The sequence below is a fragment of the Oncorhynchus tshawytscha genome, linkage group LG16 (genome assembly GCF_018296145.1).
Source record: "Oncorhynchus tshawytscha isolate Ot180627B linkage group LG16, Otsh_v2.0, whole genome shotgun sequence".
Taxonomy (NCBI): domain Eukaryota; kingdom Metazoa; phylum Chordata; class Actinopteri; order Salmoniformes; family Salmonidae; genus Oncorhynchus; species Oncorhynchus tshawytscha.
In genome coordinates, this window is record NC_056444.1 from 51,341,442 (window position 1) to 51,457,054 (window position 115,613).

Below are 115,613 nucleotides of genomic sequence, written 5' to 3' on the forward strand. Positions count from 1 at the left end.
CCAAGTTATCATTACTCATTGTGTCATTTATTCCTCGTGATATTATTTTTGATTTTTCTCTCTGATTTGTTGGTTAGTGCCTGTAAGTAAGTATTTAACTGTTAGTCTACACCTGTTGTTTCATGAAGTATGTGACAAATATGATTTGAAACGCTTACTTTACATCATTTCTTTACACTTTACACCGGTGGTACAGAGTTTGACAGTGTTCTAATTCTACTTTATGTTGGGAAAGGCATGCATGCTTCCCTCCAAACCATGAACTGCTAAAGTTGTATGTCAAATGTACTATCACCGTGACTTCATCCCTTTCAACCCTTTATTCTCCTATTTGGTTGTAAAGTAGTCATCAAAGGCTCCTTTGTGCTATGAAAGGGACATTTCATCTGAATGGCCTCTTTTCACGAGACATGACCCTACACACTCACAATGCAATATATGCACGCATGCACAAAACGAGAGAGAGAGGTGAGCAAGAGAAACACACAAATTAGATAATCATCTACATGGACATTGGGGCATTTCCAGTGAAGACATTCCATTTGGAGCTCATTATGATAAAAGAACAGTGGTTGTTCCCAGTGCACGGCTCGCTGCTTTGAGGTAGGCCTGGCTCAAATGTGAATATTTTACCCAAAGATCTTGTGGGCAAGTATAGTAGTTTAGCTTTTAAAAATATAAATGCAACATGTAAAGTGTTGGTCCCATATTTCATGAGCTGAAATAAAATATCCCAGAAATTATCTATACTCCCAAAAAGCTTATTTCTCTAAAATGTTGGCATATCAAGAAGCTGTTTAAACAGCATGATCATTACACAGGTGCACCTTGTACTGGGGACAATAAAAGGCAACTATAATGTGCAATTTTGTCATACAACACAGTCACAGATGTCTCAAGTTGTGAGGGTGTGTGCAATTGGCATGCTGCCTGCAGTAATGTCAGAGCTGTTGCCAGAGAATTTAATGTTCCTTTTTCGACCATAAGCCATCATTTTAGAGAATTTGGCAGAACGTCTAACAGGCCTCAACTGCAGATCACGTGTATGGCGTTGTGTGGGAGAGCGGTTTGCTGATTCCAACGTTGTGAACAGAGTGCCCCATGGTGGCGGTGGCGATACGGTATGGGCAGGCATAAGCTATGGACAACAAACACAATTGCATTTTATCGATGGCAATTTGAATGCACAGAGATATCATGACGAGATCCTGAGGCCCATTGTCGTGCCAATCATCCGCCACCGTCACCTCATGTTTCCGCATGATAATGGACGGCCCCATGACGTAGGCATCAGTACATAATTCCTGAAAGCTGAATATGTCCAATTTCTTCCAAGGCCTGAATACTATGTCATCCATTGAGCATGTTTGGGATGCTCTGGATCAATCTGTATGACGGCATGTTCCAGTTCGCACCAATATCCAGCACAGCCATTGAAGAGGAAAGTGACAACATTCCACTGGCCACAAGCCACGATCAACTCTATGTGAAGGAGATGTTTCGCGCTGCATGAGGCAAATGGTGGTCGCACCAGATACTGACTGGTTTTCTGATCCACACCCCTACCTTCTTTTTAAAGGTATCTGTGACCAACAGATGCATATCTGTATTCCTAGTCATGTGAAATCCATAGATTAGGACCTAATTAATTAATTAAAATGAACTGACTTCCTTATATGAACTGTAACTCAGTAAAATCTTTTAAATTGTTTCATGTTGCGTTTATATTTTTCTTCAGTATACATGAATTACTATAAGAATATATTTGGATTATTACATTTATATCACAAAGTTGCCATTTGTGGAATCACCCAATGCAATTGATTTATGTTACCATAAAATACAGCCATGACATAAAAAATAAATACAAATGTTTGTATTAATCATTTCAATTAACAAAATAGGACATATAGTTTAACGACATAGCATAACCTTCTTTCACACAATCACACAATCAAGGAACCATTTAAAAACACTCAATAGCTGTCCAAATTATTTATATTATTATCATACAATAAGAATTGCAGTTCTATTTACAAAGATATACAGTGCATTCGGAAAGTATTCAGAACCCTTGACTTTTTCCACATTTTGTTACGTTACAGCCTTATTCTAAAATGTATTAAATTGTTTTTCCCCCCATCAATCTACACCCAATACCCCATAATGACAAAGCAAAAGCAGTTTTTCAGATATTTTTCAAATGTATAAAAACCTACAGAACATAATTATCACATTTACATAAGTATTCAGACCCTTACAGCGATTACAGTCTTGAGTCTTCTTGGGTATGACGCTACAAGCTTGACACACCTGTATTTGGGGAGTTTTTCCTATTCTTCTCTGCAGATCCTCCCAAGCTCTGTCAGGCTGGATGGGAAGCGTCGCTGCACAGCTATTTTCAGGTACCTTCAGACCATTTCAAAGTTTGGGATCCACAACAAATTTCTGGAGTAGCAGGTAAATCATATAGTCGTAGGTCGCATAATGTGAGTGGGCGAAAGACGTGCAATTATGGGTCTGGCGCTCTCCTGATCTGCACCGTAGGTCCAAATATTTTTTTTGACATGACAGATATTTTTGTCGTATTTTGTATAGTGAGCGTTGTGCTACAATGCGACTTCTGCAACTTGGTCTTCGTTGCTCGGCTACAGCCACAGAGAAGAAGGGGCAATGATTACAACTCTTAAAACCACGGTCGATACGACACATCTGGAAATCGTGGGACAGGGAGGGGTCTAGGCAGGTTGCAATGTGAGTAAACTCGTGTAATGTGAGCACACCGGTCACAGACTTCAGGATGACAAGATTATGCAGACAATTCCCATAATGGGAGTACTCCCAAAATGTCAAGTTTAAGCATCCTTGCTGAACCCAACTGTCACTCCAGAGGATTACACCACAAAGGGCCAGCCATTGACCTCTCCCCCACCTCTGTTGCTGAGGAACTAGATGTGCTTGGGTAAGCCGAAGATCCTTGAAGTGACAGGCAGAAGAGAGGAGAAAATTGTTCAAGAGTGACTGCACTTCCTGATTAGGCCTCGTCCATGACTGAAGCCAAACAAGAGTTGTCTTAGGGTGAGGTTTGATGTGGGTGTGTTATGTTCACATATTGTACCTTGTTCTTTGTCACCGTAGCAAGCAACAACATAGCCACTTCCTCAAAATAGTCACTTCCTCAAAATATCAATCAAGAAATCTGTCATTAATTTCGATGTTTTTGCAGAAGAGGTGTTAGTCATGCAATTCTAGCTAAGGTTTTTGGTGTAGTATTTCTCAGGTAAAAACATGTGCATGACAAACTTGTCAGTGCACTGCATGCAGCCTATCGAGTCAGGAAAGTCTGTCTGCGTGCTCAGGACTGATTTCTGAGAACAATATCAATATCTACAGCGTCGTCATCTGCAAGCTGTCAAACTTTCGTAAATAAAGTATAAGCTGTTTATCAGTGCCCAAAATCACTTGCTCGCTAGCTAAGATCCAACTCTGTGTTTGTCAATGAAGCTTACAAGTAGTAGCTAGCAGGCACATCGAGCAGCCAGGCCACAATTAGCTTATCAAGTCACTGGCAAGTGGTGACGTGTGTGCTGCAGTGCCGTTTTGTTTTTTACAACCTATCAACAGAGTATGTGTCTGTCTAGCAGTGTTTCACAAGGAATCATGTTACAAAACAGGTTGTGGGGCACATAAGATGCTCACGAATGTGTTTTGCAATATTGATACGTTTGCAGTTGGGATAAAAGTGGGCGTTTGATCATCTCAATTCTAATTTTGCCCAATGAAGTGGCAGACTGGAGTGATTGACATGATCAAACATATCAGCAAATGGCCACTCCATAAAGGGCTTAGGGCCAAGGGTTATTTCAACATAACGTTGGCGACGTGTTGTCTTATGTAAGCAAGTCTTAGGCTCTGTGTAATGCTCAGGTTTGTCTCACTGTCTGGAGGTTTTGGCTGCTCTGATTGGATAGAGGGCACGCAGCACAGATGCTTCTCCGGTGTTAGTGGGCACTGGGCAAGTGGCCATATTCATAATCCATAACCAACCTCCAGTAAGTCGTGGCTAACTCATTTACAAAACTCTGCTTTGGACAAAACTTCATGATCAAAATGATCCTATTTACACTTTGTAGTCAATTTTGACACTACACTGTAGATCTTAAGTGTTCTTCAGCTGTCCCAATAAGAGAACTCTTTTGAAGAACCTATTTTAGCTTCAGGTAGAACCCTTTCCACAGAGGGGTCTACATGGAACCAAAAAGGGTTCCCTATGGGGACAGCCGATGAACCCTTTTGGAGAAAAAAAGTCAGTGTAGAATTAATGTTTCTGACTCATATCGATGCAACATAGGCCGTTCAAAACCAGAGAAGTTGGTTCTAAGGGCCAGTTGACCTTTCATTTCAACTGAATTTCAAGAAATAAATGTGAGAATAAATGAAATGCTAAATTTCAAAATGCCTCCTTCTCCAGCACTGTGATCCACATGTTGTCATCCACGCCTTTCTCGGATACCGGGAGCTTGCCCACATCTTTGTTCTGCTTGAGAGAGTTCGAGTTGGTGGGGATTGTCCTCACTTTTCTGAACTGTGCAATAGAATACAAACGAAACAAAGGAAAACAAGAACGTAAGACACCAGGAAATGCTTGGAAACAGACAGCTACAGGTTCCAAAGAAAGAGGGTTAGAATACAGTGGCTTGCGAAAGTATTCACCCCTTGGCATTTTTCCTATTTTGTTACCTTACAACCTGGAATTAAAATATATTTTGGGTGGGTGTGTATCATTTGATTTACACAACATGCCTACCACTTTGAAGATGAAAAATATTTTTTATTGTGAAGCAAAAAAGAAATAAGACAAAAAGACAGAAAACTTGAACCTGCATAACTATTCACCCCCTCCCCCAAGTCAATAGTTTGTAGAGCCACCTTTTGCAGCAATTACAGCTGCAAATCTCTTGGGGTATGTCTCTACAAGCTTGGCACATCTAGCCACTGGGATTTATTTTGATTATTTAAAGCAAAACTGCTCCACCTCCTATAAGTTGGATGGGTTCCGCTGGTGTACAGCAATCTTTAAGTCATACCACAGATTCTCAATTGGATTGAGGTCTGGGCTTTGACTAGGCCATTCCAAGACATTTAAATGTTTCCCCTTAAACCACTTGAGTGTTGCTTAACAGTATGCTTAGGGCCATTGTCCTGCCGGAAGGTGAACCTCTGTCCCAGTCTCAAATCCCTGGAAGACTGAAATAGGTCTCCCTCAAGAATATCCCTGTATTTAGCGCCATCCATCATTCCTTCACTTTTGACCAGTTTCCCAGTCCCTGCCGATGAAAAACATGCTGTCACCACCATGCTTCACTGTTGGGATGGGGTTCTCGGGGTGATGAGAGGTGTTGGGTTTGTGCCAGACATAGCGTTTTCCTTGTTGGCTAAAAAGCTACATTTTAGTCTCATCTGACCAGAGTACATTCTTCCATATGTTTGGGGAGTCTCCCACATGCCTTTTGGCGAACACTAAACGTGCTTGCTTATTTTTTAAATTCAAGCAATAGATCTTTTCTGGCCACTCTTCCGTACAGCCCAGCTCTGTGGAGTGTACGGCTTAAAGTGGTCCTATGGACAGATACTCCAATCTCCGCTGTGGAGCTTTGCAGCTTCAGGGTTATCTTTGGTCTCTTTCTTGCCTCTCTGATTAATGTCCTCCTTGCATTGTAGAATTAAAACATATAAATTAGTATACATTTTTCTGGAAAATCAGGACAACACAGAGTTGAATTGTAGAATCAGAATAGAGGAATAGAATAGGAACAGAATAGAGGAATTCTGGCACTGTAGCTAACCTGTGCCAGTCCCATCAAACAGTGAGTGAACCTTGAGTCCCATCAAACAGTGAGCTCCTGAACCTTGTTATTTAACAGCAGTACCAGATTGTAAATTAATATTACTAATACGACAAATCAAAACAGAGAGCATTAAATTAAAACATATTAAATCAAAACAGAGAGCATGATTGGTCGACGCAGGTTGACAGGGATGGACGGGCATACCTGGTGGAGCTCCTAGAGAGAGCAAAGGTCAAACTCTCTCATTCGGTTATTGACCAATAACAGCAGTACCAGATTGTAAATTAATATTACTAATACGACAAATCAAAACAGAGAGCATTCCACGCTAAGGTTGTGTTACAAGAAAATATGGATCAAGGGGCCACTCACAAACTGAAAGGCACTATCATTTGCAAAAAACTCCTGGACATGGATGCTCCAGTCCAGACGGGGTTCCAGTGCACCGTGCATGGTGTGGTCGGCACAGGTAGCAGATCCATGGATCCACCTCCTTCAGAGAGTCGAAGGTACCTGGACCAACCAAGAAGTTTAGGCAGTCCAAACAGTAGGAGCTGTGGAGAAGAAACATGTTCGAACATGACCCATATCTGGAAGGTTCAGAGTAGACAATGGCATAGGGAGCATCATTGGAGGCTGGTGTAGGAAGAAATGGGGAGGACGGTCCCTCCTACCACTAGCCTCCATTGGAGTGAGAGAGTAAGTAGCAAAGACTGCTGACCTCCCGGACAGCACAACACACTGTACAGTATGACTGGTACCCTTCACTGAGTCTCAGTGAAATGATCCTTTAGGGAAGAGTAGTAACTAAGGGTTATAACTTCCCATAAAAAGATTGAGAAATTGGCACAACTACGGTAGACGTGAACATCTGAAAAATTGGAGGCAACACAAACACGATACTTTTTGTGTAACATATGTTTTTTGGAACCTCTGTGACCAGTACTACATGGTAAAATGTAGAAAGGAACCGTACGAGGCACATATGTTTGGCTTTACCTTGCATTAAAAGCAAAGGCTTCCTTCAAATAGTGGAGGGACAATCTCTACATCGCCAGTCATACAGCACATGCAGGAAGCTTTGGAAGATAGAAAATGAAGTAGTGAGTGATTCATGAGTGAACAAAACAATGAATGAGCCGGACTTCCAACACAATACTATTATTTAATACAAGGCCGAGGCTGCAGATCCGCCTTTCTGGACCTTTTCTCCCAACAGCTAAATGTCCTGAAGCTTCTACACATCTGCAGTCTGCTCGACTCATAGACAACCCCCCCCTTGTGCATTTCTCCCTGTCAATCGAGAATGACAATTCTTCAAGTTTTCCCGGTGAATCGTCCATGTAGCATCTGCATGCATGGATGTGAGAATATGTGAGAATGCTGTTCATCGACTATAGCTCGGCATTTAACACCATAGTACCCTCCAAGCTCGTCATCAAGCTCGAGACCCTGGGTCTCGACCCCGCCCTGTGCAACTGGGTACTGGACTTCCTGACGGGCCGCCCCCAGGTGGTGAGGGTAGGCAACAACATCTCTACCCCGCTGATCCTCAACACTGGGGCCCCACAAGGGTGCGTTCTGAGCCCTCTCCTGTACTCCCTGTTCACCCACGACTGCGTGGCCACGCACGCCTCCAACTCAATCATCAAGTTTGCGGACGACACAACAGTGTTAGGCTTGATTACCAACAACGACGAGACGGCCTACAGGGAGGAGGTGAGGGCCCTCGGAGTGTGGTGTCAGGAAAATAACCTCACACTCAACGTCAACAAAACTAAGGAGATGATTGTGGACTTCAGGAAACAGCAGAGGGAACACCCCCCTATCCACATCGATGGAACAGTAGTGGAGAGGGTAGCAAGTTAAGTTCCTCGGCATACACATCACAGACAAACTGAATTGGTCCACCCACACAGACAGCATCGTGAAGAAGGCGCAGCAGCGCATTTAGATCTTCTTGAGTTATAGGCTACAGTTTCGAAATAGTGTTGTTTTAAAAAATGATGTATTGTGAGCGAATTTCAGAGCAGATGGTGTTAACGTGGTGGCCTACATGGTTTTTTGTTTCAATCAAAGCTCTTGACTTTTGGCCACATGAGAGAAGAATGTGACCATTTGATCGCAATCACCCCAAAATCTCATAAGAAATGTGTTGGAGTTTCTCGACATAATCTGGAGGCGAAAGAAAACACACACCTGTTGAGGCAGAGGTGCTGGCAAGCGGAGTAGAACACATGGTCAAGGAAACTGATTTGACGTGTGTCAGATTGCATAATAAATCTCAGGTGCTCAGAACAAGAGTAAAGAAAAGCATGGAACTCCTGGAGCTGTTTTGCATCACCCCTCCATAGAACCAAAATATCATCAATGTACCGTTTCCAAATAATTATGTTAGGCAAGAAAACATTTTTGATAGGATTGAGAATTGACTGTTTCTCCATGTAACCCACATACAAATTAGCATAGTTAGGAGCCATAGGGGATCCCATAGCAGTACCCTTCGTCTGAATAAAGTAATAATTTAGAAACATGAAATAGTTGTGTGTGAGTACTATTTCAGCCAATAATGCATGCACTGGAAGGTAATTTATTAGGGTCACGTTGCAGAAGAAAATGTTCCATGGCTTCAATACCGCCCTCGTGTGGAATATGTGTGTATAACGACTCAACATAAAAAGTAATAACAAAGTATTATCAGGGAGAGGATCAAGATATTCAATAATAGAGATTTTTTTTTTCTTTACAAAGGAGGGGAGCTGTTCTGCGACTGGTCTAATAAAAAAGTAAACAAAAGTCTATAATGCCCATCAAGCATTTCACAACACTCGCAATAACATCAGCTAACCATGTGTATGTGACCAATACAATTTGATTTGATACAATAGGGCGCCCTGGAGGTTTTGTACCATTCTTGTGTAATTTCTGCAAAGTATATAATGTGGTAATTTTAGGGTGTTGAATTGGCAAAAAGTCGTGTTCTTTTTTGGTAATCTGACCAGAATTTAAACACCCATCTAGGACAGGAAAGATTGTGTTCTGAAATTGGGAAGTGGGGTCACTTTGGAGTTTCTTGTAAAAGGTGTTGTCAAGCAGTTGTCTATGACACTCATTTACATGAACTATCCAATCCATGGGTACAACTGACCAACCCTTATCACCAGGACAGGTAAGGACTGGCATATCGGAATGTAAATCAAGCAAAGTTTATATTTCATCCTTAGGTAAATTATAGAAAGATATGTACTCCTGTTTGTTCTTAAGGAGATGAACATATTTCTCAATAGAGAGATTGCGATGTATATATACAGTTGAAGTCGGAAGTTTACATACACTTAGGTTGGAGTCATTAAAACTAGTTTTTCAACCACTCCACAAATTTCTTGTCAACAAACTATAGTTTTGGCAAGTCGGTTAGAACATCTACTTTCTGCATGAGACAAGTCATTTTTCCAACAATTGTTTAGACAGATTATTTCACTTATAATTCACTGTTTCACAATTCCAATTGGTCATAAGTTTACATACAGTAAATTGACTGTGCCTTTAAACAGCTTGGAAAATTCCAGAAAATTTGGTCATGGCTTTAGAAGCTTCTGATAGGCTAATTTACATAATTTGAGTCAATTGGAGGTGTACCTGTGGATGTATTTCATGGCCTACCTTCAAACTCAGTGCCTCTTTGCTTGACATCATGAGAAAATCAAAAGAAATCAGCCAAGACTTCAAAAAATAAATTGTAGACCTCCACAAGTCTGGTTCATCATTGGGAGCAAATTCCAAACGCCTGAAGGTACCATGTTCATCTGTACAAACAATAGTACGCAAGTATAAACACCATGGGACCACGCAGCCGTCATACTGCTGAGGAAGGAGACGCGTTCTGTCTCCTAAAGATGAACGTACTTTGGTGTGAAAAGTGCAAATCAATTCCAGAACAACAGCAAAGGACCTTGTGAAGATGCTGGAGGAAACAGGTACAAAAATATCTATATCCACAGTAAAACGAGTCCTATATTGACATATCCTGAAAGGCTGCTCAGCAAGGAAGAAGCCACTGCTCCAAAACTGCCATAAAAAAGCCTGCAAACTACTGTTTGCAGCTGCACATGGGGACAAAGATTGTACTTTTTGGAGAAATGTCCTCTGGTCTGATGAAACAAAAATAGAACTGTTTGGCCATAATGACCATCGTTATGTTTAGAGGAAAAAGGGGGAGGCTTGCAAGCCAAAGAACACCATCCCAACCGTGAAGCATGGGGGTGGCAGCATCATGTTGTGGGGCTGCTTTGCTGCAGGAGGGACTGGTGCACTTCACAAAATAGATGGCATCATGAGGATGGAAAATGGTGTGGATATAATGAAGCAACATCTCAAGACATCAGTCAGGAAGTTAAAGCTTGGTCGCAAATGGGTCTTCCAAATGGACAATGACCCCAAGCATACTTCCAAAGTTGTGGCAAAATGGCTTAAGGACAACAAAGTCAAGGTATTGGAGTGGCCATCACAAACCCTGATCTCAATCCTATAGAAATGTCTGCATAACTTTTGTGGGTAGAACTGAAAAAGCGTGTGCGAGCAAGGAGGCCTACAAACCTGACTCTGCCAGGAGGAATGGGCCAAAATTCACCCAACTTATTGTGAGAAGCTTGTGGAAGGCTACCCCGAAGCGTTTGACCCAAGTTAAACAATTTAAAGGCAATGCTAGCAAATACTAATTGAGTGTATGTAAACTGCTGACCCACAGGGAATGTTATGAAAGAAATATAAGCTTAAGTAAGTCATTCTCTCTACTATTATTCTGACATTTCACATTCTTAAAATAAAGTGGTGTTCCTAACTGACCTTTTTATTTGTGAAAAACAAGTTTAAATGTATTTGGCTAAGGTGTATGTAAACTTCCGACTTCAACTGTATATATATTTATACACTTTCTTACATTTCCTAGATCTAAGGCAGAGACTTAAACATTTATGAATGTGTTATTCAATGCATTTCTATGGGCTGTAAAGGCCAAATTCAATATTTTATCAAATTTTTGTATATATTTTTTAATGCCAAAAGGGGTCCTACAATTCTAAATCAAATAGCTAAATGATCCACGGTATGACCTTCTTAAAACAATTCCATATGTCAGCTTAGAATGAAGGCTTTTTATTGAATAAAAGTAACATATACCGAGTACACAGAAATACTTTCTTGCTGCTTTTTCAAAAAGTGCACAATTAGTACAAAAATTGCAGACTGGTCTTTTTGAATTGCTTGCACTTCAAATCACAAGTGTTGAATTAAAAAGGTTAATGAAATTTTTTTTTGAAAGCACAATGAAAGTACAGTATTATTGGAGAAAGTATTTTTCACAAAAGATAAATCAAACACATCTAACATTTGTCGAAGTTGCGAATCTAACATCCACTGACAATAAAAACAATCCTATTGATTAAAATCATGTTCTAAAATGCTCTATAAAATGATAAATGTGAAGCAAGCCTTATATACAGTATGTTGTGCTACTATTTCAGATACTGTTTTAAGTAAGCAGAATATCTGAGTATATAAAACTAAACAATTTAAAGGTACAGTCATAAAATTATATAAAAAAAACATTTTGAATATTCAAAATCATAAGCATGACATTCAGCAAACTTAAAAGGATACAGTAGTGATAAAGCATGTAAACAATTTATGTATTTTGGCATCGTAGTAAAAAATAACCTTTGAAGTAAAGCAACTGCTGGTTATGTCATGGACATACAATCAGTGTGTAACTGAAGTAGCTCTTTGAACATACTCATAAAAGGCACCCTGAATGAGTGAGTATTATTGAGTCGTACTCAGTGAGTACAGACAACTCAAAAACAAATAACTGGCAGGTCTCCACTGTGCACATATGATATGTAAAATCTGTTAAATGTCCAGTATTTAAAAAACTGAATAGCAAACTGTACACATTCAATTACCAAAACAAAATGGGCTACAAATGTAGCCAAAATGAGTAGACAAAAAGTGTATATTGTACTTCAATCTGAAGTCCAGAGTACTTTAATGTGAGGTGAGGCATACTGGGGGTTATCAACTGCTGAAATTCACAGATTTAAAAAATATCAATTTAAGATGACATTAGGACAGTCAAACTCCCAGTCCAATCAAATCCTGTAAACATTTGTAAATATACAGTATAACAATGAAGTATAAAAGTTCTATAAAACATTCCAGTGACTAAAAAAATAAGTGTCAAATGTTTTTGTTGTTGTTTTTGCACAGATGACCAAGTTTTTTTTATATATATATAGATGCCCTGGATGATGAGGTAATGCCCACGTAGTTTTGGTGAAAGCAAAAAAAAAAACTTCCAGTTAAAAAAATATGGATACCATAGACAAATGTCAAAATGTCCAATATTGAGATGTCTTTACATGTCTGTCTTTGCATTGATTTTACAGTATTTAAAAAATACATATTTTTGGATATGGCTGAGAACGGATTCTTCTTCAGTCGCATTGGCATTTGGGAGAAGAACATGTATATTTCCCAACCCTGACTATGTTGACATAAAAAAATGAAAAAAACAAACATTTCTACTCATTCATAAAGAGATCTATATCAATTTAAGAATTTATATAAATCAGTGTGGTATCAAAATAAGTTTGACCAACAAAACAAAATGGTGATCACAACAAAACCAGTCAAAGACAACATAAGGGTAAGTCATTAGTAAAAAATAAAATAAAAGCAGTGTTTAAAACCTTAAAACCCTAAAATAACACTTTGGCTACCAGGGGACAACAAGATGGTCTAACTTGGCATTGGCACTTCTGATTGACGATCAATGGTGTTTTCCATGTCACACTCAGCCCAGCCTTTTGCTACAGGAAAGGCTATAGGAGCCAGACCCTCAAATGATTCCCCAATGGCAGGGCTGGTTTCGCTCAGTAGAAGCAGGATTGGCTCCTTGATTGTAGGGTATTTTTCAAGTGTGTTGGATGAAAACACCTAGGCTGAACGGAGAGGGGTGAGAGCATAGTCACCATTTGTACTTGCCCAGTCTTGTGTCCTCCTGCTCTTCCAGAAGGGGCCCTCCCCTACCATTACCTACACAGCCTCATGATTGGAGAAGGTCAAGGTGAGGTGTGGAATGGATAGAGTGATGGATCAGGGACAGAATTATTCACATGCAAAGTAGTCCTTCAGTGGGGCAAACAGGTGTCTGATGACGGGCACGCTCCAGGATCTGCCCAGCAGCTTCTGCCTGGCACCACGACCCATGTTTGACACATCTGTGTAGTGGACTGGGAAGCCAAAGATCCTTGAGGAAACAGATGATCAGAACAAGGGTGTATCACAAGTTGTCCCACAAGGCTCAGTGTTAGGTCCATTACTGTTTAGTATTTGAATACTCTATTTCACTGTTATGCAGACATACATCTACATCCACACAAAACACCACCACTCTGCAACCCCCCTGTGTTGTTGACTATCTCTGTGAGGTGAAAACTTAAAAAAAAAACGAAATGACGACAAAACTCATGTACCCCAACTCTCTCATCAAGAAACTGGGTGAACTCAAAATGGAAATCGACGGCTTCACCATCCTATCCAACTCCAGTCAGCAACCTTGGTGTTACATTTGACCCCACTCTGGCATTTGTACTCCACACCCGAAATATCACTAAGTCAGCCTTCTTCCACCTCAAAAACATCTCACAACTCAGACCCTCTCTCACTGACCCCAATGTTAAATTCATTCATTCATTCACACCATTGTTTTCTTATGCCTGAACTACTGCAACGCCATTCTCTATGGACTCCCCGCTAAAACACTGGACAGACTTCAACACATTCAAAATTCAGCTGGACTATTCCTCACACACACACACACACACCAGACCCTGAAACCATATCACCCCCACTGGCTCCCAATTCAATACAGGACCATCTTCAAATTGCTCATGCTCACCTACAAAGCACCCACATACCTCACTTACTGGCACCCACCGACCTCACTTACCTCCTGCACCCCTACACTCCCATATGTTTACACCGAAGACACACCTCTTCAGACAGGCTTACCCAGATTCTCTGCTGTCTTAGCTTTTATCCTCTGTCTAGTTCACTTCCCTGGTTAGTCTGTCATCATGTTTAGTGTTCTCCCTGGTTAGTCTGTCATCATGTTTAGTGTTCTCCCTGGTTAGTCTGTCATCATGTTTAGTGTTCTCCCTGGTTAGTCTGTCATCATGTTTAGTGTTCTCCCTGGTTAGTCTGTCATCATGTTTAGTGTTCTCCCTGGTTAGTCTGTCATCATGTTTAGTGTTCTCCTGGTTAGTCTGTCATCATGTTTAGTGTTCATGTTTAGTGTTCTCCTGGTTAGTCTGTCATCATGTTTAGTGTTCTCCCTGGTTAGTCTGTCATCATGTTTAGTGTTCTCCTGGTTAGTCTGTCATCATGTTTAGTGTTCTCCTGGTTAGTCTGTCATCATGTTTAGTGTTCTCTGTCATCATGTTTAGTGTTCTCCTGGTTAGTCTGTCATCATGTTTAGTGTTCTCCCTGGTTAGTCTGTCATCATGTTTAGTGTTCTCCCTGGTTAGTCTGTCATCATGTTTAGTGTTCTCCCTGGTTAGTCTGTCATCATGTTTAGTGTTCTCCCTGGTTAGTCTGTCATCATGTTTAGTGTTCTCCTGGTTAGTCTGTCATCATGTTTAGTGTTCTCCCTGGTTAGTCTGTCATCATGTTTAGTGTTCTCCCTGGTTAGTCTGTCATCATGTTTAGTGTTCTCCCTGGTTAGTCTGTCATCATGTTTAGTGTTCTCCTGGTTAGTCTGTCATCATGTTTAGTGTTCTCCTGGTTAGTCTGTCATCATGTTTAGTGTTCTCCATGTTTAGTGTTCTCCCCAGTTAGTCTGTCATCATGTTTAGTGTTCTCCTGGTTAGTCTGTCATCATGTTTAGTGTTCTCCCTGGTTAGTCTGTCATCATGTTTAGTGTTCTCCTGGTTAGTCTGTCATCATGTTTAGTGTTCTCCTGGTTAGTCTGTCATCATGTTTAGTGTTCTCCCTGGTTAGTCTGTCATCATGTTTAGTGTTCTCCTGGTTAGTCTGTCATCATGTTTAGTGTTCTCCTGGTTAGTCTGTCATCATGTTTAGTGTTCTGGTTAGTCTGTCATCATGTTTAGTGTTCTCTGTTAGTCTGTCATCATGTTTAGTGTTCTCCTGGTTAGTCTGTCATCATGTTTAGTGTTCTCCTGGTTAGTCTGTCATCATGTTTAGTGTTCTCCCTGGTTAGTCTGTCATCATGTTTAGTGTTCTCCCTGGTTAGTCTGTCATCATGTTTAGTGTTCTCCTGGTTAGTCTGTCATCATGTTTAGTGTTCTCCTGGTTAGTCTGTTCATCATGTTTAGTCCATGGTTAGTCTGTCATCATGTTTAGTGTTCTCCTGGTTAGTCTGTCATCATGTTTAGTGTTCTCCCTGGTTAGTCTGTCATCATGTTTAGTGTTCTCCTGGTTAGTCTGTCATCATGTTTAGTGTTCTCCTGGTTAGTCTGTCATCATGTTTAGTGTTCTCCTGGTTAGTCTGTCATCATGTTTAGTGTTCTCCTGGTTAGTCTGTCATCATGTTTAGTGTTCTCCCTGGTTAGTCTGTCATCATGTTTAGTGTTCTCCCTGGTTAGTCTGTCATCATGTTTAGTGTTCTCCATGGTTAGTCTGTCATCATGTTTAGTGTTCTCCTGGTTAGTCTGTCATCATGTTTAGTGTTCTCCTGGTTAGTCTGTCATCATGTTTAGTGTTCTCCTGGTTAGTCTGTCATCATGTTTAGTGTTCTCCTGGTTAGTCTGTCATCATGTTTAGTGTTCTCCCTGGTTAGTCTGTCATCATGTTTAGTGTTCTCCTGGTTAGTCTGTCATCATGTTTAGTGTTCTCCCTGGTTAGTCTGTCATCATGTTTAGTGTTCTCCCTGGTTAGTCTGTCATCATGTTTAGTGTTCTCCCTGGTTAGTCTGTCATCATGTTTAGTGTTCTCCTGGTTAGTCTGTCATCATGTTTAGTGTTCTCCCTGGTTAGTCTGTCATCATGTTTAGTGTTCTCCTGGTTAGTCTGTCATCATGTTTAGTGTTCTCCTGGTTAGTCTGTCATCATGTTTAGTGTTCTCCCTGGTTAGTCTGTCATCATGTTTAGTGTTCTCCCTGGTTAGTCTGTCATCATGTTTAGTGTTCTCCCTGGTTAGTCTGTCATCATGTTTAGTGTTCTCCCTGGTTAGTCTGTCATCATGTTTAGTGTTCTCCTGGTTAGTCTGTCATCATGTTTAGTGTTCTCCTGGTTAGTCTGTCATCATGTTTAGTGTTCTCCTGGTTAGTCTGTCATCATGTTTAGTGTTCTCCCTGGTTAGTCTGTCATCATGTTTAGTGTTCTCCCTGGTTAGTCTGTCATCATGTTTAGTGTTCTCCCTGGTTAGTCTGTCATCATGTTTAGTGTTCTCCCTGGTTAGTCTGTCATCATGTTTAGTGTTCTCCTGGTTAGTCTGTCATCATGTTTAGTGTTCTCCCTGGTTAGTCTGTCATCATGTTTAGTGTTCTCCCTGGTTAGTCTGTCATCATGTTTAGTGTTCTCCCTGGTTAGTCTGTCATCATGTTTAGTGTTCTCCTGGTTAGTCTGTCATCATGTTTAGTGTTCTCCTGGTTAGTCTGTCATCATGTTTAGTGTTCTCCCTGGTTAGTCTGTCATCATGTTTAGTGTTCTCCCTGGTTAGTCTGTCATCATGTTTAGTGTTCTCCTGGTTAGTCTGTCATCATGTTTAGTGTTCTCCCTGGTTAGTCTGTCATCATGTTTAGTGTTCTCATCATGTTTAGTCTGTCTGTCATCATGTTTAGTGTTCTCCTGGTTAGTCTGTCATCATGTTTAGTGTTCTCCCTGGTTAGTCTGTCATCATGTTTAGTGTTCTCCTGGTTAGTCTGTCATCATGTTTAGTGTTCTCCCTGGTTAGTCTGTCATCATGTTTAGTGTTTAGTCTGTCATCATGTTTAGTGTTCTCCCTGGTTAGTCTGTCATCATGTTTAGTGTTCTCCCTGGTTAGTCTGTCATCATGTTTAGTGTTCTCCTGGTTAGTCTGTCATCATGTTTAGTGTTCTCCTGGTTAGTCTGTCATCATGTTTAGTGTTCTCCTGGTTAGTCTGTCATCATGTTTAGTGTTCTCCTGGTTAGTCTGTCATCATGTTTAGTGTTCTCCTGGTTAGTCTGTCATCATGTTTAGTGTTCTCCTGGTTAGTCTGTCATCATGTTTAGTGTTCTCCCTGGTTAGTCTGTCATCATGTTTAGTGTTCTCCTGGTTAGTCTGTCATCATGTTTAGTGTTCTCCTGGTTAGTCTGTCATCATGTTTAGTGTTCTCTGGTTAGTCTGTCATCATGTTTAGTGTTCTCCTGGTTAGTCTGTCATCATGTTTAGTGTGTTAGTCTGTCATCATGTTTAGTGTTCTCCTGGTTAGTCTGTCATCATGTTTAGTGTTCTCCTGGTTAGTCTGTCATCATGTTTAGTGTTCTCCTGGTTAGTCTGTCATCATGTTTAGTGTTCTCCTGGTTAGTCTGTCATCATGTTTAGTGTTCTCCTGGTTAGTCTGTCATCATGTTTAGTGTTCTCCTGGTTAGTCTGTCATCATGTTTAGTGTTCTCCCTGGTTAGTCTGTCATCATGTTTAGTGTTCTCCCTGGTTAGTCTGTCATCATGTTTAGTGTTCTCCTGGTTAGTCTGTCATCATGTTTAGTGTTCTCCTGGTTAGTCTGTCATCATGTTTAGTGTTCTCCCTGGTTAGTCTGTCATCATGTTTAGTGTTCTCCCTGGTTAGTCTGTCATCATGTTTAGTGTTCTCCTGGTTAGTCTGTCATCATGTTTAGTGTTCTCCCTGGTTAGTCTGTCATCATGTTTAGTGTTCTCCCTGGTTAGTCTGTCATCATGTTTAGTGTTCTCCTGGTTAGTCTGTCATCATGTTTAGTGTTCTCCCTGGTTAGTCTGTCATCATGTTTAGTGTTCTCCCTGGTTAGTCTGTCATCATGTTTAGTGTTCTTGGTTAGTCTGTCATCATGTTTAGTGTTCTCCCTGGTTAGTCTGTCATCATGTTTAGTGTTCTCCCTGGTTAGTCTGTCATCATGTTTAGTGTTCTGGTTAGTCTGTCCTGGTTAGTCTGTCATCATGTTTAGTGTTCTCCCTGGTTAGTCTGTCATCATGTTTAGTGTTCTCCTGGTTAGTCTGTCATCATGTTTAGTGTTCTCCTGGTTAGTCTGTCATCATGTTTAGTGTTCTCCTGGTTAGTCTGTCATCATGTTTAGTGTTCTCCCTGGTTAGTCTGTCATCATGTTTAGTGTTCTCCTGGTTAGTCTGTCATCATGTTTAGTGTTCTCTGGTTAGTCTGTCATCATGTTTAGTGTTCTCCCTGGTTAGTCTGTCATCATGTTTAGTGTTCTCCCTGGTTAGTCTGTCATCATGTCATGTTTAGTGTTCTCCTGGTTAGTCTGTCATCATGTTTAGTGTTCTCCTGGTTAGTCTGTCATCATGTTTAGTGTTCTCCTGGTTAGTCTGTCATCATGTTTAGTGTTCTCCGTGGTTAGTCTGTCATCATGTTTAGTGTTCTCCTGGTTAGTCTGTCATCATGTTTAGTGTTCTCCCCTGGTTAGTCTGTCATCATGTTTAGTGTTCTCCTGGTTAGTCTGTCATCATGTTTAGTGTTCTCCTGGTTAGTCTGTCATCATGTTTAGTGTTCTCCTGGTTAGTCTGTCATCATGTTTAGTGTTCTCCCTGGTTAGTCTGTCATCATGTTTAGTGTTCTCCTGGTTAGTCTGTCATCATGTTTAGTGTTCTCCTGGTTAGTCTGTCATCATGTTTAGTGTTCTCCTGGTTAGTCTGTCATCATGTTTAGTGTTCTCCTGGTTAGTCTGTCATCATGTTTAGTGTTCTCCTGGTTAGTCTGTCATCATGTTTAGTGTTCTCCTGGTTAGTCTGTCATCATGTTTAGTGTTCTCCTGGTTAGTCTGTCATCATGTTTAGTGTTCTCCCTGGTTAGTCTGTCATCATGTTTAGTGTTCTCCTGGTTAGTCTGTCATCATGTTTAGTGTTCTCCTGGTTAGTCTGTCATCATGTTTAGTGTTCTCCTGGTTAGTCTGTCATCATGTTTAGTGTTCTCCTGGTTAGTCTGTCATCATGTTTAGTGTTCTCCCTGGTTAGTCTGTCATCATGTTTAGTGTTCTCCCTGGTTAGTCTGTCATCATGTTTAGTGTTCTCCCTGGTTAGTCTGTCATCATGTTTAGTGTTCTCCCTGGTTAGTCTGTCATCATGTTTAGTGTTCTCCCTGGTTAGTCTGTCATCATGTTTAGTGTTCTCCCTGGTTAGTCTGTCATCATGTTTAGTGTTCTCCCTGGTTAGTCTGTCATCATGTTTAGTGTGGTTAGTCTGTCATCATGTTTAGTGTTCTTAGTTAGTCATCATGTTTAGTGTTCTCCCTGGTTAGTCTGTCATCATGTTTAGTGTTCTCCTGGTTAGTCTGTCATCATGTTTAGTGTTCTCCCTGGTTAGTCTGTCATCATGTTTAGTGTTCTCCCTGGTTAGTCTGTCATCATGTTTAGTGTTCTCCTGGTTAGTCTGTCATCATGTTTAGTGTTCTCCCTGGTTAGTCTGTCATCATGTTTAGTGTTCTCCCTGGTTAGTCTGTCATCATGTTTAGTGTTCTCCTGGTTAGTCTGTCATCATGTTTAGTGTTCTCCCTGGTTAGTCTGTCATCATGTTTAGTGTTCTCCCTGGTTAGTCTGTCATCATGTTTAGTGTTCTCCTGGTTAGTCTGTCATCATGTTTAGTGTTCTCCCTGGTTAGTCTGTCATCATGTTTAGTGTTCTCCTGGTTAGTCTGTCATCATGTTTAGTGTTCTCCCTGGTTAGTCTGTCATCATGTTTAGTGTTCTCCCTGGTTAGTCTGTCATCATGTTTAGTGTTCTCCTGGTTAGTCTGTCATGGTTAGTCTGTCATCATGTTTAGTGTTCTTGGTTAGTCTGTCATCATGTTTAGTGTTCTCCTGGTTAGTCTGTCATCATGTTTAGTGTTCTCCTGGTTAGTCTGTCATCATGTTTAGTGTTCTCCTGGTTAGTCTGTCATCATGTTTAGTGTTCTCCTGGTTAGTCTGTCATCATGTTTAGTGTTCTCCTGGTTAGTCTGTCATCATGTTTAGTGTTCTCCCTGGTTAGTCTGTCATCATGTTTAGTGTTCTCCTGGTTAGTCTGTCATCATGTTTAGTGTTCTCCGTGGTTAGTCTGTCATCATGTTTAGTGTTCTCCTGGTTAGTCTGTCATCATGTTTAGTGTTCTCCCTGGTTAGTCTGTCATCATGTTTAGTGTTCTCCCTGGTTAGTCTGTCATCATGTTTAGTGTTCTCCTGGTTAGTCTGTCATCATGTTTAGTGTTCTCCTGGTTAGTCTGTCATCATGTTTAGTGTGTTAGTCTGTCATCCTGGTTAGTCTGTCATCATGTTTAGTGTTCTCCTGGTTAGTCTGTCAGTGTTCTCATGTTTAGTGTTCTCCTGGTTAGTCTGTCATCATGTTTAGTGTTCTCCCTGGTTAGTCTGTCATCATGTTTAGTGTTCTCCCTGGTTAGTCTGTCATCATGTTTAGTGTTCTCCCTGGTTAGTCTGTCATCATGTTTAGTGTTCTCCTGGTTAGTCTGTCATCATGTTTAGTGTTCTCCCTGGTTAGTCTGTCATCATGTTTAGTGTTCTCCTGGTTAGTCTGTCATCATGTTTAGTGTTCTCCTGGTTAGTCTGTCATCATGTTTAGTGTTCTCCTGGTTAGTCTGTCATCATGTTTAGTGTTCTCCCTGGTTAGTCTGTCATCATGTTTAGTGTTCTCCCTGGTTAGTCTGTCATCATGTTTAGTGTTCTCCCTGGTTAGTCTGTCATCATGTTTAGTGTTCTCCTGGTTAGTCTGTCATCATGTTTAGTGTTCTCCTGGTTGTCTGTCATGTTTAGTGTTCTCCCTGGTTAGTCTGTCATCATGTTTAGTGTTCTCCCTGGTTAGTCTGTCATCATGTTTAGTGTTCTCCGTGGTTAGTCTGTCATCATGTTTAGTGTTCTCCCTGGTTAGTCTGTCATCATGTTTAGTGTTCTCCGTGGTTAGTCTGTCATCATATTTTTTATACTTATTTAATATGTAATTTTATTGCTATTTATCCTGCTGATTTTCTTGTGTATGTAAAGTAACTTTTGGTGTCATGGAAAACGCTTAAAATAGAATGTATGATTATTATTATTAGTATTAAAATGACATCAGAGGGCATTGTGGGCAGAGTTGTGTCTTATTTATTCGTGCACACAGTAGCAAAACAATTTGCAACAGAAACCAAAAACGAGCTTAAGACAAGTTCCAGTAGTCCCTCCCTGTTTCAGTCTGTTTTCTTTTGTTTGGTGCCTAGTGACTATGACCCAGGAATGTGATTTGACATTGTTTTTTAACAGAGGCACCACAGAGTAAAAAAGGTAGAGGGCGCACTTGGGACAAAGAGAGTGGCACAGTCAGATTAGAGTTGTGGGTCTAGGTCTTACCTCTCCAACTCTGTGCACCACAGGATGTCCTCTTTGCCGTTCATCATGACGGGGAAGTGCTGGTCTTTGCCTTGCTTGATGGAGTTAGAGCGTGTGGTGATGGTGCGCACCTTTCCAAACTACCAGACAAGGAAAATGCACACTCATATTAATACACTGTATGTATGTGTATATATATATATATATACATACATACATACATACATACATACATACATACATACATACATACATACATACATACACACACACACACACACACACACACACCCCTTGACTTTTTTCACATTTAGTTACTTTACAGCCTTATTCTAAAATGTATTAAATAGTTGTCCCCCCTCAATCTACACAAAGCAAAAACATATTTTTTAGAAATGGTTGCAAATGTATGAAAAATAAAAAAACAGAAATACCATATTTGCATAGGTATTCAGACCGTTTGCTATCAGCCTCGAAATTGAGCTCAGGTGTATCCTGTTTCCATTGATCATCCTTGAGATGTTTCTACAACTTGATTGGAGTCCACCTGTGATAAATTCAATTGATTGGACATTATTTGGAAAGGCACACATCTGTCCATATAAGGTCCGACAGTTGACAGTGCATGTCAGCGCAAAAACCAAGCCACGAGGTCGAAGGAATTGTCCGTAGAGTGCCGAGACAAGATTGTGTCGAGGCACAGATCTGGGGAGGGGTTACAAAAGATGTCTGCAGCATTGAAGGTCCCCAAGAACACAGTGGCCTCCATCATTCTTAAATGGAAGAAGTTTGGAACCACCAAGACTCATCCTAGAGTTGGCTGCCGGGCCGAACTGAGCAATCAGGGGAGAAGGGCCTTGGTCAGGAAGGTGAACAAGAACCCGATGGTCACTCTGACAGAGCTCCAGAGTTCCTCTGTGGAGATGTTAGAACCTTCCAAAAGGACAACCATCTCTGCAACACTCCACTAATTAGACCTTTATGGTAGAGTGGCCAGACGGAAGACGCTCCTTAGTAAAAGGCACATGACAGCCCGCTTGGAGTTTGCCCGAAGGCACCTAAAGGACTCTCAGACCATGAGAAACAAGATTCTCTGGTCTGATGAAACCAAGATTGAACTCTTTGACCTGAACGGAGCTAAGAAGAGAGAGATCCTTGATGAAAACCTGCTCCAGAGCGCTCAGGACCTCCGACGACAGTGAAGGTTCACCTTCCAACAGGACAACGGCCCTAAGCACACAGCCAAGACAACGCAGGAGTGACTTCAGGACAAGTCTCTGAATGTCCTTGAGTGACCCAGCCAGAGCCCAGACTTGAGCCTGATTTGAACATCTCTGAAGAGACCTGAAAATAGCTGTGCAGTGACTCCTCCCATCCAACCTGACAGCTTGAGAGCATCTGCAGAGAAGAATGGGAGACACTCCCCAAATACAGGTGTACCAAGCTTGTAGCGTCATACCCAAGAAGACTCAAGGCTGTAATCGCTGCAAAAGGTGCTTAAAAGTACTGAGTAAAGGGTCTGAATACTTATGTAAATGTCATATTTTTGCTTTGGTATTGTGTGTAGGTTGATTCAATTGTTTTTTCCCCTCAATCTTAGAATAAGGTTGTAATGTAACAAAATGTGGAAAAAGTCAAGTGGTCTGAATACTTTCCAAAGGCACTGTGAATGTGACATTTCAGTTTGTTATTTTTAATAAATGTGCAAAAATGTCTAAACCTATTTTTGCTTTGTCATTATGGGGTATTGTGTGTAGATAAGACAAAAAAAACATTTATTCCATTTTAGAATAAGGCTGTAATGTAACAAAATGTAGAAAAAGTCAAAGGGTCTGAATACTTTTCAAATGCACTGTTTATACAGTACCAGGCAAAAGGTTGGACAAACCTACTCATTCAAGGGTTTTTCTTTATTTGTACTACTTTACACACTGTAAAATAATTGTGACATCAAAACTATGAAATAACATATAGAATCATGTAGTAACCACAAGTGTTAAATAAAGGTGAAATAACATTAAAAAAAATCAAATAGTTGCTGTTGAGATGTGTCTGTTACTTGAACTCTGTGAAGCATTTATTTGGGTTCTAATGAACTTATCCTCTGCATCAGAGGTAACTCTGGGTCTTCCTTTCCTGTGGCGGCCCTCATGAGAGACAGTTTCATCATAGCGCTTGATGGTTATTGCGACTACACTTGAAGAAACCTTAAAAGTTTTAGAAATTTTCTGGACTGATTGAACTTCATGTCTTAAAGTAATGATGGACTGACGTTTCTCTTTGCTTATTTGAGCTGTTCTTGCCATAATATGGACTTGGTCTTTTACCAAATAGGGCCATCTTCTGTAGGGGGCAGTATTTTCATTTTTGGCTTAAAAACGTACCCATTTGAAACTGCCTATTTCTCAGGCCCAGAAACTAGAATATGCATATAATTGTCAGATTAGGATAGAAAACACTCTAAAGTTTCCAAAACTGTCAAAATATTGTCTGTGAGTATAACATAACTGATATCGCAGGCAAAAACCTGAGGAAAATCCAACAAGGAAGTGCTGTTTTTCATGAAAGCTCTCTGTTCCATTGGATGCCTTGCCTCCATTTAAAGGGATATCAACCATGTTCCTTTTCCTATGGCTTCCTCAAGCTGTGAACAGTCTTTAGACATAGTTTCAGGCTTTTATTTTGAAAAATGAGCGAGAACGAACCCATTGCGTCAGTGGATGGCTGGGTGCCAGCAGAGTTTTTCATGCACAACAGCCATTTTCTCTCTCTCGCCTATGCAAGAAGCTACATTCCCGGTTGACATATAATCGATTATATATTGTAAAAACAACCTGAGGATTAATTATAAAAAACATTTGACATGGATACTATTTAGAATTTTTGTCTGCGATGTCGTGACCGCTCGAACCTGTGGATTTCTGAACATAACGCGCCAAACAAATGGAGATATTTTGGATATAAAAATAATCTTTATGGAACAAAAGGAACATTTATTGTGTAACTGGGAGTCTCGTGAGTGCAAACATCCGAAGATCATCAAAGGTAAGCAATTTAATTTATTGCTTTTCTGACTTTCGTGACCAATCTACTTGGCTGCTAGCTGTTTGTAATATTGTGTCTACTGAGAGAGATTTTCTTACATAAACGCTTGGTATGCTTTTGCCGAAAAGCTTTTATTGAAATCTGACATGCCAGGTGGATTAACAACAAGCTAAGCTGTGTTTTGCTATATTGCACTTGTGATTTAATATTTTTAGAAATTTAATTTGAATTTGGCGCTCTGCCAATTTTCATGTTGATGAAAATTATCCCGCTAACGGGATGGGTGCGTCAAGAAGTTTTAAGGAAAGAAATTCCACAAATGAACTTTTAACAAAGCACATCTGTTAATTGAAATGCATTCCTGTTGACTACCTCATGAAGCTGGTTGAGAGAATGCCAAGAGTGTGCAAAAAACGTCATCAAGGCAAAGGGTGGCTACATTGAAGAATCTCAAACATAAAATATATTTAGATTTGTTTAACACTTTTTTTGGTCACTACATGATTCCATATGTGTTATTTCTTAGTTTTGACATCTTCACTATTCTACAATGTAGAAAATAGTATAAATAAAGAAAAACCCTTGAATGAGTAGGTGTGTCCATACTTTTGACTGGCACTATATATATATAAGCAATAAGACCAGAGGGGGTGTGGTATATTGTATATGGAGAATTTACCATGGATAAGGGCTGTTCTTACGGATAAGGGCTGTTCTTACGCAAGACGCAACGCAGAGTGCCTGGATACAGCACTTAGCTGTGGTATATTGGCAATATACCACAAACCCCTGATGTGCCCTATTGCTATAATAAACTGGCTACCAACGTAATTAGAGCAGTAAAAATATGTTTTGTCATACCCATTGTAAATGGTCTGATATCTTTTTACTGCTCCAATTACTTTGGTAACCAGTTGATAATAGCGATATGTCACCTTGGGGGTTCGGGGTATATGGCCAATATACCACGGATAAGGACGATATCCAGGCACTCCGCGTTGCGTCATGCAAAAGAACTGCCCTTAGCTGTGGTATATTGGCCATATACCACAAACCCCCGAGGTAACATATTGCTATTATAAACTGGTTACCAAAGTAATTAGAGCAGTAAAAAGTTATCAGACCATTGACAAAACATGTATTTTTACTGCTCTAATTAGGGGTCAGTTTGGGGTCACTCATAAATGTCATTGTTTTTGAAAGAAAAGCACATTTTTTGTCCAGTAAAATAACATCAAATTGATCAGAAATACAGTGTAGACATTGTTAATGTTGTAAATGACTATTGTAGCTGGAGACGACTGATTTTGAATGTATTTTTATTTTAATGTACAAAAAATGGGCTTTTCTTTCAAAAACAAGGACATTTCTAAGTGACACCAAACTTTTGAACGGTAGTGTACATTGAAATAAAATCACTTAGTGATTCCTGTCCAGTTCCACTGAATGAAGGAGAGCTAGAGAGTGTTACCTTAGCCACACGGCCATGGTCCAGACAGTCCTGTAGCTCTAGCTTGTCCATCCCAGATGCACACCGAGGCCTGACAACAAGAATGGGAATTAGAAATGGAATCCTCCAAAAGATCCGTAAAGTGAAGTGGCTTTATTTTACTGTACGGTTTGTACTAGTATCAACTGGTAACAATGTGTACTTCCTCGCATTTACTTACTAAACACATGTGGCAACTATCAAATGGTGCGTTTAATGAATTCCAAATGAACAAACAAGTAAAAGTAATTCATAAGTTATTACTGTGTAATTACCATGAGATTTTACAGTGCAATTTGGTCATTTTTGTATTGTAAAGTAACAACAGGAATATGAAAGATTGTGTTAGTATAGGAAACACACTGTGGTCATCACACACCTGTTCATCCCTGGTAGGTTGCCCCAGAAGTACCTAGCCCTGTGAGCCGCAGACACCTCAATGGCGTCGATCATTACTGGATTGCACTGTAGGCACACACACACACACACACACACACACACACACACACACACACACACACACACACACACACACACACACACACACACACACACACAGGTTGGTGTTTAATTGAACATGCCGCTGCTACCGTGGGTTACACATTTTCAGTAGACGAGACGACTTCTCAAGTTATCTCACGGGGTACTGCCAAAGACCTCTGAGGTTGTCACTTGTATTGATCCGTTGATATTGAATTGATATTGTGGACACAACAAACCTCGAGGAAACGGGAGATGTCTCTCTTGTCGTTGACGCCCATGGCGACCACGTTCTCGAACATCCAGAAGAAGGGGCGGTCCTCGGCCTCCTTGGGCTTGGCCTCACTCAGCAGGCGGTAGAACTCAAAGAACAACCTCCCTGTGCCCTCTGGACAGACAGACAGACGGGGGATGAGGAGAACACACTAGGAGATTCCTACTGCAGTCCAATGTAAACCGAATAATAATGTACATCAATTGCAATTAGGGCTGGGCGATATGGCCAAAATATCATATCACTGTATTTAAAAATAATGTGACTGTATTTTATGTTTTGGATTAAAAAAAGTTCTAATTTTGCTTTATGAGTGATGTGAGACCCTAGGGTGCCAACACATACGTTCTAAGTGATTCCAATGGGTATATCTATCTCTATTCAGATTGTTTTATACTGTTCACTTAAACTTAAACCAAAAATACATTTCTTAATTTTCATACATTTCTGCACTCATTTGAGATCATTTCCGCACTGCCACATAGGGCTTCACGATATGGGCAAGAAAACTAGTGTCACGCCCTGACCTTAGGGTTTTAGTTTTTTTTGTATGTTTATGGGTTTTTTCCAGTCTAGGTGTTTTTATGTCTATGGTTGCCTAGATTGGTTCTCAATCAGAGGCAACTGTTTATCGTTGTCTCTGATTGGGGACCATATTTAGGTAGCCATATGCCTTGGATAGTTTGTGGGTTATTGTCTATGTGTAGTTGCCTGTGTCAGCACTTGGTTTATATAGTGTCAAGTTTGTGTAGTGTTTCTTCGTTTAATTAAAGAGTATGTATTCGTATCACGCTGCACCTTGGTCTCCTCCTTACGACGAATGTGACAACTAGGCCTTACTTTTAACCAAATGTTGTGATTTGACTTACGATTTAGATCAAAACACTTGGGTGAACTGATGGGATGATGGAAAAATGTTTATTCAAATTCTACAGTTAGAAGATAATAGTGGGCAATTTGAATACAGTGTTATTTGACATGACGACAAATGAAAATGGCAGGGAGGAGTTATTGTGACATGGTAGGAACCAAAGTGTTGGTCAGTGATTCCTAGGGGACACTATAATCTTTGGCTACGTTCAATGATTTCTCTTAGCTACTTCATGTAGCTAACATATTCATCCTCTTTGATTTAGAAGATATTGTTACACAAACAACATGCTGATTGAAGCCTACACCAACACTGGTATCAGGCTGTATAGCTAGCTACGTTTGCTCTGACTAACTAGTGACTAGCATTAGTGGCTAACACGACTTAGCCACAACCTGCTAAGAAAAGACAAATTAGCTGTTTGCTGATGTAAGAAACACTAAATAATAGTGTAATTATAGAACGCTTGAGGACTTATATTAAGAAGCAAAGTGGAAACAGAATCGTAGTCCTCAACATTTGTGCCGCATGGACCACTGAACGCAACCGGCTCGTGGTCGAGCAACAACAAATGCGCTCCTTAATCGACGGGGCCGAGCTCAGTCCAGGTGCAAAACAGCATGGAGAGAGAGAGACAGAGGAGAGAGATGACTCAAGTAGCGGAGTAAACTATAAAAAGGGACATTACACACAGCGTATCACATGTAACAAACCAAACATTCACATACCGTTACAGAAGGTAAAGTAAAATCAAAACCGGTCTAAAGTCAAATACGGTATACCGCCCAGCCCTAATTCCAATAATGCATCTGTCATTATGAGTTTCAAATATCCCGGATTCTTATACCTTACACGTTGCCCTGGACGTTTAGAGGTACATGTCTATAATGTACATGTAAGAGGGAATGGATATAAATGACATTTCATAAGAACTACTTCACTGGAATTTTAGCCTGCAACACTTGGCATGAATTCTAAACCCTAATTGGAGTGAAGTGAAGCATGCTTGTTAATACATGTAATGAAGTTTGATTCAAATGCATTATTTTTATTTGATTTCTTACCGTACAATCCCTTCCTGGCGGGGTTGACGATGGACAGGTCGTTACAGGGGCTTCCTCCGATCACCAGGTCAAATGGACCCCACTCTTCTATCTGTGTGAGACAATCACACCACCCTCCTGTCAGACTGAGTGTAACACACGTCAATGCCCCAACATCTGCCGTTCTGTCATTCCCAATCCCCCCTATCCTACATAGTGTCACCTCCCATATTGCCCACCACCCCCAATGCATTGTAGTACAGTGCCTTCAGAAAGTACTTGACTTATTACACATTTTGTTACATTACAGCCTGAATTCAAAATGGATGAAATATTTTTTTTTCTCACCCAAAATACCCCTTATTGACAAAGTGAAAACATGTCTTTAGAAATGTTTGCAAATTTATTGAAAATGAAATACAGAAATATCTAATTTGCATTAGTATTCACACCCCTGAGTCAATACATGTTAGAATCACCTTTGGCAGCGATTACATCTGTCAGTCTTTCTGGGTAAGTCTCTAAGAGCTTGGATTGTATGATATTTGCACATTATTCTTTTTACAATTCTTCAAGCTATGCCAAGTTGGTTGTTGATATATTGCTAGACAGCCAGGACAATAACCTAAAACACAAAGCCAAATTGTTGCTTACCAAGACAATATTTGAAAGTACCTGAATGGCCTAGTTATAGTTTTGACCTCAATTGGCTTGAAAATCTATGGCAAAACTTGAAAATGTGAATTTGTCTTCCAGTGGAAAGCAGACTGAACCATGTTTTCCTCTAGGATTTTGCCTGTGCTTAGCTCTATTCCGTTTATTTTTATCCTAAAAACAAAATCCCTAGTCCTTGCCGATGACAAGCATAACCATAACATGATGCAGCCACCACCATCCTTGAAAATATGAAGAGTGGTACTCAGTGATGTGCTGTGTTGTATTTGCCCCAAACATAAGGCGTTGTATTCAGGACATAAAGTTCATTTCTTTGCCACATTTTTTGCAGTTTTACTTTAGTGCCTTATTGCAAACAGGATGCGTGTTTTGGAATATTTTATGCGAGCGATACAGACTTTTCTTTTTACGCTGTCATTTAGGTTACTATCCTCAGTTTTCTCCTATCACAGCTCCTTAAACTCTGCAACTTTAACTGTTTTAAAGTCACCTTTGGCATCATGGTGAAATCCCCCATACCCCCATACCTTCCTCTCCAGCAACTCAGTTAGGAAGGACGCCTATATCTTTGTCGTGACTGGGTGTATTCATACACCATCCATGCTAAAATGAATATTCAATGTCCACCTTTTTTTATACCCATCTACCAATAAGTGCCCTTCTTTGTGAGGCATTGGAAAAGATCCCTGGTCTTTGTGGTTGAATCTGTGTTTGAAATTCACTGCTCGACTGAGGGAGCTTACAGATAATTGTATGTGTGGGGAACAGAGATCACGTAGTCATTTAAAAATCACGTTAAACACTATTATTGCACACAGAGTCCATGCAACTTATTACAGTGCATTTAGAAAGTATTCAGACCCCTTAACTTTTTCCACATTTTGTTACATTATAGCCTTAATCTAAAATGGATTAAATAGTTTTCCCCCCTCATCAATCTACACACAATAACTCATAATAACAAACTAAAAACAGGATTTTAGACATTTTCGCAAATGTATACAAAAAAAAGTGATATCACATTTACATACAGTACGTGACTTCTTAAGCAAGTGTTTACTCCTGAACATATTTAGGCTTGCCATAACAAAGGGGTTGAATACTTACTGACTCAAGACATTTCAGCTTTTCATATTTAATTTGTAAGAATGAAACACAACACATCAAAATGTGGAAAAAGTCAAGGGGTGTGAATACTTTCTGAAGGCACTGTATAAACACCAACCCCCACCCTACAGAACGACCCATACAGACCCCCCCATACCACCCACCCCACTTCCCTACAGAACACCCCCTCCTCCCCAGCTCTACATAGGGGCCTTTTCATCTGTGACAAAGGCCTTGGATAGAGAGAGAGAGAGAGAGAGAGAGTGTAGCTTCCCCAAGCAGGGCCAGAGCAGACCCTCTCCGGGCCCAGCCTCTCTTTGAGGAGTGCTCTGAGTCGCTGACAAAGGGGTGAATGGGTTCTGGGGGATTTACTCTGACAAGAGGCTGTGCTTTGTCCTCTAAACCAGATGACCTCACGGACTCTCGTGCAACCCGCCAGCACGCCCCTCTCTGCAGCTGTGGTGGAGCTATGTGTTTAGGTTCGACTTGGAAGTGGTTAATGTTGTCTGTTGATGTGTTTGCATGTTTGTGCTCTTGTGTTGAAGCTCTCAAAAGAGTCCTTGCGAGCCCATGAGTTTGTATAGGTTTCATTGTGGATCCACATAATGTAGGTCAGGGGGGAGGGCATTGACTATAAGGTGAGGCTCATTAGGTTACAATAAGGTACTACTGTCCTGTCTGGACAGGCAATGGCCTGGTCCAGACAGGACAAACCAGTAACAGGTGTGTGGTATGAATGTGTGCAATTGTTTGATTTTCCATGACACTGACGAGGACTACTCCTTATGACCTGTGTTGGGGGTAATGCATTACAAAAGTGACACTTGTGGCAAAAGTGGCTTGCGAAAGTATTCACCCCCTTGGCATTTTTCCTATTTTGTTGCCTTACAACCTGGAATTAAAATAGATTTTGGGGGGTTTGTATCATTTGATTTACACAACATGCCTAACACTTTGAAGATGCAAAATATATTTTTTTATTGCGAAACAAACAAGAAATAAGACAAAAAACAGAACTTGAGTGTGCATAACTATTCACCCCCCCAAAGTCAATACTTTGTAGAGACAACTTTTGCAGCAATTACAGCTGCAAGTCTCTTGGGGTATGACTCTATAAGCTTGGCACATCTAGCCACTGGGATTGTTGCCCATTCTCAAAGGCAAAACTGATCCACCTCCTTCAAGTTGGATGGGTTCCGCTGGTGTACAGCAATCTTTAAGTCAAACCACAGATTGAGGTCTGGGCTTTGACTTGGCCATTCCAAGACATTTAAATGTTTCCCCTTAAATCACTCAAGTGTTGCTTTAGCAGTATGTTTAGGGTTCATTGTCCTGCTGGAAGGTGAACATCCGTCCCAGACTCAAATCTCTGGAAGACTGAAACAGGTTTCCCTCAAGAATTTCCATGTATATAGCGCCATCCATCATTCCTTCAATTCTGACCAGTTTCCCAGTCCCTGCCGATGAAAAACATACCCACAGAATGATGCTGCCACCACCATGCTTCAATGTGGGGATGGAATTCTTGGAGTGATGAGAGGTGTTGGGTTTTCGCCAGACATAGCATTTTCCTTGTTGGCCAAAAAGCTACATTTTTGTCTCATCTAACCATAGTACGTTCTTCCATATGTTTGGGGAGTCTCCCACATGCCCTTTGGCGAACACCAAACGTGTTTGCTTATTTATTTCCTTAAGCAATGGCTTTTTTCTGGCCACTCTTCCGTAAAGCCCAGCTCTGTGGAGTGCTCGGCTTAAAGTGGTCCAATGGACAGATACTCCAATCTCCACTGTGGAGCTTTGCTGCTCCTTCAGGGTTATCTTTGGTCTCTTTGTTGCCTACTCTCTGTACTTCTCCACAACTTTGTCCCTGACCTGTTAGGAGAGTTCCTTGGTCTTCATTATGTCGCTTGCTTGGTGGTGCCCCTTGCTTAGTGGTGTTGCAGACTCTGGGGCCTTTCACAACAGGTGAAAAAATATATATACTGAGATCACGTGACAGATCATGTGACACTTAGATTGTACACAAGTGCACTTTATTTAACTAATTATGTGACTTCTGAAGGTAATTGGCTGCACCAGATCTTATTTAGGGGCTTCATAGCAAAGGGGGTGCATACATATGCACGCACCACTTTTCAGTTTACATTTTTTTTCAATTCACTTCACCAATTTGGACTATTTTGTGTATGTCCATTACATGAAATCCAAATAAAAATCTATTTAAATTACAGGTTAATGCAACAAAATAGGAAAAATGCCAAGGGGGTGAATACTTTTGCAAGGCACTGAACGTAATCAGATTACATTATTGAGTAATGGAGTAAAGTAACGCATAACTTTTTCAAATTGGGTAATATTATTACAGTTACTATACCTGCCGCATGTTTCCATAATCCAATGATTTGTATTGTTTATAAAATAGCACCAACAATAATTTTTAGAGAGGTTGCACCTCTGATCTTTGCCATTGATTGCTTCTGTGATAGCAAAGCCCATAGTGGGCTTTCCTGCCTAGTGGCAAGTGTTCCCTTTATTCATCTCTACGTCTTGAGAGAAAGATTTGGAATCAAAAGATAGGAAATCAGTACAGATGTTTGGCTTACAGTATACACTACCGTTCAAAAGTATGGGGTCACTTAGAAATGTCCTTGTTTTTCATGAGTTGCAATTATGAATAGGAAATATAGTCAAGACGTTGACAAGGTTATAAATAATGATTTTTTTATTAGTTTGAAGCTGTGCTTTGGGTCATTGTCCTGTTGTAGTAGGAAATTGTCTCCAATTAAGCGCCGTTCACAGGGTATGGCATCGCGTTGCAAAATGGAGTGATGGCCTTCATTCTTTAAGATCCCTTTTACCCTGTACAAATCTCCCACTATACCACCACCAAACCACCCCAGACCATCACATTGCCTCCAACATGCTTGACAGATGGCGTCAAGCACTCCTCCAGCATCTTTTCATTTTTTCTTCATCTCACAAATGTTCTTCTTTGTGATCCGGACACCTCAAAATTAGATTTGTCTGTCCATAACACTTTTCTCCAATCTTCCTCTGTCCAGTGTCTATGTTCTTTTGCCCGTCCTAATCTTTTATTTTTATTGGCCAGTCTGAGATATGGCTTTTTCTTTACAACTCTGCCTAGAAGGCCAGCGTCCCAGAGTCGTCTCTTCACTGTTGACGTTGAGACTGGTGTTTTGAGGGTACAAATATATATATAAAATCGCCCGACTAATCGGTAACAGCTTTTTTTGGTCCTCCAATAATCGGTATCGGCGTTGAAAAATCATTTTCGGTTGACCTCTAGTCTGTTTCTCAAACTAGACACTCTAATGTGCTCAGTTGTGCACCGGGGCCTCCCACTCCTCTTTCTATTCTGGTTTGAGACTGTTTGCGCTGTTCTGTGAAGGGAGTAGCAAACAGAGTTGTACGAGGTCTTCAGTTTCTTGCCAATTTCTCGCATGGAATATCCTTCATTTCTCAGCACAAGAATAGACAGACGAGTTTCAGAAGAAAGTTCTTTGTTTCTGTCCATTTTGAGCCTGTAATCGAACCCACTAATGCTGATGCTCCAGATACTCAACTAGTCTAAAGAAGGCCAGTTTTATTGCTTCTTTAATCAGGACCACAGTTTTCAGCTGTGCTAACATAATTGCAAACAGGTTTTCTAATGATTAATTAGCCTTTTAAAATGATAAACTTGGAATCGCTAACACAACGTGCCATTGGAACACAGGAGTGATGGTTGCTGATAATGGGCCTCTGTACACCTATGTAGATATTCCATTAAAGATCAGCCATTTCCAGCTACAATAGTCATTTACAACATTAACAATGTCTACACTGTATTTCTGATCAATTTGATGTTATTTTAATGGACAAAAAATGTGCTTTTCTTTAAAAAACAAGAACATTTCTAAGTGACACCAAACTTTTGAACGGTAGTACATATGGCTAATTAAGCAGCCCATATGATAGGGCAGTACTTGTAGACTAGTACAGGAAAGCAGCGCCACCGATGAAAGGAGAAACCAGCGATCAAACAAGAGTTAGTAATCTTTGGTAGAGTGCACACGGATCGCCTTGCTCCCTCCGACAGTCAAACAAACAGGGAGATTAAGATTTTTTCCATGAAAGTAAACAAAGTAATATAACTTATTACTTTGCACACAAAGTGACATTGTAAAGTAATGTGTTACTTTTGTTAAATATGTTGAATTATGAGAAGGAAAAGAAGCACCTGCTTTACACGACAACATAATGAGCCATTGGGGAACGGATTGGATCTTTGCTTTAGAGACAAACCTAGTACTCTACTCTACTCTCCTCTCTCTCACCCCTCCCTCTATATGATTTAACTTAGATTCAATTTGTCCTGCCCAACCATATGTAAAGACTTTAAAGAGAGAAGAGAGAGAGAGAGAGAGAGAGAGAAAGAGGGAGGGAGATCTGCTTACATTCTTCCTGGAGATGTTGCGCACATCGTGCACATACTGGATTCTTCCTTCATGTCGGACGACCCCCACCGATATGGAATCTTCACACACCTCTGACGCAATATAATGGTCCACTTTGAATCCTAGGTCTCGTAGCACTAAGTACCCTAAACACACACAGGTAAACATACGTCAATATTTTTTTTTTGCGGGTTCTGAATATTACACTTGAGTAATGCATTAACGCGCACACACACACACACACACACACACACACACACACTTACCAGTGGCGATGCCATCGAACAGTGAGAGCACGCGGATGGGGCGCCTCTGTTCTGCAGGGACAGCCCGGTAGATCTTTGGGCTTTCCTGAGAAACATATAGACCAAATCAAAATGTTTATATAAACAAACACAGACACTGTATGTACTCTAGTAGTGTTGCTATGCAGTGGGACCCTGAACTTTTCCTGACCCTGTGACCTGACCAAGAAGAACGACAGGCCCTACTGCTGTATGAGCGAAGTTAGTTTGGCCTGGGTAGTGGGACAAGGGTCAATGTGAGGAGTTAACTAAAGCATCTTGATGGGACTCACAAACTCCTGGCCGTTGTCGTTGACGAAGAACTCCTGCAGCTTCATGCTCCAGTCGTGGCGTCGTTTGAGCACGCCGTAGTTCTGCAGGGGCTGGCACATGAAACAGCGCCACGGGTCCAGGTTACGGGCACTGTTCGACGCCCCTGCGCCCACCAGAATGTCCAGACAGTCGACACAGAAACACCTGCAGGGGAGGAGACAGACGGGGGTAAGGTGATGGGGAAAAGGGGAGATGGTTGAGGGTGGGGAAAAGGGGGGAGATGGATGGGAGTGGGGGAAGGGGAGGGGGGAGAGGGAGGGGAGGGAAGGGTGGAGGGAAGGCAGGGGGGAGAGAGGGATATGGGAGTGGGGGAAGGGGATGGGGGGAGGGAGAATGGGGAGGAAAGGCAGGGAGAGGGATAGAGAGGGTGGAGAGAGGGGAGAGGGGAGAGAGGATATGGGGCAGGGGGAGAGATGGGAGGGAGAGATGGGGAAAGAGAGGGATATGGGGGGAATGGGGGGATTTGTGGGGGGGAGAGAGAGATATGAGGGGGAGGGGGAGAGATGGGAGAGAGGGGGAGAGAGGGATATGGTGCAGGGGGGGGGAATGGGAGAGGGGGGAGAGAGATTTGTGGGAATGGGGAGGGGGAGAGAGATATGGGGGAATGGGGGGAGATTTGTGGGACAGAGAGATGGGGAAAAGCAGAGAGAGAAAGCAGGTGGAACTAGTGAAAATAAAAGGTAGCATTGAGGAAACATAGACAGTGCTGTGAACAAATATTTGCCCCCTTTCTGATTTTCTCTATTTTTGTATATTTTTTTATACTGAATGTTATCAGATCTTTAACCAAAATCTAATATTGGATAAAGTTTAAAGTAACACAAAAAAAATATACCTCATTTATTTAATTAACAAAGTTATGCAACAACCAATTCCCTTATGTGAAAAACTCAATAACTGGTTGTGCCACCTTTAGCTGCAATGAATGCAACCAAATGCTTCCTGTAGTTGTTGATCAGTCTCTAATGTCGCTGTGGAGGAATTTTGGTCTGGTCCTGCATGCAGAACTGCTTTAACTCAGCAACATTTGTAGGTTATCAAGCATGAACTGCTCGTTTCAAGTCCTGCCACAACATCTCAATTGGGATTAGGTCTGGACTTTGACTAGGCCATTCCAAAACTTCATATTTGTTGCTATTTAGCCATTTTCATGTAGCCTTGATTGTGTGTTTTGGATCATTGTCTTGCTGTATGACCCAGCTGCGCTTCAGCTTCAGCTCAGACAGATGGCCTGACATTCTCCTGTAGAATTCTCTGATACAGAGCAAAATTCATGGTTCCTTCTATTAAGACAAGTCAACCAGGTCCCGAGGCAGCAGAGCATGCCCAAACCATCACATTACCAACCCCATGCTTGATATGGTATAAGGTTCAGTGTTTGGTGTTCAGTGTTTGGAATTCAGTGTTTGGTGTTCGCCAGGCATAATGGGACCTATGTCGTCCAAAAAGTTATACTTTTGACTCATCTGTCCATAGAACATTCTACCAAGAGTCTTGATGATCATCCAGGTGCTTTTTTCGTTGGCAAACTTGAGTCAACTTTTCGGACGAGATGGGTTCCTTTACGTCTGGCAAAACCAAACAGTACATTCCGTATAAAAAAATATGTAAAAATAGAAAATAAATACTTTTTCACAGCAGTGTACATCTAATCAACAGGTTAGAGAGAAAGGAGAGCGAAAGAAAAAGTAGAAGCAGACTGAAAAGGCAAAACGTAAAAGACGTGAAATGAACTAAGATACAGCAGATTACAGTTAAGATGCAGAATAATACACTAATGACACAGTATAGATACAGCCCGTCCCAAATAGCACCATATTCCCTAGTGCACTACTTTTGACCACAGCCCATAAAGTAGTGCACTGCACTTTTAGGAAAAAAAAGAGGTTCCAAGAGCATTCTTCAGCTGCCCCCAAAGGAGAAACCTTTTGGGTTCCATGCAGAAACCTCACTGGAAAGGGTTCTCCTATGGGGACAGCGGAAGAACCTTTTTCGGTTCTAGAAAGCGCCCCTTTTTTCCCTAAGACTGTATAAATGGGACAAGGGTAGCATTTGGGCCACACTCTCAGAAGATTACCGAGATACGGTTAACGAGGTGAGTGTTGAGTCCAAACCTGCAGCAGTTGGCGTTCCCACACAGTAGCACCTCGCGGCCCCCGCAGCACACCGTGCAGTAGGATTGGTAGCCGTCGTCATCATACATGTAGGATATCTCCAGATACACGTCCTACCACACGCACGCAACAACAGTCATTAACAACAATATCTAGATGCCAGTGTTCACTTACAGAACAACAACAAAATACCACATTTCTTGACACCAGGATCTTTAACCAGTTCGAGCATCTATGGTAAGGCAGGAAATCAAACAAGAATTCGAATACAAAGATCCACAATATACACAGAAGTATCTGGACACCCCTTCAAATGAGTGGATTTGACTATTTCAGCCACACCTGTTGCTGACATGGGTATAAAATCGAGCACACCGCCATGCAATCTCCATTGACAAACACTGGCAGTAGAATGGCCTTACTGAAGTGACTTTCAACGTGACACCGTTTTACAGTGATTTTCAACGTGACACCATCATAGGATGCCACCTTTCCAACAAGTCAGTTTGTCAAATTTCTGCTCTGCTAGACCTGCCCCGGTCAACTGTAAATGCTGTTATTGTGAAGTGGAAACATCTAGAAACAACAACGGCTCAGCCGCGAAGTGATAGGCCACACAAGCTCACAGAATGGGACCGCCGAGTGCTGAAGCTCGTAACACGTAAAAATCATCTGTCCTCACTACGGAGTTCCCAAACTGCCTCTGGAAGCAACGTCAGCACAAGAACTGTTCGTCGGGAGCTTCATGAAATGGGTTTCCATGGTCAAGCAGCCGCACACAAGCCTAAGATCACCATGCGCAATGCCAAGCGTCGGCCAGAGTGGTGTAAAGGTCACCGCCATTAGACTCTTGAGCAGTGGAAACATGTTCTCTGGAGTGACGCTTCACCATCTGGCAATCCCGACGGACAAATCTGGGTTTGGCAGATGCCAGGAGAACACTACCTGCCCGAATGCATAGTGCCAACTGTAAAGTTTGGTGGAGGAGGAATAATGGTCTGGGTTTGTTGTCTGTTTTTCATGGTTCGGTCTAGGCCTCAGTTGCTGGGAAGGGAAATATTAACATCTGTGTATTTTAAACACAGAGACCAAAGTCCACAGACACAAAGGCACCGCTCTGGGACACATTGACAAAGCTGTAAACTGACATCAACATCACTTCAATTGTACCAGTCACTCACCATGCACCCATTGCACTTAACAAGGTGCTGAACCATAGCTATTTGAACTATGATGGAACCGAGCCCATAACAACAAAGCTGCTAATAATAAAGAGAATGCTTCAGCCAATAGTTTCTATAAGAACTTCCTGAGACCTCGATAAGTCTGGATAAAGGCCATTGCTTCAGAAACCCAATAAGATGGTGTGATTAGACCTGGGTTCAACAATGATGAGCTTTAAGCTTTCCTGGAGCAAATAGAATAGTCGCAACGCCACAAACCCTGCAGCTCTGGCACTCCATACAAGCTAAAGCAAACGCTAAAAGTATTTGGAAGACTCCGAATAGCAATTGAACCCAGGTCTGGATGAGATGACGTAATATGATCATGTAGTGAACAGTCACACCTGTGGTAATGATCTATTGGACTGGAGGTAATGTCAATAGAAGCAGTCAGCCAGGCCTGGTATCGATGCTTCTAGTCCCTGACACAAGAGAGGCAGGACTAGGCATGTCTCACTCTTAAGTTCTGAACACAGTGGTTCTATTGACAAAATAGCTCTAGATGACTTCTGTGGAAAGTCTTCCTCCAGAGAGCCGCACAAACACACGAATACACACTATCACCCCCAGCGCAGGGATTCAGGATTAGATTATACGTCCAGGTAGGTAGGTGTCATTCACCTCAGGGTGTCCTGACTCTTTCAATGGGATCGAGACTCAGTGGCGGTTGGTAAAGATGGCTGTGTGAGACTGATGACAGTGATGACAGTGTAAATGTAATATAGGTGTATTTCTTGTCGGCGTGTCATTTCTGAATGAGAGGGCATTAGAGAAGTGCACTAACCTTGCATGCTTGGCAAAGGCCTCCTTCAAAAAGTGGGTGGAAGGTTGCCACTCTTGTCTTCCCGCAAGAGAGGCAAAAGTCTGCACGAAACAAATATGAGCATTTTGTTGTGTTACAGCCTGAATTTAAAACGGGTTGAGGTGTTTTTTAGTCACTGGCCTACCCACAATATCCCATAAGGTCAAAGTGTTAAAAATATATATTTTTTAAAAGGAATACAAAATGAAAATCTGAAATGTCTTGAGTCAATAAATATTCAACCCCTTTGTTATGCAAGCCTAAAAAAGTCCAGGAGTAAAAATGTGCTTAATGAATTGTATGTACTCACTCTGTGTGCAATAAAAGTGTTTAACGTGATTTTTTAAATGACTATCTCAACTCTACCCCACACATACAAATATCTGTAAGGTCCCTCAGTGGAGCAGTGAATTTAAAACACAGATTCAACCACAAAGACCAGGGAAGCTTTCCAATGCCTCGTAAAGAGGGGCACCTATTGGTAGACGGGTACAAATAAAAAGCAGACATTGAATATCCCTTTGAGCACGGTGAAGTCATCAATTCCACTTTGGATGGTGTATCAATACACGCAGTCACCACAAAGATACAGGTGTCCTTCTTAAGGATTTCACCATGAGGTCAAAGGTGATTTTAAAATAGTTACAGAGTTTAATGGCTGTTGCAGGAGAAAACTGAGGATGGATCAACAACATTGTAGTTACTCCACAACACTAACCTAATTGACAGAGTGAAAAGAAGGAATGGGTGGGTGAGGAAGAAAATGTGGTTTCAATGTGGAATAAGTCAAGGGGTATGAATACTTTCTACAACAATATCTGAAGACCCTTGTATGTCAACTAGAAAGAAATATCTGAAACTAAAAGGAGAACGTACCTTCTATACTTCTGTTATTCTTCAAAACTTCATGCACCATTTGTTCTGAAGGGCAGAGAGGAGAGAGACACATGCAGGTCAACAATTAAAGACAGGTCTTGAGTCACATGAATAATAACATGCCACAGCAATAAATCACAGACGACTCCAGGATCGTATTCATTAGGGCATAAAATGTCAGAAAAATGGGAAATGAGTGTTTCTTATCGAACAAATCCAAGAAGTCCCCTCCCCGTTTCTGTTTTCTTCCGTTTGGTGCCTTAAATAAATACGACCCTGATAACCCCGGGTTGACCCATTTGGTTGACCTCTGACCTCGACTGTAGACCTCCTCTGGGCCGCTTTTGGCCTTACACAGGCTGACGCGGGGCCTCTTGGCTGTCGGGAAATACTCTGGCAGACTGACGTCCAAAACCTGGTGGTTCAACGTGCTGCTATCTGGAGAGGACAACACACACACACACACACACACACACACACACACACACACACACACACACACACACACACACACACACACACACACACACACACACACACACACACACACACACACACACACACACAGAGATACAGATACACACACGCGCGCGCGCGCGCAACCGTCAAAGCATGTAGAAGAAAGTATACGGTACCTAAAATACTCAACGAATATATGTAATATTACTGTATACCAGTTGATATTACTGTGTATTATTGGCCAAGTAATATTGGCCCACTAGACCCGACAAACCTATTGAACCCTTACCTCCGGAGTATGGTGGATGACATAATAAAACAACCCTTAACCACCCTAGTGTGAGTACCAGCCTTCTCTGCTAACATTCCACTCCTTGTCATTGCAAAAGAGACGGGCCTTTTGGCAATCTCAACACTCAATATGCGCTGTATCTACGGTGGAGTTGCTCATTGGTTGTTGGAAATAACATGAATATTATCCCGCATGCGGAGCTTCGGAAATAGAAATAGAATTTAGAACAAAAGTCTAAAACAAACATTTAGCTGTTACCTAGGCAAGTTGTGGTATTTTTAGGTTTGAAATCAAAACTAAGATGACATTTTGTGGTTGGAATTGCAGTATGTATTTAGTTTGAGAATTTCGATGTGAGCTAGCAACTTTGGTCATCACTAGCTACCACAGCCACAAAGTCATAAACCCCATATATTTCTAACACTTCTCTTGTTACAATCTGATTTTAAACCACAGGAGGTTGGTGGCACCTTAATTGGGGAGATCGGGCTAGTGGTAATGGCTGGAGCAGAATCAGTGGAATGATAGAAAATACACATGGTATCCATGTATTTGACGCCATTCCATTTGGTCCGTTCCAGCCATTATTATGAACTGTTCCCTCAAGCAGCCTCCACTGTTTTAAACCTAAACCTGACCCTAACCTTAGCCCCACTGCTAACCTTATGCCTAAACCTAACCTTTTCATACATTTTTACGATCTAGGCCATTTTGACTTTGTGGCTGTGGGAACTAGTGGAAAGAACAGGAAGTAGATTAGCTAAAGGAACTGGTACATAGGCTATAACCACCCCTCCTCTCTAATGAAATACCAACGTGCCAACATACAGTTAACCGATCATGTGACAGAGATAGGAGAGGCAGATTAGGATGCCATGTAGAGACAGGAATAAATTACGTCAGTCTTAAAAGTATTTAATTAAAAACGTGTCATATTGTCCAAGAGAAAGTAATGGTGGAACTCTTAAATATGTCAGCAACTATTGTCTCAGCCCTAACTGGGGCTATCGTTTAAAGCCACAATATGTAACTTTTTGGGGTGACCCGACCAAATTCACATAGAAATATGATGACTCCTTGCTGTCCCCAGTCCACCTGGCCATGCTGCTGCTCCAGTTTCAACTTCCACCTGACTGTGCTGCTGCTCCAGTTTCAACTGTTCTGCCTTATTATTATTCGACCATGCTGGTCATTTATGAACATTTGAACATCTTTGCTATGTTCTGTTATAATCTCCACCCGGCACAGCCAGAAGAGGACTGGCCACCCCACATAGCCTGGTTCCTCTCTAGGTTTCTTCCTAGGTTTTGGCCTTTCTAGGGAGTTTTTCCTAGCCACCGTGCTTCTACACCTGCATTGCTTGCTGTTTGGGGTTTTAGGCTGGGTTTCTGTACAGCACTTTGAGATATCAACTGATGTACGAAGGGCTATATAAATAAATTTGATTTGATTTGATTTGATTTGAAATATGAGTTATGGATCTGTCACTCTCAAGAAGCAGTAGATCTGTTATAAATGCACTATTTCTATGCTTCCCGTTCATAAATCTTGTTTTTGCCTCTTTTATTTTTCGATTTTGTACATAATATAATATTTTTGGTTATTGAAAATATATTTCACAGCGGTTTAGATGGTACAATAAACTGAAAGCACCTGAACTATTAGAATTTTAGCAACAAAATGGCAGCAAAATTTCTGCATATTGCACCTTTAAGTTGGGTGCTATAACAGTGATCTATTGGACTACATAGGTACTTCCTAGGCACATTCACAATTACTGTATGATGTGAAAACTAAAATATTGCATTCGCATTTGAGAAGTTTCAACAAAAAAACAATTCTAAAAAGTTAACTATCCCTTTAACGTGCCCACATTAGACAAGACAGGACAGGAGGAGGCAGGAGAAAACCCCAGCCATGACATTTAGACCTTATATTTGCTTTGGTTGGTGAGTCTCACCAGGGTTGTCTGTGGGTTTGAGGCCTTCTTGGCCCTTAGGTAGGAAGCCCCCGATGGCCCAGTCCAGCATGGGCTTGACTTGGTCTTCTGGGCCCTCTGATTCACACTGAGGGAACGTCTTCTCAGCACGCAGACTTGCCATCTGAGAGAGGGAGGGGGAAAGGGAGGCGGGGAGAAGGAGAGAGGGAAGGGAGGTAGAAGGAGAGGGAGGAGGTTAGGGGAAGATAATAAGAGATGGGAGGGAGAGAGAAAGTGAGAGGAGAGAGGGGAAGAGGGGCAGAGAGAAGAATGGAGCTGAGAAGAGATGATTGTCAGCCTTGCTAAACAAACAGGTGATCAAACAGGCAGGTACTCTATACAGACAGTCAAGCACACGAGAGAGACCAAACAGACCTGGTAGACAGAGACAACAGACTGAACTAGGCTACTTCAAGAAGGGGCTTGTGCTCGCCGACAGACAGACAGACAGTCAGTCAGACAGACAGGGACACAGACAGACCGACATCTCACTAGACACACAGGTCTTCCTCTTTCTCGCTCTATCTCACAAAGGCGGACAGATCATCATTAACCAGAGGAAAGAGTCAAACAAACACACAAAAGAACATGACAAGGAGTCGAGAACAAGTAGGGTCGGCCCGCTCATTAGGCAGGATTAGGCAGCATTTTCGGAGCACGGCATTTTCTGAGCTAAACTGGCCAAGAAGCACCTTCAACAACACATAAAACCTCACATAATTCTTCTAAAAAACTATGACAATTTCTCTCAACCAGTGGCATATGGGCTTTTTAGTTGAGGGCTGACGCCACCTTGGGATAAACAGTGCCCACTTTGTCAAAGGCAAGGAAGCAAAATATTTATCTTGTCCATTCCCAGCGTGCTTGTCCAGGGTGCTGTTGGAGGGATTCATCTCTGCAGCGCTCCACTGACGTTCCATCCCAAAAAGCGATCAAACATAAATCATGTATCAGATATAGCATATGGTAGACAGTAGGCTATGTGGCCTTTTCTGTAGCCTACAGGCTGGAGATATAATGAAAGACAACGCAAAGAGACGGAAACATCATGTTTCTCCGATCGAATAGCCTAACCTAAATGGAGGGCTATACGATAAAAAATGCGCTGAGATGTAAACAAACAACATGTCCTAAACACAGGACAGGTGAAATGGACAATCAGGCTACTCACAACTGCTGTCCAGGAGTTTCATCCTGTGGGCTAAATTGTCATGATCAGCGGTTTCAAGTATGTATCCTTATATTTCTGCATTTCTCACTGTGTAAACACATTGCAAATAGGCTCAGGATAACTCATTTTTTATTTAACCAGGCAAGTCAGTTAAGAACAAATTCTTATTTACAATGACAGCCTAGGAACAGTGGGTTAACTGCCTCGTTCAGGGGCAGAACCAAACATAGATGGCTATGTCTGGTTTAGATCTGAAGCGGTCTGGCCTTAATGTCAACGTCCACGGACATAGATTCTTGGTCTATAAATGATGTATTGGTCTATCAATGATGTACTTTCAACTTTCATTCAGAACTGAAAATTAACCTTATTTCAACATCCAGAAAATAAGAATTTTGCCCTTTCATTCAGAACCTAAATTTAAGCTAACTTCAAAGTCTGGAAAATATGTATTTTAGATTTATTTTCAACATCGTGTTGCTTACTTAGCATCATGTTGCTTATCTGTCTGTCTGTCTGTGTCTGTCTTTGAAAATGATTAACAGCTCCTCGTATTGAGAGACTGATAAAGGAACTGCAGGGAAAGCAAGGCCCTGTATTGACTTTGTTGTGCAGCTGTCACACCCCCACACAGGCAACCACACTTATATTGGCATGCACACAAGCACACACACACACAGGCAACCACACTTATATTGGCATGCACACAAGCACACACACACACACACACAGGCAACCACACTTATATTGGCATGCACACAAGCACACACACACACAGGCAACCACACTTATATTGGCATGCACACAAGCACACACACACACAGGCAACCACACTTATATTGGCATGCACACAAGCACACACACACACACAGGCAACCACACTTATATTGGCATGCACACAAGCACACACACACACAGGCAACCACACTTATATTGGCATGCACACAAGCACACACACACACACACACACCTGACATGAAGGTAGGCACTAGGCAGGTAAGCGTTAAACCACACACATATAGCCTTTCTCACTCTGTCACATTCTTCTTCAACCCCCCTCCTCCTCCTCCTCCTCCTCCCCACCCCCCCTTCCTTACCTCCAGCGCCTGGAAGATGGCCCTGCGGTAGGATGTCAGCTTGGTGTAGGAGGCCTGGTTGAAGAACTTGGGGAAAGCAGTGATGGAGTCCAGCTTGTCAGCAGACACCTGGAGGAAGGATGATGAGTGGAGGTATGGAGGGTTAAACCCTCATTCATTGCTTTACTGTAAAACAAGGTCTGCATTCACATGGGGGGGGGGGAATCCCGACACAAGTTAACCGTGGAATTCCCTTTTTTTATGCCCTTTTTTCTCTCTATGCATATTCTGACCCTTATAACGTCAGCATGAGAACGGCATGCTATTCACTCGCTATTCATTTGGGATGTAGATGGAATAAACAAAGGTGTGGCGGAGGTGTTGTCTACGCAGACTCCCTATTCTGACCTTGACTTAATTCCCTAATAATTCCACTGCCTTTTTCTCGCGAGGAAACCGTAAATAAGGTCTAGCGATCCAACCGGTTCCAAGTGGGGGAGAAAAACATCTACACCATTCTCCACGCACTGTCATTTACAACTCGATAAGAGCTCGTGATAATAACTAGGTAAATGATAAGGGAATTCTAATTATAAATGACAATGGTTTTAGATCCATTTTACCTTATGATGGCTGGAGAAAAAATTTAAACTAGTCATATGGCAGCTAACTGAAGCATATCAACATATCAACTTTCCCAAAGTAAAGTTTATGAAATGCTGGTGCCATTATGCATCATTTGATTTGTACAGCCTTTTAACTTGCAGGGATGGGCACTCTCTAATGTCTTAATTATAGGCTACCCCGACTTTCTCTGTTTCCTGTTTCTATCATGTTAAATATTAGCCACTATCAGCATCGACTGTCAGCAGGAATAAGAACCACAGATATTCAACTGCAATTTACTATTAGTTCCCTTCAGTTGGTATAGCCTACATTATCATTTAATTACATTGTTTCGTTTACCTTCATTTGTGTCCTCTGTAAACGGTTGTGAGGTCGGTTTTATGTTCAGATCAATATGATTTAATCACTATCTGATTAAGATGATTCAATCACAATCTGATTAAGATGATTCAATCACTATCTGATCAAGATGATTCAATCACAATCTGATCAAGATGATTCAATCACAATCTGATTAAGATGATTCAATCACTATCTGATTAAGATGATTCAATCACAATCTTCAAGATGATTCAATCACAATCTGATCAAGATTTCAATCACTATCTGATTAAGATGATTCAATCACTATCTGATTAAGATGATTCAATCACAATCTGATCAAGATGATTCAATCATCTGATTAAGATGATTCAATCACAATCTGATCAATATGATTTAATCACTATCTGATTAAGATGATTCAATCACAATCTGATTAAGATGATTCAATCACTATCTGATCAAGATGATTCAATCACAATCTGATCAAGATGATTCAATCACAATCTGATTAAGATGATTCAATCACTATCTGATTAAGATGATTCAATCACTATCTGATCAAGATGATTCAATCACTATCTGATCAAGATGATTCAATCACAATCTGATCAAGATGTGTCGCATCTACACATGGTATTAAAAATGTCTATCTTATCCAGCCACTGTGACTGCAGATTACCTAGTCCCTTCCTGTATGCAATTTTTTGGCATACAGATAATATTTATTTATTTAAAGATAATTATGAAGGCAATGGTGCTACCTGTCAATGATTTTAGAAGCCGGTATAATGATTATTTAAATAGTTTCACAATCTAGATCTGTTTACACTTGTTTGATATCCAGATACAATTCGTGCCTAACTATGGAATAGGGAATGCATCTTTTAATCATCTACACAAGTCTAAAAATGTGGGCACAATCAGAATGTGGACAAGATCAGGACACATGTTAGCACAAGGTATAAACATTGCTTTTGTGCATGCTGGCCCTGATAATACAGCAGACTTTATGACAGACTTACGATAACACCCAAAATGTTTTGCTCGCCCAAAACAATGACGGAAGGTTGTGGAACCCACTTCCTCAATGCTCACCTCAGAGAACTTGCCGTCGCCGAACCACTGCAGCCACCTCATGCCATGCGTGGCCTGTCGTTTGCCCGTAGCGCGCCAGGTGACCACGATGCCTGGCCACCAGGAGAACCCCTTAATCTTCCCCCACACTAGCTCCCCAATACCAAAACCCTTGTTGTCCTGCGAGGGGAAGAGAGAGTAGGGGGGCGTTTTAGAGGGGTAAACGGGGTGTGCGTGTGAGACCTGGATTTGTAGTTTGAGACGGGGGAGGTCTTAGCTTAGGGACATGTCAGTGAATAGATACACCGCCAGGTGCACATAGTCATAATGGATATACCGCTGCTAGGGGACTGCGGATACGGGTTGGTCTCCAACCACACATTACAAAGACTCAAGTCTTACCATGAGAATGTTACACTTCATTTACTTCATGTGCCACCGACTAACCACACGCCACACAGCTGTGTAGACCTGTGAGGTTGCCGGCATCAAAGGGTGCAGAGATGTACAAACACACACAGTTAGCCATGCTCCACGCACACACTCTCTCTGCAGGTGGACAAACAGAAGACGGGATGAGAGACCTCTTTGATCTCCTCCCCTTTCTTTCTCTGTTCCACCTTCACTCCCTCTTCTATTGGCCCTATATTCACTTTTCTTCCATTTCTCCCTTCTCTCACCCCCCTCCCCCGCTCTCCCCTTCTCGATCCCCGTTCAGTTACCTTGTACTCCGGCTGGCAGGCAATCTCTGTGGCATGGGAGATCAGGGAGGTGGAGGAGTTGGAGGTGCTCTGGGCCGAGTCCTTAGAGTCCTGCTCCAGGAGCTCCAGGGAGGGGCCCTCAGGGACCACGGACACCAGGGGCCCGGGGCCAACACCGCAGGCCAGGCTCTGTGGAGTGAGAGAAAGGGGTAGGGAGGGAGATAGGGAGGGGGAAAGGCAGGCACAATGCATGAAACGTTAGTTGGGGTGTATTGTATTACATTGGTCATTACAACCTGTCTTACTACAGTGTAAAGTACACAACGTTACCAAGTAACTGTTGAACTTGTATGTGTTTTTTGTGGTTTAAGTTGGTCCTGATGTTCTCTGCTCTACCCAACCCTATTTCTCAGCGCCATCCGTGTGTGTTTTAGTCCTCCTGACTCAAATGGACTCCCACACCTACACAGCTAATTCAGACCAACACCTTGAAACCTGCTCAAGTGTTCTTTTCTCTTTCCGAACCAATTAAGATTCTCAGTGGTAACCGAACCAAAGCAACGAGAGAGAGAGAGAGAGGGAGAGAGAGAGAGAGAGAGAGAGAGAGCGAAAGAGAGGGAAAGAAAGAGATCCAGAGAGGCGCCAAACGTTGTCGGCGCCGTCACGAAGTGGAGACGGCGAGGACTTAAGTAAGCACTTCTGGAATCTCATCACGTGGCGGACTGCAGACAATCATGTTTTAACTGGCTCTCGCTGCAAAGAAGAGGCTTCAGAAAATAAACACTGAGGAAAAAGTGGGTGAGAGAGAAATAATCACCACAGCCTTTCAAACAAAGGCAGCACTTACGGTGTTATGTCTCCAACGATTTGGTTTGGTTTAGCTCTACCTACCCACTCATATCTCCTTTTTGAGCGTCATATCTGCTGTGTGTGTGTGTGTGTGTGTGTGTGTGTGTCTGTTTGACTGTTTGAGAGTGACAAGTCATGCTGGGTGGTGTGTTTCTACAGGTGCTGACTTGTCATGTCTCAGAGAACTGAGAGAATACGCGGAGAGAAACATGTATTGCCTTTTGAGGCCAAGAGTCAGAGAGACTGCCAAAAGCATGACTACCTAGTCATGTCATCGCTAATGCGATTGACACAATGTCTTCTTTTAATGTCAAATAATGTCTCGGGTACTGTTTGAACAAAGTAAAACATTTATTAGGGGGTGTCAAATTTGAGTGAATTAAAAAGATGATGGGAAATAATGAACTTCAGAGCTGAATATTTTGACAGACTGGATAGGATATGCCCTGGGAGTTATCGTGTCTGTTCATTACGTTGTTGCACATTCAGTCTAGTCTCACCAGAGAGCTGCTGTGGTGCTCCAGCCTACTCTGGCATCCTCCTCCTCTCTGCTCGCGGCTGCGCGGTTTGTTGTGAGGGGCCAGCAGACCGGCCTGGAAGATGGTCCTGGGAGAAGGTCTCTGTCTCAGGCCCGAGCCCGACTCCGAGGCCCCCACCCCTGCCACCTTGGCCTTCTGCTGTAGAAAAAAAAGACACAACACAACCCTTTCACTCAACCAATAGGTACCAAGGGGACGAAGATCCAGGCAAACACAGCGTCAGAGTCGTGTTTAATAGGGCAAGTGTTTAAAAAAACACAACAATCTGTGTTCTTATTGGGCAATTTCAGGTATCGCCTCGCCGTTTCAAAACGTTTCTACCAACTGTACACAGCTCAGGTTTCAGCATTACCAGCCGTGCTTGTCTTGGTTCCAGGGTGCAGGAGGAGTGTGAGAAGAGGGTGTCTGGCTACGGGATGATCATCATCAACGTTCAGGTTTCGGTTGATGAGAGATGTGTGGTTATATCAAAGCTGAGTTGATACCAGCAGTGACCCTAACAGTTAGAACCAGTTAGTCCTGCTGTCTGCCAGACAGACAGACAGACAGTTCTTTTGGTTTACGGGTCACAGGTATGACAGTGACTGGGGGAGAAAGCTGGAGCAGTGTGTGTGTGTGTGTGTGTGTGTGTGTGTGTGTGTGTGTGTGTGTGTGTGTGTGCACGCATATATCTATATCAGGCAGGGGTCTTCAACCTTTTCTTGACCAGAGTCCCCCTCCCAGGCAAAAAAATTATTATAATAATCACAAGTCTTGTCTTATCAGGTGAATGCAAGGAGAAGTAATTCACATTTAAAAAAACAAAAAAACAGATTTGGTAGATAGTTTGTCATTATTTTGAACTCCCCACATTACAATTGGAAGAGTAAGTATAAACTTTAACATAGCCTCTTAGCTAGAAAGGTAATGGGCTCAGGGCATTTTCCCTACGAGCAGATGTTCTAGAAAGCTAAACCAGCAACCAGCGGCTCTACGCAGCCTATTCCCAGGTGCTTTTTCAAAGCCTTTGTCAGATACGCAAGTGAGTGTAAATGGCTCCAATGAGTGTAATTTGCTCCATATCAGGAGGTGAGAAATAAATAATAATTGGTTAATTCTGTTGTTGCTCGCGATATTCATAACATTGAAATACATTTTTAAAAATGGGGGGGGGAGAAGATATTTGTCCATGCACAAGTGGGTAACCTGTACGAGTATGAGGTGTACAACTAAAATGTGTTTTTTTTGCATATGCCAACTCCCCTGAGACACCCTCAGAGTGTGTGTGTGTGTGTGTGTGTGTGTGTGTGTGTGTGTGTGTGTGTGTGTGTGTGTGTGTGTGTGAAACTCACCTCACTGTAGGTAGAGTCCCAGCTGCACTCCTCCTTTGAGGACCTCTTCCTAGTTCTCTTTCTGCTGCCAGACAACTGATTCACATCTGAGTCTGGAGAGAGGGGTGGGGGGCAAGAGGGAGAGAGGGGGGGCAAGAGGGAGAGAGAGGGGAGGTGAGAAACTGAGAGAGAGAGACATGGGATACAAGGTAAGGATGGTGACTTAAGCCATCTGCCCGCTTCCCAGCCAAAACAGCTCAGTAGAATTTGTTCATATATAACATTTAAAAAAATAGTTTACTAGGCAAGTCAGTTAAGAGCAAATTCTTATTTACAATGACGGCCTAGGAACAGTGCCTTGTTCAGGAGCAGAACAAAATATTTTTTACCTTGTCAGTTCGGGGATTCGATGCAGCAACCTTTTAGTTACTGGCCCAACGCTCTAACCACTAGGCTACCAAAATTACGCTGACATTTTGTAATGTTTTTTTCCGGTTTGGACTTCGGTGAGGGTTTTTTGGGCTGTTCGGATATACAGCATTCTTTCTGGAGGCAAGACGGAGTTCGGAGCCGAAGTCTACACCCCTTCAACTGTGTTTGGTCAACAGTGGGGATTCTTCAATAAAGTCTTTGTCATTCAATGAGAGACCACCCATTTTCAGACACCAAACGACTTAGTTAGATGTAAAATAAGATCTCTCTGAAAAATTAATGACAGGTTTCTTGAGTTATCTTAGATTAATTTGGACTATTTTGAGGAAGTGTATATTGGTTACGGCGTCTCAAAATGGACAAACAGTACGATTGGTGCTTTTTCTTGTTTTTCAAGCAAAGGTCTTTCCAGGGAGTATGCCAGCACACTCAAACTGAAGCATGCTGACCCCTTTATGAAAACACAGGTTTCAGAGATTGTGTGAGAAGGGTTAGGGTTGAGAGGTGAGAGAACGATGTAACTCAACACCGTCAGAAGGTGTTATGTGATAACGAGATCAAAGGCCTGAAGTCAACCGAGAGGGGTGAAAGCTTTCCGAGAATGTCCAGTGTGTGTGTGTGTGTGTGTGTGTGTGTGTGTTCCGGACCTGCAGGTGAGGCAGCATCTCCATTCTGCTTGGGGCTGAACGGGGAGTGAGGTTCGGCCAGGGTGAGCGGGCTGTTCTCATTTGTCATCTCCATGTCACTGTCGTCGGCTGCAGGCATGTCCCCATTCACCTCAGCCTGGGGACGACAGGAGAGGATCTATCAACACACAGCACTCAACAACACTATGGAAAACAGAAGCAACGGTCATCGTTTTTTTAAATTTAAATTTTAACAATTCTAATAAATACAACAGTTGGACAATGGATGAAGAAACTCCAAACTTTTTGCATTTTTATAATCCATCAGATATTGACTGAATTGTAGCACATAAAACATTTTACTGCCATGGACAAATAATGAGGGATTTTGGTGGGAAGGTATTCAATTTATTGTCAAACATGGCCTTTTTATTTTATTTTAGAATGAATTCATATGTAAATGTTCATATTGTATCAGGTATTGTTTTATTATGGTGTGTTAAAATAAAGAAAATGATATGTGCCTAATTTGCATAAATACATTGGGCATATTGCATATATGACTAAATTAACATAAAGGGGTGGGGCAGGGCTGAAACCACCAAACACTTGCTCTGTCTACCCTACCTACACTCACCTGCTCTGTCAACCCTACCTGCTCTGTCCACCCTACCTGCACTCACCTGCTCTGTCTACCCTACCTGCACTCACCTGCTCTGTCTACCCTACCTGCTCTGTCCACCCTACCTGCACTCACCTGCTCTGTTTACCCTACCTGTACTCACCTGCTCTGTCTACCCTACCTGCACTCACCTGCTCTGTCTACCCTACCTGCACTCACCTGCTCTTCTACCCTACCTGCACTCACCTGCTCTATTTACCCTACCTGCACTCACCTGCTCTGTCTACCCTACCTGCTCTGTCCACCCTACCTGCACTCACCTGCTCTGTCTACCCTACCTGCACTCGCCTGCTCTGTCTACCCTACCTGCTCTGTCCACCCTACCTGCACTCACCTGCTCTGTTTACCCTATCTGCTCTGTCTACCCTACCTGCACTCACCTGCTCTGTCTACCCTACCTGCACTCACCTGCTCTGTCTAACCTACCTGCACTCACCTGCTCTGTCTACCCTACATGTACTCACCTGCTCTGTCTAACCTACCTGCACTCACCTGCTCTTTCTAGCCTACCTGTACTCACCTGCTCTGTCTACCCTACCTGCACTCACCTGCTCTGTACCTGCACTCACCTGCTCTGTCTACCCTACCTGCACTCACCTGCTCTGTCTACCCTACCTGTACTCACCTGCTCTGTCTACCCTACCTGTAATCACCTGCTCTGTCTACCCTACCTGCACTCACCTGCTCTGTCTACCCTACATGTACTCACCTGCTCTGTCTACCTCACCTGCTCTGTCTACCCTACCTGCACTCACCTGCTCTGTCTAGCCTACCTGTACTCACCTGCTCTGTCTACCCTACCCTCACCTGCACTCACCTGCTCTGTCTACTCACCTGCACTCACCTGTCTACCCTACCTGCACTCACCTGCTCTGTCTACCCTACCTGTACTCACCTGCTCTGTCTACCCTACCTGTAATCACCTGCTCTGTCTACCCTACCTGTACTCACCTGCTCTGTCTACCCTACCTGTAATCACCTGCTCTGTCTACCCTACCTGCACTCACCTGCTCTGTCTACCCTACATGTACTCACCTGCTCTGTCTACCCTACCTGTACTCACCTGCTCTGTCTACCCTACCTGCACTCACCTGCTCTCTCACCTGCTCTATCTACCCTACCTGCACTCACCTGCTCTGTCTACCCTACCTGTACTCACCTGCTCTATCTACTCTACCTGCACTCACCTGCTCTGTCTACCCTACCTGCACTCACCTGCTCTATCTACCCTACCTGCACTCACCTGCTCTGTCTACCCTACTTGCACTCACTTGTGCTGTCTAGACTGCCTCATTAACTATTGTTGTTGTTAAGGTCTTTTGCATAATTCAATAGCAGGATACGCTCAGATTAAATATCAACACGCCTGTCTCTAGATAACACCTATCTAAACATACTTTACATTGTTTGCGAGATCAGACATAATATCACTATAATCCGAGGGCACATGTTAGGAAGTTGCTTTCATTTCAGCGCATATCATTTGAAAACATTTCATCTGCACTAAATTATTATTTTGTTAAACTTCAACAAAAAAATTACACCCATCAAAATAAAGTTATCTTTGTTCTCTATTTGGTGATGTATGTGTCGAGACGTTGCGTTCAATCCCAAACAAAGCTTTAGCGTTCCTATAGACGCAAAGACAATGTATTCCATTGAGCACATTTCAGCCATTAATAACGGGGTGTTTGACAGGTCATTACAAACATTTCCGCGGACGTAATGTTTACGGGTAAAACGACAGGCACAAGCAAAACTGTGTTAGTGTTACTTCATTCAATTCATCCACAAGAGCATTAGTGAGGTCGGGCACTGATGTTGGGCCATTAGGCCTGGCTCGCAGTCGGCATTCCAATTCATTCCAAAGGTGTTCGATGTGGTTGAAGTCAGGGCTCTGTGCAGGCCAGTCAAGTTCTTCCACACCGATCCCGACAAACTATTTCTGTATGGATCTCGCTTTGTGCACGGGGGCATTGTCATGTTGAAACGGGCCTTCCCCAAACTGTTGTCACAAGGTTGGAATCACATAGTCGTCTAGAATGTCATTGTATGCTGTAGCGTTAAGGGGCCTAGCCCCGAACCATGAAAAACAGCCCCAGACCACTATTCCTCCTCCACCAAACTTTACAGTTGACACTATGCATTGGGGCAGGTAGCATTCTCCTGGCATCCTCCAAACCCAGATTCTTCTGTCGGATTGCCAGATGGTGAAGCGTGATTCCACAGCCCAGAGAACGAGTTTCCACTGCTCCAGAGTCCAAAAATGGCGAGTGTTACACCACTTCAGCCGACGTTTGGCTTTGCGCATAGTGAGCTTAAGCTTCTCGGCCATGGAAACCCATTTCATGAAGCTCCCGACAAACAGTTATTGTGCTGATGCTGCTTCCAGAAGCAGTTTGGAACTGGGTAGTGAGTGTTGCAACCGAGGACAGATGATTTTTTATGCGCTACGTGCTTCAGCACTAGGTGCTACCATTTTCTGGTCTTGTGTGGCCTACCTCTTCGTGGCTGAGCCATTTTTGCTCTTAGATGTTTCCACTTCACAATAACAGCACTTGCAGTTGACCGAGGCAGCTCTAGCAGGGCAGACATTTGGCAGAAAACTGACTTGTTGGAACGGTGGCATCCTATGACGGTGCCACGTTGAAAGTCAATGAGCTCTTCAGTAAGGCCATTCTACTGCCAATGTAGAGATTGGGCATGGAGATTGCATGGCTGTGTGCTCAATCTTATACACCTGCCAGCAATGAGCGTAGCTGAAATAGTCGAATCCACTCATTTGAAGGGGTGTCCACATTATATAGTGTAGCTCCAAATTTGCATTATTTATTTCATACAGTCTCTTTCGCTCATCTTTATTAAGGGTGCCAATAATTATGGACGTGACTGTAGATACAGAGATTATAGAATGGACTGAGAAGAGTGAAAGCATCTATCTGACATCTTTAGATTGTCACACCTCTGTTGCAATGACAGGGAACGCGGGGCTGGGATGGGAGGAGGGTGAGAGTGGAGGGTGAGAGAGGAGGGAGGGAGGAGGGTGAGAGTGGAGGGAGGGAGGGGAGGAGGGGTGAGAGTGGAGGGTGAGAGAGGAGGGGGAGGGAGGAGAGGAGGGAGGGAGGGTTAGAGAGGAGGGAGGGAGGAGGGTGAGCGAGGAGGGAGGGAGGAGGGAGAGAGAGGAGGGAGGGAGGAAGGTGAGAGAGGAGGGAGGGTGAGAGAGGAGGAAGGAAGGAGGGTGAGAGAGGAGGGAGGGAGGAGGGTGAGAGAGGAGGAAGGAAGGAAGGAGGGTGAGAGAGGAGGGAGGGAGGAGGGTGAGAGAGGTGGAACGAGGGGTAAGAGAGAGTTAAGGGCCTTCACCAAAGTCAGGCTTCCTCCTCAGGGAGCGTAAGCCCTTGGCCTTGGAACAATGCCGGCAGCTGTGGGTTATCAGGAATCTTCCTCTGGAATGTCAGACTGAGACACGGTACACTTCCCACCACAGCTGTCCTCCGGTGGCACTGTCACTTGCCAAAGCTAACGCAGCCAGCCAGCAGACACAGGCCAAGACACAACCCAACCTAGACCAGGCTAGCACAGAGCACAACAGCACAGCAGTGCAGCAGAGCTGAGTACAGTTCAATACCATACCTAGAGCCCTATAAAATCTGTGTTGCGCAAAACGTGCATGGAATCACGGAATCCAGACAATAAAAAGGAATTTAAAAATATATATATTTTTATTTAAACTTTAGTAGGAAATCAACTAAATGTATTGAACTTAATCAATTGGGTGCACACTGCCTGCCATCCAGGACACCTACAACACCAGGTGTCGCAGGAAGGCCAAGAAAATCATCAAGGACCTCAGCCACCTGAGCCATGGCCTGTTCTCCCCACTTCCATCACTCAGACGCGTGCAGTCATGGGTAAAACAAACAGACTGGCCAATAGCTTCTACCCCCAGACCATCAGGCTGCTGAATAGCCACCACTACCTACCCCCCCCCTCAACAGACAATTACCCTGCCCACACACCAATGGACATTAATATTCATCACTGTCACGGTTGTAAACATGTATATTATCTAAATTTTTTATTTCATAGCTTCATTCACACCTGCACTGTTGGGAGCTCGGCGCTTAGGAATGTCACTGTACACTGCAACTACACCTGTGCATGTGACTAAATAAAAACATCTCATCTAATCGAACATTCATTCATTTGCTCAAGTTAATCATACGACATGAACAAAATGCATCAGTGATTTCTATTGTCCTGCGACGGCACAGGAAGAGCCCTGTCTGTGTGTGTCGTGCGCCTATGTTTAGTCTACACTTTGAGTAGCTGTTCGTGGTAATGCTAATGATCACCGTTTTGCATTGAATCCAGTAGCCATTTGTTTTGCAAACTCTGCAATCACATGAGCGCTACAGAATCACTGGTGTACACTACAGAAATACTGGTGTACACTACAGAAATACTGGTGTACACTACAGAAACACTGGTGTACACTACAGAAATACTGGTGTACACTACAGAAATACTGGTGTACACTACAGAAACACTGGTGTACACTACAGAAACACTGGTGTATACTACAGAAACACTGGTGTACACTACAGAAACACTGGTGTACACTACAGAAACACTGGTGTATATTACAGAAACACTGGTGTACACTACAGAAACACTGGTGTATATTACAGAAACACTGGTGTACACTACAGAAACACTGGTGTATATTACAGAAACACTGGTGTATATTACAGAAACACTGGTGTACACTACAGAAACACTGGTGTATATTACAGAAACACTGGTGTATATTACAGAAACACTGGTGTACACTACAGAAACACTGGTGTACACTACAGAAACACTGGTGTATATTACAGAAACACTGGTGTACACTACAGAAACACTGGTGTATATTACAGAAACACTGGTGTATATTACAGAAACACTGGTGTACACTACAGAAACACTGGTGTATACTGGTGTTACAGAAACACTGGTGTACACTACAGAAACACTGGTGTATATTACAGAAACACTGGTGTATATTACAGAAACACTGGTGTATATTACAGAAACACTGGTGTATATTACAGAAACACTGGTGTACACTACAGAAACACTGGTGTATATTACAGAAACACTGGTGTACATTACAGAAACACTGGTGTACACTACAGAAACACTGGTGTATATTACAGAAACACTGGTGTACACTACAGAAACACTGGTGTATATTACAGAAACACTGGTGTACACTACAGAAACACTGGTGTATATTACAGAAACACTGGTGTACACTACAGAAACACTGGTGTACACTACAGAAACACTGTGAAACATATTACAGAAACACTGGTGTATATTACAGAAACACTGGTGTATATTACAGAAACACTGGTGTACACTACAGAAACACTGGTGTATATTACAGAAACACTGGTGTACACTACAGAAACACTGGTGTATATTACAGAAACACTGGTGTACACTACAGAAACACTGGTGTATATTACAGAAACACTGGTGTACACTACAGAAACACTGGTGTATATTACAGAAACACTGGTGTACACTACAGAAACACTGGTGTACACTACAGAAACACTGATGTACACTACAGAAACACTGGTGCACACTACAGAAACACTGGTGTACACGACAGAAACACTGGTGTACACTACAGAAACACTGGTGTACACTACAGAAACACTGATGTACACTACAGAAACACTGGTGTACACTACAGAAACACTGGTGTACACTACAGAAACACTGGTGTATATTACAGAAACACTATTACAGAAACACTGGTGTACACTACAGAAACACTGGTGTATATTACAGAAACACTGGTGTACACTACAGAAACACTGGTGTACACTACAGAAACACTGGTGTATACAGAAACACTGGTGTACACTACAGAAACACTGGTGTACACTACAGAAACACTGGTGTACACTACAGAAACACTGGTGTACACTACAGAAACACTGGTGTATATTACAGAAAACAGAAACACTGGTGTATATTACAGAAACACTGGTGTACACTACAGAAACACTGGTGTACACTACAGAAACACTGGTGTACACTACAGAAACACTGGTGTACACTACAGAAACACTGGTGCACACTACAGAAACACTGGTGTACACTACAGAAACACTGGTGTATACTACAGAAACACTGGTGTATACTACAGAAACACTGGTGTACACTACAGAAACACTGGTGTACACTACAGAAACACTGGTGTACACTACAGAAACACTGGTGTACACTACAGAAACACTGGTGTACACTACAGAAACACTGGTGTACACTACAGAAACATTGCTGGTGCACACTTGCATTAAAGGGTGACCACACCCAAAATTTGACATTTCTTATATTTTTCTCGATCTCAAAAGTGGTCTCCTGAGGTGGTTTAAGATTTGATGTGGACTTAGAACATTCAATTGAGTTGTTTTTCTGTGTGACTTTTGAGAACAAAAACCTGAAGAAAAAAAACAGGGGGGGGGCGGAAACCTGGGGGAAAAAACAGGATAAAACGGATTTTGGGGAAAGACTAAACGCAATCAGGCAAAAAAAAAAATAGATTTTAGAGCGCCCTACATGCCACACAGTGTGTTCTCTCTCATTCTGGAAAACCAGCACTACAATATAAAAAGAACTAAGCAGTTTCTCTCTCTGGCTGCTGTGCCCTTATGTCCTTCTCTCTCTCTCTCTCCCTCCCTCTCCCTCTCTCTCTCCTTCCCTCTCCCGCTCTCTCTCTCTCCCTCCCTCCCCCTCTCTCTCTCTCTCCCTCCCTCTCTCTCTCTCCGCTCCTCACAAACTTAATGGAGGAGAAAAGAGAGCCCTCAGGCTGTGAGACTCATTCTGACGCACATGCAACAGTGTGTCAGCCCAAATTGCGTTTCACCAAAGCCAACCTGGGCCTCACACGCAGGCAGCGCAGCACAGTATAATATAGTAAGGCACAGTACAGTACAGCCATAGGTCCCAATGAACTCAATTCACCCAGGATACAGCCATTATTAAGCCATACAGGGGGCAGAGGTAGAAAGAGAGAATTAAAGAGAGGGAAATATAGAGAGCGATAGAAAGAGGAGAGAGAGAGAGAGAGAGAGGAGCGAGAGACAGAGTGAGGGAGAGAAAGAGACAAGAGTGAGAGAGACAGACAAGAGTGAGAGAGAGTGAGAGAGCGAGAGAGATAGAGAGTGACACATCCAGGCCGGGGGGGTCAGTGCCAGAGTTTCTCTCATTAGTGAGATTAGACCTGAGAGAGTCGCCTTGTCCCAAACCAGGACACCCCTCTGCGTGTGTTAACGCTCCGTCTGCTACCCCACCCCCCTGTCTGCACCCCTCCTCCCCACATCTGGCTAGGAGAGCGCAGGAGACTTAGGAAACATATCGGTGCCTGACATAAGACAACGCATGTATGGGTTCATTCAAAGTGTGTTGACAGATTGCGGAGCAACACCTTTGGTTGATCTGCCTGTCTGTCTCCGGGGGGGGCAGAGGGGAAGGAGATGTTAGGAAAGACTATGCAGAGTCAGAGAGAGAGATCGGCCCTTTCAATGGACCCACACCCGAACTTACAGTATTACACACACACACACACACACACGCATACATACATACATACAGCATTGCATTACAAGCACACACACCTTTCAGACACATTTACAATACAAGTCACTGGCTTGCCATGTCAAGGTGCTTAGCCGACGTCCGTGAATCTCATTCTCACAGTCATGACTCTCTCCGCCTGCTCGGCACAAAGGCACCAAGATAAGAACGTGACAGAAACCATAAACGGAGAAGTTGGTCAACAGACACAACGCTTAAGACGACATGTCTGTGTTTTAACTGCTTTCCATAGAACAAAACGCTCTGAGATCACAGATTCATACAGCTGAGGACCAGACTGCAAGGCAGATCTAGAAACCATAGAAACTCCCCATTGGAAAAGCATGTAGAAACCCGAGAGCGAGAGAAAATAAAGAGCAGGTCCTTCTGGTTTGAAACAGGTCTCTCTCTCCATCGAGCTGTTCCTTGATGCCCTGAAGAACGATCCCACTCCGGCTTACGAGCAGCAGACACAAGCCCGACGCCACACTCTCACCCTGCTCCAACACGGACGGACACCACAGAAGAGAACTTACGACGTGTATTACGATATGCCGATTGATCGAGACATTCGCCCATAACATTTTTCACCATTTGTCCCATTTGACCGGCTGAGTCTTCGACACAAACTCAAGTAACTGTATAACTACATAACCATTTGACTCGTCCAGCGACTCAAAGTAACTAACGGTATAATCCAGAAATGAAACCCAAAACCTAACAGGCAGAGAAGGCTATTGGGGCTGCCTGGAAGTCAACATTCTTCCAACTCTAATTAACTGGGCAGATAGATTGTCCTGCTGAACGGAAAAAGAGGGATTTGAGGGCAAAACCAATACAACCGAAACTATCACAACTGTCCCAATGTATCATGATCCAGTTCTGTGCGAGAGCGTTAGTGGTGGAACCAGAAGGAGTGTTATCCGAGCAGCGAGAAACTATGAGAATCTCAACTCTTGGAGCTGGGGGCATATCTCATCTGATATGATGTGAAAAAACCACCTGTTGATGGAATTGCAGGGGGGAGGGGGAGGGGGAGGGGACGCTTTGTAGGGTGAAAACACGGCGGTAATTTGCTGAGAAGTACCAAGCACTGCAGTTCCCCAATACAGGAGAGGGGTGTGTAGACAGGTAACAGCACATTAGTAATACTGCAATACCAAGAAATAGCAATGGGTGGAAACAACAGCCACCTGAAGTCCACACTAGAGCGAGTGTTAATTCGGAACATAAAGAGCCCACTGTGATGATGGATCTCACCACACACACACACTCCTCCTCTTCCATTTCCTCTTTCCCTCTCTCTCTCTCTCTCTCTCTAAAGAGGCAGCTGCCCTGGCTGCTCCATGAAAGGCTATGACACATCCAGACCAGATGTACTGTGAGAAGTTGCCAGTTTGCTCTCTGAGGCCAAATGATTATGCACATTCAGCCTGGGAGGCTGGGAGACACAGAGGCAGGCCAGTTGACTGGGGGAGGGAGCAGAGGCCTGAGGCTTCTGGCAAACACAGGAGGAAGAGGAGGAGGAGGAGCAGACACTAAAGAGGAGGGGCAGACACTAAAGCCAGGCAGATGAGTTACCATGACATGAAGGGTGGGTTGACAACATCATGACAATGTGTACGCATATCGAAGCTGCCACGTGGTAATACCATAGATGGCTCCCTTCAGCTAGTTTATATCTTGTTCTTGATACCACCTTCTTGTTTTGAGGTCTTTTGACGTATATGTCACGTCTATGCTAATATGGCTCAAATTCGCTAGCTAGCTAACCAACAACTGTAATGATGTATTTGAGAGACCACAAATGCTTATTGTGCATTTATGTTTTCAATAAACATTTGGGGACAATATATAGTATAGTATAATAGTGCTCAGAATGGTGGTGTGCATTTTGGAACAAAAACCAGTGGAAAACGATGTGAACCGTGGATATTTGGTGACTTTGTTGGCAATAGCACCATCAGAAGACCTAAGCCCCCCCCCCCCTACTTACTGTTGCCGTCATCTTGTCACTCTCCACCATGATGGCTGAAGAATACTTGTTGGATGGCATTACTGTTGCAGTTGTGTTCTTCAGGGATTGTTCTTTTGTTTCTCTTCTAACCTGGAGGTAAACCAGAAAAACAATATAGCAGTTAGGAGAGTGCACGAAACAGCACATTTAAATGTGCATTATTTCACACAATTGACATACATTTCCCATACTTCCCCCTCTTACAAGTTCACAAACTAAACAGAGAGAATCTTGAGTCAAATACAAATTCCTTATCTAATCACACAGAATCACTAGCTAAGTGGCCACCTGAATATGTATTATTATAGTATTATAATATTACTAAAATACACCAGTGCTACATTTTGGACGTACGTCTTCTACTCAAATGCCCACCACAAAAGTTAGATCTCATGTTTCAAAAATAAGCTTTAACCTCGTTGTCTTTAAGCAACAGTATTGACACTACAATCAGAGCACCAGAGAAGATCCCCACCAAAATAGGCTCTGAAAGCTAATTCACACGTAAAAATACATTTATCGAAAATCATTTGGATTTGGTGGGAACAAAATGAGTAGCAACAGCTCAAGAAACGACATCAACAATATAGTTCCTCAACATAAAGTGTTCTTCTTCCTGAAGTTCAAGGCCAGGGTTGGGGATACAGGCAGGGATGTAGTGGAGGATAAACTCACGTAAACAAGATTTCGCATCTTTTTATTTCTGAAACAGCGTTTACTCACCTTTTTATTTTGTTAATGAGCGTTTACCCACATATTATTACGTTCCCAGTGTTGATCAAAGCTCAAAACGCTTATATTGTCGATCTTCTTGAGATGTAATCGCGCCTGCCTCTTTGCGAACGAGTGGAATCATGAGTAGTTGTTTGTTTGTTATGTTTGTGTGCGCCCCTCGGATTTGCCTAGTTAGTAGCACATTCCCCACTCTCTCAAACAGCCCTCTCGCGAGTCGCAGCACCTGCGAAAACAAACTACACCAGCTCGGAGCTGGGCTCAGCAGACCAATGGCGCCGGCAGACTAGGCTAATGGGTTTGCGAGATGCCAGACATAAGGTGTCCGTGAATCAGACTGTGTCTCCAGACATCTCCCAAACAAAGAAAAAACAAGACTCCCGGAAAATTAGTGCACAACTGGTAAATAGTCGCGTAGTCAGGTGACTAGCTGCCAGCAGAGATTTCTTTTTCTTTTTTTTTTTACCCCTTTTTCTCCCCAATTTCGTGGTAGCTACTCATCGCTACAACACCCGTACGGGCTCGGGAGAGACGAAGGTTGAAAGTCATGCGTCCTCCGATACACAACCCAACCAAGCCGCACTGCTTCTTAACACAGCGCCATCCAACCCGGAAGCCAGCCGCACCAATGTGTCGGAGGAAACACCGTGCACCTGGCAACCTTGGTTGGCGCGCACTGAGCCCGGCCCGCCACAGGAGTCGCTGGTGCGCGATAAGACAAGAATTTCCCTACCGGCCAAACCCCCCCTAACCCGGGCGACGCCAATTGTGCGTCGCACCACGGACCTCCCGGTCGCGGCCGGTTAAGACAGAGCATGGGCGCGAACCCAGGGTCTCTGGTGGCACAGCTGGCGCTGCAGTACAGCGCCCTTAACCACTGCTCCACCCGGGAGGCCAGAGACTTCTATTCATATTCCAGTAATGTTAAAGGGCTCTGGTGTTAGGATGAAGTAAGAAGCTAATGTTAAAGATGAACTGAAAGATTTTTGTAAGTTAAGGTGATTTTTGATAACCAAATGTGATGATGTTCCTACTCTTAAAACTGCTGAAAAACTCATATTTTGTCACGGATCCCTCCGGAACTGTCATTATGCACACCTGGTCCCTATTCCCATTCATTAGTAATTGTATAAGTGTGCCCTTTGTTCACCATTGTCCTGTCGATTATTGTTACAATGTCCGTTGGTCGTGTGAGTACCTGTGCTGTGTTGTTTTGGCTTTCGTGCCATGTGGATTGTGCAGATGATTATGGGTCTCGTTCCGTGTGGTATCATTGTTTCGATTGTGTATTTATTCAAGGTACTCGTCGCACGTTTGTTTGGGTTTCTACTCTGTGTTTTGTATAATTGTTTGTTTGGTCTTCGTCCCCGTGCCTAAACATGGCACGCTGTGATTTGGGTAAATAAAAAACCCTATTACGCATTCCTGCGCCTGTTTCCCGACCATTTATGCCAACGTGACATATTTATGTTAAAACATTTGAAAATGGCCTCATCTGACTACTGACTACTACCGCCATCTTGATAATGTGTCATCAATGACATCACTTGAATGGTTCAGCTGAAAGGCAGACCAGACAACAATTTTTTTTAAATCTGAAAACAAGTGCCTTTTTAGAAGGCTATCCTGCTAGAGACTAGCCAGGTAACATGGCATGAATGACAAATAGAAAATTATACTGTGCCAGGTGGTCTACCATAGCCAGCTAGTCCAAAACAATGGCAAGCTCAGTTATCAGATGGATATTTTGCTAACGTTAGCTTGTGAAGTTCGCAGAACAGCTTGCTAGTTAGCCAACTTGCCAGCTTGAATACTCATTTTTCTAGCCAGCTGTTTCTAGCCCAGCTAGCTAGCTAGCCTCTACTAGATTTGGCACATCTGAAGACCCTCAATACAAGCCATATATATGAATAACATTTCCTGCATTGTGTACACGATCTCCCTTCAAAAGTGTCTTTATTATCAGGTGCATGACCATGTAGTTAGCTAGCTTACTAATCTTGTTTTCTGTTAGCTAGCTTGCTGGCTAACACAGTATGATGCCCATGTCAAAACTACTGTAATGTTTAACACAGCTAGACCTTGCTTGCTGAATGAACACAAAAACATGTGCAAGTGGGTTTTGACTGGACTATAGACACTTATTTGATGCTAGCTGCTTTCTTATTGATGGACATCATGCATTTAGCTAGTTTACTAATGTCGGGTAACTGTAGATCTGATGTGTCACGACTTCCGCCGAAGTTGGTTCCTCTCCTTGTTCGGGCGGCGTTCGGCGTTGCCGGTCTTCTAGCCATCATTGATCCACTTTTCATTTTCCATTTGTTTTTGTCTTGTCTTCCCACACACCTGGTTTCAATACCATCATTACATAGTGTGTATTTAACCCTCTGTTCCCCCCATGTCCTTGTCCGGAATTGTTTATTGTAAGTGCTTGTGCACATTATGTCTGGTGTGCGATGGGTTTTGTACCCATTGTAGTGATTGTTTTGTTTACGGTGATTTTTATTATTAAACTGTGCCGTTGTAACACAGTTCTTTGCTCTCCTGCACCTGACTTCTCTGCCGCCAGTACGCACCCGTTACATGATGCCTCTGACCAATGTGCTCAAAAACGTATGCAAGTGGATTTTTGACCGGACTATACAGGTTTGTTAACATGGTTGTGAGTATTTTATAGTTTTTCCATCTCAAGTTGATTGTTTAAGGTTAGATTTGATTCACTTCTTGATCAAAAAGTCATGAGTAAAGCGCGTACACTACCATTCCCATGACATTGTTTCAAATATTATACATTTTCATAACAAGGTTACCTAACATTGACATGTAAATCAATGGTTCAACAAGGTTACCAAACACTGACATGTAAAATAATGTTGGTTGAATTGAGCATTTCAGTTCTACTTTAAACAGATCCTGACCTCAGCAGGAGCAAAAAATAGGCTAGTTCTCATTCTAACGTTGCTTTACAGAGAGTACTAGTGACACAGACAGTGGTGAGCTTGAGAAAGGCTGCAATGCATGCAGGTGGAGGCAGAGGAGACACAGAGAGATAGAAAGCAAGCAGAGAGGACAGTACAGAGGTTCCAAAACTTGAGGTCGGGGCCCAAAGGTTGTGCACAAATTTGTTTACATCCCTGTTTATGTGCATTTCTCCTTTGACAAAATGATCCATCCACCTGACAGGTGTGGCATACCAAGATGCTGATTAAACAGCATGATCATTACACAGGTTCACCTTGTGCTGGGGACAATGAAAGGCCACTCTAAAATGTGCAGTTTTGTCACACAACACAATGCCACACATGTCTCAAGTTTTGAGAGAGCGTGGAATTGGCATGAATGTCCACCAGAGCTGTTGCCAGATCATTTTATGTTCCTTTCTCTACCATAAGCCGCCTCCAACATCATTTTTGAGAATTTGGAGGTACGTCAAACCGGCCTCACAACCGCAGACCACGTGTAACCACTCCAGCCCAGGACCTCCACATCTGGCTTCTTCACCTGCTGGATCATCTGAGACCAGCCACCCGGACAGCTGATGAAACTGAGGAGTATTTCTGTCTGTAATAAAGCCCTTTTGTGGGGTAAAACTCATTCTGATTGAATGGGCCTGGCTCCCCCTGGCCCTCCACCCCCTCCCATGGCTGCACCCCTGCCTAGTCGTGAAATCCATAGATTAGGGCCTAATTTGATTTATTTCAAGTAATATACACAACAATATACACATTTTTCTATGGATGTCTACCCAATGACCTGACAGAGACAATGCAGAGAAATATTTTCTATGTTTTGGCAATTGAATGTTCACTATTTTTGGCTTTGGAATTTTCATTAAAAAGCTCTAAAATCATTTAATGTAAAAATAAAATAAAAACTTTAAAAAACAAACTGAACAAACTGAACTCAAAAAGCACTATTCCCTCAACACTACTATAGGCCTACATTAAAATGCAATCAATATGCAAATAACAGTTTACAAAAAAACTTTGATATCGGTGGTTGTTCGTCTTATCTCGTTAGCCCCCTGACTGAAGTTTACAGCGTACCCACCTTTTTGTTCACCACTACATCACTGGATAGCAGCACAATGGGCTCATAATGAGGCCCGGGAGCAGACCAGACATGTCCATACACTTCCCCGGGAGTAAACACACACACAGAGGCCGGGAAGGACCTAACAGGTCAACAGTATTGTCAAACATGCCTCTGCAGAGAGAGAGAGGAATTTGTCTCGCAGGATAGTGATTTGACCCCGCTGGAGGGCAATGAAAGAGGTCAGATAAGGCTGGTTGGTGCCTAGTGATCAGCCGGTTACCAAATTGAAATAGTGTGTTGGGGCACTGCTGTCGTTTTGTTTGAGAGATCATTTCAGAGAGATAATTTCAGCCACTGGCTGAATGTTATTATCAACGGGAGGGGCTCAAAAGTCAGCCCTGCAGCACCCCATAAACCAAAGAAGAAGTGAAAGATCACATACAGCTTACGATGCAACACCTACATCCCCATTTGCATGAATATTCCAGGCATTAAAAGAAGAAGCCCATACCCAAGACCAGAAACAGCCAGGGCCACAGGTGCATCCTGCAAACTATGGGACACACACACTCGGGGACACACACTCACACACGCACGCACGCTCTCTCTCTCTCAATTCAATTCAATTCAATTCAAGGGCTTTATTGGCATGGGAAACATGTGTTAACATTGCCAAAGCAAGTGAGGTAGACAACATACAAAGTGAATATATAAAGTGAAAAACAACAAAAATTAACAGTAAACATTACACATACAGAAGTTTCAAAACAGTAAAGACATTACAAATGTCATATTATATATATATACAGTGTTCTAACAATGTACAAATGGCTAAAGGACACAAGATAAAATAAATAAGCATAAATATGGGTTGTATTTACAATGGTGTTTGTTCTTCACTGGTTGCCCTTTTCTCGTGGCAACAGGTCACAAATCTTGCTGCTGTGATGGCACACTGTGGAATTTCACCCAGTAGATATGGGAGTTTTTCAAAATTGGATTTGTTTTCAAATTCTTTGTGGATCTGTGTAATCTGAGGGAAATATGTCTCTCTAATATGGTCATACATTGGGCAGGAGGTTAGGAAGTGCAGCTCAGTTTCCACCTCATTTTGTGGGCAGTGAGCACATAGCCTGTCTTCTCTTGAGAGCCATGTCTGCCTACGGCGGCCTTTCTCAATAGCAAGGCTATGCTCACTGAGTCTGTACATAGTCAAGGCTTTCCTTAATTTTGGGTCAGTCACAGTGGTCAGGTATTCTGCCGCTGTGTACTCTCTGTGTAGGGCCAAATAGCATTCTAGTTTGCTCTGTTTTTTTGTTAATTCTTTCCAATGTGTTAAGTAGTTATCTTTTTGTTTTCTCATAATTTGGTTGGGTCTAATTGTGCTGCTGTCCTGGGGCTCTGTAGTGTGTGTTTGTGTTTGTGAACAGAGCCCCAGGACCAGCTTGCTTAGGGACTCTTCTCCAGGTTCATCTCTCTGTAGGTGATGGCTTTGTTATGGAAGGTTTGTGAATCGCTTCCTTTTAGGTGGTTGTAGAATTTAACAGCTCTTTTCTGGATTTTGATAATTAGTGGGTATCGGCCTAATTCTGCTCTGCATGCATTATTTGGTGTTCTACGTTGTACACGGAGGATATTTTTGCAGAATTCTGCGTGCAGAGTCTCAATTTGGTGTTTGTCCCATTTTGTGAAGTCTTGGTTGGTGAGCGGACCCCAGACCTCACAACCATAAAGGGCAATGGGCTCTATGACTGATTCAAGTATTTTTAGCCAGATCCTAATTGGTATGTTGAAATTTATGTTTCTTTTGATGGCATAGAATGCCCTTCTTGCCTTGTCTCTCAGATCGTTCACAGCTTTGTGGAAGTTACCTGTGGTGCTGATGTTTAGGCCAAGGTATGTATAGTTTTTGTGTGCTCTAGGGCAACAGTGTCTAGATGGAATTTGTATTTGTGGTCCTGGTGACTGGACCTTTTTGGAACACCATTATTTTGGTCTTACTGAGATTTACTGTCAGGGCCCAGGTCTGACAGAATCTGTGCATAAGATCTAGGTGCTGCTGTAGGCCCTCCTTGGTTGGTGACAGAAGCACCAGATCATCAGCAAACAGCAGACATTTGACTTCGGATTCTAGCAGGGGAGGCCGGGTGCTGCAGACTTTTCTAGTGCCCTCGCCAATTCGTTGATATATATGTTGAAGAGGGTGGGGCTTAAGCTGCATCCCTGTCTAACCCCACGACCCTGTGTGAAGAAATGTGTGTGTTTTTTGCCAATTTTAACCGCACACTTGTTGTTTGTGTACATGGATTTTATAATGTCGTATGTTTTACCCCAACACCACTTTCCATCAGTTTGTATAGCAGACCCTCATGCCAGATTGAGTCGAAGGCTTTTTTGAAATCAACAAAGCATGAGAAGACTTTGCCTTTGTTTTGGTTTGTTTGATTGTCAATTAGGGTGTGCAGGGTGAATACATGGTCTGTTGTACGGTAATTTGGTAAAAAGCCAATTTGACATTTGCTCAGTACATTGTTTTCATTGAGGAAATGTACGAGTCTGCTGTTAATAATAATGCAGAGGATTTTCCCAAGGTTACTGTTGACACATATTCCACGGTAGTTATTGGGGTCAAATTTGTCTCCACTTTTGTGGATTGGGGTGATCAGTCCTTGGTTCCAAATATTGGGGAAGATGCCAGAGCTAAGTATGATGTTAAAGAGTTTTAGTATAGCCAATTGGAATTTGTTGTCTGTATATTTGATCATTTCATTGAGGATACCATCAACACCACAGGCCTTTTTGGGTTGGAGGGTTTTTATTTTGTCCTGTAACTCGTTCAAGGTAATTGGAGAATCCAGTGGGTTCTGGTAGTCTTTAATAGTTGATTCTAAGATCTGTATTTGATCATGTATATGTTTTTGCTCTTTATTCTTTGTTATAGAGCCAAAGAGATTGGAGAAGTGGTTTACCCATACATCTCCATTTTGGATAGATAATTCTTTGTGTTGTTGTTTGTTTAGTGTTTTCCAATTTTCCCAGAAGTGGTTAGAGTCTATGGATTCTTCAATTGCATTGAGCTGATTTCTGACATGCTGTTCCTTCTTTTTCCGTAGTGTATTTCTGTATTGTTTTAGTGATTCACCATAGTGAAGGCGTAGACTCAGGTTTTCCGGGTCTCTATGTTTTTGGTTGGACAGGTTTCTCAATTTCTTTCTTAGATTTTTGCATTCTTCATCAAACCATTTGTCATTATTGTTAATTTTCTTCGGTTTTCTATTTGAGATTTTTAGATTTGATAGGGAAGCTGAGAGGTCAAATATACTGTTAAGATTTTCTACTGCCAAGTTTACACCTTCACTATTACAGTGGAACGTTTTACCCAGGAAATTGTCTAAGAGGGATTGAATTTGTTGTTGCCTAATTGTTTTTTGGTAGGTTTCCAAACTGCATTCCTTCCATCTATAGCATTTCTTAATGTTACTCAGTTCCTTTGGCTTTGATGCCTCATGATTGAATATTGCTCTGTTTAAGTAGACTGTGATTTTGCTGTGGTCTGATAGGGGTGTCAGTGGGCTGACTGTGAACGCTCTGAGAGACTCTGGGTTGAGGTCAGTGATAAAGTAGTCTACAGTACTACTGCCAAGAGATGAGCTATAGGTGTACCTACCATAGGAGTCCCCTCGAAGCCTACCGTTGACTATGTACATACCCAGCGTGCGACAGAGCTGCAGGAGTTGTGACCCGTTTTTGTTGGTTATGTTGTCATAGTTGTGCCTAGGGGGGCATCTCTCTCTCTCTCTCTCTCACACACACACAGCCAAGGAAAGTCTTAATGATCCTCTCTAAATGACTCAAGATTAGTCTCTAAATAAATACATTTTCAACAAGCTTTCAAACCTCTTGTTTTTACTGCTTCTTAAGAAACACATTGAAATGCAAAGCCACATTGTGAAGTTAACACTGACAAAAGCCATGGCGACTGAGAGGGTGAAGGTAGGAGGTGGAGGGGAGGGTGGGGGGACAATAAGGGGCCACATCAAAGTTCTTTCGGCAGCCTGAATGTCAGAGATTAGGGCTACAACATGAAAGGGTTTTTTTTACCCACAGGGGGTGTCACCGCTAACAGCCATTACAATTCTGCAGCCTACCTTTAAATGTACTATTCATAAATGCTGTGTGCAAGAAACTGTAGGCCTACAGTATTTGTTATATTTGTAACCTCCAAATAGTTCAAACTGGGGCAGAAAAAAATGAAACATGTGGACGTTTTAAAATGAGTGTGTTCACACGTGTGCCTGCAGCGCGTATGAGGGGTCCGAAGATGGTTCATGCCATCCCTCGCCACTAAGCACAAAGTATAGTTCTCGAGAGATGAACAACCAAGCCAAAGCAACGAGTTTTTGTTCTTAATTAGAAACGGTATCCGTGTATGTGTGGTTAATAAAAATGTATCTTTGGAAATCCCACTACGGCGGGCATGCCTTGAGCAGGCCCAAGCGGGTTCACACGGTGCGGTGTCGGCTACAGTCAAATACGCCAATTATCCTATTACTTTCGCGCTGATGCGTGTGAACTCTCAGAGAATAAAGACCCAACTTCAAAGACTCTGCAAACTTGATATAAAAATCCACGCAGGTGCACAACAGTTTACGAATTCTGTAACACTCAAACAACTAGGCTAGGGTTATAGACCTATTATATTAAGTTTCCGCATTACAATGTAGGCCCATTAGGCCCAGTACATACAATGATTATGAAGGCACATATTCTTACAGAAAACAACTATTCCAAATAAACCATTTAAAAAACTATGTCTCTCTCTCTCTCTCTGGCACGACATGGAGTTAGGAAACATGCGCTTGACTTGTATGAAAAACGTCGCAATCGAACTTGAAATTATTTTGAGGAAATTGTGCCAATGCCACAATAGCAATGTAACACTTCGGTAGTCGATTTCAAGTTGAACCAACGTTTAGATAAACGTCCAAAGACACGCTAAAAAAATGAATCACCGTCTTCTTGAAAATCACAAACTAGATTCCACTCGCAACGTCTGTTGCCAACTGTACAGGCTACTAACTGCGCGACCCAGATCAACTCGGTGAATTTAAACTGCAATATTAAACATTCCTATACAGAACACAATACAGTTCACAGTAAATAGTAAATTTCACAGTAAATAGCCCTATATTTGCCATGTTTGAGGATATGTTGGATATTTTCCCTTCCTTGTCTCAAACTTTCATAATCATACATCCGCGCAACCTTGTTGCATCAATTACATCGAAGTGTGGCATGTCTTTAAGCAAACAAAAAGTGGGAATTAATATGACTCCCAATCGAACAAATGACTGTAAAAGTAAGAAAGTGGTCAAACCTCATGCAGGAATTCTTACGGTCTCAAGCAGCATGCTGCTGTGGCGTAAATTGATCTCCTGAGTGCTGTTTTGCAGAGAGCACAGCTACTACACTTATCACGAGAAGGGCAACTGTACAACAAAAAATTACCTGTTGCAGAGGTTGTCATTCGGAAAGAAAGATGGGGAACAGTTGAAATTGATTGGTCCTCTCTCACTGCTTGGCCCACACTCTACCTACTTCAACCTACACACGCCTTCTTCTTCTTTTTTACACTGGGGGAGAATATTTAAGCCGAGTTCTTTTACTCCTCAAGCTTGCCTGCTGCAATCTTTTTTCTCCTTTTTTTTTTGCAACAGTATTCAGGCGTAACTTTTCCCGGGTCTCGAATCACGCTGTAGCTGAATGAAAAATATATTTACCTTTTCCAGTGTTAACCCTTAATAGACCTACGTTGCATTATACACCATTTATAAACTGCTCTTCCCATGGTCTAGTTAGTAAGTACCCCACTGGTCCTTGTTAGGAGAGTGCGTGTACGTGTAAACGAATGTCCACAATAACAATATATCCAAACATTTGAGGTTGTCACTGAAAAAGGATTGCCCATTCTTATTAAATCCATTGTTATAAATCCATTGGTATAACAACAAATGCATCAACATAACTGTGCCCATTTCAATTCTATCGCACATTTGTCTTACATGTTCCTTTGTTTTGTATTGTAGCCTATGTAATGTGCTTTGTTCATGAATTCAAGTTTGGTTTGCAGGTAAGATGAACAAAGCGCATGTCATTTATCACAAGACATCTAGTGGCCTTTTTGGTAACTTCAGACTGTCACAGGTGTCTGTAGTTATCGCTGGCCCCCTGTGTGGCCTTATCACATGTAAAATAAGAAGAAGATTAAAAAAAAATAGAATGACAAAGCTGTGAAACGTTATCCTAAATATAACCTATCAACCTTGTGAATACCATTGGTGTTTCATATGAGGGTTTCAGCATAAACGATCCTTTATATTTTGACACACTTTTATTTGTTTTACTTGCTTCTGCACTGTCATAATGAAGTGTTTTGTAACACTAAAACTAGTGGCAACTGAACTGCCACCAATGTTAAGGAGACAAAACTCACTTTGCTGGAGTTTTGAAACACTTGGGTTGTAAGGGGTTATGAGACCGATTGAAGGTGTACTGAAACATTCATCCTAAAGTGTTCTGAAACACCACCTAATCAATAGTTGTGGAACACCTTGCAAGAGGCTGGGAGCACTAACATGGAAAATATTGAAAACACTAGTATGATGTTTCGAGTCCTGTTTAGTGCAGAATTAGATCCCTTCTTTTTGAGTTTCCAAATCCAGGGGAAGGGAGTCCCTCCACTTATCGTGTATTCCTTGCTCTTGTGCTGATGAACTCCTCATTGCTAACTCCAAAAGGAATTATGCTCAAACAAAGGATATGAGAAAATATAGTTTTGTGAAAATACAAATGAATACGTTTGTCCAGGATAATAATGAATGAGTACAAAATTATTATTTGTGGAATTTCTTTCCTTCTTCATGAGTTTGAGCAAATCTGTTGTGTTGTGACAAGGTAGGGGTGGTATACAGAAGATAGTCCTATTTGGTAAAAGACCAAGTCCATATTATGGCAAGAACAGCTCAAATAAGCAAAGAGAAATGACAGTCCATCATTACTTTAAGACATGAAGGTCAGTCAAGTGCAAAGTTTCTTGAAGTGCAGTCACAAAAACCATCAAGCGCTGTGATTAAATTGGCTCTCATGAGGGCAGCCGCAGGAAAGGAAGACCCAGAGTTACCTCTGCTGCAGAGGATACGTTCATTAGAGTTAACTGCACCCAAAGAAATGCTTCAGAGTTCAAGGAACAGACATATCTCAACATCAACGGTTCAGAGCAGACTGTGTGAATTGGGCCTTCATGGTTGAATTGCTGCAAAGAAACCACTACCAAAGGACACCAATAAGAAGAAGTGACTTGCTTGGGCCAAGAAACACGAGCGATGGACATTAGACCGGTGGAAATCTGTCCTTTGGTCTGATGAGTCCAAATTTTTGAATTTTGGTTCCAACCGCCGTGTCTTTGTGAGACGCAGAGTAGGTTAACGGATTACCTCTGCATGTGTAGTTCCCCGTGATTTATTTAGAATTCAAGGCACACTTAACCAGCATTGCTACCACACCATTCTGCAGCAATACACCATCCCATCTGCTTTGTGCTTAGTGGGACTATAATTTGTTTTTCAACAGAACAATGACCCAAAACACACCTCCAGGCTGTGTATGTGCTATTTGACCAAGGATAGTGATGGAGTGCTGCATCAGATGACCTGGCATCCACAATCACCCAACCTCAACTCAATAGAGGTGGTTTGGGATGAGTTGGACCACAGAGTGAAGGAAAAGCAGCCAACAAGTGCTCAGCATATGTTGGAAAAGCATTCATCATGAAGCTGATTGAGAGAATGCCAAAAGTGTGCAAAGCTGTCATCGAGGCAATGCCTCTCAATGGCCAATACATAGCATTAGTAAACCAGGATTTATATACACATTGGGCAAACCAGACTTCATGGCTGAAACTTTGTAGAGAATACTGAATGAAGATGTACCCCCTCTCAGGCTCCTGAGCCTGTGTAGGGATCTGATGGGACATCTGAATCCGACTTAAGGAGAAAAATATATATCTATTTTTTTAATATATATACTGTATTTTGTTTACTTTTGGAATATTATGAGTATGTTTTTCCCCCTTCCGCTATTATGATCAGTTTTCACTCCATCTAGTAGGTGGCGGCATGCACTTCTAACGACCTCCATAATACAATAGAAGAAACAAGTATGGAACGTGCTGAGTTGAATAGCAAGAAAACGAACTTTGAATTTGCTGATCAGTGCACTAGCTGACAGCAACAATTGTGCAACTTCAATTTACTAAAGATACTTTACCAGATTCTGTGAGCAATGACTTTCTGAACATTAACAAATTCAACGAGCAGGTGAGCATTCGATAACGTGAAATGGTCGTTTTGAGCATGAACTCAGTACAGTGAGCAAAAGTTAACTGTAAACACTGCAGGGGTATATTCATTCGTCCGATTCTGTTGCAAAACGTTTCTTAAACGGAACGAAACGGGGCGGGACCTACCTAAATTTGTCCAATAGAAGCTCTCGTTTTTCTCTTTGCTTCCGTGTGGTTCTTAAACAGTGAACGCAATGAATACACCCCTGCAAATATTAGCAGCATGCTTGCTTGTGCTTACGAATTGACATAAAGCCTAACTGATTTCGAAACATGCTGCTTTTAGTATGATGCAATGTTTCGAAATGTGTGTAGTTAGGCCATACACGTCCCAGGTCACATGACTAGGTACGGTCACATGATTCATATGAGGTCTGGCCCATCTTACCTAACAACAAAGTAGATCTATGGCAACTATGAATCAATGTACTGAATAGACCAATAAACTCTGTATTCTTAAACTGTTTCTCTGCAGCAATTTACAAGTCTGACTGAGATTGTTTTCAATTTCCTGTTGGAGCCAAAAGAGGTAAACAAACTCATGAGGACAGACATATATTATCTTATCCTTAATTGTGTGCTGGATGTGTGAACAGACTGCCACTTGACTGTGTTTCCTTCATTCATTGTAGTGTGTATTTGCAGACGACCAGGCTCTTGCAGCAGCTGAGTGAGTTTGCAGAGGAGAATGGGATGAGTGCAGGCCCTCTGAGAAACCGTATGAAGAGTTTCATGCTGCTTCCCTATGGTGAGACTGACAGACAGCACTCACAAATAAAAATATTTAGAAATAACTTGTGTATACAACGTGAAATACACCTAAACCAAAATATGGTAAGGGTCCAGCACATATCTTAGTATATTAGTATATCAATTAGTATATCACTTTTAGAAAGTTTTGCAAATTTTAATGAAATAAAAAACTGAAATAACTTATTTACATAAGTATTAAGACCCTTTGCTATGAGACTCTAAATTGAGCTCAGGTTCATCCTGTTTCCATTGATCAGCCTTGAGATGTTTCTACAACTTAATTGGAGTCCACCTGTAGTAAATTCAATTGATTGGACATGATTTGGAAAGGCACACACTTGTCTATCTAAGGTCCCATGGTTAAAAAAAACCAAGCCATGAGGTCGAAGGAATTGTTTGTAGAGCTCAGAATCAGGATTGTGTCGAGGCACAGAACTGGGGAAGGGTACCAACACATTTCTGCAGCATTGAAGGTCCCCAAGAACAGAGTGGCCTCCATCATTCTTAAATGGAAGAAGTTTGGAACCACCAAGACTCTTCCTAGAGCTGCCCGCCTGGCCAAACTGAGCAATGGGGGGAGAAGGGCCTTGGTCAAGGAGGTGACCAAGAACCCGATGGTCATCTGACAGAGCTCCTCTGTGGAGATGGGAGAACCTTCCAGAAAGGCAACAATCTCTGCTGCACTCTACCAATCAGGCTTTTATGGTGGAGTGGCTAGACAGAAGCCACTCCTCAGTCAAATGCACATGACAGCCAGCTTGGATTTTGCCAAAAGGCACCTAAAGCACTCTCAGACCATGAGAAACAAAATTCTCTGGTCTGATGAAACCAAGATTGAACTCTTTGGCCTGAATGCCATGCGTCACGTCTGGAGGAAACCTGGCACAATCCCTATGGTGAAGCATGGTGGGGGCAGCATCATGCTGTGGGGATGTTTTTTAGCAGCAGGGACTGGGAGGCTAGTCAGGATTGAGGGGAAAGATCAACAGAGAAAAGTACAGAGAGATCCTTGATGAAAACCTGCTCCAGAGAGCTCAGGACCTCAGACTGGGGCTAAGGTTCACCTTCCAACAGGACAACGACCCTAAGCACACAGCCAAGACAACGCAGGAATGGCATTGCGACAATTCTCTGAATGTCCTAGAGTGACACAGCCAGAGCCTGGACATGAACCTGATCGAACATCTTTGGAGAGACCTGAAAATAGCTGTGCAGCGACGCTCCCAACCAACCTGAGAGGGCTTGAGGGGATCTGCAGAGAAGAATGGAAGAAACTCCCCAAATACAGGCGTGCCACGCTTGTAGCATCGAGGCTGTAAACGTGGCCAAAGGTGCTTCAACAAAGTATTGAGTAAAGGGTCTGAATACTAAATGTGATATTTCAACAAAACATTTTTTTATACATTTCTAAATATTTCTGAAAACCTGTTTTTACTTTGTCATTATGGGGTATTGTGTGAAGATTGAGGGAAAATGCCATTCAATACATTTTTGAAATAGGCTGTAAACATAAGAAAAAGTCACGGGGTATGAAGACTTCCCGAATGCACTGTAAAATGTGTTCGATTTAATTATGTGGTTACAGCAACCTAAAATGGACAAAGTACATGCTGTAAGTTTATTTGAACTCAAAACCAAGATTGGAAGAATTATTTTTTTAGGTGCCCTGAAGAAAAATCTGACGGCAGACCAAGTCTAAGAGGACCTTCTGGCTTTAGGTATGTTGTAATATATATATGTAATAAACCCCATGTACACTATCAAAGCTGCAAATACTCCAGTCTCCACAGTCCATATTGGTACTGAGCTTTACAGTGTCATTAAACAACTTTTAACCATAACTATTAATTGATAGGATTCAATGATGCCAAGGCAGCCCATTTTTCACAACAGGTATGTTACAACATTTAATATCCTATCCTCCATGTTGGATATTGAATTGAGAAAAAATGTAATTGATTGAATAATTATTTTCAGTGGAGCAGCCACTACCCTGTGTTGTCCAGGCTGGCTGTAGGGCAGACTCTTATGGTCAACCAGCTGGTTGACATGGAGTGGAAGTTTGGTGGTAAGACAAATAACCTTAGGATAGAAGTTCCCTTGCGAATGGTCCACTCTTTTGTGATCCTCCCCACCTTATCGTATAATGTAGATGTGTGTTTCACTCATTTATACTGAACAAAAATATGAATTCAATTTGCAACAATTTCAAATATTTTTAGTTACAGTTCATATAAGGAAATCAGTCAATTGAAATAAATTCATTTGGCACTAAACTATGGATTTCACAATACAGATATGCACCGGTTGGTCACAGACACCTTAAAAAAAAAAATCAGGAAACCAGTCAGTATCTGGTGTGACCACCATTTGCCTCATGCAGTGCGACACCTCTTACGTATAGAGTTGATCAGGCTGTTGATTGTGGCCTTGTCCGTTGAGAGAAATAAGCTTTTTGTGAGTATGAAACATTTCTGGGATCTTTTATTTCAGCTCATGAAACATGGAACCAACACTTTACATGTTGCGTTTATATTTTTGTTCAGTGTATAATAGATAAATGACCCAATTCCCAGCCTCTCCATGACTACTGTCGTGACGTGACTCATTAATCTGATGACTTATGTATCGAATCAACTATGTTTAATTGTTACGTGATTTAAAGGAGTCATGTAACAATTAACTCATTAGGATTTGGGGCACCGCGGAAGAAGTTGTTTAACGAGTTCTCCCTAATTAAACTCTAGATTATATATCGATAAGTCATTTATTAATCATTACCTCATATCGGTCTCATAATTCTGAACGTTGCATACTCCTTGTATCTGCACAAACCCAAGCTTTACTGATCATTCCGGACCACACAAATTGATTTAATTGTTTATTTACTAACTAACTAAATGATAAAACAGGATACACACACACATGGTATAGGTTATTGATTAGAAACTTAATACAATGAAAATAGGTCCCTAGTGGACTAACGATGATATGACCGTTTATCAAAAGAGGGAGGGGAAAAAGAAAGAGAGACACTCTTTCTTGTAACTATGTGTAACGGTTTTCTAGTGGTGATGAAGGGTCGGACCAAACTGCAGCGTGTCGATTGCGATCCATGTTTATTTAAACAAACGTAAACACGACTAAACACGAACACTACAAACAATAAACGAAACGAAAACCGAAAACAGCCTATACTTGTGTCAACTAACATCAAAGAAGGACATCAAGACACTAAGGACAATCACCCACGACAAACTCAAAGAATATGGCTGCCTAAATATGGTTCCCAATCAGAGACAACGATAAGCACCTGCCTCTGATTGAGAACCACTCCAGACAGCCATAGACCTTGCTAGACAACCCACTAAGCTACAATCCCAATACCACCACCAAAACCCCAAGACAAACACACCACAATTACAAAAACCCCATGCCACACACTGGCCTGACCAAATACATAAAGATAAACACAAAATACTTTGACCAGGGCGTGACAGAACCCCCCTAAGGTGCGGACTCCCGAACGCACCTCAAAACAATAGGGAGGGTCCGGGTGGGCGTCTGTCCATGGTGGCGGCTCCGGCGCGGGGACGTGGACCCCACTCCTTTAATGTCTTAGTCCCCTCTCCCTTCGTCCCTGGATAGTCCACCCCGCCGCCGACCATGGCCTAGTAGTCCTCACCCAGAACCCCACTGGACTGAGGAGCAGATCGGGACTGAAGGACAGCTCGGGACCGAGGCAGCTCGGGACTGAGGGGAAGCTCGGGAGTGAGAGAAAGCTCAGGAGTGAGAGGAAGCTCAGGAGTGAGAGGAAGCTCAGGAGTGAGAGGAAGCTCAGGAGTGAGAGGAAGCTCAGGAGTGAGAGGAAGCTCAGGCCGGTAAATAGATCTACCAGCTCCTGGCTGGCTGGTGGTTTCAGCAGATCCTGGCTGACTGGCAGATCCTGGCTGACTGGCAGATCCTGGCTGACTGGCAGATCTGGAAGAGTCTGGTTGACTGGCAGATCTGGAAGAGTCTGGTTGACTGGCAGATCTGGAAGAGTCAGGTTGACTGGCAGATCTGGAAGAGTCTGGTTGACTGGCAGATCTGGAAGAGTCTGGCTGACTGGCAGATCTGGAAGAGTCTGGCTGACTGGCAGATCTGGAAGAGTCTGGCTGACTGGCAGATCTGGAAGAGTCTGGCTGACTGGCAGATCTGGAAGAGTCTGGCTGACTGGCAGATCTGGAAGAGTCTGGCTGACTGGCAGAGTCTGGCTGACTGGCAGATCTGGCGGCGCTGGGCAGACTGGCGATGCTGGGCAGACTGGCGGCGCTGGGCAGACTGGCGGCGCTGGGCAGACTGACGACGCTGGGCAGACTGACGACGCTGGGCAGACTGGCGGTGCTGGGCAGACTGGCGACGCTGGGCAGACTGGCGACGCTGGGCAGACTGGCGACACTGGGCAGACTGGCGACGCTGGGCAGACTGGCGACGCTGGGCAGACTGGCGGCGCTGGGCAGACTGGGGGCACTGGCGGCGCTGGGCAGACTGGCGGCACTAGCTGCTCCATATAGGCTGACAGCTCTGGCGGCTTCTTACAGACTGACCGCTCTGGCGGCTCCGTGCTGACTGGCAGCTCCTTGCAGACTGGCAGCTCCTTACAGACTGACAGCTCCGTGCAGACTGACAGCTCCGTGCAGACTGGCAGCTCCTTGCAGACTGGCAGCTCCATGCAGACTGGCAGCTCCATGCAGACTGGCAGCTCCATGCAGACTGGCAGCTCCATGCAGACTGGCTGCTCTATGCAGACTGACATCTCTGGCTGCTTCATGCAGACTGACAGCTCTGGCTGCTCCATGTAGACTGGCTGCTTCATGCAGACTGGCAGCGCGGGCTGCTTCATGTAGACTGACAGCTCTGGCTGCTTCATGCAGACTGGCAGCTCTGGCTGCGCTGAACAGGCGGGAGACTCCGGCAGCGCTGGAGATGAGGAAAGCTCTAACAGCGCTAGATAGGCGGGAGACTCCGGCAGCGCAGTAGAGGAGGAAGGCTCTGGCTGCGCTGAACAGGCGGGAGGCTCCGGCAGCGCTGTAGAGGAGAAAGGCTCTGGCTGCGCTAAACAGGCGGGAGACTCCAGCAGCGCAGGAGAGGAGAAAAGCGCTGGCTGCGCTGAACAGGCGAGGCACACTGAAGGCCTGGTGCGTGGTGCTGGAACTGGTGGTACTGGATCGAGGACACGCACAGGAAGCCTGGTGCGGGGAGCTGCTACCGGAGGGCTGGGGTGTGGAGGTGGTACTGGATAGACCGGACCGTGCAGGCGCACTGGAGCTCTTGAGCACCGAGCCTGCCCAACCTTACCTGGCTCGATGCCCACTCTAGCCCGGCCGATACGAGGAGCTGGAATATACCGAACCGGGCTGTGCACCCGCACTGGAGACACCGTGCGCTCCACAGCATAACACGGTGCCTGCCCGGTCTCTCCAGCCCCGGTAAGCACAGGGAGTTTGCGCAGGTCTCCTACCTGGCATAGCCATACTCCCTGTGAGCCCCCAAGAAATTTTTGGGGCTGACTCTCGGGCTTCCATCCGCTCTGCCGTGCTAGCTCCTCATAATGCCGCCTCTCTGCTTTTGCTGCCTCCAGCTCGGCTTTGGGGCGACAATAATCTCCAGGCTCATTCCAGGGTCCTTTACCGTCCAATTCCTCCTCCCATGTCCATATCTCCAGGTGGTGCAACCTCTCCCACTGTAGCTGCTGCTGCTCCTGCTGCTGCTGCCTCTGTTGCCTCTTCTCCTGTTGCTCCTTTGGGCGGCTACACTCCCCTGGTTTAGCCCAGGGTCCTCTCCCGTCGAAGATCTCCTCCCATGACCAGGAATCCTTGGTGAGCATCTCCTTTTTCGGCTGCTCCTGCCTGTTGACACGCCGCTTGGTCCGTTGGTGGTGGGTGATTCTGTAACGGTTTTCTAGTGGTGATGAAGGGTCGGACCAAACTGCAGCGTGTCGATTGCGATCCATGTTTATTTAAACAAACGTAAACACGACTAAACACGAACACTACAAACAATAAACGAAACGAAAACCGAAAACAGCCTATACTTGTGTCAACTAACATCAAACAAGGACATCAAGACACTAAGGACAATCACCCACGACAAACTCAAAGAATATGGCTGCCTAAATATGGTTCCCAATCAGAGACAACGATAAGCACCTGCCTCTGATTGAGAACCACTCCAGACAGCCATAGACCTTGCTAGACAACCCACTAAGCTACAATCCCAATACCACCACCAAAACCCCAAGACAAACACACCACAATTACAAAAACCCCATGCCACACCCTGGCCTGACCAAATACATAAAGATAAACACAAAATACTTTGACCAGGGCGTGACACTATGCTCACAGTAATCCTAATACTTTACCCCTGAACCGCCGCCCATTTGGGTAAGAAATAATGAATGTATTTACAGTTGAAGTTGGAAGTTTAGATACACCTTAGCCAAATAGTTTAAATCTGAGTTTTTCAAAATTCCTGACATTTCCCGACAAGTAAAAATTCCCTGTTTTAGGTCAGTTAGGATCGCCACTTTATTTTAAGAATGTGAAATGTCAGAATAATAGTAGAGAGAATTATTTATTTCAGCTTTTATTTCTTTCATCACATTCCCAGTGCATCAGACATTTACATACACTCAATTAGTATTTGGTAGCATTGCCTTTAAATTGTTTAACTTGGGTCAAACGTTTTGGGTAGCCTTCCACAAGCTTCCCACTATAAGTTGGGTGAACTTTGGCCCATTCCTCCTGACAGAGCTGGTGTAACTGAGTCAGGTTTGTAGGCCTCCTTGTGCGCACAAGCTTTTTCAGTTTTACCCACACATTTTCTATAGGATTGAGGTCAGGGCTTTGTGATGGCCACTCCAATACCTTGACTTTGTTGTCCTTAGGCCATTTTGCCACAACTTTGGAAGTATGCTTGCGGTCATTGTCCATTTGGAAGTTTTAATTTCCTGACTGATGTCTTGAGATGTTGCTTCAATATATCCACATAATTTTCCGTCCTCATGATCCAATCTATTTTGTGAAGTGCACCAGTCCCTCATGCAGCAAAGCACCCCCACAACATGATGCTGCCACCCCCGTGCTTCACGGTTGAAACGGTGTTCTTCAGCTAGCAAGCCTCCCTCTTTTTCCTCCAAACTTGATGATTTATTTATTTATTTAGTTCACCTTTATTTAACCAGGTAGGCAAGTTGAGAACAAGTTCTCATTTACAATTGCGACCTGGCCAAGATAAAGCAAAGCAGTTCGACACATACAACGACACAGAGTTACACATGGAGTAAAACAAACATACAGTCAACAATACAGTATAAACAAGTCTATATACGATGTGAGCAAATGAGGTGAGATAAGGGAGGTAAAGGCAAAAAAAGGCCATGGTGGCAAAGTAAATACAATATAGCAAGTAAAACACTGTAATGGTAGATTTGCAGTGGAAGAATGTGAAAAGTAGAAATAAAAATAATGGGGTGCAAATGAGCAAAATAAATAAATAAATAAAATAAATAAATACAGTAGGGAAAGAGGTAGTTGTTTGGGCTAAATTAAAGATGGGCTATATACAGGTGCAGTAATCTGTGAGCTGCTCTGACAGTTGGTGCTTAAAGCTAGTGAGGGATATAAGTGTGTCCAGTTTCAGAGATTTTTGTAGTTCGTTCCAGTCATTGGCAGCAGAGAACTAGAAGGAGAGGCGGCCAAAGAAAGAATTGGTTTTGGGGGTGACCAGAGAGATATACCTGCTGGAGCGCGTGCTACAGGTGGGTGATGCTATGGTGACCAGCGAGCTGAGATAAGGGGGGACTTTACCTAGCAGGGTCTTGTAGATGACATGGAGCCAGTGGGTTTGGCGACGAGTATGAAGCGAGGGCCAGCCAACGAGAGCGTACAGGTCGCAATGGTGGGTAGTATATGGGGCTTTGGTGACAAAATGGATTGCACTGTGATGGACTGCATTCAATTTGTTGAGTAGGGTATTGGAGGCTATTTTGTAAATGACATCGCCGAAGTCAAGGATTGGTAGGATGGTCAGTTTTACAAGGGTATGTTTGGCAGCAGGAGTGAAGGATGCTTTGTTGCGAAATAGGAAGCCAATTCTAGATTTAACTTTGGATTGGAGATGTTTGATGTGGGTCTGGAAGGAGAGTTTACAGTCTAACCAGACACCTAGGTATTTGTAGTTGTCCACGTATTCTAAGTCAGAGCCGTCCAGAGTAGTGATGTTGGACAGGCGGGCAGGTGCAGGCAGCGATCGGTTGAAGAGCATGCATTTAGTTTTACTTGTATTTAAGAGCAATTGGAGGCCACAGAAGGAGAGTTATATGGCATTGAAGCTTGCCTGGAGGGTTGTTAACACAGTGTCCAAAGAAGGGCCAGAAGTATACAGAATGGTGTCGTCTGCGTAGATGTGGATCAGAGACTCACCAGCAGCAAGAGCGACATCATTGATGTATGCAGAGAAGAGAGTCGGTTCAAGAATTGAACCCTGTGGCACCCCCATAGAGACTGCCAGAGGTCCGGACAGCAGACCCTCCGATTTGACACACTGAACTCTATCAGAGAAGTAGTTGGTGAACCAGGCGAGGCAATCATTTGAGAAACCAAGGCTGTCGAGTCTGCAGATGAGGATGTGGTGATTGACAGAGTCGAAAGCCTTGGCCAGATCAATGAATACGGCTGCACAGTAATGTTTCTTATCGATGGCGGTTAAGATATCGTTTAGGACCTTGAGCGTGGCTGAGGTGCACCCATGACCAGCTCTGAAAACAGATTGCATAGCAGAGAAGGTATGGTGAGATTCGAAATGGTCGGTAATATGTTTGTTGACTTGGCTTTCGAAGACCTTAGAAAGGCAGGGTAGGATAGATATAGGTCTGTAGCAGTTTGGGTCAAGAGTGACCCCCCCTTTGAAGAGGGGGATGACCGCAGCTGCTTTCCAATCTTTGGGAATCTCAGACGACACGAAAGAGAGGTTGAAAGAGAGGTTGAACAGGCTAGTAATAGTGTGGCAACAATTTCGGCAGATCATTTTAGAAAGAAAGGGTCCAGATTGTCTAGCCCGGCTGATTTGTAGGGGTCCAGATTTTGCAGCTCTTTCAGAACATCAGCTGACTGGATTTGGGAGAAGGAGAAATGGGGAAGGGTTGGGCGAGTTGCTGTGGGGGGTGCAGTGCTGTTGACCGGGGTAGGAATAGCCAGGTGGAAAGCATGGCCAGCCGTAGAAAAATTCTTATTGTAATTCTCAATTATAGTGGATTTATCAGTGGTAACAGTGCTTCCTGCAACACTAACTCAAAAAAGTTCTGGGACACTGTAAAGTCCATGGAGAATAAGAACACCTCCTTCCAGCTGCCCACTGCAAACCAAAGTCCCTTCATTGGTGATTGGTCAACAGTAGGGATTCATAAATGAAGTATTTGTCTTTCAATGAGAGACAAAACATATTGATGCACATTTTTTCACTTGAGAAGTACTGCACCAAACATCTGAGTTAGATTTAAAATTGCGTGATTAAGATTTCCTCAGCAAAAACGCAAAGCTGTCATCAAGGCTACGTTGAAGAATCTCATATAAAATATATTTTGATTTGTTTAACACTTTTTTTGCTTACAACATGATTCCATATGTGTTATTTCATAGTTTTGATGTCTTCACTATTATTCTACAATGTAGAGAAAAACCCTTGAATGAGTAGGTGTCCAAACTTTTGACTGGTACTGTATTTCTTGAGTTATCTTAGATTAATTCAGACTATTTTGAAGCACTGGCTACAGTGTCTCAAGATGGACAAACAGTACTACTGCTGCTTTTTAATTTTTTTAATTCAAGCTTAGTTCGCCTAGCCTTTTAGCCTCTAGTTTTCATGGTTTGTTTTCCTACATGTGTCAGAATTCCTGCGGCCTGCCAAGTACTGTCTTTCTCCCATGGCTTCAGCCACTTTGATTTGTTGACATAAAAATGTCCACACATAGTGAAAGTAACACTCTGAAGGAGGAAGGCCCTAAAAAATTTGCAGGCTATAGCCTGTTTATAGCCTCGTACTCTTTTATTTGTATCTACTTGTACTTTTTAACTGCATAGTTGGGAAAGGGCTCGTAAGTAAGCACTTCACGGTAAAGTGTACACTTGTTTTATTTGACGCATCTGAAAAAACTTTTTTTTAAATTTGAATGAGCATAGCGTGACCATATTACTAGCACCAGTGCTGGGGAGTAACAGATTGCAAAAATATTGTAATCAAATTAGATAATTACTTTTAAATTCAGAAAGGATTGTTGCAACAACAACAACAACAAAAATCGGACACCTTTCTGTTTTCTCAATGACATTTAAATCCGCATTGAAAAAAGGCGCAGGTTTACATTTTTCCACCTGAGCGAGTCTGACCACAAGTCAGAGGCCACTATGATGACACACCAAATGCGTTTGATGGATTGCGGGAAAAGAGCAGGAACAGGATTTTAATAGGCTACAGTCCAAGCTATGTCTTCCAATGGTGTGACTGCTGTCGACATCATCCAAAGATTTTCCAACTTGAAGAAATACCCTTACAGGCCATTTTGAGCCTGTAATCGAACCCAAATGCTGATGCTCCAGATACTCAATTAGTCTAAAGAAGATCAATAAGCCTTTTAAAATGATAAACTTGGATTAGCTAACACAACGTGCCATTGGAACACAGGAGTGATGGATGCTAAAAATGGGCCTCTGTAGTCCTACAGTTTGTAGATGTTTCCAGCTACAATAGTCATTTACAACATTAACAATGTCTACACTCTATTTCTGATCAATTTGATGTTATTTTAATGGACAAAAAAAAGTGCTTTTCTTTCAAAAACAAGGACCTTTCTAAGTGACCCCAAACTTTTGAACGGTAGCGTATGTCATTCAATTGGTAATATTAATTTGTCCTCTTCTAATGCCTCTTAGAGGGAAAGTAATCAGATTACGTTACTGAGTTTGGGTAATCCAAAAGTGGTTACCAATTACAATTTTGGACATGTGACTAGTAACCCTGACTAGCACAATATACAGAATCTGTCCATGTTCATAATTTTGAGGAAATTGGCACATTGCAGTGTTCTACGCTATTTGAAAATATCTCTACGTCTCTTCCAGCTTACGTTGGTCATCAGAAAGGGGAACTCAACTGAAAATGTCTACATGGGTGAAGCTCTTACTCTGGCTGCGCTATCTCCTAGTCAACATGTCATTGGTTCACTTTGCCTATTGTTCTTGGTGTCATTGACAGATTTGGTCTGTTTTTTGTTGTTCTTTCTTCAGAGTTGACCCTCCCCCGGTTTTACAACTACCTCCATGAAATGGAGAGGGCCAAAGCCAGTATGGACTGCTTCAGCTGAGCTTTAAACACCAGTAACATGAGAATGTACTGAATGTGTCCTTGAGGGACAGGAGGAAACATGAATGGAGTTGCCAGCGACAGTGGTTGACATTGGGTCTGCCCGAAATGGCATACTGTTCCCATTACAGGACAATACTTTTGAACGGGGGCAAAGTAGTGCACTATATAGTGAATAGAGTGCAATTTGGGACGTACAATGGGTTCAAAATAGAACATACAGAATCTGAAGGAAACGTCCAGATTCTCACATACCATTAAACGATTTCAATGTTTTGTCTTTTGAAATGTGCACAGTTGTTTTTCGCAGTAGAGATTTTGTGTGCGTGAGAAAGTCTTCGCGGGTGTGTTTTGAATTGTAACCCAATGACTTTAATTCCATTGGCTGTCACTACAAGTGACGTGAGGCATACACGTAACTGATTTTTTGTTGTTGCAATCTTTAATCATTTGTATCACAGATTTGCTTCAGTTCATTTTGTCTATTTAAGTATTCAGATGTCATATTGGTCTGCTGTAGGTATTCACATAATGATGAATGAATGCTAGAAATTCTGAACAATATCCTCAGACAATTACACAGCAAGATTATTACGCTGACATAGAAGATACTATTAAATTGGCTCTAATAACAGGTTTCGGTAGCTATTCCACTGACAGCATAATGAGAGAGAGGGGGCATGTGCATACTAGTTGTCACACCCTCCTACTTCTTCTGTACCTTAATTATCCAACTAGTCGCATCAAATGTACACCCAAATATTTTCTACTGTCATTTGAGCCCGCAGCAATGACCTGCCATGTGTGGGCATTCTACAGTCATTAAATGTTTTGAAAGTGTTTTGCGAAATAAGAGCTTGAAACAGAAAAGAACCTAACACTGCCTGCATTGCTTGATGGTTACATTGTCATAATAACCAATAGGATGTTGATCAGAATACGTGGTATGTTTTTGGAGAAATACAAGCTTGGGGAAAATGCCATGTCTTTGTTTCCGTAAATGTATATAATCAAGCACTTGCCTTTTAAGAGTGTATATTAGGTAGCCTATAGTTTTTAAATGATCAGGCATGGCTCTGCACGTTTAATGATGTCACCAATTCATTTGATTACTCATTCATTCATGTTGGGTTTGATATCTTTACTTCTGCCTGGTCTTAGTCTTACTCATGTCTTACTTTCTGTAGTTCTTGGCCTTCTCCCAAAAATCTGGGTTATAGTCACCCTCTTCAGTCTTCACCCCTCTGGAAACGGCAGTTATAGGAGAAATGTTCTAAAAATCGAAAACATGTTTTTCATTCTACGTGGTGGATTTTTCTTTTGTCAAACTTTATTGCGACAAAAGATAGAAGCTGTGTTTTTCGAATGATTTATGATTGCCGAATCCTTTTGAAAGTACGTGGAGCACGTGATTTCATCACGTAACTATAAAGCTCTACTCTACAGTTAATTCTAAATGCATACTGCTTGCTAAATCTATTTTTCAACTATAACAATGTTGTTGTTTTTTTGCAGGACATCTTGAGTTTCAAAGTTGCCTGAATTGCTTCGTCTTGCTTTTCTAGTTGACTTGATGCAAGTTTCACCATTCAATTATTTCAGATTTACGGGAGTGCAAATCACGTTGGCCACTGTTTTTATCGACACGACCGTTCAGTCGAAACGTACAATAGCAGGCATTTGTTGCACCTATTTTCTATGCGAACTTTCTAAATGGCGACCCTAAAAAATACAAAAAGAATCACTGGACAAGTTCATGAAAACGTCTATTTTCCCTTCTCTCATTCTCACTTGTATAATTATGTTCCTTTATTCCCCTTCATACACCATGCCGGTTCCCCTTTGATATTCCTTGTTGTAGAACTAAAACACAAATTAGGCTTTTAAACAATTCTTAAGTCCAGTGTTATACTCAGTTTACATATGAATTCAATAGAGAACTTGGATATGATTACAGTGAAGGACTATACCTATAAAACAAAATATGAGATATATTGATACGTGGTGCAGTTTTGAAAAGGGGAGGAAGGGTGGATAGTTTTTCACCTATTCATGTTCTCAGAAATCCACCTGTTTCTCATAAACCCAGCTGTGTACTCCCATTTCCAGTGTATTCTATTGAGGAAATTCCCCTTGTCAAGTAATATCCATAATAATTCATACGAAAGCAAACACTTTCTTACTTGTATGATTGAGACTGCCAGGCTGATTTAAAGAGGGGATTCCTCTCGTGGGTTTCTGAAGAAGGAATATATGCAATTTCTCAATAAAGAAATGAGTCGGTGAAATAAATGTCTTTCCCAGTTAGATCAGACAGATTACGGTGTCTCGCACAATGACGCCAAAGCCCACCTGCCAACCAGCCACCTGCAGGGTGTGTGTGTGTGTGTGTGTGTGTGTGAGAGAGAGAGAGAGAGACAGAGAATACCGTTGGTGAGCACAGCACAGAAGAGGAAGTAGAAGCTTGTTCAGGTTAGTTATTTCACAGAACCTACTGCGATTACTCCTACCTTTCATACTTCGTTGAATGTGGTATTTGAGAAGTTTCACAGCTGGTTGTATCCCCTGGGTGTATCCCCTGAGAGACACCGTATCGATGCAAGAGATCAAATACCTCATTGATGTATGTATGTGGCTCATTTGTTGAACATTTCCACGTGGTTCAACATCACTCTCGATCTCATCTTGCCCCTAGGATATGTCTGAGGGTGTGTTGCAACTTCCCCCGACTTACTGTGTTGTTACCCGAGGGAGTGTGTAAAATCACATAACATTCCCCTAAGGGTGTGCAGTTTATGCTTTTTATGCAAATACATGTTTTTGCTCTATGAGAGAGAGAGTCGACTCTGTGGAAATCTAGGCTTACGTAGTGCCAAGGTCTGGGATTTCTGAGACTAGCTCCCGGAAGTTTCCACAGTCTCACATGACAAGAAAGGGAAAGCAGCCATGCATCCATCAAACTTTAGTCTGGGAGCTCATTTTTAGGCCAGGTGCTGATGTGCTAAACCACCGTCCTTCTGGAGGAATAGAGGGAAACACTAGTCTTCCAGAGTCCTTTGAGAGAAATGTGGCTATTTTCTTCCATTACCAGTGTCACTATACTCATACCAGATTTACACTATAGGGCCAACCTGAATCGTACTACAATGTAACGGGTTGCAGCGCATTTGACAGTAACTTATAAGCAACTAGTGGTAAGGTACTGTATTTCATATTGCAGTACATCTACTGTAATCTAAATACAGTATCAAAGCAAGTACTGTGTAATGACACAGTACAATACCATGGAATTTCCTACATTATACTGTACAAAAGTAAATGCTACTGTAATCGAAATGAGCAAATAATTGAGTGAGTGAATGGAATTCATTGAGGAGGGATGGGGTTTGTATTTCACAGTATTTTACTGTAATTACATGGGATTGATGCAAGCATGTTGGCTGCTAGGTGGGTCATTCCACCACTACGATGCCTTTTGGGAAGTGTACTTTGGTCAAAAAACAACATTTGATGTCACCTAATTTTATCATTCTGTCATAAAGATCACATTTTCAACTTGATTTTTTTTTTTAAATGCGTTTCGAGGTTAAATAAAAATGACTATAGTAAGTCTAAATTAAGTGCCAAATAAAGTAACAGGGTTGACAATTTCATCTTAAATCAGCCATGAATCTCTGTGTGACAGGGGGAATGGAAGCTTTTTGTGTGCAACAGGGAGTGGTAATTAAATGCAAGTTTCACCCAAAAAATGTTATTGTCTGTCACGACTTCAGTCGAAGTTGGTCCCTCTCCTTCTTCAGACGGTGTTCGGCGGTTGACGTCACCGGCTTTCTAGACACCACCTATCTATGTTTCATTTTTGTTTTGTTTTGTCTTGATCATACACACCTGGTTTCTATTCCATTAATTATGTTCCTTATTTTAACCCTCTGATTTCCCTCTCTGTTTTGTGCGTTATCGTTTTTTCATGTGGGTTCTCGTTGTTCGTGCTTGGGATTATTTGTATTTGTTCCTTGTTGGAATCTTACTTATTTTGTACATTTTGGATGATTACTCAGAACTGTGTCCTGTGCCTGACTCTGCATTTTTTCATTTTACCAACGTCCTCACAGAATAATGCACCAACAAATGGAGTCAGCAGGTACAGCCAGCCTTCCTCTCCCAATGGAGGAGTGTCTTCAGCAGCACGCGACCATGTTACAGAGTCTCGGTACAGCCATGGATCGAGTGCTGCAAACCATGTACCGATGGGAGAGAGGGGGTTTTCCGGTTCATCCATCAGCACCTTCCCAGCTCTCACATCAACTGATCCAGAGATCCATACTTCCTTCATCAGAATCCAGTGGGATTCGACTCTCGCTCCCGGGAGTATATGATGGACCGAGTGCCAGGGGTTCCTACTCCAGCTGGAGCTCTACCTGGCAGCTGTTCAGCCAGCTCCCTCAGGACGTGAGAGAGTGAGCGCCCTCATCTCTTGTCTGACTGGAAAAGCACGGGTCTGGGCCAACGCCATCTGGGGAGAAGAAGGCCCGACGTTGGACAACTACGTTTCGATCATCCACCTGAGGGGAGAGCGGCGGGGGAACGTTTGTTCCATTTTAGACAAGGGATGAGGAGCGCTCATGAGTTCGCTCTGGATTTTAGAACTGTGGCCGCTGGCGCAGGATTGAACGAGCGGGCCCTGATCGACCGCTACAGGTGTAGTTTACGCGAGGACGTTCGTAGGGAGTTAGCCTGCAGGGACACCACCCTTAATCTGGACCAGCTGGTGGACCTATCCATCCGGCTGGACAACCTGTTGGCATCCCGCGGACGTCCAAATCGGGGTCCGTCAGTTCCACTCCCCAGCACCTCTGATCCTACCCCTACGGAGCTGGCAGATGCTGCTATGAGGGAGACCGGATGGGGGACCGTTCCCTGCAACAACTGTGGCCGCAGAGGACACACTGCTGGTCAGTGCTGGGGAGGTTTCCCAGGTAATCGAGGTGGCAGGCAGAGCACTGGTGGATCATCTCAGGTGAGTAGGCACACGCCTCACCCAGAGCTCCCTGTTGCACACATGTGGTTGTATGTAGCCTTTCCTGAGTTTTCCCAGCATAGGGCGCTAGTAGATTCAGGCACAGCTGGGAACTTTATTGATCGTACCTTTGCACTTAGTTTAGGGATTCCTAGTGTTCCTGTTGATGTCCCCTTCCCTGTACATGCCTTAGATAGTCGTCCGTTGGGGTCAGGGCTAATCAGGGAGGTCACAGCTCCACTCCGTATGATAACGCAGGAGAATCATGAGGAGAGAATTAGTCTCTTTCTGATCGACTCCTGCGTTTCTTGTTGTGATGGACCTTCCCTGGTTGGCCTCTCATGATCGTATTATTTCGTGGCAACAGAGGGCTCTCAAGGGATGGTCTCGTCAGTGCTCAGGGAGGTGTGTAGGTGTTTCCTTAGGTGCCACTACGGTGGAGAGTCCAAACCAGGTATCCACCATGCACATTCCCCATGCATATGCCGATTTGGCTCTCGCCTTCTGTAAAAAGAAGGCAACTTTATTACCACCCCATCGACGGGGAATTGTGCGATAAATCTTCTGGTAGATGCTGCACTTCCCAGGAGTCACGTGTATCCTCTGTCACAGGAGGAGACGGTGGCTATGGAAACATATGTCACCGAATCTCTGGGACAAGGATGCATTCGGCCTTCCATTTCACCTGTCTCCTCGAGTATCTTTTTTGTGAAGACGGGTGGAGGTTTGCGCCCGTGTATTGACTATCGAGGTTTGAATCAGATCACAATAAAATACAGTTACCCACTACCTCTCATAGCCAGTATGACAGAGTTATTGTACGGGGCGCGCTTCTTCACAAAATTGGACCTCAGGAGTGCTTACAACCTGGTGCGTATCAAGGGAGGGGATGAGTAGAAGATGGCTTTTAGCACTACATCTGGGCACTATGAATATCTAGTCATGCCGTACAGGTTAATGAATGCTCCATCAGTTTTCCAATCTTTTGTTGACAAGTCTTTCAGGGACCTGCACGGGCAGGGTGTAGTGATGTATATAGATGACATTCTAATATACTCCGCTACACGCGCCGAGCATGTGTCACTGGTCCGCAGGGTGCTTGGTTGACTGTTGGAGCATGACCTGTACATCAAGGCTGAGAATTGTCTGTTCTTCCAACAGTCCATCTCCTTCCTAGGGTACCACTTTTCAGCGTCAGGGGTGGAGATGGAGAATGACCGCATTTCAGCCGTGCGTAATTGGCCGATTCCAACTACGGTAAAGGAGATGCAGTGGTTCTTAGGGTTTGCCAACTACTACTGGAGATTTATCCGGGGTATCGGTCAAGTAGCGGCTCCCATTACCTCCTTGCTGAAGGGGGGACCAGTGCGACTACAGTGATCAGCGGAGGCGGACAGGGATTTTTGTCAACTGAAGGCTCTGTTTACCTCGGCTCCTGTGCTGGCTCATCCTGCTCCCTCGTTAGCGTTCATAGTTGAGGTGGATGCGTCCGAGGCTGGGATAGGAGCTGTGCTTTCTCAACGCTCGGGTACGCCACTAAAGCTCCGCCCCCGCGCTTTGTTTTCGAAGAAGCTCAGCCCGGCGGAGCGAACTATGATGTGGGGGACCGGCATCTGTTGGCTGTTGTCAGGGCACTGAAAGCGTGGAGACATTGGATTGAGGGGGCTAAAACACCCTTTCCTCATTTGGAATGACCACCGCAATCTGGAGTACATTCGGGCAGCTAGGAGACTGAACCCTCGCCAGACGAGGTCGGCCATGTTTTTCAGTCGCTTTGTTTTCACTCTATCCTACAGACCAGGTTCCCAGAATGTGGTGCCACCGGTGGTATGGGAGGTGGACGCGGACATCGAGCGGGCGTCACGTGCAGAGCCCACTCCCCCACAGTGTCCAGCTGGGCGTCTGTACGTTCCGTTTGATGTCCGCAATCGTTTGATCTGTTGGTCCCACACATCACCCTATTCGAGCCATTCTGGCATCGGTCGGACAGTGCGCTGTCTTGCTGGGAAGTACTGGTGGCCTACTTTAGTTAAGGACGTGAGGGTTTATGTTTCCTCCTGTTCGGTGTGCACACAGTGCAAGGCACCTAGACACCTGCCCAGAGGGAAATTACAGCCTCTTCCCATTCCACAACGACCGTGGTCACACCGATCAGTGGATTTCGTGATGGATCATCCCCCGTCACGGGGTAATACCACGATCCTAGTCGTTGTGGAACGGTTTTCTAAGTCCTGCCTTCTCCTTCCTTTGCCCGGTCTCCCTACGGCTCTACAGACTGAGGCGGCCCTGTTCACCCACGTATTCTGGCACTACGGGGTGCCTGAGGATATAGTTTCTGATCGGGGTCCCTAATTCACGTCTAAAGTCTGGAGGGCGTTTATGGAACGCCTGGGGGTCTCGGTTAGCCCCACCTCAGGTTTTCACCCCGAGAGTAACGGGCAGGTGGAGAGAGTAAACCAGGATGTGGGTAGGTTTCTGCGGTCCTATTGCCAGGATTGGCCGGGGGAGTGGTCGGTTTTTATCCCCTGGCCCAAAACTCCCTTCCCACTCTTCCACTAACCCTTTCCAGTGTGTGCTAGGTTATCAGCCGGTCCTGGCACCTTGGCATCAGAGCCAGATCGAGGCTCCTGCGGTGGATGAATGGTTTTGGCACTCGGAGGCGACATGGGACGCTGCTCATGTGCGTTTACAACGGGCCATCAGGCGGCAGAAGGCGAGTGCCAACCGCCACCGCAGTTTCGCCCCAGTGTATGCACCGGGGGATCGGGTCTGTCTCTCGACCCGAAACCTGCCCTGCCGGAAGCTGGGTCCGTGGTTTTTGGGGCCATTTAAAGTCCTGAGGAGATTGAACAAGGTCGGCGCGCTGCTGGAGCTGCGGGTCAAGGCCGAAGTTGGTCCCTCTCCTTCTTCGGGCGGTGTTCGGCGGTCGACGGCACCGGCTTTCTAGACACCACCGATCTATGTTTTATTTGTCTTGATCATACACACCTGGTTTCTATTCCATTAATTATGTTCCTTATTTAACCCTCTGATTTCCCTCTCTGTTTTGTGCGCTATTGTTTGTCATGTGGGTTCTCGTTGTTCGTGCTTGGGATTATTTGTATTTGTTCCTTGTTGGAATCTTACTTATTTTGGATGATTACTCAGAACTGTAATCCTGCGCCTGACTCTGCATTTTTTTATTTTACCAACATCCTCACATTGTCAACATGTCTAGCCTGACTTTGGGTAACAGGGTTGAAGTGTTACGCTCAATCCGCTCAGTTGTCTACCACAAAACACCAGAAAATTGCCAAAAGGAGTAGAACCAGTTCGTTCACCTGCTTTCACACTTTGAGTTTACGTTTTAGATGTTAAATATTTATTTTGAAAAACATATTTATAAATAAATAGTTTCACTTGTAATAGAGTTCAGTTCACATAACAGGGTTGATTTAAAATGAGGGACAAACATAAATAAATGTTTACCTTAAAACTAATCACATGAAATAAATAATAATCTTGTCTTCGTCTAAGCAACCAAATAACTAGGGCTTTACAATGATGGTGAAATGTTGGGGTTAACCTTTTACTGCAGTGGGCTAAATCAGGGTCACACAGTGTTTCTTGGTCTTAAACCAATCTACTTTGAAACAAAAGTATACACCTCACACACACATGGTTATGGGCTTGAAATGTATTACATTTGGAGTTTGCATCCCAATATTACACTTTATATCCAGTACCAGTCAAAAGTTTGGTACTTATTCAAGGGTTTTTCTTTATTTTGACCATTTTCTACTTTGTAGAATAATAGTGAAGACATAAACTATGAAATAACACATATGGAATCATGTAGTAACAAAAAAGTGTTAAACAAATAAAAATATATTAGATATGAGATTCTTCAAAGTAGCCACCCTTTGCCTTGGCATTCTCTCAACCACCTTCATGAGGAATGCTTATCCAACAGTCTTGAAGGAGTTCACACATATGCTGAGCAGTTGTTGGCTGCTTTTCCTTCACTCTGCAGTCCAACTCATCCCAAACCATCTCAATTGGGTTGATGTCGGGTGATTGTGGAGGCCAGGTCATCTGATGCAGCACTCCATCACTCTCCTTCTTGGTCAAATAGCCCCTTACACAGCCTGGAGGTGTGTTTTGGGTCATTGTCCTGTTGAAAAACAAATGATAGTCCCACTAAGCGCAAACCAGATGGGATGGCGTATTGCTGCAGAATGCTGTGGTAGCAATGCTGGTTAAAGAGTGCCTTGAATTCTAAATAAATCACTGAGAGTGTCACCAGCAAACCGCCACCAAACATCAGACCTTCTCCATGCTTCATGGTGGGAACTACACATGGAGAGATCATCCGTTCACCTATACTGTGTCTCACAAAGACACAGCGGTTGGAACAAAATAATATTGGACTCATCAGCCATAGGGCAGATTTCCACAGTCTAATGTCCATTGCCTGTGTTTCTTGGCCCAAGCAAGTCTCTTCTTCTTATTGGTGTCCTTTACTAGTGGTTTCTTTCAGTAATTCGACCATGAAGGCCTGATTCATACAGACTTCTCTGAACAGCCAATGTTGAGATGTGTCTGTTACTTGAACTCTGAAGAATTTATTTGGGCTGCAATCTGAGGTGCAGTTAATTCTAATGAACTTATCACCTGCAGCAGAGGTAACTCGGTCTTCCTTTCCTGTTTCTTCATAGTGCTTGATGGTTTTTGCGACTGCACTTGAAGAAACTTTGCACTTGACTGATCTTCACGTCTTAAAGTAATGGACTGTCATTTCTCTTTGCTTATTTGAGCTATTCTTGCCATAATATGGACTTGGTCTTTTACCAAATAGGACTATCTTCTGTATACCACCCCTACCTTGTCACAACGCAGCTGATTGGCTCAAAAGCATTAAGAAGGAAAGAAATTCCACAAATTAATTTTTAACAAGGCACGCCTGTTAATTAAAATGCATTCCAGGTGACTACCTCATGAAGCTGGTTGAAAGAATGCCAAGAGTGCGCAAAGCTGTCATCAAGGCAAAGGGTTGCTACTCTTCACTGTTGACGTACTCCCTCTACAGAACAGCTCAAACTGGCACTAACCAGAATAGAAAGAGGAGTGGGAGGCCCCGGTGCACAACTGAGCAAGAGGACAAGTACATTAGTGTCTAGTTTGAGAAACAGATGCCTCACAAGTCCTCAACTGGCAGCTTCATTAAATAGTACCCACCAACAGTGAGGAGGCGATGCTGGCCTTCTAGGCAGAGTTCCTCTGTCCAGTGTCTGTGTTCTTTTGCCCATCTTAATCATTTATTTTTATTGGCCAGTCTGAGATATGACTTTATAACTTTTTTAACAAGGCACACCTGTTAATTGAAACACATTCCAGGTGACTTTCACATGAAGCTGGTTGAGAGAATGCCAAGCGTGTGCAAAGCTGTCATCAAGTCAAAGGGTGGCTACTTTGAAGAATCTCAAATATAAAACATATTTTGATATGTTTAACACCTTTTTGGTTACTATTTGTTTCCATGTGTGTTATTTAATAGTTTTGATGTCTTCACTATTATTCTACAATGTAGAAAATAGTAAAAAAATAAAGAAACCCTTGAATGAGTAGGTGTGTCCAAGCTTTTGACTGGTACTGTACATCACAGAAGACTGATATATAACAAAACCCTTTGACATAGAAACACGGGAATTTCTACAAGTAAAAAAAACAAACAATGTTCATTAATTATGATATTCTGAAGAATATTAATAATGTTAAGACTGCAGGAAAGGGAATATGTGGGTTCAAATCTTCCTATAAGTCACAGATGGTGCACGGCGGACATATCAATATGCTGAATTTATTCATAGAAAAGACTTACAGCAGAAGTAGAACTAACATTGCACATCAATGGTGTGGATGCATGTTCTACAGAAGTACTGAATAGTTTAGACGCAAACCAAAAGGAGTTTGAGGAACTTCTCCAGGAAATATCTGGTTTAATTCATATAAAACTTGAGGAAGAGTGTTGTGATATTATTTTCCTTAAAAATCAGGTTAAACTCGCTGCAACACAACTACAGTTGACAATTGACTATTTCAGATGGGGAAAACCCCTGGCCTTGATGGCATTCCAATTGAAATATACTGAACAAAAATATAAATGCAACATTTTTACAGAGTTACAGTTAATAGAAGGAAATCAGTTCATTGAAATAAATGTATTAGACCTTAATCTATAGATTTCATATGACTGGGCAGAGGTGCAGCCATGGGTGGGGCTGGGAGGGCATAGGCCCTCCCACAGAGCAGCCAGGCCCACCCACTGGGGAGCCAGGCCCAACCAATCAGAAATAGTTTTTCTCCACAAAGGGCTTTATGAAGGACATAAATACGCCTCAGCACCCCCTTTCCCCCTCCTCAGATGTTTCCCCAGGTGAAGAAGATGTGGATGTCCTGGGCTGGCGTGGTTACACGTGGTCTGTGGTTGTGAGGCCAGTTGGATGTACACTGCTCCGGAGACGGGCACATCGTGCACCACTCCCCAGCATTCTTCTTGCCAATGTCCAGTCTCTTGACAACAAGGTTGATGAAATCCGAGCAAGGGTAGCATTCCAGAGGGACATCAGAGACTGTAACGTTCTCTGCTTCACGGAAACATGGCTAACTGGAGAGACGCAATCCGAAGCGGTGCAGCCAGCGGGTTTCTCCACCCATCGAGCGGACAGAAACAAACATCTCTCTGGTAAGAAGACGGGCGGGGGCGTATGCCTTATGGCCAACGTGACATGGTGTGATGAAGGAAACATACAGGAACTCAAATCCTTCTGTTCACCTGATTTAGAATTCCTCACAATCAAATGTAGACCGCATTATCTACCAAGAGAATTCTCTTCGATTATAATCACAGCCGTATATATCCCCCCCAAGAAGACACATCGATGGCTCTGAACGAACTTTATTTAACTCTCTGCAAACTGGAAACGATTTATCCGGAGGCTGCATTCATTGTAGCTGGGGATTTTAACAAGGCTAATCTGAAAACAAGACTCCCTAAATTTTATCAGCATATTGATTGCGCAACCAGGGGTGGAAAGACCTTGGATCATTGTTACTCTAACTTCCGCGACGCATATAAGGCCCTGCCCCGCCCCCCTTTCGGAAAAGCTGACCACGACTCCATTTTGTTGATCCCTGCCTACAGACAGAAACTAAAACAAGAAGCTCCCACGCTGAGGTCTGTCCAACGCTGGTCCGACCAAGCTGACTCCACACTCCAAGACTGCTTCCATCACGTGGACTGGGAGATGTTTCGTATTGCGTCAGACAACAACATTGACGAATACGCTGATACGGTGTGCGAGTTCATTAGAACGTGCGTTGAAGATGTCGTTCCCATAGCAACGATTAAAACATTCCCTAACCAGAAACCGTGGATTGATGGCAGCATTCGTGTGAAACTGAAGGCACGAACCACTGCTTTTAATCAGGGCAAGGTGTCTGGTAACATGACTGAATACAAACAGTGCAGCTATTCCCTCCGCAAGGCTATCAAACAAGCTAAGCGCCAGTACAGAGACAAAGTAGAATCTCAATTCAACGGCTCAGACACAAGAGGTATGTGGCAGGGTCTACAGTCAATCACGGACTACAGGAAGAAACCCAGCCCAGTCACGGACCAGGATGTCTTGCTCCCAGGCAGACTAAATAACTTTTTGCCCGCTTTGAGGACAATACAGTGCCACTGACACGGCCTGCAACGGAATCATGCGGTCTCTCCTTCACTGCAGCCGAAGTGAGTAAGACATTTAAACGTGTTAACCCTCGCAAGGCTGCAGGCCCAGACGGCATCCCCAGCCGCGCCCTCAGAGCATGCGCAGACCAGCTGGCCGGTGTGTTTACGGACATATTCAACCAATCCCTATACCAGTCTGCTGTTCCCACATGCTTCAAGAGGGCCACCATTGTTCCTGTTCCCAAGAAAGCTAAGGTAACTGAGCTAAACGACTACCGCCCGTAGCACTCACATCCGTCATCATGAAGTGCTTTGAGAGACTAGTCAAGGACCATATCACCTCCACCCTACCTGACACCCTTGACCCACTCCAATTTGCTTACCGCCCAAATAGGTCCACAGACGATGCAATCTCAACCACACTGCACACTGCCCTAACCCATCTGGACAAGAGGAATACCTATGTGAGAATGCTGTTCATCGACTACAGCTCGGCATTCAACACCATAGTACCCTCCAAGCTCGTCATCAAGCTCGAGACCCTGGGTCTCGACCCCGCCCTGTGCAACTGGGTACTGGACTTCCTGACGGGCCGCCCCAGGTGGTGAGGGTAGGCAACAACATCTCCTCCCCGCTGATCCTCAACACTGGGGCCCCACAAGGGTGCGTTCTGAGCCCCCTCCTGTACTCCCTGTTCACCCACGACTGCGTGGCCATGCACGCCTCCAACTCAATCATCAAGTTTGCGGACGACACAACAGTGGTAGGCTTGATTACCAACAACGACGAGACGGCCTACAGGGAGGAGGTGAGGGCCCTCGGAGTGTGGTGTCAGGAAAATAACCTCACACTCAACGTCAACAAAACTAAGGAGATGATTGTGGACTTCAGGAAACAGCAGAGGGAACACCCCCATCCACATCGATGGAACAGTAGTGGAGAGGGTAGCAAGTTTTAAGTTCCTCGGCATACACATCACAGACAAACTGAATTGGTCCACTCACACAGACAGCATCGTGAGGAAGGCGCAGCAGCGCCTCTTCAACCTCAGGAGGCTGAAGAAATTCGGCTTGTCACCAAAAGCACTCACAAACTTCTACAGATGCACAATCGAGAGCATCCTGGCGGGCTGTATCACCGCCTGGTATGGCAACTGCACCGCCCTCAACCGTAAGGCTCTCCAGAGGGTAGTGAGGTCTGCACAACGCATCACCGGGGCAAACTACCTGCCCTCCAGGACACCTACACCACCCGATGCTACAGGAAGGCCATAAAGATCATCAAGGACATCAACCACCCGAGCCACTGCCTGTTCACCCCGCTGTCATCCAGAAGGCGAGGTCAGTACAGGTGCATCAAAGCTGGGACCGAGAGACTGAAAAACAGCTTCTATCTCAAGGCCATCAGACTGTTAAACAGCCACCACTAACATTGAGTGGCTACTGCCAACACACTGTCAATGACACTGACTCTACTCCAGCCACTTTAATCATGGGAATTGATGGGAAATGATGTAAATATATCACTAGCCACTTTAAACAATGCTACCTTATATAATGTTACTTACCCTACATTGTTCATCTCATATGCATACGTTGATACTGTACTCTATATCATCGACTGCATCCTTATGTAATACATGTATCACTAGCCACTTTAACTATGCCACTTGGTTTACATACTTATCTCATATGTATATACTGTACTCGATATCATCTACTGTATCTTGCCTATGCTGCTCTGTACCATCACTCATTCATATATCCTTATGTACATATTCTTTATCCCCTTACACTGTGTATAAGACAGTAGTTTTTTTTGGAATTGTTAGTTAGATTACTTGCTCGTTATTACTGCATTGTCAGAACTAGAAGCACAAGCATTTCGCTACACTCGCATTAACATCTGCTAACCATGTGTATGTGACAAATAAAATTTGATTTGATTTGATTTTTGCTCAAAAAAATAAAAGAAATACTAAAATAACACATCCTAGATCTGAATGAATGAAATATTCTTATTAAATACTTTTTTCTTCACATAGTTGAATGTGCTGACATCAAAATCACACAACAATGATCAATGGAAATCAAATTTATCAACCCATGGAGGTCTGGATTTGGAGTGGAAAACCACACTACAGGCTGATCCAACTTTGATGTAATGTCCTTAAAACAAGTCCAAATGAGGCTCAGTAGTGTGTGTGGCCTCCACGTGCCTGTATGACCTCCCTACAACGCCTGGGCATGCTCCTGATGAGGTGGCGGATGGTCTCCTGAGGGATCTCCTCCCAGACCTGGACTAAAGCATCTGCCAACTCCTGGACAGTCTGTGGTGCAATGTGGCGTTGGTGGATGGAGCGAGACATGATGTCCCAGATGTGCTCAATTGGATTCAGGTCTGGGGAACGGGCGGGCCAGTCCATAGCATCAATGCCTTCCTCTTGCAGGAACTGCTGACACACTCCAGCCACATGAGGTCTAGCATTGTCTTGCATTAGGAGGAACCCAGGGCCAACCGCACCAGCATATGGTCTCACAAGGGGTCTGAGGATTTCATCTCGGTACCTAATGGCAGTCAGGCTACCTCTGGCGAGCACATGGAGGGCTGTGCGGCCCCCCAAAGAAATGCCACCCCACACCATGACTGACCCACCTCCAAACCGGTCATGCTGGAGGATGTTGCAGGCAGCAGAACATTCTCCATTTCATCTGTGAAGAGCACAGGGCGCCAGTGGCGAATTTGCCAATCTTGGTGTTCTCTGGCAAATGCCAAACGTCCTGCACGGTGTTGGGCTGTAAGCACAACCCCCACCTGTGGACGTCGGGCCCTCATACCACCCTCATGGAGTCTGTTTCTGACCGTTTGAGCAGACACATTCACATTTGTGGCCTGCTGGAGGTCATTTTGCAGGGCTCTGGCAGTGCTCCTCCTGCTCCTCCTTGCACAAAGGCGGAGGTAGTGGTCCTGCTGCTGGGTTGTTGCCCTCCTACGGCCTCCTCCACGTCTCCTGATGTACTGGCCTGTCTCCTGGTAGCGCCTCCATGCTCTGGACACCAAGCTGACAGACACAGCAAACCGTCTTGCCACAGCTCGCATTGATGTGCCATCCTGGATGAGCTGCACTACCTGAGCCACTTGTGTGGGTTGTAGACTCCGTCTCATGCTACCACTAGAGTGAAAGCACCGCCAGCATTCAAAAGTGACCAAAACATCAGCCAGGAAGCATAGGAACTGAGAAGTGGTCTGTGGTCACCCCCTATAGAACCACTCCTTTATTGGGTGTGTCTTGCTAATTGCCTATAATTTCCACCTGCTGTTGTCTATTCCATTTGCACAACAGTATGTGAAATGTATTGTCAATCAGCGTTGCTTCCTAAGTGGACAGTTTGATTTCACAGAAGTGTGATTGACTTGGAGTTACATAGTGTTGTTTAAGTGTTCCCTTTATTTTTTTGAGCAGTGTACATGACAAATTCTCAAAACAACGTTGGATGCGGCTTATGGTAGAGAAATTAACATTCAATTCTCTGACAACAGTTCTGTTGGGTGTTCCTGCAGTCAGCATGCCAATTGCCCACCCCCTCAAAACTTGTGGCATTGTGTTGTGTGACAAAACTGCACATTTTAGAGTGGCCTTTTATTGTCCCCAACACAAGGTGCACCTATGTAATGAGCATGCTATTTAATCAGCTTCTTGAAATGCCACATCTGTCAGGTGGATGGATTATCTTGTCAAAGGAGAAATGCTCTCTAACAGGGATGTAAACAAATTTGTGCACAACATCTATTCATTAGAGTGCAACTTTACACAATCTACAGATATAAATAGATTTTGTTGGACAAATATGACTCACTGTCTTGTATCATTTCATATCGTTCTATCTGCAACAATCGGAAAGTTTCACCAAACTGATTTAACCACAGGTCGTTGAAAATAAACCTAAAAACAACCTGATTGGACACAAGAAAAGTTCAATTCTCTTTTGGTGTTGATGTCTTTTGTCTCCATCTGTAGGAGGAGTGGGGCAACAGACAGAAACAAAGGCCCATCCAGAAAGAGAAGACCCTACTCCCTGGACACTTCCCTTACACTTTCCCTCTACTCCCTGGAATTTCTGAATTTCTGACTGATATGGGATCTTACAACTGTATTGCAAAAGTCTGGGTTCTGTAGCACTTCCGTGTAGATAACTTCCTCCCGGTATCTTCTGAGTTTCCTTTTCTATGAGCCAAATTCTTCACATTGCAAAATGGGCTTTGCAGCATTCAATGACTTATGATGCAGTTCCTTGTGAATTTACAGTTAGAACCACGCTACTTTATTGTCTCACACTCTCAGAAGTATACATTCTGAAGATTCTATTATACTGAACAAAAATATAAACGCAACATGCAACAATTTCAAAGATTTTACTGAGTTACAGTTAATTTAACGAAATCAGTCAATTGAAATTAATTATGAACTAATTTATGGATTTCACATGACTGGCAATACAGATATGCATCTGTTGGTCACGGATACCTTCAAAAAAAGGTAGGGATGTGGATCAGAAAACCAGTCCGTATCTGGTGTGACCACCATTTGCCTCATGCATCACCACACATCTCCTTTGCATAGTTGATCAGGCTGTTGATTGTGGCCTGTGGAATGTAGTCCCACTCCTCTTCAATGGCTGTGCAAAGTTGCTGGATATTGGTGGGAACTGGAACATGCTGTCGTACACTTCGATCCACAGCATCCCAAACATGCTCAATGGTTGACATGTCTGATGAGTATGCAGGCCATGGAAGAACTTGGACATTTTCAGATTGTGGGGCCATGCATTATCATACTGAAACATGAGGTTATGGCGGCGGAAGAATGGCACAAGAATGGGCCTCAGGATCTCGTCACGGTATCTCTTTGCATTCAAATTGCCATCAATAAAATGAAATTGTGTTCATTGTCCGTAGCTTGTGCCTGCTCATACTCTTCACAACCACAACCCCTCAAAATTTGAGACATCTGTGGCATTGTGTTGTGTGACAAAACTGCACATTTTAGAGTGGCCTTTTATTGCCCCCAGCAAAAAGTGCATCTGTGTTATGATCATTCTGTTTAATCAGCTTCTTGATATGCCACACGTCAGGTGGATGGATTATATGGGGAAAGGAGAAATGCTCACCAACAGGGATGTCAACAAATTTGTGCACAACATTTTTGAGAAACAAGCATTTTGTGCATTCGGAACATTGGGATATGTTATTTAATCTCACGAAACATGGGCCCAAAACATTACATGTTGCATTTGATATCTTTTTCAGTATGTATCAAAAGTTTTATGAATTATTGAAAGATCCACTACTAGTTTTCATTATTCATACAGTTGAAGTCAGAAGTTTACATACACCTTAGCCAAATACATTTAAACTCAGTTTTTTTTGCAATTGCTGACATTTAATGCTAGTAAAAATTCCCTGTCTTAGGTCAGTTAGGATCACCACTTTATTTTAAGAATGTGAAATCTCAGAATAATAGTAGAGGAGAATAATTTATTTCAGCTTTTATTTCTTTCATCACATTCCTAGTGGTTCAGAAGTTTACATACACTCAATTAGTATTTGGTAGCATTGCCTTTAAATTGTTTAATTTGGGTCAAACATTTCAGGTAACCTTCCACAAGCTTCCCACAATAAGTTGGGGAAATTTTGTTCCATTCCTCCTGACAGAGCTGGTGTAACTGAGTCAGGTTTGTAGACCTCCTTGCTTGCACATGCTTTTTCAGTTCTGCCCACAAATTTTCTATAGGATTGAGGTCAGGGCTTTGCGATGGCCACTCCAAAACCTTAACTTTGTTGTCCTTAAGCCATTTTGCCACAACTTTGGAAGCATGCTTGGGGTCATTGTCCATTTGGAAGACCCATTTGCGACCAAGCTTTAACTTCCTGACTGATGTCTTGGGATGTTGCTTCATTATATCCACGTAATTTTCTGTCCCCATGGTGCCATCTATTTTGTGAAGTGCACCCGTCCCTACTGCAGCAAAGCAATCCCACAACATGATGCTGTCACCCCCGTGCTTCATGGTTGGGATGGTGTTCTTTGGCTTGCAAGCCTCCCCCTTTTCCTCTAAACATAATGATGGTCATTATGGCCAAACAGTTCTATTTTTGTTTCATCAGACCAGAGGACATTTCTCCAAAAAGTACAATCTTTGTCCCCATGTGCAGTTGCAAACCGTAGTCTGGCTTTTTTATGGCGGTTTTGGAGCAGTGGCTTCTTCCTTGCTGAGCAGCCTTTCAGGTTATATAGATATTGGACTCATTTTACTGTGGATATAGATACTTTTGTACCTGTTTCCTCCAGCATCTTCACAAGGTTCTTTGCTGTTGTTCTGGGATTGATTTGCACTTTTCGCACCAAAGTACGTTCATATCTAGGAGACAGAACGTGTCTTCTTCCTGAGCGGTATGACAGCTGTGTGGTCCCATGGTGTTTATACTTGTGTACTATTATTTGTACACATGGCCGTGGTACCTTCAGGCATTTGGAAATTGCTCCCAAGGATGAGCCAGAATTGTGGAGGTCTACAATTATTTTTTTTAGGTCTTGGCTGATTTCTTTTGATTTCCCCATGATGTCAAGCAAAGAGGCACTTAATATGAAGGTAGGTCTTGAAATACATTCACAGGTACACCTCCAATTGACTCAAATTATGTCAATTAGCCTATCAGAAGCTTCTAAAGCCATGACACCATTATCTGAAATGTTCCAAGCTGTTTAAAGGCACAGTCAACTTAGTGTATGTAAACTTCTGACCCACTGGAATTGTGAAACAGTGAATTATAAATTAAATAATCTGTCTGTAAACAATTTTTGGAAAAATGACTTGTCATGCAGAAAGTAGATGTCCTAACCAACTTGCCAAAACTATAGTTTGTTAACAAGAATTTTGTGGAGTGGTTGAAAAACTAGCTTTAATGACTCCAACCTAAGTGTATGTAAACTTCCGACTTCAACTGTACATGATAAACTGTCTGACACCAAAGAGGGGATGATTTCTATCCTACTGAAGCAGGAGCTAGGGGGACAGTCTTGCAAAAAAAATTGAGGCCCCTCACTATTCAATGTTACGATGCAAAAATATTGAGCAAATTTATTGCTCATAGAATTAAAAAGGTCTTAAAGTCTTAACAGATATTATCAATCACGATTAGACAGGATTCTTAAAAGGAAGATATATTGGAGATAGGAGACAATTACTAAGAATCATTGAAAACTATGAGAATGCAGGGACTATCTTTATAGCAAACTTCTTATGTAAAATACTAAATAATGGTTATTTACCTGAGAAAAACAAGGTTGCACACTATCACCATACATTACTTGTTTGTTATGGCTATTGAATTGTTTGCTATAAAAATTAGATCCAAGGTATCAATGTATACCGATGATTCAAGTTCTCTTGCGTTCAATTTTCACACCTGAACAGTCTTATTGAGGACCTGGATCGTTTCTCCAGTTTATCTGAATTAAATCCCAACTATAATACATGTACTATATTACGGATTGGGTCTCTAAAAGACCGACTTTAAATTGCATTGTGGTCTCCCGATTAAATGGGTGGATGGTTCAGTTTATTTGCTTGGTGTACATATCCCGGAAAAGTTACATGAAAATTACCCTGATTAATTCTATAGTGATATTGCAGTTTAAATATTTATTGATGGCGCTACATAGTCCAGAATAATATTTTTTCAAATTGTGAGCAAATGTAATTTTTATTTAGAATGGAAAACCAGATACATTTAAATGGGTATATGTATATAATGAATTCATTTTTCTGCAAAAACTATTAAATATCATGGAATTACACTGAAACTTTATCAAAATCCAAACTGGTTTTCTAGTAGGCTACTAAGAGAGGCACATCCAATGTTTAAAAAGGGCTCTTTGCTGTTATACAGAGTACAACTATCAATTTCCAGTGGATTGACAATGTAACCCTGTTTTAAAGTATTCTTATTTTTAAATGAAGCTATACAGAGTTGGCTACAATTCCAATTTTATCCTACAGAAGTGGCAAAACATATATTACAGCAAATAATATGGCAAAACTCCAATGAACTGATAGAGGCTAAAGCAATCTTCTTGGAGAGAACACGAAAGGAAGGTATCATGTTTATGAATTACATTGTAAACAACGATGGTAGAATTATGTCAGATGTAAGGGAAGTGTTATGTTTGTGTATCAAAAATCAATCAAGATCAGTACTACTTATTGTGACCAATTAGATGGGTTCATGCAGGTGACTGACTGATCGTATATGGAGGAATCCTCACTATCACTGATCCTTAACTTGGCAGTACGCCCAGAATATTGCTATGGGAACAACCGAGGTATCTCAGTTTCAAGGTCTCAACTTGGAGAGAGAGAGAGAGAGAGCCTCAAGAGGTATTGGTCAGTCACATGTGCGACGCAACCGGTAGGAATGAAGGAATTATGCTAAATCATGCAAATATAACTTATCCGTGCATAGCCGTATATAAGGCAATTGTTGGGACTGCCCAAGCTGAGTTTTCTGATAGACCTGTACAGTGTGCAGAGTTTGTTGTAACCTTTCCAGCCGGCTGAAAATATAGTGATTCATTTAAGATTGACTTTAGGTGTCCCCCGGTGTTGAATTTCCACCCCACACACATGCAATTAATCAAGGTGTATGGAGATGAATGCTCAATACAAAATTATAACCAACTTATCGCATCTCTGCTACAAAAATGGCATCGGGGTTATGAACTGATGTACAAAACAACAATTGACGCATCAATGCTTTCTTTTCAATTTAAGCTATTATATACAATTCTCGCTACAAAAAGTATGCTCAGTATGTGGAACAGTCAGACCGGTGCAGACTCGCGGAAACAGAATCAATAGAGCATCTCTATTGGTACTGTCCATCGGTGGCTTGTTTTTGGAGTTGGGTTCGGGAATGGTTATTATGTCATAATATCAGGGTGCAGTTGGACCTGCAAGCTGTATTGCTGGGGGATTTGAATGACCACAGTCGGTCAATAGGAAATATCATTGTGCTCTTGGGTAAAAAAAAAAAGTATTTTGTGGGGAAATTTCTGTAGAAATTTTGCAGATGGGGAGGTTCAGTCCCTAGTGAGGCACCATGGTAGAATGGAGGGAGGTATTACAATATTAGAATGATGATTTACTAGGAAAGGTGAGATAGCAGATGTTCTGAAAGAGCTGCAAAACCTGGACCCGTACAAATCAGCTGGGCTAGACAATCTGGACCCTCTCTTTTTTTACTTCTTTAAACATGTTTACCCCCTTTTCTCCACAATTTCATGGTATCCAATTGTTAGTAATTACTATCTTGTCTCATTGCTACAACTCCCGTACGGGCTCGGGAGAGACAAAAGTCGAAAGCCATGCATCCTCCGAAACACAACCCAACCAAGCCGCACTGCTTCGTAACACAGCGCGCATCCAACCCGGAAGCCAGCCGCACCAATGTGTCGGAGGAAACACCGTGCACCTGGCTACCTTGGTTAGTGCGCACTGCACCCGGTCCGCCACAGGAGTCACTGGTGCGTGATGAGACAAGGATATCCCTACTGGCCAAACCCTCCCTAACCCAGACGACGCTAGGCCAATTGTGCGTCGCCCCACGGACCTCCTGGTTGCGGCCGGCTGCGACAGAGCCTGGGCGGGAACCCCAAGTCTCTGGTGGCACAGCTAGCGCTGCGATGCAGTGCCCTATACCACTGCGCCACCCGGGAGGACTGGACCCTCTCTTTCTAAAATTATCCGCCGCCATTGTTGCAACCTCTATTACCAGTCTGTTCAACCTCTCTTTTGTATCATCCGCGATTCCTAAAGATTGGAAAGCTGCCGCGGTCATCCACTTCTTCAAAGGGGGTGACACTCTAGACCCAAACTGTTATAGACCTACAGTATATCCATCCTGCCCTGCCTGGTCAGTGAACAAAAATGGTCAGTGAACAAACAGATCACTGACCATTTCGAATCCCACCGTACCTGCAATCCGGTTTCCGAGCTGGTCAAGGGTGCACCTCAGACACGCTCAAGGTACTAAACGATATCATAACCGCCATCGATAAAAGACAGTACTGTGCAGTCGTCTTCATCGACCTGGCCAAGGCTTGACTCTGCCAATCACCTTACCTCTGGCAGTCTCTATGGGGTGCCACAGGGTTCAATTCTCGGTCCAACTCTTTTCTCTGTATATATCAACAATGTCACTCTTGCTGCGGGTGATTCTTTGATCCACCTCTACGCAGACGACACCATTCTGTATACATCTGGCCCTTCTTTGGACACTGTGTCAACAAACCTCCAAACAAGCTTCAATGCCATACAACACTCCTTCCGTGGCCTCCAACTGCTCTTAAACGCTAGTAAAACTAAATGCATGCTCTTCAACCGATCGCTGCCCGCACCCACCTGCCCGACTAGCATCACTACTCTGGACGGTTCTGACTTAGAATATGTGGACTACAAATACCTAGGTGTCTGGCTAGACTGTAAACTCTCCTTCCAGACTCATATTAAGCATCTCCAATCGGCTTCCTGTTTCTCAACAAAGCCTCCTTCACTCACGATGCCAAACATACCCTCGTAAAACTGACTATCCTACCGATCCTCGACTTCGGCAATGTCATTTACAAAATAGCCTCAGCAAACTGGATGCAATCTATCACTGTGCCATCCGTTTTGTCACCAAAGCCCAATATACCACCCACCACTGCGACCTGTATGCTCTCATCAGCTGGCCCTCTCTACATATTCGTCACCAGACCCACTGGCTCCAGGTCATCTATAAGTCTTTGCTAGGTAAAGCGTCACCTTATATCAGCTCACTGGTCACCATAACCGCTCTCCAGCAGGTCATCCCCAAAGCTTTCCTTCCAGTTCTCTGCTGCCAATGACTAGAACGAATTGCAAAAATCGCTGAAGTTGGAGACTTATATCTCCCTCACTTTACTTTAAGGATCAGCTATCTGAGCAGCTTACCCATTGCTGCAGCTGTCCACAGCCCATCTGTAAATAGCCCATCCAACTACCTACCTCATCCCCATATTGTTTTTATTTACTTTTTGCTCTTTTGCACACCAGTACATCTACTTGCACATCATCATCTGCACATCTATTACTTCGCTACTATGGCCTATAGATTTTTCTATTGTGTTATTGACTGTACTTTTGTTTATCCCACGTGTAACTCTGTGTTGTTGTTTTTTGTCGCACTGCTTTGCGACAGTCAGTAAGTACAGTAAGTACAGTTGCGAAAGTACAGTCAATAACACAATAGAAAAATCTATAGGCCATAGTAGCGAAGTAATAGATGTGCAGATGATGATGTGCAAGTAGATGTACTGGTGTGCAAAAGAGCAAAAAGTAAATAAAAACAATCGGATGGGGCCACAGTGTCTCCTGACCCCTCCTGTCTCAGCCTCCAGTATTTATGCTGCAGTAGTTTATGTGTCGGGGGGCTGGGGTCAGTTTGTTATATCTGGAGTACTTCTCCTGTCCTATTCGGTGTCCTGTGTGAATCTAAGTGTGCGTTCTCTAATTCTCTCCTTCTCTCTTTCTTTCTCTCTCTCGGAGGACCTGAGCCCTAGGACCTGAGCTCCAGGACTACCTGACATGATGACTCCTTGCTGTCCCCAGTCCACCTGGCCATGCTGCTGTTCCAGTTTCAACTGACCTGAGCCCTAGGACCATGCCCCAGGACTACCTGACATGATGACTCCTTGCTGTCCCCAGTCCACCTGGCCATGCTGCTGCTCCAGTTTCAACTTCCACCTGACTGTTCTGCCTTATTATTATTCGACCATGCTGGTCATTTATGAACATTTGATCATCTTGGCCATGTTCTGTTATAATCTCCACCCGGCACAGCCAGAAGAGGACTGGCCACCCCACATAGCCTGGTTCCTCTCTAGGTTTCTTCCTAGGTTTTGGCCTTTCTAGGGAGTTTTTCCTAGCCACCGTGCTTCTACACCTGCATTGCTTGCTGTTTGGGGTTTTAGGCTGGGTTTCTGTACAGCACTTTGAGATATCAGCTGATGTACGAAGGGCTATATAAATAAATTTGATTTGATTTGATTTGATTTGATTTGATTTGCTTTATCTTGGCTGGGTTGCAGTTATAAATGAGAACTTGTTCTCAACTGGCCGGCCTGTTTAAATAAAGGTGAAAAAAAATGTGTCGTTTTATTTTTGATGTAGATTATTTTTGTTGTTTTGATGTGTTGTTTTGTTCCTGTTTGGACCCCAGGAAGAGTATCAGCTGCTGCTAATAGGGATCCTAATGAAATACTAAATGCTAATAAAATACTAAATACTAACCTGGCAGTGACTACAGGGCAAAACAGATCAAAAAGACATGGCAAAATGCTCAACCATTAAAGGTTTAAGACTTGCTGCCACCCCAATCTGTCTCCTATACATTTAAATTTGATGGGGCACAACTATCAGTTAAATTGGTACAGCACTCTCACTAACGGCTGCAACAAACTTAGCCTCTTACAAGGCATGCCTCAAAATATATTAATGAGACAGAAAAAAACATACCACTCCAAATATACGGTACAGTACTGTATTCTGTGGGATGGAATTACAGTACCATTAGAAATACAGCAGTTCTTTCTCCGCCCACAAATTTTCCCATAATGCACCATAATTTATAGTATGCTGCAGTAAAACATTTCACAGTATTTGACTGTTGATAATAGCCCACATTATCGTATAAATTACAGTTTTCTGTTACAGTGTAGGCTGGCTTAGATATTTTGCAGTTCAAACCAAATTTCCAGCACGGTTCCACAAGCTAAGACAGACGCGTCCTATCTCTACAGGAACCTTTGGTGGCTCCAGCATACCTGTATAGAGTATAAAATGGATATTGTACTTGTTTCTCTGCTCCGCCCTACCCCATATAGTCCTGAAGAGCTTAGCCATGAGGGGTGAGGGGCTTCTCCCAGCCCACTCAGCCGAGGTGTCAGGGCCTCAGCATGTTGGGGCGTGTCGTGGGTGGAGGTCGTCTGGCTGCAGAGACAAGAAAAATAACTTAAAAAGTACTAGAATATACACCTCTGTGTTGAACAAGAAACAGTATAGAAGAACGCATATACACTGAACAAAAATATAAAGATAACATGTAAAGTGTTGGTCCCATGTTTCATGAGCTGAAATAAAAGATCCCAGAAATGTTCCATAGACACAAAATCTTTATTTCTCTCAATTGTTGTGTACACAATTCCTTTGCCAAAATAATCTATCCATCTGACAGGAGTGGCATATCAAGAAGCTGATTAAACAGCATGCTCATTACACAGGCGCACTTTTTACGCACCTTTTGCTGCATACTCACCAGATATGTGACCCATTGAGCATGTTTGGGATTCTCTGGATCAACGCGTACGACAGCATGTTCCGGTTCCCGCCAATGTCCAGCAATTTCGCACAAACCATTGAAGAGGAGTGGGACAACATTCCACAGGCCACAATCAACAGTCTGATCAACTATGCGAAGTAGACGTGTGGTGATGCATGAGGCAAATGGTGGTCACACCAGATACGGACTGGTTTTCTGATCCACGGCCCTACCTTTTTTTTAAGGTATCCATGATCAACAGATGCATATCTGCATTCCCAGTCATGTGAAATCCATAGATTAGGGCATAATTCATTTCAATTGACTGATTTCGTTAAATGAACTGTAACTCAGTAAAATCTTTGAAATTGTTGCATGTTGCGTTTATATTTTTGTTCAGTATAATAGAACGCTCCTCCAAGTCGGAAGTTTACATACACTTAGATTGGAGTCATTAAAACTTGTTTTTCAACCACACAAATTTCTTGTTAACAAACTATAGTTTTGGCAAGTCGGGTAGGACATCTACCTTGTGCATGACACAAGTCATTTTTCCAACAATTGTTTCCAGACAGATTATTTCACTGTATCACAATTCCAGTCGGTCAGAAGTTTACATACACTAAGTTGACTGTGCCTTTAAATAGCTTGGAAAATTCCAGAAAATGATGTCATGGCTTTAAAAGTTTCTGATAGGCTAATTGACATAATTTGAGTCAATTGGAGGTGTACCTGTGGATGTATTTCAAGGCCTACCTTCAAACTCAATGCCTCATTGCTTGACATCATGGGAAAATCAAAAGAAATGAGCCAAGACCTCAGAAAACAAATTGAAGACCTCCACAAGTGTGGTTCATCCTTGGGAGCAATTTCCAAACGCCTGAAGGTAGCACGTTCATCTGAACAAACAATAGTACGCAAGTATAAACACGATGGGACCACGCAGCCGTCATACTGCTCAGGAAGGAGACGCGTTCTGTCTCGTAGAGATGAATGTACTTTGGTGCGAAATGTACAAATCAATCCTAGAACAACAGCAAAGGACCTTGTGAAGATACTGGAGGAAACAGGTACAAAAGTATCTATATCCACAGTAAAATGAGTCCTATATCGACATAACCTGAAAGGCCGCTCAGCAAGGAAGAAGCCACTGCTCCAAAACCGTTATAAAAAAGCCAGACTATGGTTTGCAACTGCACATGGGGACAAAGATTGTACATTTTGGAGAAATGTAATCTGGTCTGATGAAACAAAAATAGAACTGTTTGGCCATAATGACCATTGTTGTGTTTGGAGGAAAAAGGGGGAGGCTTGCAAACCTAAGAACACCATCCCAACCATGAAGCAAGGGGGTGGCAGCATCATGCTGTGGGGGTGCTTTGCTGCAGGAAGGACTGGTGCATCATGAGGACGGATAATTACGTGGATATATTGAAGCAACATCTCAAGGCATCAGTCAGGAAGTTAAAGCTTGGTCACAAATGGGTCTTCCAAATGGACAATGACCCCAAGCATACTTCCAAAGTTGTGGCAAAATGTTTTAAGGACAACAAAGTCAAGGTATTGGAGTAGCCATCACAAAGCCCTGACCTCAATCCTATGAAAAATGTGTGGACAGAACTGAAAGGAGGAGGAGGCCAACAAACCTGACTCAGTTACACCAGCTCTGTCAGGAGGACAACTTATTGTGGGAAGCTTGTGGAAAGCCACCCAAAACATTTGACCCAAGTTAAAAATTTTAAAGGCAATGCTACCAAATGCTAATTGAGTGTATGCAAACTTCTGACCCCCCGGGAATGTGATGAAATAAATCAGTCTCTCTACTATTATTCTCACATTTCACATTCTTAAAATAAAGTAGTGTTCCTAACTGACCTAAGACAGGGACTTTTTACTTGGACTAAATGTCAGGAA

General features: G+C 43.0%; 1 protein-coding gene and 1 pseudogene across 5 annotated transcripts; one reads left to right on the forward strand and one right to left on the reverse strand.

Moving 5' to 3' along the window:
- Positions 1-10,987: 10,987 nt before the first annotated feature.
- Positions 10,988-113,275, reverse strand: LOC112215861 (DNA (cytosine-5)-methyltransferase 3B). Of its 5 annotated transcripts, none has more exons than XM_042299325.1 (22): positions 113,257-113,275; positions 62,229-62,339; positions 51,937-52,072; positions 50,879-50,970; positions 49,509-49,685; positions 48,181-48,348; positions 47,480-47,638; positions 45,455-45,562; positions 43,169-43,310; positions 40,773-40,895; positions 40,458-40,502; positions 39,564-39,643; positions 37,557-37,669; positions 35,403-35,586; positions 35,092-35,185; positions 34,826-34,971; positions 28,608-28,698; positions 26,638-26,786; positions 26,298-26,383; positions 25,901-25,970; positions 21,406-21,524; positions 10,988-13,155 (listed from the first exon to the last, which is right to left on the reverse strand). In XM_042299325.1, exons 2-22 carry the CDS (start codon positions 62,286-62,288, stop codon positions 13,014-13,016), a joined length of 2,484 nt encoding a protein of 827 aa, XP_042155259.1. In that variant the 5' UTR covers positions 62,289-62,339; positions 113,257-113,275; the 3' UTR covers positions 10,988-13,013. The 5 variants fall into 5 exon arrangements, with proteins under 5 accessions (XP_042155259.1, XP_042155260.1, XP_042155257.1 ...); XM_042299326.1 differs by lacking the exon at positions 113,257-113,275 and adding an exon at positions 90,084-90,228; XM_042299323.1 differs by lacking the exon at positions 113,257-113,275 and adding an exon at positions 72,528-72,717.
- On the forward strand, positions 70,992-89,029 carry LOC112233018 (annotated as a pseudogene).
- Positions 113,276-115,613: the final 2,338 nt, after the last annotated feature.

Bases quoted from the DNA above. Each gene is read 5' to 3' on its own strand.
- LOC112215861 (XM_042299325.1), bottom strand. From the start codon at position 62,288: ATGCCATCCAACAAGTATTCTTCAGCCATCATGGTGGAGAGTGACAAG. The intron at 45,563-47,479 runs GTGAGCATTGAG...TCCTTCCTCCAG, and splicing joins GCGACGGCAAGTTCTCTGAG to GTGTCTGCTGACAAGCTGGA. The intron at 37,670-39,563 runs GTTAGTGCACTT...TGCGTGTGGTAG, and splicing joins GCCTTTGCCAAGCATGCAAG to GACGTGTATCTGGAGATATC.